Source organism: Netta rufina (genome assembly GCF_964035555.1).
Source record: "Netta rufina genome assembly, chromosome: 17".
In the NCBI taxonomy this organism is placed as follows: domain Eukaryota; kingdom Metazoa; phylum Chordata; class Aves; order Anseriformes; family Anatidae; genus Netta; species Netta rufina.
Genome location: NC_140141.1, coordinates 14,529,782 through 14,667,595, shown reverse-complemented (window position 1 = coordinate 14,667,595; position 137,814 = coordinate 14,529,782). Strand labels below are relative to the sequence as shown.

Sequence of the window (137,814 nt, the reverse complement as noted above, 5' to 3'; positions counted from 1 at the left end):
GACCAGGCGTGGAGCCCCCAGCCCCTCGCAGGGACAGTCTCTCCCTGAGCAGCCTCGCAGCTCTCCAGCAAACTGCCCAGCACGTATCCTGCTGTAAAACACTGCAGGTGATCCCAGCTTGTGTGCTGTCTTAGCTGAGAGCTTTGTGATGAATAGCAGTGAGCACCTCCATGTCATCCTAACGCAGCTGCTATAAGTGCCACAGAAATGCTTTTGCTTTCTGGGAAATGTTCCAGGAAAAAAGCACCCTGCTTCCTGGTGCTTAAAAAGTGGCTTGACACATCCCTGCTCTTTTGTCCTCTGTATCCGAGCTTGTTTTTCATGGCTGTGAGGTGCCTTCCCAACCCCTTGGAGTGCCCACAGCGTGCATTGCTCACCACAGCCACTGCACACCAGTCTAGCAAAGAAGACTGCAGCTCACTGGGGCTGTCCTCAGCGCCATCAGCATGGTGCTAGAGCTCATTTGGGGGATCAGCCTGAAGCAAGCACCGCCTGCACAAACTCTGCTGCACTGGTGCAAAACGGGGCTTGCCAAAGGATTTGCTGAGGAATTGCTACACACAGCTGTGGGTAAGCCCTTGTGCAATGGCTCTCCTTTCTCTGGAAAAGGAGCAGCTCCAAAACACGTGTTAGAACACCTTGAACAAGTCAGACACAGCTAGAGGTGCTAACAGGGCAGAGCAGACCTCAGCAGAGGCAGATGTTGAGACTGGAGACACTTTGCACTGACATTTTAACGTGTTGGTTCATGCACGTTAGCAGCGTGCTATAAATACGCCTGGTCCATTCCCGCTGCTGCAGCTGGGGCAGCGTGGGGGTGCCACCATGTTGCAGGATGGGGCTCATGGCCACACGGACGGGCTCACCAAGTCACTGCCCCTCGGCTGCTCCCCCGTCCCCATCACGCCCAAGCTCCCCACGGCCAGCATCACGCCAGCCTCCGGCAGGATCTGAGCTTGACACCACTTGACCGAGCTGGTGAGGAAACCTGCACAGGCTCCTTGCTCTGGAGTGAACCGAGTTTCCTTCCATGCAGTCATCCAGCAGGAGGATTTTTGCCTGTCTCTCTCCACTCCACACACGCAGAACATTTCTGCTGTTGCACATCAGGGACCTGGCCTCTAGTAATTAGCTTGCCAATTAATATCAGGTAATTAACGCATTCATAAGGGCTGGTGGAATCCCACCCTGACATTTTCCGAGCTATGCATGTTTGGGGAGCGTCTTCATCAGCCTTTTGAAGTTCTTCGCTGTGAATTCACCGGCAATCAATTAAGCCTGCACTAAAAACTGGTGCTGTGCCATTAGAGCAAACATGCCCCAAGAAGCAAACATATTAAGGATTAATTAAATACCAGGTTTTATTTAATTAAGCCTCTTCTCATAAGTATGTAAAGGCAGGAATCTGGAGCGAGCACCTGATCTTGTGTTCTCATCTATCCCATTTGTAGAAGTGCATTTAAACTTGGTTGTTTGAAACACGCAGACCTGCTGGGAGCATGGGGAGACAGCACCAGCCCCGTGCACCAGCAGGGACCCACGGGCACTCGTCCTCCAGTTTAAAGGTCCCACGATAGAGCTGGGAAACACCAAGGCAAGCTCAGGAGGTGAAGTCCAAGGCCATTTTCCATGCTGCTGCTGAGCGCTGCCCGGCTGTGCTGCAGGGGAGGCAGGCGGACAGGAGGCACTGCTGTGCCTTCTCCTCCTCAGCCTCGAGGTGGGAGGAGGTTAGAGAAGGAGCACGCTCTGCGAGACCTCAGCCTGCCTCCAACTCTTACACTGAAAAATTCCTTGTCAGCAGCTTAGAGAGCACAGAAATAGCTTGGTGCAGATTAAGTGGAATTACTGTTCATTAAGAGCACCGGTGAGCATTTACTGACACACATGCAGTGACTACAGGAGCTTGTTCCAGACTGAAAATTGTTCCAGGGCCATTTTGCCGTGGCTTTTCCTAGCAGCTTTCCTGGCCAGGAGCAGCAGGCGGCTACGGCCACGTGGCACTAAGGTGGAACTGGGACATGGGGGCTGCAGCTCCAAAGGTGCACCAAGCTGCAGCCTCGGTAGTTTGCCAACCCCACGGCAGTTCCCAGAGAAATGACAACAGGAGCTGGCCCCTGCCCTGAGCGGCCAGGCAGAAGGGAAGGAGGTGGAAGGGATGGAGGTGCTGCCCTGCTGGGCTCCCCTAGGTGCCCGCTGCCACCCATCACACCCCTGCTGCTCAGATCTGGGCCAGGGACTGGACCACGAGCACACAGTGGCACAGAACAAATCCCCTTCCCTTGCAGCAGAGAGGAGCTGGTCTTCACCTGCTCTGGGCCAACTCTGTACAGGATTCCCCCATCTGTCCTGAAAACAAAGGTAAAAGCCCCAGGGTACCCCCAGGCCCCGATGGTTTGGGTGCAGCACCGCCAGCCCCGTCCCTTCGGGAGCAGCCGCTCGGATCCTGACAGTGTGGCCTCGTTGGGGACCCCCCGGCCACTGTCTGAGCAGGGACTGCACAGCCAGAAAGAACAACCAGGGTTTTATTGATCTGAAAATACATCAACCATAGAGAATAGAGCTTTAATTTTTTTCTTTCTGAACAACAATAAAGAACGATTTACATTAAAAAAAAAAAAAAAAAAAGCATGAATAAAATAATAAAAAACATACCACAGTGTGGAGTTCAAATCTAAGAACAGTAGCAGCACTTCTACAAATAGAGTAAAAGCCATAGTGCTCGTTCACCTCAGGCTGAGCAACTCCCAGAGACCAAAATGGCATCCAACATAGAAAAGCAGCAATTCAGTGTAGGGCAACATAAAAGTCTAACACCAGAACATCGAATACATTCAGCACCCCGCTGTTGAGAGGCAAACCCTCATCCCCCAGAGCTCGGTTCCTGACCTGGTGCTGCCACCACAGCTGCAGCAGGTGACGGCCCAACAGCAGCCACACACCCTGCCCAGCTCTCCGGAACACATTTTAGCACGAGGGAAGTGACAATCGTGGGTCTAAGGTTACATCTGAGATGGATTTTCAACAATTTTTACTTAATTCTGTTTCTGAAATACAGCTTTCTCCTTCCCTGGCACCTGGAAATTGTACTCAAAGAGGAGACTGAATTTCTGAGAATTTAAGTAGATTTGCTTATGCGTTCAGAAAAATGACATTTTTAGTATCTCAGTATCCAGTGTCAGGATTTTTATTTCTTTACCTTCCTTAGCAGCGAAGCCACACCTATTCGTAAAATTCCAGGGACTTTTAGAGGTCTTGTGCATAGTTCAAACTTTAGCATTGATTTATGAAAAACAAACAAACAAAAAAACCCACCCTGATAAGTGGAGCTTTTTACCCAGGAGTTTCTCTGTTGAGCATTTTCCCATTCCAAGTTGATGGGAAGCAGCCCCCATCTGACCCCTCCTGCTGCAGTGGCCATCCACAACCAGCCCCATGTAGGGAGCAGAGGGGTGTGGGGGGCTCTGATGAGGGGGAGCTGCAGAGCCCCTGGGGCCTGCTTGGGGTCAGGCTCCATGCAGCATCTCCCACAGCTCCACCGCCGCGCTCCCTGCTCGGCCTCCATGTGCAAGATCAGTTTTTAAGAGGAAGTTGTTCAACTACTGAGCCGGAATTTAAGGTTGAATATGCTTATTGGTAAACTAAACCTAGCAGGATATTGAAAGAACGATATGGCTATTTCCACCTGCATACATTCTCCAGGAAATTCAAGATTCAAAGTTCAGAAGAAATCCAAGCACTCCAAGCTGTAGGAAAGCGTGGCTACGGCACCAAAACGATGGTGGCGTTGGCCCATGGCCACCATAAGCATAAATGAGGTGAGTGCAGCTCACCAAGACCTCAGGTGCCTTAATCAGCAATGTGTGTTTACTTCACGGCAGGCCATGAGGATAATGACCTTGAGTGAAGATCACTGGAGTGCCTGAAACAGCTCGCAGCAGTAAGTGGCATTTTATCTACTTCAGGGTGTCCGAAAATGCTTATAAGGAATCCGAAAAGTGGTTTTGGTGAGTTAGGGCATGGCCCTACTGCTGGAAATTGTCACTTCATCTGTAAATTGTGCTCTTTCACTTCCAATTTGTGCTCACGCAATACTAAAATGCAGAAAATGTGCCCAGAAGTGAAAAGTCCCAAATGGAGTTGACAAGTGTTTGACGAAATGACAATCACCGTGGTCCCACTGAGGAACGGGCTCAGAGGCCACCAGGAGCCAGCAGTGCCCTGGCATTTAGAATATTGGAAGGTGTTTTTTAAAGCAAGCTTACACAATGAGAACCTAGAACTGGTCCCGTATCTGTTTTGAGGACTGTGTGCCACAGCGGCTCCCAGTGCAGAGACTTAGCCAACTACTCAAAAGAAATGGGGAAAGAAAGGCAAACGACCCATCCAGATTTTAAAAAACAAATAAAAGTAATAAGGAAGAAGAAGTAAGAAGAACCTCATCCCATACATTTGTTCCTGGCCACAAGCCTGCCACAAGGCTTGTGTCTGTCTCCAAGGGGGGATTTAGGCACGGGCTCACAGCTTGCCCAGAGCAGAACTACAAGTCCAAGCGACCACATCAAGAGCAGTCACCTGTCTTGATATGTTTTTTATTTATCAGTGAGAAGCATTGCTGATACCTGCACGTGTGTTGCTGGCTCTGGTTACAACACGAGCTGTGTTTGGCTGTGTTCAGGGATGTTCAGAAAGGGGCCGGATGAGAGCAGCACAGGGTGGCAGCAGGAAGTTCCCAGGCAAAAACCCCTCTCCATCTTCATGAAAAGTGTCAGTACCTAAGCAATCCAGAGAACCAACACGGTAAGAAAAACTCCTATAAAAGTCACACATTTAGGAACAAAGACAACTTGTAAGGTGTTTACATTAGCAACACTGAAAGAGATGGGTACCGAGAGTTATTTGGCAGCTTGCACCAGCAGAAAGCTCAAATGCAGCAAGGATCCATCAGTGACTCCCTCGGGGAAAAGCAGGGCCAGGATTCAAACCCTGACGGCGTTTAAACACACCGAGACGATCTGAGAGGATCTGAGAGCTGAGCAGCTCCAGCACAGGGGCGTGAAGGAGCAGGGAGATGCCAGCGGTGCGGAGCCAGGCAGCGAGCAGCTCGGGCCCTGGTCCCGCAGAGCTCACAAGGGGTGAATCGCAGCTGCAGGGCTGCGAGGATGAAGCATTCCCTCTCCCGGAGCCGGACAAGATTACTCTATATGGGCAGGCTTCTCCCCCAGCACGAGCAGGAAACCTCTGGCTGCACAGCCACGCTGAGCAGGGCAGAATGAGGCTTGATTTCATGGCACCGAGCAGAGGGGCAGGGTGGCAGAGGCTGAGTCCTGTGACCAGGTGGACAGCAAGAGCCTTTCTGTAGACCCTGGTCACTTTTAACCTTGGAACAGACCTCGAGGCTCAGACTCCTGGTGCTCAGGCCCTTCGGTGCACACCTCCACAAAAAAGCAAAGCTCCTGGTGGGACAGCCTCCGTGCCAGAGGGGTCACCAAGGGCAGAGCTGCTGTGGGGAGAAGCTGTGACTCCTGACGCTCAAAACTGAGCCCAGAAGGTCAGACCTGGCTGCAGGAGAGCTGGGCACAGAATATAATCCCAAACTGACCCAGGGCCAGCACAAAACCCCGCACAGCTTGGGCAGGGCTCTGCCCATGTGGACCCCGCTCAGCGCTGTGCTGGAACAAAGCTTCCCCCCTCACACTCCTTTTTTCCTTCTTTTCCACAGTTTTAAAGTCAGAACTAAAATCAAGCCGAGCTGAGGTCACGACGGTTCTGCTCCGAGCCTCCTGCTGCCGTGCAGCACACGCGGCCCAGCACGGGGCAGGGACAGATTGGCACATCATGGAACGGGTGCTAGAGAAACCACGCGGTCCTTGAAGCAATAGATTTCTTCTCCCCCCCTCAAAAAATAACCCGCTTAATTCACATATTTCTCTCTATACTGTATATATATATATACTATATATAGACACAATTTTCTGGTAAACATTTACAAGATATGTTTGCAACATTGAAAAGAGATATCTCCATTTGCATAACAACGCACACTCACGTACTCCAGTATACAGGGACACACGGTAATGTACAATCAATAAATAAATACTTTTTTCCCCCCAAGAAGTTATTCAAAAAACACTGCTATTGAGCGGCCCAAAGACACTCTCAGTTAATACAGACAGCAAATATTGTGCAGATTTTCTTGGCTGTTTTTGTTTAAAAACCAAGAAAAGAAAAACAGAAGCTTAAAAGATAAAAGTGTCAGCGATGTTGCTTGTTAGGACTGTGTTTTAGCTAACCCATTGGTGCTCGTCCCTCTGAGAGGGAAGGGCAGAGCACTTTCCCTTCCCCTTTGGAAGAGGTTACGCAGGCAGATGTTTGCCTGCCCCAAGACCTAGACAGAGGAGGAACAGGCTGGCAGGGAGGGCACGAGCTGCCCACTTTGTGGAAAAAGGAGAGAATCACACGGGAACGTGCAGATTCAAAGCTCAAATGCTTTTGTTTCCTGTGCTACCGCAGACTGCAGACCAAGCATTCTTTGGAGGTTTCATGTAGAAAACTTCTTCAAATCATTTCCTACCTAGACTGCTGGTAACACCTTTTGCCTGTTGGCCTTCTAAGAAATGAAAGGCTCCCCATCACTCACCCCCTGCTGCAGTCCTGCTCCCTGCAGATGTTGGGATGCACCGTTCCCTACGTTTATAGCTGGGAGCCCCGCGTCCCAGCGCTGCAGGAGGAGTAGCTGACTTACTCACACTGCTTCACCGCACACTGCAGGACTTCTGAAGCAAGTTTTCTCTTCTGCAGCTTTGTATCTTTTCTGTTCAAGCAACATCTAACACGCCACAAGTAAATACAGAGTACAGCAGCATGGACAGGCGTCCCACGGAAGGGAAGGGAAGGGAAAGGCAGGGCCCCTCTGCCCTGCTGGCGAGCAGCGCTCCATCGGCGAGAGGAGAGCAGGCCATTATCCTGCAGAGGGGAGGAGGACAGCACGCACACATCACACGTTGCATGGAGGGGGAACACAGATTTTTGCAGCAAAACTTGAGAGAAAGTACCCTTACAGAGAGCCACAGACCAGCATCTTCCCTGCTGCTGAAAGCACACCTTCAGGGCAGCTTTCTGTGGCCATGGCGAAACTCCCTCTGGCTGAACTGGGCCTGCCACTAACCCACACTTCTCCTTTTCCTTTTATTTTTAATTACCTGAGTTGAAAAATGAATCCAAACCCTCCGTAACACAGCCACAGCACGGCACAGCAGCTCAGCTCTCACGCTGGTAGTGCTGGAGAGGCACTTCATGCAGCGTGCTCCAGGGGTGCAATGCTGGAGAGCCGCTGCAGGAAAAGTGGCCACAGAAGTGCATCTTCCAAAAGCAAAGACCACTCAGGGACCTTGGCCTATTTGGTCCTTCGCAGGTAAAAGCAGCCCACCAGGACCTAACAGGAGACTTTCAGTGAACTTAGAGGGCTTTGCAACCAGCCCCGTAAGCACACAGAAAACCTGCAGGCACCAAGGGATTGTTTGCACTGTTTGGATGTAAGCAGCTGGTCTTTTGATTACCAGAGGAAGAGACAGGCACCTTCAGAGGGAAAAGTCAGGACAGTCACTTAAGTCAGGAGCTCTGACTTGCCTTCCAAGGTGCTCTCCCCTAACATGGGTTGCAGAAGAACGATCAGGAGACCAGACTGCTAACACAAGCAGCTAGAGTAAGGCAGGTACAAAAACCTCGAGACTAGAGCTCCCAGATGAGGCTAGGACCAGATTTTTCAGTGTTCAGAGTGTGTTACAGAGGCTGGATTTTGAAAGAGAAACCCAATGCTGACCTTGGAGCTCTTCCGAAAATCCATTCCCAAACAAAACTCTTGTGTGCTCAGATACTGTAGTAACAAACAATGTAAAAATCCCAAGGAGAGAACAGAGCCCTAAAAACACTGAAGGAAATGCTATGCATCGAGGGACAAGACCAAAAGAAGAGTAGTTTCTGTGATCGAAGTCCCTCTGTTACTGGCAGAGCCTCATAACCCATGTAAGAAACCAAGTACTGGCAGCATCCCTGCCCTGCCTGGGCCTGCAGCTTCCCCCTGCCACGGTAAGGGCTGCCGAAGGAAGCAGCTCGATTTCCTCCCAGCAAAGGGAGCCCCCCAGGGGGCTGGCAGCCCAGCTCTCCCAGCCCCCCAGCTCCAACCTGGGATGCTGCTGGCAGCTGCCTCTGCAGCCGTGGTGGTAACCCACGTGCCGCACCTCCGCTGCAGCAAGGCAAGGAAGCCACTGCCCGGTCCTGCTTCCAAAGAAGTCTTTAGCAGTAAAATGTGATTGTACAGATCTTTGGTTAAGTCACTGGAGAATGCTGCGAAGATCTGAGCCAGGGCCCCCAGACCTACCACTGCACACAGCACTGGGAGAGCTGGGGCTACCTGCGGCTTACACAGCAGCCTGTGTCCAACCACCTTCCTTCCACAGGCGCGGCACGGCACAAAAAAGGAGAGGGAGAGGAAGCATTGAAGAGGAGTCCTGGCTCTTTGTCTGGATGCCTCGTCTTCTCCACGTCCTTCACTTGTTCTCGATCAAAGTCTGGACTTTGTACACCAGGTCCCGAGCCAGCTTCAGGATCTGCTTGGTGTTGTGCCGCTCGGCCATTTCTGGAACACAGACAGAAGGAGCCCACAGAGAGGCGATACCTGAGCAGCCCAGCATCTCGAGGAGCCCCCCCAGGCCTCACCGCTCTCTGCTTCACAGCCAAGCTTCAGGCAGCAGCTGGAGCTGAGAACTCACACCCGAGTCCCTAAGCACCAGCCCTTGCAGACACCTGACGCTGAAGGGCCATCATTAAGGAGCTTATCTCAGCACGATTACAACCTGCAGGAAGCACCACCTACACTCACAGCTCCCCTCAAGCACAGATAAGGCAGGCTGTGACCAAGGACGGTCCCCCAGGCATCGTCTGAACCCTTCAGAGGCAGGAGATCTCTTTAACATCACGTTCCAAGCCCCAGCGTAGCACAACCATGCTGCTCTGTTCAACATTTACCAGCATGTTCGAGACGTGACTGCCTACAGCCAGACGTGCCGCCTGCACCTGAGCAGTGCCACACATTCAGCCCAACAGAACACAAGCCGTACCATTGAAAAATTTGATGATGTCTGTAAAATCCATGTTGTTCTCCAAGATTATGTCCCGGTACATTTCCACCAAAGCCAGGGCTATGAAGAGCACGTAGTGTGTGGAGGAAACGTGTGCAGCTGCCCAGATGGTCTCCCAGACGGCGAACACATCATCGTACACCAGCTCTGTTAAGGGAGGAAAGAAAAGCAGCAGTCACTGCGCCAGCCCCTGCTTACAACCACCCTGACTCACAGCATCCACGGCAGCGCTGGGGAAGACACGCTGGTGGTTTCTTCCCACAAGAACCTGTTCCAAGGAATAAGTCAGCCATCTACAGAGACAAATATTCTGGCCTGCAGCAGGTGGTACAGACTTCAGGACATAAAGCTGCTGGAAGCTCACCAGCAGCTCTGGAGCAACAGGTTCTGGAACTAGACAGAAAAGTCAGCCACAAACCTACCAGGGAAAAGCAAAACAGGAGCACATAGCAAAAAAATGAAGTTAAACAACTGAAGTTGCAGAGCATACTGAGAAGCGTGGAAGCGTTGCAGACCCTGACTTCACCCCCCTTTGTTGGTCTCATCTTCCTCCCTCCCTGCACACACCTCTCTTGAAGTCGAGGAGAAACCATCGGTAGCAGAAGTAGAAATGAGTGTAGTCACCATTCTGGTGCATCAGCTCGAAGAGCTCAGAGTCCAGAATCTGCCAAGAAAAGCAAAAAGAAACTCATCAGTGCACACCCGAGGCACCAACCACTCCTCTGTTTGCTTCCTTCCCCCTGCTCACCTCCTGCACCATCATTCACCCAGCTTCACCCTCCCTGGCAGCCCTGCCACACGTTACTCCCAGGCTCTCTTTACGGCCCCTCTGCCACAGAAAGCTCCTCTCAGCCCACCCCACAGAGACCCCCACCCCAAGAACAGCTCCCCCTCACTGCCCTGAGAGGCTGCTGCCCCTGCGCTGGCGCCCTACCTGGATCAGGGACCTCATGTTGGCGAAGTGGGTGTCCATGGCTCCCCCGTGGGGGAAATTCTGATTCATCCTTTTCATCAGCTCCGTGAAACAGCTGAAAGCCAGAGCCTCTGCACGGGGAACACAGAGAGTCAGTGCTCTGCTGCACGGGCACCGCAGCATCTGCACACACGTGTGACCGTGCCCACAACACACACACACAGCAGCCCTCCCCACTGCACACACATAGAACCAGGGGTGCACGGCAGGGACGGGCCTTGGAAGCACCCCAAGGCTCCCCCCATTGGGTGTGGGACCCCGCAGATCCCCCCCCATGCACTCCCACCACTACTACAGCACTGGAGAGCAGGGCAGAGCCACCCACTCACCATCATCCAGGATGACCAGGAGAGGGGCCAGCAGGTCACACATCCCCTGCACGTAGCCAATCTCAATGTGCTGCCAGATGTAGCTGTGAAGGAAGGCAGGAAAGCCGTGAGCCCCCTCCCCATGGCCAGGACTAAGCCCCTGCCCCGTGTCTCAGCGCCACAGCCCCCTGACACGTGCCCTGCCTTCATCCCTGTGATGCTGGCGTGCCCTACAAGCTGCCCTCAGCGCACAGCCGGGGCCATCGGGGCACTTCAGACCTCTTTATTCCATCACGCCCGTGCCCCGTTGCTCCACAGCTGGCCTGTAAATGATTAAGTCCCAGCGCTGACTTCCAGGTGAGCCACGCACGGCACAGCCCGAGGTTAACACCGTGCAAGGTCTGCTGCCTGGAGATCTGAGCAGGGAGAAAGGAAATCAGAGAGCACAGCAAGGTGCAGGAGGTTGGGCAAAGGGCAGGGACCGATGGAGTTTGTTCCTTTGCCTCTCTCATTCTCACCCTTCCCCTTGATTCATCCCCGGCACGGCGCTGCCTGCTTCGCCTCCCTGCACCCAGCGTCCCAGGAAGCAATCGGCCCTGCACAGATCTTCCCATATTTGGTAGCAAGTCAAAAGTGTTCAGAAAGGGCTCCAACCCGCTGCTGGCACAAGGAAGCGATCCTTTCCATCCTGCCCACTAGTTTTCCAAATTCTGCTGCATCGTAGGTCTCGTCTCAGCAGAGATCTCCAACTGCGGCTGCCAGATAAAGTGACAGCTCTAACGAGATAGCAGCTTCTCCTCATATTTGCAAGATGAGTAATGGTGTTTTAGCCTCCCCTGCCCCTGCAGCAGCCACAGCTGCTGAGCTGGAGCTGCTCGGGGTCGGTGAATGTCACACAGCAACCTCTTAGTCACAGGGCAAGCAAGGAGAATTTGAAAGGCACCCAGGTACTCCTGTCCCCGGGCTCCTGTGCAGGCACTAACCACTAGGTTGTTTCAGTATTGCTCATGAGTACCAGACCTCGTTAAACACTTTTCCAGGCACGTTCCAAGAGCAGCTGGGCTACACTGTGCTCACACCCGGGCAGCCCCAGGGAGCCCTCTGCCTCAGCCCAGCCCTGGCACGCAGAAGGCACAGGGTAAAGCAGCACGGGGCAGGGCTGCTGGGCTCCTCCTCAGCCAGACCCCGCTTCTGTGCAAAAAGATTTGGAGGAGGAAGCCAAGGAGCCAAACCCAGCAGCCGGAACAAGGTTTGAGGCTCCGGTCTGATGACAAATTCAGGGGAGCCCTGCCAGGAGCCTGCCCCAGCACCCTGCAGGAGGGCCCCGCGGCTCCCACCTGCACATGATGTTGCGCAGCTTCTCCAGGTTGGCGGGGGTGAAGTACCAGTAGTTGCGGTCGCACCGCTGCACGTCCTTCTCAATGCGGTGCAGGTTCACTGTGTACATGTCCAGTAGCTCCGGCTGCCCAAAAACAAAAGCAAAGTTGATTTGTTTTCAAATAAAAAATTAAAAAAAAAAAAAATTGCAAGGGCAAAGGAGCAACAGGGCAGAGTTTGGGTTGACATAGATGCAGGATTAGCACAGGGCAAACACAGGGAAGTGGTGAGAGACTCCCAAAAAACCCACTCAGGGAAGAAACAAAGACTTACAGAGTAGGTGACACCCGTCGAGGAGACAGGAGATGCTTCGCTGTTGGCCAGATCTGTCACAGCCAGGGAATCCAGCTGCGGGTACAAGCTTTCCATCTCTGGCTCCTCAGAGAGGTTGTCCTCACTCTCCACCAAGCTTTGCTTTTCGGCCTCACTGTCTGCCCAGCTCTCTACCACAGTCAGGGCCACGGCATCACGCCCACGCAGGACCCCTGCTGAGCTCTCCCCCACAGGAACGAAGTCCAGGCTTCCACCGCTGGGAAATTCACCTTCCAGGCTGTCCTGACCCTGCAGCTTTTCCTCCTGCGCAGCCCCATCCAGGTCCTGTGGGGCCGTGGTGTCGGACCCGCCAGCCTTCCCCTGCGAGCTGGCTGAGGACTTGTTGGTTTCCAGGGCGCTGTCCTCGTTGCTGAAGCTGCGCTCCGAGAATCCCGACGCAATGGAGAAGTTCTGGGAAGAGGGATGGCCAGAATCAGGCGAACACGTGCCGTTGGGAACGTTCCCGTTGGGGATCTTGCTTTGTTTTCCATCTTCCAGCTGAGCATCTGCTTCGGTCTGTTCCACCTCGTCCACCGACTCAAACACCTGCGCAGGGCAAGCAGAGCCCCATCAGAGCCAGCAAGCCCTCTGCACATGACAGCTCTTGGGGATGTAACACCCACGTTCCCAATGGCAGGGAGGGAGGAAGATCTGCTCTAAAGAGGTCATTTCCCTAGACGCTTGCTCCAAATGCATTGACAATGCTGCCAAGTACGCAGCGAGCTGCTCTTACTGCTCATTAGTGCTCCAGCCCCATCGTGGGAAGCCAGAAAGCACCCAAGAGCCCACAAGTCCCAGAGCGAGGCACCTTGCTTCACAAGCAAGGTGTGGTGCAGACCACAGCAGCCCACATTCACGGTCTGTGCAGGGCTCGTGTAAGCAACCAGTGCAGAAAGGCTCAGAGGACCCGAAGGCATGGTCACTGGCTAATGCTGTGCCTGGCTGGGGGTCCACGTCTTCACTGAAGTCACAGTCAGCTTCAGCTGAGCACCGAGCTCTCACGTTAACCAGCCTCTGGAAGGATTTCTGGGCACAGCGATGGGACAGCTCTGCTGCCCCCAGCCTTCAGGCTCCCCTGCTTTCATCTGGCAGGGCAGCGCTGAGGCCTTTGCACAGCCCAGAGCCCCCAGTCCATGCTCCAAAGAACTACGCTTTACTCAGCACAATACATTGGGCAAGATGCCATTTAAATTGGTTGATTAAGCACATGGTTACTACCATATGGAGCAGTCAAAGGCCCTCATGTGTGAAGGCCACATGTGGGTTGGTCCTTTGAGCCCGGGCAGAGCGGGCAGGTGAATATTAAACATCGCCACACAGTGCCCAGCCCTGACCTTGGTGACTCCAGAGGCAGGTTTGTGAGTCATGTACTTCCTCCAACTACAGCTCTGTTTGACAGAAGCCACTCTGGCTAGCAAGCAGCCCAAGGCAGGGGAGAGAGCCTCGTGCAGCAGGGCAGCCAGTGTGAACGGGCAGGAGGGGACAAAGCGCCGCCGCTCACCTGCGTGCTGGAGCTGGAGTCGCTCTGCAGCCGGGCGTGATTCTGTCGGCCGGAGCTGCAGCTCTGCGAGGACTGCAAGAGAGAGAAAAGGCCACTGAAAAGGCAAAGAGCACGGTGTTTGCAGCGGGGGCACGCTCAGAGGTGGGCACATCTGTATATGAAGTGGAAAATGCATCCAATAAATTCTCCTATTTGACCCACGAAACACAGTCACGTCACATCAGCTCTGCTGTGCTGGTTTGTCACTCAGAGCAGCACCCTCCCTCAGCCTGCCGCTGACATTTACCACTGGAGATGATAAAAAAACAAAGTCCCGGGCCAATTCAGTTGTTCAAACACTGTTTGTTTGGGTATGCAATGAGCTGCTTTCTTGTAGCCTTCAGAGAGGTCACGCTGTCTCCCCAGAGTGCAAATTTCTACTAATTTCAGTCCTAATTTGGCAGCAAAGCGACTCACCCCCATCTTAGTTTACATAAACGATGAAGTCACAGGCTATAAAACAATCCCTCTAAGCATATTAATGTTTTTTTCCTTTTCTTAAAGGACAAACATTGATGCTTTAAGCCAGGCTGTGTCAAAGCAGCCCCTCTAAAAGCCAGCAGCACCATACAGCCGAGGCACAGAAGGGGCTTTGCAGCAGCCAGTTTGGTGCCGTGCCTCGTGGGTTCCCTCTGAGCAGCGAGCCATCATATAAGAGCGAGTCCTCCCTGCCATCTGAGCCGCCCCTGCGCAGGGCTTATCACGGCACAAGAGCCTGCAGCTGCTCCCGCTGCACGCAAAGCTGGATGCAGGGAGCACTGCAATGACATCACGCAGAAACAATAGGGTTTTAAGAAAACACAGCACTTTCAGAGCGGCAGCAGGAGCTGTCCCCACCCTAGCATTGTGGGTGTTTGCTGGGCAGGGCTCCGCTGGAGAGAGGAAGGGCGACAGTTTTCCTCCATCACCATGGGAGCGTTTTATAACAGGAAATTTCAGGTTAAGATGGGAAAAGGGTGAAACTTTGCATGTATTAACTCTGCCGGCACATGTTCCCCGACCAGGCAGTGAATACAAAACAGGAATAACAAAACAACAGAGATGCTGCAGGGATGGGAATGATTCACACAGCTACGACTGAGCAGCCCACTTCTCCTCATCCGTGTCACCTCCGCTCCTGCGCAGCCTGGCTCTGGCTCACCCTCCCCACTGTGCTGGTGGCAAAGAGGAGATAAGAAGCCCATGGGCTCGTTTCACAGCCCCATGGCACCAAAAACATGGTCTTCCTGCTAGGAACCACGTGCCCAGTACCCCACGCTGGGTGATGGCTCCCAAGCACAGAGCTGTGGGCACAGAAATGGGAGAACCTAAGTGAAACCAACTCCTCACACCTCTAAGAGACCTCTCAGGCTTCAGTCAAACCCTCTGAGTCAGTGCAGCCCAACGCAGCATGGAAACTGGGGTCACACTGCGGGAGGTGCCCTCTCCAACTTCTAAACACTCTGGAAGAGCAGATGAAAGAGAACAGATAAAAAAAGCTCCAATCCTACCTGCACAGACTACGAGTAGCAAGGCACGGAGGCAGGCAGAGGTCAGGGAAGGAGGACAAGCAAGAGTTGTCCCCGTTTCACCCCGTTTCTCCCTGCAGTACAGGCTGACACGGCGCCCACATCCCTGCGTGGGGACAGCCCTCCCTGAGCCCCCCGCACCCTCACCTCGTTGCTGATGGTGGAGTCTCTGTGCATCATCCTCTGAATGTGGGAGTCCAGGCTGGCCCCAGAGGAGCACTTGGCCAGGGCTGCCGCGTGCGACTCCTTCTCCCTCTGGCGGACGATGGCCTCGCAGCCCAGCCACTCCGCCATGGTGTGCTCGTAGCACGTGCGGATCTGGTCGTCGGCCTGCAGTGGTGGGACACAAACAAGGTCTTTGAGCAGCTTTCCTAAAGGTCCCAGAAAACCGTGCCTCCTCCACCCCCCTGCGCAGGGGAGCCAAGTGCACGCTTGCATTAGCTATGGCTCAACGGGACATGAAATCACCTCATCTCCTGCGCTGTGCCAATCACAGCCTGACCCAGGAAACCTCACAAAAATTAGGATGGAAAAATGATCGTCTGCCTCCTTCCTGCCTTCCTGAGGCACTCAGGGCACTCTCTGACGTAAGCAGCCAGCAGCTGCACAGGGTAACATTGAGCTTGGTCCTATCAATTCCTGCTTATCTGGCCCTTCTCCCACTTCCTAAGTACAGCTACAGTACAAAGGGGACAAAATGGCCAGTGGACTCCAGCACACTGTGAGCTGGGAAACGTCCAGGGTACACCAATGCCATGCTCATACCGACCTCTTTCCTTTCTGCTTCTGTCATCCCAAACTGATAGTGGCCCAAGAGGAAGGGCCAGACAGCCTTCCTGATCTCGTGCTGGATCCCACCATAGTAGATCAGCCGCAGCAGCTCCTGGTCCTCATAGCTCTGTGGGAAGGATCCAAGTCAGCGTGCACAAACAGCCAGGACTGCAGCCCATCGGCTGGCAGTGCCAGCCCAGCCTGGCCACAGCACCTTCCAGTACCCGGAGTGCTGCCAGACCCCCACCACCCACAGGCTCATTCTCTACAGATGCTCTCTCAGACCTCCACCTGGAGTTAAGTTCAGCCAGAGCCCCCTGCAGATGGACATTTGGGGAAATGCTGGCTCTCTACAGCCAGAAAGCGTCCCACCAAAGTTACCCAAGGTCACTGCCGTGCCCCTGTGCCCCAGAAGAGTGTCCAAACAGTGCTGGCCCTACCGTGCTGTCCTCCAGGTACTTCTGCCATATGTCCACAGTCAGTCCCGAGCTAGCGTTGCAGGGCACGTCAGGAGACACAATGTTGTGGTTAACCAGGGCCGAGAGGTGGGTTCGCACCGTGGAGAGGTGCCTGCAATAGGCCAGCCCTGCGTCAGACAGAAGCAAATGCTCATCTGGGGAACTCGGGGAGTCACAAGGGCAGAGTGCTGGGGACAGCTCTGATCAGTCTGGTCCCTGGAGGAGATCCTCTCAAGTCACATCCAGCCTAAGCAGCAAAGCAGGGAGCATAGCAGGACCAGCTGGCATCTCGCTGTCCTGTACCCACCAACACTGCTGCTTGCTGGGCTGAAGTCTGAAACTCAGAGCAGAGTTCATCTGGCTGCTGCCAGTCCTGAGCGAGTGTTCCTGGGGCCCTGCATGCAACAAATGGATCCAGTCCCCCTAGCCACTATCCTGTTGTTTCTGCACCACTCCTAGGCCTGAGCCCAGGACCTTATCCCTTGCCCATCACACATCTCAAGGCATCGTGGATGTGACAAGTACTCACAGCCATAGAAAGCCCGGGAGAGGATCTGGTACTTCATATTGTCACACAGGAGCTTCAGTGGAGCTCTGCCAATAGAAACACACTGGATGTGAGCACAGAAATGCTCCCATGCCCTCAAGTGTCTCGGCTTTGATCTAACTGTGCAAGCTTTGCTTTTACAGATGCACCGGAGGACCTCTGCTCAGCTTGGGAGCAGTGGAGCTGTCGTACCTTTCGTGGCTGCAGCCGTTGGACGGCCCGCCGTCAGAGGAGCCGCTCTGAGAGCAGGAGGAGCAGGAGGACTTGCGGGTGTTGGGTTGCCACATGGGAGGCAGGCCAGCACCCTGCGCATCCATCAGGTCCTGGGGCACTGTAAGAGGGCAGAGAGGAGCATCAGCCACTGCCCCCCAGCCAGGTGGGCCACGGGAGATGGACAGAGAAGAGTTTTGATCAGCAAACGCAGCACCCCGCACTCTTTCCAAGGAGATGCTGGCAACCAGGTAGGACCCAACACCAGCTGATCACAGCACCAGCACCGATGAGTGCTGGAGAAAGGAAAGGTAACAGAGCATTGATGAGAGAGCATAAAAATCATCTGCTAATTAACTGCAGTGCCTTCAGCAAGCTAATCTCAAATCACTGAGTGCTGACTGAGGCAGAGAACAAACACCCAATCCAGAAAGACTTGAGACAAGGCGCTGCAACAGACTGTCACAAAACTAATTAAAAACGTGATTGAAAACAACCATTGTCCCAGGAAGAGCAGATCACTGGAAAGGAAAAGCCCCCATCTCAAACACCAGGATCTCATCCAAGCTTCAGGGAAAGATGAAAACATCCAAATCACAAGACAGGACAGACTTTGATGAAGAGGTTGAGAGGGGCAGCAGGAGCAAGCAGCGATTCTTGTTGTCATTTGCTAAATCCCTGCTTAAACTCAGAAGTGCTATTGCACTGCCCTTCGGTCTTGGGCCTCTCTAGGAAAAGGCCGACATGAGGAAGGTGAAATGTGGGATGCAGACAATGATTAACCAAGAAAAATCCTGTTGGGTCTTCCTTGGAAATTAAATCAGATCTCACTAACCCTACCTGCTTGTGAGACCGAATAACTGCTGATACTGGTAAGAAAAATGCTGAAGTGTTCTCATTAGGAGCCCCTTCCTTCCCTTTCCCTCATACCGAGCAGGTGCTGATGGGTCAGTGGCAGACACCTCTGCAGGAATTGTCAAGTGACAACAAAGGCAAGCACGTGTACCAGACAAATGACAGCTGCATTACACTGATGCTGAGTGGCCCCCAGAGCCACAAGCCGGGGTCGGGATGCGGTGGAGAGATTCGGAGACCGTTTGTGGATCACCACCGTCCTGCCTGCAGCCGGAGTCCTTGCAGTCTTCCTTCTCCCAGCAGAGATGGAGATCACAGACGCAAGGAATGGGTGAAAAGTACCATTAATGGTAACTAGAGACACAGAGACGGGACAAGGGCACAAATGAATGGGGGAAGGAAGAATCTGTAGAGAAGAACGAACCGCTGAAGTTCCACCCCCCTTTGGGAAAATCTATAGGAACTGCACAGACTGCGATGACGCCAGCTGAAGAGATTGCAGCAATTCATTTAACAGAAAATTTGGCCCCCAGCGCAGAATTTTAAGGGGTAGATCAAAAGGAAGCTACAGAAAGGAGCGTCTCCCCTCAGCTATTTTGGCCTCAATCAGATTTTTATCTGACTCACTGGGCTGTGTTAGTCAGCAGAGAGAACCAAGTATAATCTCTAGTGATGCTATGGAGGAGTCACAGGAGATATAATTGTCCCCCTTCTAGCCTCAAAAGTATAGGAACAGGTTTTTGATCAAATTTCATAGCTTTTCAGAAGCATGCTATGAGTTTTATATTATACTCCTGGTTTGCCCCTTTACAAAGCCATCTGCAATGCTTCCAGAGGTCAAAGAAGTGTTCTTGGTGTCCCACAGAAGAACAAAGAGAAATGTGCAGGCACTTCAGCCAAGGACATTGCTCTGATCATTCACAAATGGATATCAAGAGAGATTTCTGGCTTGGTGAATCCAGTAGCATTGTCTCCCTGCCCTGAGTGGTAGGAGGCAAAAATATGTGGGTCAAACCTGGTAATACCCAGCGAGGGCTCCTGCTACCTGCGCTTTGTGCTGCACAGCAGCGCTGACAGGCTGTAGCTGGATTTAATACAGAACCTGCTGAGTTGGCCTGGTGATAGCAAGAGGAAGAATACCAAGGGACATGACCAAAGGGAAGCTTGCTACTGAAATAATGTGCAGTTCTCCAACCACACAGGCACTCAAGGCCTGTTCTGCGGTTGTGGAAATGAAGTTTTCAATGGCAAGTGAGAGATAAAAAACAATGTTTAGTAAGAGGCAGTACTGTTATAGCAAAGCCTGTTCCTCTGGAACCACTCCCCAGGCACCATTTGCAGTGTGCCCATCAGTGCCGTGTCCCTGGTCACTCACACACCTGTAACAGCCACCTGAAACGGTCTCTGCCAACGCACTTACCGAATTCAGACTGCGTCCCTGGGTAGATTATTCTGAAAACATAATCTGTGGCTTCGTCATCTTCCTTGTCGGATGCAGACTCAGAGGAGCCCTGGGGACTTCGCTTCCTCAGCTTTGGAAAAACCTTCCCCTGGTGAACAAAACCTGCTCTTCACAACGGCCCCACCAAAGCCCTGCCCAGCAAGAGCACGTGCTTGGTCAGCCTGGACAACATCTGCACATTCCCCGTGCTGGAGCAGGCCTTTGGAGCAAGGCTTTGAGTACAACGAGAAGACGTAGCCCTATTTATGCATGCAGTGCCATCTGCCCCCTCCGTGCTGCCTACCTTTCCCCGCTGTGACCAGAGGGGTGGGTCCAGCTGCCCGTGGGGCAGGAGGCCGTTCTCCAGGCAGGACAGGAACTGCAGCAAGTGCCCTCCTTTGGGGAACCGCAGCGGAGGCCTCTGGATCCCATCCTGGCTCACCAAGACAACCGTTCCGCCGCTGTCTACTATTAGCAGCAGTGACAGCAGAGAGAAGACACACACATCAACGAGGGAAACATTACCAGACAAAGATGCAGAGGGCAGGCAAAAAGCTTAGGGAATTGTTTTTCTGGCATGCTAAACAGATTTTCTCCCTTGTTTGGATTCTTTCATAAGTCCATTGTGAGTCTGGGGCCCTGGAGAACGCATGCCTGGTAAATTGCACCCCTGAAACCCCAGAGCAGTGCTCCACAGGGAGCCCTCTGCAGCCAACACCACAGCCAGGAGCTGGCTTAAAGGATTTCCTTGATGCAGTTACATAGCAGTGACCACCCAGAGCTCTGGAAATCTGCCCTAGAGCTGAATCACAACATCCCATCCCCATACAGGCACACCCCAGAGATCCAACCACGCCAGTGTCAGGGTAACACCCTCCCCTCCGGCAGCCCCCAGCCTGGCCTTACCTTGCTGGTGGCAGTGCAAATAGACGATCTCCTCCAGGCGAATAGTCATGGCATAGTCCCAGTACACGCTGGAACAGAGAGAGGAAGTCCTGAAGTTCTGGGGTGCACCGGGCTCTGCTTCTCTTCACATCAGCTCCCCTCCAGCTGTCCTGACACCAAGGGAAGCTACGGAAAGGCTGAAGCCCCACAAGGCCAGCCAGAGTAAGTGACAGCATCCCTCCAGAACCAGATACTGTCCCTTCTACTGGAGGGGGAAATAAACCCTGGCCATCTGTGTTACTTCAGAGCTGAGAACAGATTTGGTTTGCACTGCTTCTGTTCTGGGGCTGCACTCCCTCAGCACAGACACCGCCAGATGGCCGAGCAAATCAGTGACGTGCTGGGAGAGATGCTGGTCAGGATGGGACTGGGGGTGACACAGACCCCAGCAGGGAGCTGGGGATCACCCCAGCAGACACGAGGCCTCACCCTGTGTTCCATTTCTGCAAGAGGACTGCTCTGTGAGGGTGTCAGTATTTAACACCTTCCTATTGCTTTCCAACAAAGCAAATTTCCAGTTTCTGAGCAGCACATCTGTCACTTTACAAAAATAGTGCTTAAAATGAAGGCATCACAAAATGGCTCATAAAGCCAGGTAAGGATGGGAAGGGGTGCACAGAAGTCACTCCCTGTAGGTTCATACTTACTTTGTCATCTGACTCCTCTCTTCCTTGGTCACATCTTGACACTGGGAAGTTTTAGAGCTTAGGCTGATGCCCAAGTCAAGAACTCAGAAAAGTAGTGGTGAGATGAGAATAGCATTTTAGGGGGAGGGTACAGGCATAATGGAATGGCCCAGGAGCCAAGAAGAGAGGGGAAATGAAAAGAACACAGGTAAACAAAACCCAAAAAACTAAAATTGAGAATAAACAAAACTGACAGCAAGTTTTTTTGAAGATGATCTTGGTCATAGGCCAAAGGAATGGTGTGCTAAATGTTCCAGTTTTCCTGGACTATTTGCTGATGGATGGGGATTTTGTTTGCTTTGTTTTTTCCCTCAGGCAAATTAGGACCTGGCATGACTCAGTAGTTTGTTAAAAGGATTGCAGCTATGGAGAGAAATGCCAGCAGCCCATAAGGCAATCCCAGACAAAGGGGCATGGCAAAACACCCTGCTGAACAAACGACTCCTAAGCAAACTTCAGTCCCATTAGAGGAATGAACTCCAAGAACTCCGTTAAATTAGAGGGACTTTGATCACCTGCACATAGAACCAGCTGCAGAGTGCGCTGAGATAGCACTACGAAATGGAACCCACTGTTACTGAGGTGGTGATATCTGGGAACTGCTCACGTTCTCTCTCTGCAGATATCCTTCCCCTGTTTATAGACTCCTCGCTTTCCCAGCTTAACCATAATAACAATGTAATACTGATGACAAGCCTAGAAGCACTGTTCCATGTGTAGAGAGGGCAACCCCCTGAGAAGATCACAGAGCAATAAATCACCCCGCTTTGCACCTTTCAGAATAAGCACCCTCTCCAGTTCCCTTGCTGAAATCTTCAGGCATAGATGGCTACACCACAGCATCTCCCACCAGCTGCTGCAGCCTCCCTCTCCCTTCCTCTGATACAAACTCAGAGCTGTTCAGCTCTGTAGTGTCAATGGGAAAGCTCGCTGATGGCACTGGATGCCAGATACCACCTCTGAACCCACGGGAATGTTTGCCTCCCCTCCGCCCTGCGTGAGCATGCACTGGGAGCCAGTCACCTCTTCTCGTAGTCCAGATCCCCCACGGAGCCATTCATCAGCTGGTTGGGAGTCCACTTCAGTGCCATGATGTCGGCAGTCTGGTGAAGGGACAGGTACCCCGGGATCGCCTCCATGTCGTCTCGCTTTAGGAAATAAAGGTGAGGAGAGAGTGAGCTGCTGAGAGCAGCCTGGAAGACATCAGAAGCAAGCAGCACCACTTCCTGCTACCCAAGGCTGATGCATGCCCCACAGCACAGTCCTGGACCACAACGCAGCCCAAATGTCCCAGCAGGTACTTACTGGCTGCACCAGGACATTGTTTTTGCCATACAGGAGCGTGGCCCGGGAATTCTGGTGCAGTGACTCCACGTAGTCCCTGGCAGACAGCGATGGCCGGTCATCCATACTGCCGCTTGAATGCCTTTTCTGAATCTGGAAGAGATCCACCTACAAACGTGAGGTGAGCATGGACACCTTCTGCTTTCTGAAAGCATCACTTCAAAGCTCATTTCCTCCTCACATATACTTAAAAAGCTCAGTACTAGAAACCTCCTCCTTTGTGTCCTCTAAGAGGATCCCTGGCTCTGGCCAAGCTTGATTCTGTACTTACAGAAGCCCCAGGAGTATGCTTTGTTCGCAATAAACTGAGCAGACTTCAGCTGCCTTCACTTTTAGTCCATACATGCTGTTCCTAAACAGCAGAGACCCTTTAGGGATGCGGCGCCACACTGGTCCAGCACACTCACAGTCTCCATGCCCACGTTCCCAGCACTTCTGGCTTGAAGACGTGAAGTAATCTCACTTTTCTACCTTCTCTTACCCGAGGGCTTCACAGCTCCTTTCAAACAAGGGGAGCTCCAGACCCCGGTGAGTGCTGTGAGGAGCTGCCCCCCTCCCAGCCTGCCCCCACTCACACAGAGCGCCGGGCGCTTGGTGGGTGAGTCCTGCCGGCAGTGCGAGCTGTGGATCCGGTGCCTCTGAACCAGCTCGTCGGCCGAGGGGTCTGTCCAGAAGTGGTCGGCTGTCTTCATCTTGGTGTACTCCAGTGCACAGGGACCCACTGCACAGAGGGGAAAAGCACAGACAGTGAGCACGGCCAGCTCTCAGCATCCCAGAGCAGGGGCGGTGGGACTGCAGGCAGCAAGCACCAGGCTCAGCACACGTTGCTGCACCGTGTAACAGCAGCAAAGAACTCAGAAGCAGTCTGCTGGCCCTGGCAGTGAGCAAATAACCCAGCACCTGCAGAGCCCCGCGTGTACTGCTTTCAAGGGCCAGGCATCAGCCCTGGTTTATACCTGTTGGTATTACCAAAGCCTGTGCAGGAAAAGGAAACCCCTGAGCTCAGCCTTGCAACTTCCCATCTCTACTCACTGCTCAGCAGCTGGGCATCATCTGTTCTTTAGGAGAGCCCCACAGATTTACCTGGCCAGGGCTATTAAGTTTTCTGAAGCTCTTACTAAAAAACAATTGATTTGGGATCACAGGACTGTGAGCACAGGTTTGGAAAGCAAGCTATCAAAGCGGGGTAAGATGAAAGCGTTACCCAATAAAGATGCGAGAATCGGTCCATCCACAGGATCCATCAGGAGAGCTTCTTTCTCGTAGTACTTACTAGAAGAGATTAAAAGAACAGAATGCTGTAGCATTTCAGCCCCCTGGAACTGGAACTGCAAAATGATAGAGATTGTTGTTTGAAACCACTGTAATGCCCTTCTCTGTCTGTATCCTTCCATGACAGCGAGAGGCCAAGGAGCCTGTTATCGGCTGTTCCTGAGGGGGGTTGATGCCCTCGTGCAGCACACTGCCAGCATCACCATCTCCAATCAAAGCCTTCCCGGGGCTGGGGATGACACCTCCCCAGGACAGGAGGCCTCAGCATGCAGTTCCCAGGAGACAAGAACAAGTTGGTCCTCAACAACTCAGCCATCAGCAGAGCAAGCATGGCCTGTCCTTATTTTAGGGAGTGTACGGGGACTGCCAGGAGCAGCGTCTCAGCTCCTTGCTCTGTACCACTTGGACACAGCTCAAGCAGCAATATCCCCAGCACCCCTGCAAGGGGCAGATGCTGGTAGTGAGTTGTGAGGGGAAAACGGTTGGGTTGTGCCAGCACTCACCTGCTGTTCTCTACTAAGTAATGCACGATTTTATCCAACACCTTTTCAAAGAGGGCTGTGCGGATCCAGAGGTGTTTGATGGCCTGAGGAGACAGGTTGGGCAGCTTCGGCACCTTGCGCACGTTCTCTGGGATGCTCTGAACTTGATTTCGTCTTTAGAGGTAAAAGGCAAAAAGACAACATCATCGCTGAGCACTGCAGGCCCAGAGCATTCATGGCTCCTGGTGGGGCACAGGCCCTGTCCCCCAGGAACCCTGGGGACAGGGCTCCAGAGACTGCTCCCTTCACCCATCCCAACCCCTATTCCAGAAGGCCCACATCCACATTTGAAATCTGAGTTCACTAAACCTGTTTCTAATTGTAAAGGCACCCTAGGACAAAGTCTCTACCTCAGCAGTCCTCAAACCCACACCTTTTCCACTAGAGCCTGAGGACTGAATTTGATAAGCAGAGCAGCTTATCTCAGGACAACTGGAAGATTCCTGCCCCCAGGTAGCTGCTCCATCCATCTCCCTGTTTCTTGTCCATGGCTGAGTAAGCCACACTTAAACAGAAGCTGAATTACTGCAGGTTACAGCCCTACACATTGAAGCAAACCAGATTTGGTTCCAGTTGGCTTCGTGCACTGGTCCATAAACTGTGACAGCTCAGGAGCAAATTTGTGCAGCTCTCTCAGCAGCATAAGACAAGGGGCAGAGGAAGAAATAACTTGTCCACTCTAGCTTAATCCACAACTGCAACTCATAGGTGCAGAGAAGCAACCAGTTCACTGAAGATACTAAAAGCCCGATAGAGGACTCTGCTCTTCTGGAAGAGCAAATCCTCCTATGTGTGCTTGGACACTTCAATCCACAGTGACACCCAAATGACACGCTTCCACACCAAAATGCAAGTGGTTTGTAGGACAATAGCCACGCTGGCGCCTTACGCATTCTCGATGAGCTGCTCCAGGTCCTGCACCTTCTTGCAGAGCTCCTCTGCCAGAGGAAAGCTCTTGCCCACCTTCATGAAGAGAGCTGCTATCTTGTTGCTGCGCAGGAACCCTGCCGCCCTCCGCTTCAAGCCGTACAGGACACAGGCTTCCACAGCAGCTGCAACAAAGCAAAGTCGTTACTGAAGTGGCAGGAGAGCTCGCAGCCGGGCTGCTCTCATGTCACCGCTGCATCCATGACCTTACTCTACAGCAAAAACGTTTCCCAAGAGAAATCACCGTCATGTTCTGTTTCTGCCTAAGCAGACAGAACGTTAAGGTACCCAGCTGTTACGTGACCCAAAGCAGCACAGTTTATGCCTGTAGAGCTATCAGTTTTGCTGGCTGTACAGATATGATTTTAGTTCTACAAAAATGGAAAATTGACACTGGCAAAGTTCAGCTAGTCTGGTCAGAAGGACTCGTGTGGTGCAAGTAAGCATGAACCGTGTGTGTGCTAAAACACAAGTACTTCAAAAAAAAGTTAGCTTGTGCCTGCTACAGTAGGTCCAGTAAATCACTAGAGAGGAGTAGAAGAACAGATAACTCCTCTTGGACTTGCTTTGTGTGACCAACAGCCTCAGGAGACCTCACAGACCTGTGATGAGATGAGACACACAGTTTGCAAACCAGCGGTGGTTCTGTGCCCCCAGCAGCGATCAGCCCGCGCTGACGTGCCAATCTAGCAGCCTGGATTAGGATTCTTTGGAGCACGTTGTTCATTCATAAAGCAGCAGGAGGAAGGACCTGAACCTCCACGCTCGCAGCCCTTTGTTCCAAAAATGTCAAGATCCAGCTCTGCTACATAATACGCTGAATGCAAACAAATCAATGCTAACACTGGGAGATCTCAGCAGCGGGGTCATTTCCTGCTCCAGGCCCGTGCCAGCACCGCCACTGGTAGTGGAGCCGTGATTTTCTCAGCAGAGCAGAGCCCAGCTCACGGTGCGGCTGTAATCACAAGGCTCAGGAGCTGCCAAGAGCCTGCCCATGCAGAGTCAGGCAGGTTAAGCCTGTGGGAGTAAACACTCCTGTGGTTTAACCACGCCAAGCTCAGCGCTGCTGCACTGCACAGAAATGCAGCTGGCTGCGCTTCCCCGGCTAAATGCCTCTGAAAGCGTTTTGGGTGCCCGCTGTGTCTGCAGGGCCAGAGGTCACAGCCAAATGTGGGACAGCACAGGCTTCCCCTGCCTCGGGCACTCCCCAGGCCCATGGGATCAGGGAGCCCAGGACAGGCACGGCTGCCCAGGGAGCCCAGCAGGCACCGCACGGGAAGGTGCCGCACGTACAGGCTGTGCCGGCAGGATGCTTGCCGGAGTCCCCTGGGAGGGCTGAGGATGGATGTCTAGTGTCAAACTCAGACCTATTAAACAGGCTGATCAAAGCACTGGAAAATTACACGGGCACGCAGCTCCACAGGCGATTGATCGGGGTCTGCCAAGAAGCTTTCTGGCACGCCAGCACCCTCCTCGCCCAGGAGCGCAGCGCCGCAGCAGCCCAGCAGATGCTGCTGAGCCTCTCGCTCGGAAAGGCATCTTCTCCAGCTGAACAACTCGGCGGAGACATTTAAAAAGGCATTTCATGCAGGCCCGTACACATCAGCTCCCTGGGCTGCGAGATGCTCTCATTATCTCTGCCCTGTTTAGCACCGTGCCCGAGTTCACCACGGGGCGGGCAGGGTGGGCACACAGCACTGGGTCTCCAAGGAGCTGCAAGAGACATCCTGTGCTCACAGCACCTCTGAGTCCTGCTCACCAAGAACCCAGAGCAGCTAGCTGGACAGCTGGATTTTCAATAAAGCCCTGTGCAACCCCTCCTGCAGCCTAGACACGCTGCACATAGCGTGGCCCACGCGTGGATGGGATTTCCCACCTGTCCCAGACTTTGGTTTTGGAGCATGAGGCGATGCTGACACACAGCTGAACGCACAAATCACAGCAGCACCTCCAAAACCGGGGAGAAGTCCTCCCTCTCCCCTGAGCCTGAACCGAGGGTGAGGTCTCTACAGAGCCACGCTGCCCATGGCAGCTCTCTGCCTCGCTGGGCAGTGCACCACCACCCCCCTTCTCCAGTTTGGGTTTTCCAAGATTTCCCCATTCTCAGGCAGCTGCTTCCAGCCCTCCGGGCAATGCCCACAGCAGACCCCAGCCTGGCCAGGCTCTGATGCTCACCCCGTGCAGCTGGGTGCCACAGCTGCTGGACACAGGCAAAGACCACGCCAGCTCTGCCAAGCCACCAGCTGCCAAATCCGCTCTGCTGCCCATCACCAACTTACCACGGACCAATTTTCTGCCAGCTGCATGTGGTAACAGGAGGGCTGCAAGGCAACAAGCCCACAAAGCCCCTCCGGGCCTCGCACCCGTGCTGGAACAGCAGAGAAAAGTCAGTCCAGAAGCGCAGGGCAGGCGGGTGAGGTCTCCCTGCCCCTGCTGCCCAGCAAGGTGCCGGAGTGAAGCAGGTGCCCCTCTGCCAGCCCCCGGGGTGCCACACGAGGATAAGCCAGGAGAGAGCAGCCCCGGACACAAGCAAGGGCACTGAGAAGCCACCCAGGCAAGGGCTGGAGTCCGGGCTGTCCTGCAACCCCTAGGACAGAGCCCGCTTGGCACCACGCTCTTGGTGTGTGGTCAGTGCTGCTCTCCATTTCCAGCAAGTGAGGAGAGCGCTCGTGCCTGCCCAGGAAACCCAGCTGATTGCTCTGCTCACGTCATGGCCAATGCAAGGCACGCTGCTGCCAGCTAGGGAGCAGCACCCAGGAGAAAACCTGGAGAGAAGAACGGCCTCCCAGTGTGCTCCAGCAGCACGGAACAGCCACCAGCACCTGTCCTCAACGCCGTACCCAAACCTCTCCAAACGCTACCCCTGCTGGCAAAGCCACACACGAATGCACTCTGCGTAGGAAACCTCTCTGTGCTCTGCCAAGGTCTCAGAAGCATAAGCACACAAACTAAGAGCACCTTGTCCACGCTAAATCCAGGGGAAATGGTGCATTCTTTTTTAACCTTATGTTTTTTTGAGCCCAGTTCATCATTTACTTACTGTCAGCACCGCAGATGGACACTCTGCCCACCCCTAAAGGTAGAAGCGATAGCAGGGAGCACACGGTGTGGGGGTTCTGTCCAGCTGCAACCAAGCAAAGTGGGAGTTTTATTTCTTAGCAAGACACTAAAGATGTTTCTGAGATCCTGAACACGCTCTGGCCTGGCACAGCTCAGCCCAGCAGCGGCTGAGCACTAAGGCAACCTGAGCACTGACGTGGGCAAACAGCCCCGGGCACGGGCAGGCCCCCAGCCCTACCGAGGGGGCTCCGTCAGCCTCCCAGGGCAGCACGAAGTGACAGATGCCAACTCGTGTTTGTCTGCTTCCAGCCCTCCCCTCGTGGGCTAATCGGAGCGGCTGGGGGCAGCTGCCCTTTCCTGCCAGCCCACTGGTTTCATCGGAAGGGCTTTGCGGTACGCTGGGCACGCAGAGCAGCGGGAGGATGAGGAGGGCTCGGCGAGGAAGGCAGCTCTCCCCTGAGAAAAGGGCAGCTCTGCCTAGCCAGAGCCAGGCTTGCAGCACGCTCTGCTTGTCAGCAGAAGAGGTTATTTATAAGCTCGGCCGGCACACGGGGAGCTGCAGCACTCAGGAAGGTGCACGTACCGGCCAAATTAGAGAGCAGCAGCCTAGGTGTAGAGCCCAGAAGCCAGTGAAAGAGCAGTGGCATCATTAAGAAGCCAGAAGGAACCAACAAGTCCTTCGTGCCTGGATGCCTCAGCTCCGTGTCGCAGCAAGCTATAAATAATTCCGGGCTGCGAAGCCTCGTGCTGTACAGAGCAGCAGAGAATGAGTCACACCTTGAAGTCTGTTCTGCTCTTTCGATGCCGTTCAGTCCACAGAGCACAAAGGCACACAGGCCTGAAACAAGCGCCTGCACGTATTTCATCCAGGAGCCTTGGAAAAAAAGGAGGAAGGCAGCCTCTTTGCTCTCCAAAGAGAAAGGGAGACCTCACAGCTCCCTTCTTTCTCTTCCGTGCATATGTCTGTGGGTGCTCCAGTCTCATTCAGTGGTAACAGCACTACGCGAGCCTTATCGGAGCAACTCCTCCGAAAGCTGGCTGTCATCACTGCTGTCATTTTCCTCCCAGCCTCCAAATTAGCAAGCTGCCCTTCAGCTATTTGTAAATGGAGGAGGGCTGCTCCCCCTCCGCACGCTGCCTGCGGCATTTGCTCAGCAGCAGCCACATGGCCCCAGCACGGGCGTGCTGGAAGCGCAGGGACTGCGGCTCTGCAAACATCTCTGCGGGGAGCCGACAGCCACAGCAAGCAAACCAGGCACCCAACGGGCACAGGCTGCCCCCCTTACCTGGAGCCAGGGCTCGTGGTGCTGGTGCTGAGCGGCGCTTTCAGCTCCCTCGGCATCCTTTGAAGTGGAGGAGCTTGTCCTGAGCTAGAGCCACGGGGAGGAGTGGAATCTCTACCCGAGAAATGGTCAGAACTCAAGGGACCCCGAGCAACCCGGTCTGCCCCTCAAAGTGGTAAAAGACCCAACGTCAGGGCACAGCCAGCCTCCTCCCTTAACACCGCTTCTCTTCCGAAGGCAGGAGAGGTCTGTGAGCAGCCCTGAGCCCGCGGGCAGAGGGAACCCTCCCTGCTCTGCCTCCCGGAGCCAGCACCCATCGCTCGGGCAGCTGCCAGCGAGGAGCCGAGGCAGGTGGAGGGCAGCAGGCACCCTGCCAAAGCACACTCTCGAGCTGTGGGTGAGTGGGTAAACACTCCACGCTGACAGGCTGCTGGTGCCCCATTAACGCTGCCTCTTTGTGCGCTTGAAGCCCCCTCTGGCCCCGTCGCCATCCTACCTGCAGCCCCCAGAGCTGAGAGCTTTCCTCACCCACACCCAGCGCAGAGGGGCTGGTTCCAGGCCCGGGGCTCCCTGGGCTACAAGAAACTCACCCAGCTGACAGCCTGAGGTGCTTCCCTTGTTATCAGCACAGACTAATTGGTGTCTGCATAGGTCTGGGACTCCTCCACACCCACCCCAGCCACCAGCCAGGTTTCTCCACTTCCACGAACTCCGTGCCTGGTAGCACTCTGCAGACCGAACGCCTGATGGTGCTCGAGGAGCTGCTCCACCTGGGGCTCTACCCGTGTCCCAGGCACCTCCCAGTCTGAAGGGAGAAGGAAGTTACACAGAAGGGCCAGAACAACAGAAAAAACTTAGTTCTGCCCCCTTGATTGCAAAGTCTCCCCTGATGATCAGCTGTGATCAGAAGCTGAAGCCCTGTTTTCTTCCACCAGCTGCTCTTCAGGGAGGTTTTGAAGCAAAGGCTTTGCCAAGACTTCGATGAATGAATTCTGAAACGCTTCCACATTTACAAAATTGTCACACCAGCAGAGGAAAAAAAAAAAAAAAGTGAGAAAAGCAGGTTAAGTGAAAAGCACAGCTGCCAGAAAACAAGACCCGCAGCGGCACAGTGTCAGAGCAGATCTTCCACAAGCCCCAGTAGGTGCTTTAACAGCCTCCAGACCGAAGCCTCCCTTCCACAAACTCCTCTTCCACAATAGCAAAGGAATATTTACAGGCTTTGTTGAATTGATTCTCAAGGGGCTTAAAAAACAAAGATTATTTCTAGTATTTCTTAAGTGACCGTATGCACTGCCAGCATCCTTCTGACACGTGTCGATCTATTTTGGGCACAAAGCGAAGACCTCAGGGATCCAGATTGCTGCCAGAAGAGCTCACCCTCTGGCACCAGCCACCTCCCCAGCGGGGACATCCCTGGGAGCACACACACAGCACAGCCGGGCCACGAGGCAGGAGACCCCGCGTGAGGGTGCTGCAGCCCTGGGTCACGTTGGCATCCCACCACCAGAGACTCACCGCAGAAGGAGATGATGTGGCTGCTGTCCTCATGCACGAACTTCCTCGTCACCGCCTCCTCCATGATCTGCTTCACCTGTCGAACAGAGGTCCAGTTAGAGAAACTGGGAGATTTCACCCCAAGATCAGAGTGGGGAGAGCCGTGGTGGTGCCTCCACGGGGAGGAGGCACAGGGCTGGGCAGGGAGCGGGCCACCAGCATGAATGTGGTTGTGCCATAAGGAACCCTCCTTGATCCTGACTTCTCTGACCGCCTCCAACAGCACAAGAGGTCTCACAGAGAATCACATCATCTCTGCTTGCCACTCATCACGGGCTATTTCAAAAAGTAACGACAAAAAGGATGCTTTGGTTTTTGAGAAACTTCAAAGTCGGAAAACAAGGAGCAGAGAATCAGCTGCAGGCACCAAGCATTGTTTAGATCAAAGGCATCTAAAGAAGGGTAACCAAACCTCGCTTTGAATGCTTTCACAGCATCGTGCTCTTTCACTGTGTGGGGCTTTGACAAATTTCATTAGGATCGCAGCTGCTCCAAATGACCGACAACTGTGGCGGTGCCAAAGCCATCGCCTGGCACCGAGTGTGCCCAGGAATGCGACCTGCGTGGCACTAGAAAAGAAAATAACGGGTAACCCACATAAATCAGGAGCGTGAGGAGACAGGAGGGAGGTCAGACCCGGCGGGGAAGCAGGCTGCTGCGCCTCCTACAGCCGGCCTTAAACCGCTCAGAGCCGTGGTGACTTCCATCCTCAGCCATCGGCCTCCCTCCTCCTGCTGAAACCAGCAAAAGCCCCGCTGAATGTTTGGTCCTGAAACGTTCAGTTCCTAACAGTTCTTCCTTTTAAATACCGAGCTACCGGCATGCCCAGATCTCATCTTCCACTGCCCCTCAAGCATCCTGCTTTTCTCTCTTTGGTTGCAGAAAACACAGGGGAAAGGGTTCACAGTGCGGAGACGTGGGCGTAAGAGAGGCTCTGCTTATCAAGATGTTCTCTGTAAAGGCACAGAGAAGAGAAAAAAAAACAGCAGGTCAAGACTTGGCCAAGCAAACCTTGCATGTACGAGACCTTTAATGGAATTGTTTGGGGAACTGAACTCCTTCGGAAGCCGTAATCAAGGTCAGTTATGCACAACCGATGGCTCAATAAAGGAGGGCTTTTTATGAATATGGATTAAGAAAATAGCCCTATCTAAACCCAGAAGTGTCTGTCTGCATGTCGAAGCAAACAGGTCAGCTCCCCGTGCTGGGCAACAAACAGAGCTGCTGGAGAGCCCAGCAGGGAGCGGGGCTGGCGGTGACTTCACCTGCGGCCCCGGCTGCTCCGCTGAGCTGGCAGTGAGTCAGGGGCTGCAGCAGGGGATGGAACCGAGGTGTGGATGGTGAATGTTCATGGACCTTAAACTTAAAGTGAGGGGGATGCCTCTGTGTGTGCAGGAGGCTGGGAAGAGCAGGGCTGGGGAGAAAAAAAAAGAAAAAAATCACTTGGGAATCGACGCACACAGTTTGTTACCAGTTTGTGATTAAAATCAGGAGCAGATTCAAATTAAAGCAGTATATCCAAATATTTGGCAGCCACCCCTGGATGCAAGCCGCCGCCTTGCTGCCCCGGTGCCGTGCTGTGGTCTCACCCCCCCGTGATGGTTCTGTGGGGCAGGCACCATCTGCATGCACGGCGGGACTCCTGCTCCGGCCGGGCATCTTGGCGCGAGCACGGCACAGACAACCTGAGCTTGAGAGGCCCAGAAGATCTTCTTCCGAGAGATGCAGCTTAGTGGAAAACTACCCATTAAAGGAAAAAAAAAAAATACACGGTATTGATTGAGGTTATCACCCTAAACAGCATAAATCAAAGATGTTTAAAGAAAGTGGGAAGGGCGCTGCAAGAAGGGCACCCACCTGACGCGAAGGGATGGAGCAGAACGAGGGCAGCCGTACGATAAAAAAGACGCCCTGATAACTAGGGAGACAGATGGGGTCTCATAAACACCACAAAATCTTACATTTGCCCCAAAGTGGAGGAGGCTGGCATCCCTAGGACGGCTGAGCAGGACACTGCCCCACTCCAGAGCACCCCCAAATCCTGCCCTTCTCCTGCGGCTGCTGCCTGCCGATGCCAAATCAATCCCCTGCTGAGCCCCTGGGGATCACAACCCCCCAGCAGCGACCCTACAGCACGCTCCCAAATCCTCCCTGGCAGCCGAGCGTGCCCACGGTGCTGCCAGGCTGCAGAGCGCCAGCTCGCCCGGGCTTGGCTGGTGCTGCAGGGAGGACTGGGGCTGCCTCATCCCGGCTTTTTCATGCTAATCCTCACATTGTAGCCAGAACAATCCCAGCCAATGAAGCTGCCCACTCTGCGTCTAAAGGCAGACTACGGAAAATGAGATATTTACTCTTCGTTTATTAGAACGGAAATTAAAACGGCAACCAGTAATTTAGCTGGAGGTAAACTCCAGAGGAACGCTGTGAAGTTACTCCTGGAGAACAAAACGCCCTTCCCAGCACAGCCATGAGCCCAGAAGAGGTGATCCCCTGCCCTGAGAGCACGGGTGCAGACACCCCACAGGGAGATGGCCACGCAAACCCAGCCCCAGAGGTCCCAGAAGGCAGCCAGGCTCCGCAGCCCTGCCTGAATTGCTGGCTTACAGCAAGCCAGCGAGCCCTACTTTGCTACCCAGCCATGAATTACAGGATAAATGCTATTTGTTCCTCCTCATCCCGTCTCCAAAACAAGACCCAAAAGCCCAGGACGCTGAGAGGAGCGCTGGGGATGTGGGGATCAGAGGTGTCTCTGCTACAAAAGCCCCAGGGTTATGCCTCACCCCAAAGGGGAATTCTCCCCATGCCCATACACAGTCTCAGATGGAGCAAGCCAAAAATGACAGCAGTTAAAATAACCACCAAGGTGCAGAGACCAGGAGCGAGCCACAAACCCTGGCTTTCATTAGGCTCTCTTTGCTGGTAACTCCATCTTTTTACCCCAAGGAGGTCACTCCACAACCCGTCCTGCAGACTATTCAGTCACATTAACAGTCACAGCTTCCCCTGCCATGCTTTTTGCAAAGACTTTCACTGCTTATCAAGGCACTCCTGGTGGAGCAGGCTACCTCCCGTATGTTTGTCCACGCTCATAACTCTTACTGTTTGCTCTAAGCCAGATGCAAACAGGCTGCAAAAGAAATCCTGCCAGCAGCTCCTCTCTTCCAAGAACTTGTTTCATCTGCTCTTCTACCTGTTCAAGAAAACGGGAAGCCAGAAAAACCTCATGTTGATGATACAGCCTCTAAACCTGGTTTACTTTTCCATGTTCACTTTTCATATTTATGAGCTTGCATCTTATCACAGACAAAGTTCTGCTTTCATTATGTGTTTGGAAGTTAATGGCAGCACTGAAAACTCCCATTTTACCTGTTAGTTCTGATGCAACAAGTCCATGTGGGAAATCCTTGACATAATCCGAGCATTTCTTTAATTGCTTCTCTGAATCAAGGTCTCTTTCCAAGAACAAGCTCTGGTTAAGCTCTGCAGCAGACAGTTTCCCGGACACTGTGCAAGACTTGTCCATGCGGTGCCGCAGTATTATCACTTCTCAGGTATTATAAAATGCTAGGGGAGCACTTAGCGAAACAGACGCAATATTAACACAATCACAGGCGTGCTTGTGCTTGCAAGGACAAACACAGTTTGCTTGCGTTGCAGCTCAGCCAGCCCCACGGCAGGGCTTTGCCACCGGGTCACCCAGCTAAGATTTCCCAGCAGAGCACGGCTGATTTTTGTCCCTGGCTCTTGGGTTGGTTTGTACCAAAGGAGGCTCAGCAGGCAAGGCAAAGCAGGTGAAGAATCCCTGTTCGGCTCTAGGACAGAAATATTATGCAAACCCCACTGTGGACTTGTGCGCTGTCAGCCAGTGTCCATCAAAATCCCCATGGAGCAAAGCGTGCTGGGGACGGCAGACAAAAAATGGCACAGTTGGTTGCACTGGCTGTGCTGCAGCTCAAAAGCTGCTCTACAGCAGAACTTTCCAGTCCAATACCTCTCGCAAACTAGATTCATCTTCTCATTTGAAAATGAAATGTCTGCCTGCTGACAGCCTTGTTGCTTCTGCTGACAAAGACACAACATCCTCGTTTTAGCAGGCTTCTTTCTAAAACTCGCACTGTCAAATTCAGTGCTGCGAGATACATCTCCCTATCTCCTCAGCCCCGAGCACCCTCATTATTCCGAAAGCAGGTGCCAGACAGACTTTTCCAGCACCATCACAGGTTGCAGCCCAGCTCTGCCACTTGTCTAAGACTCTACTAGCTGCCTCCTAAATAATTCCAATTAACTATGCTCCCACCAGCTAAAATAACGCCCACTGCAGAGCACACGTGCTATTTCTGCCCAGAGGCTCCAGGGGCTCTCACCAGCCACCCGGTGGCCCAGGGGACTGCTCCTGGTGTGCTTGGCAGACACGCAGCTGCTCAGCTCCTGCCCCACGGCAGCTGGCCATGCAGTGGGACATCACCGTGTGGAGCACAGCCCCGTGGTGCACAGCCCCGTGCTCCACTAACGCCTCCATCACCATTACCTACACCGGCACTAAAAGCTCTTTGGCAGCTCCATCTCCTTGCTGCCACAGAGACATCGATTGCAACCCTACTGGCTGAGGCCTTTGGCTTCTCTAAAAGTCACGTTTAATTATTTATCATCACCTACTAACTCAGGCACGAGGCAGGATCCCCGTGATGGGCAGCCTCCAGCCCAGCCGTGTGCAGGCACCTCGTGTCCTCCCCGGCAGGAGCCGGCTGAGCCTGGGTGCTGAGCAGGAAGAAGGCATTGATGCAGACGAGTAAAACATCAGAACACTCCAACAGTTTGCTGGAGAGAAATCAAAAAGACATGAAATGGAAAGGTCCACACTACAACACCGTATCCTGGGGGAAAACAGGAACGATCCCAGTGATCTGTGTTCGCAGACGGCATTTTGCACCAGGCTCTCTTCACAGGGCATCAACTTCTGGCCAGAAACCCGTACGTGCAACACTAATTTAAGACTGCTTAAGATCACGTTATAACCATTTCTATTCCTGTTGTGCTCGTCAAATGCAAATTTCCACGCCATCTGTTGGCACTGCTGGTACCGCTATTTGCGACACGCTCGGTACAGACACCACAACATTTTGGGAAAAACTTTAGTCATTTCTCCGTTCTCGGTGCCTGACCTTGAAGCTTTACCCTCTGGTTTTGTTCTGTGCCCATCACCCCATAAAGCCCATGGTTTCTGAGTTACACCGACAGGGGTTTGGGATTCTATGAACAAAACCTGAAGACCTCAGGTGGGACTTGCAGCCCCCGCCTGCGTTGAAGTCTGTGGCTCTGTTGGCTCTGTGCAAAGGCAGGTATTTCTATGGCAACTGCCAGGACGCCGCGAAGAGGAGAGGATGACATTTTGGCAATGCAAAGAAGCTGGGTGGGGAGGAAGGAGCCTTCTCCAAAACACCGAGCTCGCCTCCCCAGACATGACAGAGGAAGATGAAGGGAGAAGGAAAGCAGCATGAGACTTGCACTGGGTACGAGAGAGCTGGCCAGCGGTTTTGGAGGATGAGACATGAGCGCTTTTATCTTCAAAAGGAGAGAAAATGGCCCCCAGTGATTAATAATGCTTTTTTTCAGAGGAGATCAATGCAGGCAATCAAGAAATGCTGCATTAAAGCTTTCTGTTTACTTTTGATATAGGAACATTTGAAAAAGGCTGACTGGGGTGCTCGAGAGCTGTCAGAAGGTCCCTCTGCAAACAGGGACTTTCATTACAGAGCTGCTGCTTATCATCCTCATCTTCATTTCACCTGAACAGTTTTGACAGCTACACAAAGCCTCGTTTTTTTAATTTGGCCTTGAGAACATATAAAGCTATCAACATTAATCTTTCAAATCCTAATAACGTTCAATTCATTTCCAGTGCTCTACCCATCCAGAATGAAGCAGCTCGCGTGGACAGCCACAGCCTGGCGTTGAGGACCCACGGACACAGGCACAGAGGCAGAACAAACCCGAGCTGCAGTCGTGGCTCTCCCCGGTCACTCTGCGCTGCTCAGCCTGGCAGCAGACAGCACGGCTGTGTCGTGGGGCACCGATCTGAAGGGTGGAAGGAGAGACTGACTGATGAGGCTATGATATGGGATAGAATTAGTGAACAGCCACAGAGCAACACCCGTTCAAGCCGTTAACAAGAACCAACGTACCCAATGCAGACAGAATGCCACGGGACATCAGTAAGCGAGCAGCCTGTGCTCAGTCAACAACTGTTTAAAAAAATGTCTAAGAACAAGCAGGAAAATGTTCAATACATGCAGATCAGTGACTTGCTATTAAAAGACTCAGCGCTACTTGCTGAGTGGCAAGTTAAATAAAAACTAAGTTTTCACAGAGGAATAAGCAAGACAACTGTTTACTTTCATGTTCCATTCAGCTTTTCACGCAACTAATTTTCCAGGCACAGCACAAACAGCCTGTATTTCACGGGTAACACCTGCTTCCCCACCTATTCTCGTATGCACTGCAATTAACCTGGAGGTACTCAGAAGACTCTACCAGAAGACTCTCTTAAAAGACTTAAAAATGAAACTTCTTTTTTTAAGAAAGGTGGGGGGGAGGATGGGTTGCAAGGAGAATATTTTTTATCTGAAAATATCCAACCCTCTTTTAACCTGGGATGTTTCGGGGTCTGGATTTTTAAATAAGTCTCATTCCACCTGATAAGGGCTGTAAAAAAAAAAAAAAAAAAAAAAAAGAGAGAGAGAGAGAGAGATAAGATTGGGTTATGCTTCTTTTCCTGTATAACAAGGAACAGGATTCCTCAGAAAATCATACTGCCACTTCTTCCCTTACAGTCTGCTGACAAATAGCCAATTTTGCAGCTTTCAAGATTTGTTTGATTTATTATAAACACATGGACCAAAAAAAAAAAAGACAACGACAGAGACAGCCCCAGCTCCACACATTTCAATCCACAGATCTACTGCGGAGCAGGTCTTCTTAAAAATAAAAATGCGTTAACCATGGCAACAACCAAATACTGAAGTCCATTTGCTCACTGTGGTACTTTGGACAGTTTCCATCTACTGTTTATCTATCTCTTCTAATCAGACCTTGTCTACACAGTATTTTTATGCCTTCAGCTATTGCACTAGGATGACAGATGTGGTATGGCTTCCCCAGTTTGATCTGTGGACATTCCTCAATCCAGCGGAGCTCACCTACATGCGAGAACCCCACCAGACCACAAAAAGCCACAGCTGAGGCCCTGCAAACCAGGTATGGTCTAATGGAATGAGAACATGGAGTTTTGTGAAGGGTGAAAATTCCAGAGGTGGAAAAAAATAAAAAGATTTCTGCTGCTGGCCTTTTCTATTCCTGCTTCAAAGTCTGCACAAGCTCCTGACTTAACCTGCAGTCAGTCTAGAAGAGGGAAAAAAAAATAGGCAAAATAGGCCTTTTGAGCAGGGATCGTATTTCTTTTTTTTTATCCTAACAAAGTGCAGAGCCTGGGTCTGACACGGAATCCACGCACCTGTGTAGCTGTGTGCAAACAGCCCCATCCTGCTGGGCCAAGGACACAGGCAGCAGGCACTGAGCTAGGAGAAACCTCAGGGCGAGCGCAGCCGCCCGCTGCCTGCGTGGGCAAAGAACCAGCAGCACACAGCCATCCCCAGACAGAGCCCAGAGCGATGGGACTGCCAGAGAAACATCTCTGCTCTGCACCAGCGCTGCCCTTGCTAAAGGGCTGCTGAAGAGGAATTAGCCTGTGTCAAACACTGATGTCATGAAACCACAGCACATGGGCTGGTGGCGTTTTATCAGGGCAGAAAGGCTTTTCCCATACCCTGCCTCACTCCTTCACCTTCACCTGCCTTCACCACCCCCCTGTACAGCAGGGTTATTCTACAAAAACCCAGCAGGCAGCTTCCCCACGTTATCAGAAGGGCACGCCACAACCCTCAGCTCCCCTCCTCCAGGCACAAGCTGCACTTTCCTCAAGCACACAGCCCTGCAGAAAGAGCAGAGAGAGAGAAGTCCAGGACCAATTGCTGGTGCAGAAGATGCTCGTGTAAATGACAACCTGCAGAGGCCCCGTCCAGCGGCCGAGCCGTGTAACTGGCAGGCCGAGGGGCAATCCTCAGTGCCGATCCCACAGCGGCAGCCGAAGCGCAGTCTGCTGGTTTGTCTCTCTCGGCTCAGGAGGAGCCGCAGACGGACGACAGTAATGAGATGTCAGCGTTATCTACAACGCTAAATAAATGCCGTACCTCTCTCCTGGTTTAATAGCCGTTGCCAGGGCAACAGGTAGTATTCCTCGCCGCCACACCCGGCACAGGATTAGAGGTGTGGAAGTGGTCTGGATGGATGGATGGCCAAACCGTGCCGTCAGCCTCCCCAAACCTACCAGCCAGAGGTCTCATTCAGGGCTGAATTTCCAGCAGGGACATCCTGCTTTCTTGTGCCCCTAAGGCACGTTATCAAGATGCTCATAAGACCAGAAACCAAACGCCACACATCACGCCCTCCAAAATCCCAGCTGGCCGACCTGTGGGGGCACAGCCCAGGCAGGAGATGCTCCCGGTGACCCGGGGCTGCAGCATGGGGCAGGGCAAGCCCGGGTCACCCCTCAGCAGGTACCACAAAGCTCAGATGCTCAGGGCAGCCCTGCAGGCCCCCCGTTACCCCCACACCATGCACTACGTGGCAGCGCCGTGGGGCTCCCAGCTTGGTGCTGGGATGCGCTGCCAGCTCCCAGCCTTAACGCCAGACCCAGAACCACACCGAGCCCGGCACCGACAGCACCGGAGGCAGCTCGGCACAGCTCCCAGCACACCAGCAGCGGGTTCAGGATGCCTGGGAAGGCACCAGACCCACACCACCACCGCTCCACACCACACGAGCCCACACGTGTGCACGGTCCCCATCCCCTCACCGTCCCCACAGGGCCCTCAGCTTGCCCCGGGCTCCCCGGGGCTTTCTGCACCCCGTCGGTCGTGCCCCCAGCACCCACCTCCTTCTTGACGGTGCGCAGCAGCCGCTGCCGGGTCTCGGCTTCTGTGGGGAGAAGGGGGAGAGCCCCGTTAATGCGGCCCCGTTAATGCCTGCAGCCCCGTTAGCGCGGCCCGCTGCCCCCCGGCCCGTTGCCCGCCCCTACCCGCCGGGGCCGCCGCCATGGCCGCGCTCCTCCGCCCCGCTCCGCCCGGCCCCGCAGCGCCCGCAGCCTGGCGGCGGGGCCGGCCCGGGCCGCACCGCACCGCCCAGCCGCGCCTGCCGGGGTGGGGCCTCCGCCACCGTCACCAATCCGTGAACGGAGCCGGGCACCGGGCACCGAGCACCGGGCACCGGGCACCGGGCGCTCGGTGGGGCCGCGAGCGGGTCCGGCTCCTCAGTGGGGCGGCCCCCGGCCCCTCAGGCGCGGCGCCGCCGGGCTCTGTCCCCTCAGCGGGGGCATAACCGGGCTCAAATCCGCTGTGGGGTGACCCCAAACTGTCCCCAGCCCCTCAGTGGGGACACAACCGGGCTCAAACCCTCACATGGGGGCATAACTGGGTTCATCCCTTCAGTGGGGTGACCCCAAACCGTCCCCAGCCCCTCAGTGGAAGCACAACCAGGCTCATCCCCTCAGTGAGATCACCCCAAAGCATCTCCAGACCCTCAGCAGGAACCACAGCCAGGACCATCCCCTCACATGGGGCCACAGTTGGGTTCATCCCCTCAGTGGAGTTACCCCAAACCATCCCCAGCCCCTCAGTGGGAGCACAACCAGGCTCATCCCCTCAGCAGGGTGACCCCAAACCATCCCCAGCCCCTCAGTGGGAACCACAACCGGGACCATCCCCTCACATGGGGCCACAGCCAGGCTCATCCCCTCAGGGGGCTGGCCCCAGCCAGGCCCTGTTCCTGCAGCTACCAGGGGTTCACCATCACCGGGCACCCCCCGGCAGGGAACCCCCCAAACCAGGCACCGGCAGCACCCCCAGGCCCCAAGGCCAATGTACCCCGAGCACCCCGGGCTGGCAGCCCCCAGGACCGGGTGACACGGGGACAGGCAGCCCCCCGGATTGTGTCCTGTGCTTCTCAGCCGTGCGGGTCTTCTGGAAGGTGCCCGCGGTACCAAGTGACAAAGTCTTCTCCCAGTGCAGCCCTGCAGAGCTGTGCCAACCCCTCACGCTCCTCCTGGCTTTTCTGCACCAGGAAGGTGATAATGAGCCGAAAAGACCTAGTCACAGGAGACCCAGCGATGCCTGGTATCAAAATCACAAACACTTCAGAGAAAGCCCTGCCTCGCAGCTCTCATTAACATATTTTTCTGTTTTTCTGTTCCCTCATTTGATGTTCCAGGACATTTCCATAGAAACGGGCTCCTGGTTCCTTAGCAGTCCAGTTTCCAATAACTACAAACCACATTAGCGCCGGGGCAGCTGCGCCCGGCCCCTCTGCACGCAGGCACGCGGCCGCCGCCAGTGACACGGCCCCAGCCGGGCCTCGGTCCCCACGCTTGGCAAGGGGCTGAATTTGGGTGCTGTACCCCCAGATACCCGCTGGCCCCGCAGGACACCCCCATCCCAGGGGCTCCAGCCCCTTTTGCATCAGGACACGGTCCTGCGGGGACAACAAGGCAGCTTATTATTCGGGGTAACTCCGAATTCATCCCCTCCTGCAGTTTGCCTTTTGCACAGGCACCAGGAGGATGCCTGTGCGATGCTGACTGCGGAGGAAACCCATTTCCTTGTCTGTTGTTTGCTTCCACTGTTTGTTTGCTCGCCGAGTGTCCTGCTAATAAAGGTGGTGACGGTGCAGATGTGAGCGAGCTGCAGCAGCAGGGCTGCCTGCTGAGGGCTGCCTGCGGATCCAGGGGGATCCCAGGAAGAAGGGGCTGGGATGGGGACTCCCGTTAGTGATCCCTGGTTTTTATCAGCACCTCGGGGTGCTGCTCTTGACCTGGGAGCTCCTGCAAGTGGTGCAGGACCCGGCCCTCCACACCAGGGCTGTCAGGCCTGCTTTGCCCGTCCAGCCCCAGCTCTGCTCCCCACCACCGCTCGCTGCAGACCCCCAGGGCCCCCAGCCCCGGCTGCTCGGTGTCACCAGATGGCACCATTGCATCTCCTTTACCTCCAGCACTGGGGCTGTGCGAGCAGGGTGGGAGTAGGTGGGCTCCTCTTCTGCTGGATAGGCTGCACCATGAGGGTTTGGGGTTAGAGGAGGCAGCACCCGGGGCTTTTTGGGTCTCAGCTGAGACCAGGCGAGTGCTGCACGGGGACAGAAGGGGGTGTCCAAGCACTGACTTTGTGCTGATTGTGCCAAGCGTGCACAGTGAAATAAATGTTCTCTGCATTAAGGTGGCTTCTGCTGGTCATGCTGCACCTTCTCCATCTGGCCGGGACAGAGCAGGCTCTCTGCAGCACAGCACAGCCGCAGGAGCTGCAATGGTTTGGCCCCAGGCTGGTTTTGGGCTCCTGTAGCTGGCCCCATGTGGCTCCGTGATGTCCAGGAAGGAGCACGGGTCGTGTTCAGCACAAGCCCACTCAGCTCGTGCCTCTCTTTGCTGCTCTGCCACCCTGCCTGTCATTTATTTATGACCACAGGTCCTACAGTGCTGAACAGGCAATTAAGACAGGCTAATAAACAATCATTATGAAGGCATTACAGCCTCATAAAACACCATGTGGGAGTGCCATCAGATATCAACAGTGAATGAAATCATCAGGGCAGAGACAGCCTAACTGCGCCTGTGGCCCTGAGCTGGAGCCGGGGCAGAGCAGAGCCACGGCTCTGCACAAACGCCCAGTGCCCAAATGGAAAATGTGCCAGGTCCCGAGGAGCCAGGGCACAGCACGGCCGTGTCATGCTGAGTGCTGATTCCTGCAGAGCTTCTCAAGCCCATGAGCTTGATTTGACCATTGCAGCCTGTGCAGTGTGAGAGCGCGCTGGCAGGGAGAAGCCCAGAGGAGCAAGAAGATCATCTCGGCTCCTGCTAATGAACCGTGCTGGTTCCTGCAATCTTCAGTCCTGTCAATCTCTCTGCAGCGCTCCAGGAGAACTACCCCTGGGTGTGCTGCGTCCCTCACACGCTGAAGCAGCCCAGGAAGGACCCATCTCCTCCCACTGTGCGCTGTGGACAAATTTGTGCCACCGGAGAAATGCCGTCTTTGGGGGAAGGCGCAGAGCAGCTCACAGGGATGGATGCTGTGGGACCACACACCAAGCAAAGCAACGCTTAGACTGTCATCTGGTGGCACTGCCACAGGATGTCCTGCTCCCAGAAAGTTCTTATCCCATGATAAAGAGGGGAATAACTTACATTACTTTGGGTCCTGGAGGAGGTGAAAGACAAAAGTCACATCTGCACACGCCGTGCACAGCCACACATGTTATACAAGTGGCTGCTCCCCTCTGCACCTCAGCTCAACATAAACTCTGTTCTTTTTGCCTGGCTCCTTCCTTCCCCAGAACAACGGTGCCATGCAGTGGGGTGGCAGCTATTATTGTTTTATTACCTCCTTTGGGGAGAAATCCACCGAAACAAGCACACAGACCAGATCTCTGTACGTCTCGCTGGTTTCTTTTCCCTGGAAAATGCTGCTCTCACTGGATTAAAGAGGGGTGGGATGCAAGTGGCCCCTGTTTTCTGAAGTCTGGAGAGCTTAACTGAGAGCACATTGATGTATACTTAATGTGATTAAGTTACATCTCTGAGTATCATGCTAATTAAATTAAACTTCCCACTGCTGCCTCTGTGGCTCAACCAGGAGAGCTGTTTTAAGACCACAGTTCACGTCTCTGCATTTCATTGCACGGATGAGCAGGTGGGATAAAAGCAACCTGCTAATCAGATAATCACACTGTTTAGAAACATCATCCGGCTCGATGGAAATTCAAAGTTAAAGCTGATTTGAACTAAATTTAAACTGAACATTTGAAATCTATAGCGATTGGTGCTTTGTGTAAGGAAAACAACGGAAAACGTGGCAGTAAGGGCACCAGGGAGTGCACAGGGTGCATCTGAGTGTGATGCTGCAGAGTTCAGGCAGAGGCTGGCCTAGGAGACCTGAGCAACACAAAGCAAATTTTGGGGTCCCCCCGGCTGCCCCCTGCTCTCCATGGACCAAAGCTTGGCTCCAGCACGGCAGGAAAGGAGCCAGCTGTGCGTTGTTCCAGCCGCCACGTGCTCTCCGTAGCCTCCTCCGTTGAAATGCCTCTAATTCTGTTTTAGACGATGGCCAGAGATGTTTTGCTACGATGGGCAAAACGACAGCACTTCAGGCAGAAGCTCCCATCTTGTGTGGGACACCCACTGATGCCAGGACCAAAAAATTGTGACCAGAGTACAGAAAGCTTTGCAGAGAGCCCGACTGCACAGCGGCACCGCAGGTTGCACAACGGGGACACCCGGCAGTGTCTGGGTCATGGACCCCCCCCAATGACACCTCTCCCTCTGCCCTGCTCCCGTCTCCAGCCGTGGGTTTTCCAGCTTGGGGCTTCTGAAGGCAATTGAGCCCTCAAAGCTCGCTCCTCATTGACTTGACAGCAGCAGCCCGGCCCCAACGCCAGAGGGGAGGCAGCCGCATCGGTGGGTTGTGGCTGCACGGGTGGGCGATGGGGTGTCCCCGGGGGCAGGTGGGGACTGGAGGAGCTGGGGAGGGGGTGCTCAGCACATTCATGGCTTGTTGGGCCGGGAGCAGGGGAGATCTGGCAGGGATGAGGGCAGCCAGAGCTGAGCATCAGCATCGCACCGACGGCACAGACGTGTTGGGAAACCGAAGCCGATTTGTGCTGCAGTGAGCTGGAGCCTTGTGTTGAAAGTTGGAGAAAAGAAGGGTCAGCTGCAGAAAAAAATACCTTTTTTTTTTTTTTTTTGAATTATTAATTTTGTAATTATTCAGTTGCTACGGCAGCAGCTGTCTCTCTGCTGTCACTTATGCCCCGAAGATTGTCTTCAACCCAGTGGGATTAAACCGTGCTTCCCCAGCCCCCTGCTCTGACAGCGAAGGGGATTTCTCACCTTCATCCCTAGGGAAGGCACAAAAGCTGCTCTGCCAGCCACCTGCAGTACCCTGCCGGTAATGCACACTCCCGGCTTTAATTTCTGATGGATTTAATTTCCACACCCGCATTATAAGGACTGCTGTTGAAATTCGCAGCTTTTCCAAAGCCGAGGAGTGACACAAATCCTGGATGAACCCCCAGGGGATTAACTGACCCTCACCTGAGTGCTGAGCCTTAGGCTCAGGAGCCTCCAGCAGGGCTTTGCAGCTCCACGTGCTCGTGGGCTCCTGGAGGGGAGGCTCAGCACCCCAAAACCTCCCCAAAACCTCCGCTCCATCCCTCCAGTGCGGGGGATCAGCCTGCCACCTCCAGCCAAACCCCTGGCAGCAGCAGCAGATCAATAACCCACTACAGGGGGCATCACGGCTCAGCTGTCCTCTGAGGGGCAAGGAGGTGGCTGGCTGGGAGAGAAAACCTCCCCTTCCCAGGGCTCTCATGCTCAGGGGAGCTGGAGGGTGATGTCCCCTGGCAGAGCTGTGCCACCGCAGCCTGGACATCGAACGTGCCAAGGCACAGCACTGGGAGCACTGGGATGAGCACTGGCACCCCGAGCTGCTCCGGTCTGACAGCCAGAGCAGCCAGGGCCAGCCTTAAAACAAAAGAAAACAGAAAGAAAAAAGTTTTTTTTACACTGCACGTTTCTTGCGGGTCCCCGTGCACGCGGCATTGACAGCATCCAGAGGTGTCCTGCGGCGGGCGGCTGGCGTCACATTGTCACAGCAACTGCTACGTGCCCCTAGGAGCCACGTGTCCCGTTTTGATCTCTTTTGTAGTTTCCTTTAATTACAGATGAGGGGCACCTGGAAAAGCTGGTGCCAGAGCCGCGGGTTAGGGCTCCCTGTGCCCCAGCCCCATGCTGCGGCCAGGGCAGGGTGCCGGGCTGTAGATGCACAGGGACAAGCTCCATTTGCGATGCAATTTGCTGCTAAGCTGCAAACCAGAAGAGAGCGACAGCTTTTGGTACCCTGCCATCCCCTCCCTGGCAGTACCTGAGCTGCAGAAGTTATTTCACTTTCAGGTGCTTCGATTGCAGCTACTTGCACCCCAGTGCCACACGCAGACACGGCACGTCCCCAAAGCGATGGGGGCGGCTGAAAGCGGCAGCTCTGAGCACCCTGCACTGACCCTAGCAGCAAACAGAGACACCCCTGGCCCACGGGAGCTCGTGCCCTGCACCTGCCCCTGTGAGCACAAACTGCATCCCTGTGTGGGCCGCTGTCACCGTTCGCAGAGCTGCAATAATCACAGAACACACCAAGGACAAAAAATAACCAGTCGTCGGGAGAAAAGGGCACAGAACCAGGCCACCACGCCTGGCTTGAGGCCACATCTGTGTGCAAACACTGTCACCGTGTCACCGAACCTGCCACACGGCCAAGTGTGCTCCCCGGGGTGCAGAATTTGGGAGCAGAGGGGATGGGGACGGCGGCGGTGGGTTCGGTCCCCAAGCTGCAGCCCCCCGGGGGGACGCGCTCCCTCCACCCCTCCTGCCTCTGATCAAAGCAGAGGTTTCTCTCCCGGCGCTCTCGGTGCTGTGGGTTTCCAGCTGGAGGTGGGGACGCGCAGGCAGCCTGACCCTCCCCTCCTCGGATCTGTCATCAGCCACGGAAAAAATCCTTCCCTTCCCCAAGTTGCTCAGCCCGAGTCCTGCAGGGCTCACCGGGGCGGCAGCATGGGGGAGCAGCCCTGCCCGGCACCTGCCAGCCCCCCCGGGCAGGACGGGGGTCCTGGGACCAGCCCCGTGCCCCCGGTGCACCCCCGGGACAAGTGGAGCAAAAAAATGGATTTCCTCCTCTCGGTCGTTGGATTTGCCGTCGATCTGGGCAACGTGTGGCGGTTCCCTTACATCTGCTACCAGAACGGAGGGGGTAAGGATGCTGCGAGGGCTGCTTACATCTGGTTTTGGGGGAAAAGAAACCCGTCTGTCCTCTGTCGGATGCTGAAAACTCGCTGTTTCTTTGCTTTGTTGGGCTCTCGCTGCTCCTCTTCGGGGAGGGCAGCTCAGAGACCGACCCAACTTCTCCTCGCATCTCTCTCCTTCCTTATCCGTGTTTTTCTCCCTGCAAATCCCTCTTCCATTCACCCCTTTCCCGATGTCATTCACACCCTTCCCATTGGGATCAGCGGTGTCAGCTCCCTGCTGCGGGACGGCCGCAGGCACCGGGCACTTTGCAGCACCAGGGGCAGCGAGAGCGACGTGCCCCTGCCCAACCTGATGAAGCTGTAAATTTGGGGTGGGAGGCTCATGCACTTGCTGATCCGATCGTGTGACCTGGTGCAAGCAACCCTTCTGCTGGCTGGTGTTTTACAATAATCCTGCTGCCATCCCCAGCCCGAGCTGTGCTGGACCCTGGGGTGAGCCCTGGTTTTGCAAGCACACAGCCCGGGAAGTTTAGGTACAAAAGTTCCATGCAGGAACAACATTGAGGAAGTGACAACTAAATAAATTGGTCTACACAGACTGGAAATACGCTAAGTCTGCTTTAAACAGCCTGGAATGACAATAATTTCCCCTTGCATAGAAATTACAAATGAGGAATGAAAATTTTGTGCTATTTGCCAAAGCACAGTGGATTTCGTTGCCAAAGTCGGCACTCGGGTAGCATCCTCTGGCGCCTGGGAAAACGAGAAGGAGATAATTAGTACCACACTCAAGGCTACAGCGTGGCTGGCAGGCGCCCCCCTGGAAGCACAGCTAGTTGGGATTTGCTCCTCTGGGGCTGGGGGCAAACTTCAGCCACTTGTCGGTGATGTGGCTGGCGAGATGCCGTCCCTGGGCACGCGGGAAGGTGAGGAGCAGGCAGCACGCCCAGGGCAGAGCAGCGCTCACCGCCAGGTCCGGGCTCCAGTGCCCACTGGGGAAGCTCCCAGAGCCCCTGGCAGTGCCCTGCTGGAACAGGGGGGCTGCAGAGAGAGCAGCCGTGGGGGCTCAATTAACTAATCCTGGCTGGGCTCTCCTGACGAGCACAGCTCCAGCTCCTAAAAGTCCACCGGGTGCACGCACAGCCCTGGTATGGATGGCGTTGGTATGAATAATGCAGATGACAGCATTAATTACTTGTATCTGGGGGTGACAATGCATATTCAGCAGGATTTCTCCCAAACTCTTTGAGACCTGAGAGGTTTGGGGTGCCCCATCCCCTGTGCCCCACTGGCACCACGGGGCAACCTGTGCGTCCCTGCTGCCACCCAGGAGCTGCTCTCTGTGGGGTGCCCCGGGGGGGTTGCAGAGCCCCCGAGAGGCGTGTGTCCAAACCACACATCCAGGATCCCCCATACATGTCCCCACACACACTCTCCGGCTGGCACGGGGCCGTGGTGTTCACCCCGCTCCCCTCCTCGCCCCGCAGGCGCCTTCCTCATCCCCTACACGCTGATGGCTGTTTTCGGGGGGGTGCCCCTCTTCTACATGGAGCTGGCCCTGGGGCAGTTCCACCGGACGGGCGCCATCCCCATCTGGAGGCGCATCTGCCCCATCTTCAAAGGTGAGAGGTGGTCACACAGACAGCACGGGGCCAGCCCGGCTCTGCCCCGGGCACAGGCAGCGGGATCCCGTCCCCCTCTCTCCCCAGGCATCGGCTTTGCCATCTGCATCATCGGCCTCTACGTCTCCTTCTACTACAACACCATCATCGCCTGGGCTCTCTATTACTTCTACTCGTCCTTCTCGGGCACCCTGCCCTGGGCGAGCTGCGACAACCCCTGGAACACCCCCAACTGCACCAACTACTTCGGGAGGAGCAACGTGACTTGGACCAACTCCTCCAGGTCCCCCGCCGAGGAGTTTTATACGTAAGTGTGATGCAGGGATGATGGGTTTGGGCTGGGGCACAGCCCCATGGAGGCACTCAGCTCTGCTGCATGGGGTCCAGGAGCAGGGTGCCCAGGGTGCCCACCCAGGCCATCGCATGGGGATGCTCTTGGGGTGCTCACGACCCCTGCTGCAGGGTAGAGGGGGATGTGGGACCACCTGCCCGCTGCCAGCGCGCCCACACGTGGGGCCAACAGCACCTGAGCCTCTGCCCGGCCACAGGAGGAAGGTGCTGGAGATCCAGAAGTCTGGCGGTCTGTACGATGTGGGGGGGATCCGCTGGCAGCTGCTCCTCTGCCTCTTCCTCATCTTCACCATCGTCTACTTCAGCCTGTGGAAAGGGGTGAAAACCTCCGGCAAGGTGAGAGGACCCCTCAGTGCCAGGGCCACGCGGTGCCCGGTAGCTGCCCGGTGGTGCAACTCACCTGGCTGCCAAAATTCGGGGCATGGCCTTCGGGGAAGTGCTCGATGCTAAGCGGTGTGGGTGCTGGCGTGCTGACGGCCACCTCCGCTGCAGGTGGTGTGGGTGACGGCCACGCTGCCCTACCTCGTCCTCCTCATCCTGCTGGTCCGCGGGGCCACCCTGCCCGGTGCCTGGCGAGGGGTGCTCTTCTACCTGCGCCCGGACTGGGGCAAGCTCCTGAGCACGGCGGTGAGTGCTGGGGGGGACACGAGATGAACGCAGCCCCCCTCCTGCCGTGAGGTGCTCTTGGAAATGTAAATCTCTGATTGAATCACCCATCTCATTGCCAACGCCGTTTGTTTGTTCATGCTGTGTTCTCGCCCCGGCTCGACAATAGGCTTCCTGTGGGTAATTACCAGGCAGCACTTGAAAGTCCTCATTAAAGATAGTCAGGGCTGTGCTGCCGGCACTGAAGCTGCCTGGACTGGGCACGGGGGGCTCGGGGGCTCCCCCAGCTTCATCTCCCCTTGGGATTTGGGGAACCGCTGGTGCTGCTGCCTCATCCTGAGGTTGTGTGGGTCCCAGGGGAAAGCTGCTGCCTCTGAGCTGGGCACCCCGGGGGACGGGGCAGGGGAAGGAGCCATGGGCACGAAGCACCCCATCCATATGCTGTGGGGTGGGTAACACGGAGCCATGGGGCCCCTGCCTGGCCTCCAGCCCAGTGTTGTTTCTCCTGCCAGGTCTGGGTGGATGCTGCTGCGCAGATTTTCTTCTCCCTGGGCCCCGGATTTGGCGTCCTTCTGGCTCTGGCCAGTTACAACCACTTCCACAACAACTGCTACCGGTGAGCACTCGCTGCGGGATGCGGCACGGGTATGGGGCTCGCCAGCCCCTGGCCCCGCTGGAGCATTTCTGCCCATTTCACCACCAGTTTGGGTGCAGGGCTGGGACAGGGGCATTGCAGGAGGGTCCTGCTGCGGGATATCTCCCTGCTTTCTGCCTTCCAGGGACGCGCTCGTCACCAGCGCGGTGAACTGCCTCACCAGCTTCCTCTCGGGCTTCGTCATCTTCACCGTGCTGGGCTACATGGCCGAGATGAGGGACGTGGAGGTGGAGGACGTAGCCAGAGACAAAGGTTTGCCTCCTCCAGCTCCAGTGTCCCGTCCTGCCCAGCCCTGCAGTGCCCAGGGCTCCGTGTGCCCACCGGGGCTGGGGGTCCCTGAGCACCTGGGGGTGCTGGGGCTTGGCATGGAGGGCAGCGAGGTGCTTTGGGGCATCCCCCCACATCCATTCCCACTGCCACCAGCACCCAGGGCTGTGCCGGAGCAGCCAGGGGAATGGCAAAGCAAACCTGTCTCCCCTCCTAGGTCCCAGCCTGCTTTTCATCACCTACCCTGAAGCCATCGCCAACATGGTGGGCTCCACCTTCTTCGCCGTCATCTTCTTCCTGATGATGATAACGCTGGGGCTGGACAGCACGGTACGACACACCTCCACGACGCACCGGCGGTGGCAGGGGGAGCAGATTTGCTGTGTCTCGTTCCCCTGCCTCACCCCGGTGTTTCCCGGGGCAGTTTGGGGGCCTGGAGGCAGTGATCACGGCCGTGATGGACGAGTACCCCCAGGTCCTGGCCAAACGCAGGGAGCTCTTTGTCCTCGGCCTCATCACAGTCTGCTTCCTGGGCTCCCTGAGCACCCTCACCTACGTGAGTACGGCTGGGGGCAGGCTGGGGGCTGTTTGCTTTTCGATCAGCCAGGTTTGTCCCCATAACCGAGCCCGGGGACGTGCCCATTTGGGGCGAGCTGCCACCCCCGGTGTTGCTGCAGGGCGGCGCCTACGTGGTGAAGCTGCTGGAGGAGTTCGGCGCGGGCTGCTCGATCCTGGCCGTGGTGCTGCTGGAAACGATAGCCGTGTCCTGGTTTTATGGTGAGAGCCTTTCTCTGCTATGAAGCACCTGGAAACCCCGCAGGCACCGCATGGGTGCTTGGCCTTACACACCCAAGGGGGCAGGGGGCAGGCGTGCGGCTCCTGGCAAGGCTGTGACGGGGCCGAGCACCGTGCCAGGGTCTGGGCCCCCTCACTGCAGCCACCTCACCCAGAGACGGTTCCGTCCTCCGGCAGGGATCCAGAGGTTCTCCCACGACGTGAAAGCCATGCTGGGCTTCGCCCCGGGGCTGTTCTGGAAGGTGTGCTGGGCTGCCATCAGCCCGGCCTTGCTGGCGGTGAGTACCTGCGGCCTGAGCATGGTGCTGAGCTGCCACCTCCCCTGCTGCTCCCAGTGAAGGAGATGCTCTCCTCATGCTGCTGCTCCGGCCGTGGCACCGTGGGTGAGACATCAGGCTGCCCACAGTGGGTTCAGCTAAAAAAAAAGGAGATAAAAGTACATTTTCCAGCCTCTTCTGCTGCTGTGCTCCCAGGCAAAGCTCAGAGCTGGCAGTTGGGTTCTCCCATGGGTGCTGGATGTGGCCCTGTTTCATCCTCATGAAAAAGGTGACTGCTGGCAGCATGGTCCACAGTGTCCCACCCGGGCACGGCCACGCTGACAGCACTGCAGCACCCGGCCAGATCCGTCCCCTTTGAACGCCAGCCCCCGCACTTCAAAGGCTGCCGCCGGCGAGGCGCAGAGGGGTCTGATCTGCCAGATCTGCAGGAGGAGAGGCTTTGCAGGGATTAATTACGGCTCTGAGTGCTTTGCCTAGGTTATTAAGAGAAAACTATTGCAGTCGGAGCAGACAGCAAATGGCTCCATTTCAGCACGGGGACGTGCGGCCCCTGACGGCTGCAGTCCCAGCAGGGTTTGTTGGACGGAGGGTGCTCAGCCCTGGTGCTTGTGCTGGGGTTGGGGACCTGCCAGGGCTGCTCAGGTGCTGTGGGACATCCAGCCCTGCTCCAGCCCTACTCCAGCCCCGAGCATCGCTCCCAAATAGGCTTTTTTTGGCTGTTGCAGTTCATCGTCGTCAGCTCCCTGCTGGAGCAGCCTCCCCTGGTGCTCTTTGGCTACCAGTACCCGGCATGGAGCACCTCGGTGGGGCACCTGGTGGGAGCATCCTCCTTCGTCTGCATCCCCGTCTACATGGTGTACAAGCTGGTCTGGACGCCCGGCTCTCTCAAGCAGGTCAGAGCTACATCAGCGAGGCCCTGGGGGCAGGACGCTGTCCCCAGGTGTCTCCCCTTTTGTGGGACACCCCCAGCCTGGGGCCGTGGGGGCTGCCAGGAGCACAAAGGGGCTGTGCAGGGCACAAGGTCCTGCTGCGGGAAGGAAACCCGTTCCCTTTTCTCTCTGCCCTTTTCCACCCTGCAGCGCCTCGCCGTCTGCGTTCGGCCGGAGAAAACAGCACGAGATGCCCAGGCCGAGGCGCTGCGCATGTCACCGGTCCCATAACCCGGTGGCACGACCAGGGGGCACAGAGGCTGCTCTTTGGCTTTGGTTCGGTGCCACAAAGCCACCGGGCAGACAGAAGAGAAGCCGCCAGCGCCGTCCTTGCAGCAAACCGGCCCCGTGCCTGCCCTGGGCTGTGTCGCCTCCGGAGCCAGCGCGGCGTGGCGGGCGCTCTGCTGCTGCCCGCTGTGTCTGTCCCCTTCCAAAGAGAAAAGAAAGCCCTGGCTGTGAGCGAGGCTGAGTGGTTTTGGGGTCTGTGGGGCCCATTCCTTCCCCAAACTCCATTTTAGGGGTGAACTGTGGCTCTCTGTGGTGTATATCATTGCTGACCATGCACCTCCTCTTGAGCAGACCCCTTGGTCTGACCCCTCACTGGGACCCCTGGCTCCCTGCAGCACCCCAGTGACCCCACCACACATCATGGTTTAACTGGAGCGGTACTGGTGGGGCCGCCTGGCTCTGCCCTGGCCACCAGCCCCCGGGTCTTGCCCCCTCACTGCTCTGGGCACCCTTTGGAGGCTTCTGGGGCCCGGGTCCAACCTGGGCAGGGAGAAGTCACCCCCAGGGACTGCAGCCAAGAGCTGGGGGCATATAGGGTCGGGGGGGGGGCACAAGGGGATAGGAACAAACGGGGCTGGGGGCGCACGGGATGGGGGGGCACTGGAACAGAGCACAGGGGGCTGGGGGGCACGGGGCTGGGGATAAACGGGGGAAAGGGAAAGGAGGAAAAGGGCTGGGGACAAAGGGAGCTGAGGGGTAAAGGACTGGGGGGGGGACACGGCCCTGACCCGCCCCGCTCCGGTCCCCCCCCGGCAGGAAGAGGCGGAGCAGGGCGGATGCACAAAGGCGGGGCCGTTTGGGGCCGTTCCGTTCCTTTTGGGTCCGTTTGGGTCCATTTGGGGCCGTTTGGGGCCGGGGGGGGGGGTCTCAGGATGCCGCTGTCGGCGCTGCGGGGCTGGGCGCTGGCCGTGCTGGCGGCCCTGACCCCGGCGGAGCGCAGCCGGCCCTACGCCGTGCTGCAGAAGCAGAACCTGGGTAAGGAGCGGGCGGCAGGCGGAGAAACAACGAAATTCAAGGGCTGGGAGGGGGAAAAAAAAAAAAAAAGCGATAAAAGGGTAAATGGGAGCGAGCGGGGCCGGGGGGGGGCTCGGAGCCTAACGTGTGGCCTCCCTCGCAGTGCTGCTGGGCAGCATCCTCAGCGCGCTGCTGCTCACCATCGTGCTCGTGGCCGTCTGCGTCTACAAACCCGTCCGCAGGCGGTAGCGGCCCCGGCGTCGTGTGTGCGGCCTCGCCCGGCTCTGGGATTCACACCTTGGGATTCAGCACAACCTCTGGAGCCAGTGGTGGAGCGCCCGCGTCTCCAGGTGGTGTCTGGTGAAGGATGGATGCCCTGCGCCCACGTCCCGGGGCTCCCCGCTGCGATCGCTGCCCTGGAGGGCACCGCTTGGCATCGCCGCCCGGCCGTCAGCTCACGCTGCATCAGGTTTTTCTGTCCGGTGAACTCGGCTCCTTGCTTGGAGGCTGCACTGGAAGGGGCTCGGTGCAGCCTTCCAGAAGCCTCGAGGACCGAAGCCGGGCGAGCGCCGGTGGCTGCGTGGGGCAGGAGCGCGCCCACCTCCGGGCAGCAGCACTGAGGCACGAGCAGAGGCCGGCCCGGCCGCTCACACCAGGCTTGTCCTAGCCTCGAGCAGCCCCGCAGCAGCCTCAGTGAACCCACGGCTCCCCAGCCCTCACCCCCCGTGGGAGATGTGCTCCTGGGTGTTGGCTGGGGGTCGGGGAGCCCCCGGTGTTTGCAGCAAGCGGGGCCGGAGCACAAGGCTGCTAGGCACCGGCTGGCTGGGTGCACTTCGTGCTTAGGCTGCCCAGAGCCATTCTATGCATTTCTGGCAACAAATTCAAGTGTTTACACTGAAATCTCACTTGCATATGGATGCTGCTATTTTGTTTTGCACTGCTGTGGGTAGTAACTGGATTTTGCTTATGAAGTATTACTTTGATATTTAACATAGGGGGTTTGGGGCTAGTAATTTATTTCAGTAATTTAAAACTTTACTTCCAGAGCAAATGTGTTGACCAACTCTCTAAAACCTCGTGCTGCATCTGATGTTTTCTGCTGTTAGTCTCAAAGGACACTGGCTCCTCTTGGAACCGGGGATTTTCTTTGCTGCTGTTACTAAATGAGGCCAGCCTAGGACAGATCTCATTTCTAATCCAAGTGAAACATGAGTGAGGGAGCAAGCTAACTGTAATATTTCTTTCTCATCTTTTGCTTTCTTGGTTGCAGAGCCCTTTATCACTGTTTTTCCCCTCAGTCCTTCAATTTTTGTAGAGCTCTGCCTGTAGTCATGTGCTGCTCACGGGTGGAGGAGGATGGTGTAGCTCGTAGCTACAGCTCCTCTTCCCCGCAGCAGTGTTCCTGTTTGCATTCATTCTTCACTCCCTGCTGTGTGTCTCTGTACAAATAAAAAGCTAAGTAAACAATCCAGGACTCCTTTATTTATTCACAGCTGTTCTGCTTGTTATTAACTCTGCTGTAGCTGGATGAAAGGCTGAGGCAGTCCCGCTTCCCAGCCTCTGCTGAACTTGCAGTTAACAGAGGGGTAAGAACTGTAAGGGAACAGCAGTGATTCTCGGAGCTGTGTGAAGCCCCTGGCTTGTGGATGCTCAGTGGTGAGGAACTGAGGAAGTGAATTGAAAGTGAAAGCTCATCCTGCAGCCCTAGTGGAGTTAACTGAACCTTACCTGCAGCTCTGAGGACTGTATTCTGAATCAAAACCCAGCCCAGGCTGTGAGAAGGATTGCCAAATTAAGCACATCATGAATTTGTCCAAAAGCACAAAAGTGTTTTACTTTCAGACAAACAGCACAGACAATGTGGAAAGCGTCAATTTGAAGACCTTCGAATTATGATATGTAGAAGCTTGTTATAGGTTCAGAACAAAACTACAGCTATTTGTAACAGTTTCTGCTTTCCTAAAAGTCAGTGTCCTTGGAAAAAAGGAAGTTGGCAGACAGGGTTGTTGTGTGGCAGTCTCGACATTATTATTAGATATACTGCGCAGTCCTCTGCTGATCTTTTCCTGTCTCTAGTTCCTGTATGTACTTTTTTTTTGTGAGTAATAATCATGAACCACCCCACCTTTCATCTACTTAAAATAATTTATTGACCCCTGTAGTCAAAGATTGTCTGAAAACATCAGAAAATTTGTTCCAGGGGCTGCCTGTTTTAAACTAAATCAAAACTGTTTTTGATATTCATCTTTAAAGTAGAGAAATAATAACAAAAAGGCAAATAAGGATAATTATTAAAACAGTCTCCAGCTACCAGGGTAGAAAAAAGTACTAGTGTGTGTATTATAGCGTTATATACCCTGGAAGAAAGTAACACAGAGATACTGCACAGAGGCTCAGGGGATGATTTTTACCCGTGCTGTAAGATGCGAGGCAGGGTTTCAGAAAAACAGTACCTATACTGAGAAAGAAGAACCTTCTGTTTTAGAAGAAAGGGTGAAAATGTCAGGTTTTTTTTTAATTTTTAATACAATGCCAGCCGGAGAATGAATGTAACAAAACCTAAACTGAAACAGCTCGGTCTTCAGTTTACGACATAGAGAACAAAGGAAATCAGCTTGAAATATTACTTTTTCCTTGTAGCCTTTGAAATGCTTCAGAGAAAAAAAGCAACATCAGACAGATGCTCTTACAAAGGCAACAGCACTCTTTATTTCCGCTGAAGGAAAAAAACAAAACAAAACATAATTTCACCTTCTACCTCACGACTTTGTCAAGAGCTTACTGCAAGGCTTTTTCCCTTTTTTGCAATTGAGAAAGTCACAGTAATCCTCTTTGTAAAGAAAGATGCGGTTCCAACACAGACCACTGCCCCCGTGCAGGACAGTCACATTCAGCATTCCTGCAGACACCAAGTAAGCTATTTATGGTTGCAAGCTGTATCATTAAACAAATATGGTGCAGATATACCAGTTCTAGTGTACAATTTTAGTTGCCCACTACATAAAACAATGAATTATTGGTTTAAAATAGAGTTCTAAGTTACCAACCATCTCACTGGTTAAGATCAAGTCTATTTGAGAGTGATTTTAAACTAGTTAATCGTTGGTGACACAGAACTGCCCTGTTTTGCTCAAGGAGTAAGTGCAGGATTAGGTAGCAAGATCAGACCATATGTACCATAGGTTCTTCACCCTTCTGCCAGCCAGAACTGAGGAGTATTGCTCACATTTAACTACTATAAGGCTTTCCTGTGTATGTACATACATTGTGTACTTGTGGAGTGCACTCGAGAGTCACAGTGTAAGTACTGTAAACACTGACAGAAGTGCAGATAAAATACCTACAAATATACCCTATGTCTAAAGACCTGAGGAAAGCTGGTTAAAATGTGTTTTGGAACTGTTACAATACCATTTCAATGAGCATAGTCATATTGGCTTGTTCTAAAATCAATAAAAAGATTCAGATAAAAAAATATATGTATTCACATGAAGGATAAGCATTTGGATTTTAAAAAGCAATACACATTTCCCTTTCAGATGACAAAATTAAAATTCATCTTCCAATAAGTATACATTAAAATTTCACCTGAAGTTTCTCTATTTGAAGTTAGCACCCATATACAGGCACGCACACATGCACATGCACACACACCGAGTGATCTCAAGAAGCACCTGGATCTATCACTTATTTTCTTGCTGCCCTCTGACTATGGGAACTAGCTGGTTTTGAATCACTGCAGAAACTGCTACTTTACTAGGCAGATGGTCCCATTTTAGGATCTAAAGTTTTACTGGCTACTTGTTTTGTCCTATTTCAGAAAGCACTGGTTTAATCTTGAGCTTGGATTAGCTGTTCAAGTATAAAATTATTCCTCTTAAGCAGGAGCACATGATAAAAATCTCGGTAACTACAGAAGAAAAAAAATCACATATAAACAAAACTAACAGAAAATATCTGTCAGCATGGTATACCGTCAGCATGAAAAACTACTGTAGGTGTATATGTGTGAAAATGCATATAGATAACTCTTCCACATAACGACTGGAAGAGACAATGGCTTTGAATTATTCAGAAATGACTAAGCAGATGAGTATTTCTTTGGTAAGTAATGAAGTTTCCCTCTTGAACCCCCCATAAATCACGTTTTCAAACTTTACTGCAATCTTAAATCCTGATGCTAAGCAAAATTTCCACCTGCTCTTCAATAAATATGCATAGGTAAAAACTTACTTGACAGCTAAGGCTGCACAGATGGGCAGCCAAATACAGATGCCCATGTTCTGAAACTCCCTCAAAAAAAATAATAATAATAAAAAACAGCTGTTGTAGCTGATGATGATGACAACTAAGAAGGCAGGTGAAATCTTTACTTAAGCAATCAAGGAGTGGTCTTCAGACTGAGAGCTCTGAAAGCCTTCAGTTTTACTGAAATTTGGTCATCCTTATTTCAGGAGATCACTAAGGAGTTACTTTTCCACAAGAGAAAGCTGTAAAACTTGCTGAAGCTCTGCATCTTCCTCTTCACGGCGTTGCTTCTCCCGTTCTTCCTGCTCTCGGACAGACAGCTCCATGGCAAGCTGCAAGTCTTTTTCAAAACTGTTTGGTTCACTGGGGGTGCTGCAGCATGAATTACCTGTGCTTGTTAGATAGCTCTCCTGCAGTGCCCTGAGGAAAGAAAAAGAAATTCAAGTAGGAAGAGAGAGAGAGAGAGAGAGCTTATTTCATGTTTCCTCCTGCAATGATCCTCCCTAGCAACTGTATTCAAACTGCAAACCCAAACTGCTCTCTGAAAGGGCAGAAAGCAGAACAACTGCTCTCTTATCCTGAGAGCTAACAGACACAGAGTTCCCAATGTAAAACCTGTTCTTTGGAGCTTCCTCAGAATCTTTCATACATACTAACAGTTTTCAACAGGCTTCTAGAAGTATTCCCTCATGGTTTAAAGGTAACAATTTCCATACACAAAAGAGCCAGGAGGATGCAGTTCTTCCCCTGCACATAGATTTCTTTACACTTAGCTGCAGGAAGACCCCACGGATACTGTAGCACTCGAGGGTCTAAATATAGGTTACCACGTTTTTAAGGATTACATAATGATTTTGAAAATAAGAGCCACCTTGAAGAGGCAGTATTTAGTATACAAACACTTGAGCCAGAGGGACCAATTCCAGTTTTAAGAGCAGAGCAGAGGGGATGTGTTTACTGGGTGGGTGAAGAATCAATTGTGTGTGCAGGCCAGTCCTGGACCTGAGCTAAAGGGACACAGAATATAAACTAGGGAAGCCCAGTCTGGAGTTCTCACTTCTTGAAAAAGTAAAAATTAGAAGCAGCACAGGAAAAGAGACCTTGAATTCTAAACATCTGTTACCTGTGTCCAGGGAAAAAAAAAGTAGAAGTGCAGAATTGCTTCATACTAATGTTAGAAGTATTTTTGCTCCACCACAGCATTTTTGACATGAAAAAAAAAAAAAAAAAAACCACAAAGTTACCTCTGATACTGTAAATTGAAGTCCTGTGAATATGCAACTGCTCCATTGGAATGCATCCCCACTTCCTAGAAATGGAAAGAGGGACAATGCCACAGGAGTTAACAGATTTGTAGTGCAAATCACTGAAGAGGAAAGCTTTAAATCACTCATTTCTTCTTTGAAATGCATTTCTGTATTTTTTCCTTCTCTGAAGTTCTTGGAAAAATCCATCCTACACAACGCTTTCCACACATTGGTTCAGTTCAGAGATACAGCTATTGCTGCATTGTGAAAACTCAAATCTGCACTGAGCAGATTACAGCATACTTACTTTATTTCCACTGGATTCCAACAAACTCTGCTGAATAGCAAACTGCATGATCTCGTTATCTTCATCCTGCACGTGTATGTTCCTGCCATCATCTTGGACATGGTAAGATTTGGGGATCTCAAACACCGACTGGTCAACCTCAAAATTAGCACCTACAGAAGCCAAATATAGTTCAGAGACACAGCACAGTATGTTTTTGCAAGTTGTTAAGCAAAGAATTCTGATGGATGTTTATAAATGCTTAATTTAGCTCAAAAAAAAAAATAATCAGATAAACCCCTTGGCTACATATACACAGAGGCTTTGAAAGACTTAAGTGTCAAACAAACACAATGGTAAGACATGATACAGCCTTTCTTACCTAAGGTGGCTGAATTCTGACAAAACCATATGGGAAGGAAAAGGGTGCAAAAGCTAAATTCTGAAAGAGATAGATGCTGCAGTAGCTCTGAATTCTCTGAGGTTATTCCTAACGAATGGGTCTGTAAAAGCTCCTAGGACAGAGCATCACTTGATGCATGCAGTCACAAGCACCCTACTCAAGTGTAATCCACGCTCTTCTCAAAGACTGAGCTGTAACAAGTTTGTATTCTACTTCCCATAACAATAGCTTTCATTCTAGCAGCATCACTCTAATCTAATGCACCAGAATTTAGACCTCAAAAAACTTGAGAAAACTTGCAACAGCTCAGTTTAGTCAGGCAGGTTATGAAGGGGGCAGAGTGGAATGATACGATCAGTATCACACGGTCAGCATCAGCTGCTGTACACCACAGCTTCCTCTTGTGTTTGATTCTCTGCAGTTAAACCATCTCTGCTGTGCACTCCACTGACAGAAATGTAAGAAGATGTGATCACTGCACATTTCCACTCCTTACCTGAATCACACTGTGCACCTCCAGCCATCTGTGATGTTTTCTCAGCTGTCCTGCAGCCATTGACGTTTTCAAAAGTAATTCGGGCATTGAGCACATGAAATAGGGGAATTTCTATTAAAAAAAGTAGAAGACTTCTATCAAAAAGAGAATTCTGACATTCACTTTCACACCTGCAGCCATATCAAACCCTTACAGGTTTATGGAATATATTCCACAAGCAGCATGACATGATGACAAAGTGTAACTCACTTCACCAAGAAGTTGCCCTTACTCATTCGCACTCTGCCTCTGTATCTCAGATTAATGTAAAAATACCAAATCAAAGACGTTCAAGCCAATAGGAAAGGGTTAAAACTAGCTCATTTGTACTGAAATGATACTATCTTTAAAATTATACTTCTGTACTGGCTATAACTTGGATTCAATGATCACAAACATACAAGATAACATACCTGGGTTTTTGGTTCTAGACATGGGCAAGATGACTAGTAAGAAACTAAAATTGTTTTCGTAAATATATATTGCAAAACCCATAAAAAGAATGGAAATGAAGATGCTAGAATAAAAATTGCTACACATTACCAATTTTGACAGGGAATCCTGGTGGAAATTCCAGAGTGATGAAATCCTTAAGCCTGGCAAAATGAGCACTAGTTCTGGCCATCAGATCAATGATCGGAGTGACTTGTTCCATAAGGGACAAGGGAAACTCTTCACTCATCCACAGGGTTGCTTTAAACCTGAAAGAGTAAGTTGTGTAAAAGCATCCTGAGTTTACAGTTCTGGAAACCGCAGAAGCAAAGTACACAGCATTTTCACCTCCTTCATACAAAGAGTAAAAACAGTTACTGCTTGGAAAAACCAAACCACACTCCTGGTCAGGCTAAAGGAAAGGCATAGGAGCCTACTGACATACAGCAATATGTAAGGGATGGATTTTTTTTTAAAGTTACAGAGCTAGCCTGAATGCTTTCTTCTGCTTAATGGAAGAAGAATTAAACCATGGCTGAATGCTCTAAGATCTCTTTTGATTAATTTTGCAAGGGAGATAAAACTGTACTGGAAATTTGTAAAATACAGTTTCCAGAGATCAGGTGAGTGGGAAAAAGGAAATAGGGAAAAGTTAAAATTTTACTTCTCACTTCTGTGTTCGAATGGTGACTTCTTTCGGTCTTCCTATATCTCTACCTTTCAAATCAAAGTTTGGGTCCAAGTATTCCTCCAGAGTAATAGCAGTAGGGTTGTTACTTGCGGCATACTCTGTTGTCTTGACTGTACTCTGGAAGGAAAAACAGAAAAAAGACTGAAGTAGCATAGAATTAATAGGTATTTTAAATACCCCATCAAAGCCCAGCCCTTACTTTGCTAACAGATTCTACATTGTTTTCATGGGAGTGTTCAGAAGGAAGTACCAGCTACTCATACAGGAACATCTGACAAACAAACAAAAGACTCCTCAGGGAACATTCAAACCTCATTATCAAAACTGCTGCCGAACTAAGGAAACAGGAAGAGGGATTCACCATGCACACAACTCTTATTGGTACAGATCTCAGCACTATAGTGACCTGTTACGAGGTCAAAGACACTCACCTGAGCACCATACTCATGCTCCACTGTACCCAGAAATGATTCCAGAGGGTTCCTGTCAGCTTCAGAAAACAGAAGGAAGAGTTTTCTATTATTATTAAATAGCAGTAAACTTTAAGTACACACCAGGCTAACAAGCAAGGCTTCTAACGCAAAGTGAGGTAAGCCAAAGACAGTCAGGAGAAAGGCCAAGTTCCCTGTAAGCTTTACCAGGCAAACCCAGGACCTAAAGGTGACAGAGTTAAGACAGACAAGACAGAACAGAGGCAAGGATTTTCAGTGGTTTCTATCTTGAACAAATAGCTTTACTGTTCACAGTACCTCCCCTCCTAGCCCCCGAGATAGGCCAAGGAAGGGCAGTGCTGCCATACGAGGTTACCAGCTACCCATCCTCCCTCCAGTTTAAGTTCCAGAAAAAATCATAGGACCAGAAATGAAGAAAAACACCACGAAAACAAAGCTCACGTGAACCTTGTAATCATGGCCAAAATGAAGTAAAGGCATCAACGCATTTCAGAGCACAAGATTGCATGGAAAAGTGCAGCTTTTTAAAGGGCTCTTTCCTCTACATACAACTAGGATAAATATTTGGTCATTTGTAGGCTGGGAGTCAAATAACAAGCTACCTCACACAAACAGCACGTGAAACTAAAGCAGGGCAAGGTCAGCAAGAAAAGTATTTCACTTCTTATCTGCCCACTTCTTCTGCAGTCACACAGAGATTATCAGAGAGCCAAGATGTTGTGCTTAATTCCAGTTATATTACAGAAAAACTACCTTTATATCTTTTCTTTTCCTCTTCTGTTAGATGTTCCGTTCTGATTTTTGTGACCACATTCACGTTGTTTGCAATGTACACCTTTAAAAACAAAAGTATGAAGACAAAAATCACCACGGGTTAAAAAAACAAAGTTCTTTCTAGAAACACCATGAACACAAACCCAAAGGAAGACAGAATAAAGTGATGTGAATCTGCTCCTTACAAAGATCTCTAACATACTGGTGACCAACAGGGAGTGCTGCACTTTGATTTTTCTGACCCCTTTGGCATGATGGAAATCCCACATACTATTTGCTTGGTAGACCAGTGCTAAGGCTGAAACTATGCAGCCACCTGCTGGGCAAACTGATAAACTATGAAACCCCACAAATAATACAGCTTAGCATCTCCAGACAGCATTAATCTCGCAAGCATCCTATGCTGAGAGAAAAGCCAAGGATCTTGGTCATTGGCTTCAATGGGAGCGGAATTCAGCCTTTCAACCGTATTCTTGGAAAGCAGACTGACACATTTTAAGGAGACTTTTGTAGATAACTAACCCATCCAAATTCAAAACTAGATGGGCACTTCCAAGCTTGCTGAAAAGGATCTCCACCTCGATAAAGATCTTGAGAGAACAAAGAAGGAAAGCCAGATAATGCTGTTTAGAAACAGAGATCACTCGCAAGACCTTCCAAATGAAATTCAGCCATGGTTTAATTCTGCAGGAGTGCTGGTGAACCCCAACATCCCACCAAATAGTCCCACAGCCTTGTGAGAAAAGTCCTTGCATAAGCAAACAAAACTTCTGCACTTATTTCTCTGTTAAATGAAATTACAAAATTTATTTTTAATTGCACAAATTCCAAAATCTGGAGTAAACACAGACTTGAGGAAGTTAAATTTTGTGATACCTAAATTCCTAAAACTGCAAGGCTGTAAAGCCATCTTCAAAATTATCTCACAAAGGCCTATCTGGGGAGGGAACCTGTCACAGGGACCAAAGTGACTGTATTGCTCAGAAACATGGTCAGGATCTTCAGTTTACCATCAGTCTCTTACTGCTTGAATTCCTGATGCAACTCATGGCACCAAGAAGCTGTTACTTCCTTCAACACTGTTACTAGAGAGCGCTCATGGTACTTTGCCAGTGGGTTCCTTGTCTGTTAACCAGACAAAGAATGACAACACACAAGGAGTTCCAACAGTTGCGGTGAATCTTTTGCCCCTCTGCTGCTGAAATGCTTTGATCCTCCCTCTCCCACAGCCCCTGCTGATGTGCCTGCACACAGGCACCACCCTTCCCACAAACTGGGCACCTTTAAAGTTCCTTGCTCCTGGCAACCTAATTAAGCTCTTGATGGGAAACTGAGGACCTGAAATACTCAGGAAATAAAGGCCAAACAATCATATTTCAGATGGCCATAAGATTTCTTAGTTGTGTGTAACAGGCTTTACCTTTGCTTCGTAACCATTTACGCCTTCTGCTTTTTCTGTCCTCCATACCCAGAATCCAGTGGTGGTTCTGCCAAAAAGTGAATACCACAGGTGTCTAGACAGTTGCATTTCTATACAATCCCCAGCCCATTTTTACTAAAAGTGCCTTGAACAAACAAAATGTGATAAGCCATAATCATAGAACCATATATCTATGATAGATGATCAAGTCATTTGATTATTAACCCCAGACATAAGCACAGGACAATCTGTCCTCGCACACCCCACGACAGAGCTGAGCGAGTCACACTGCTTCTGTTCTTAGTGCATGGCCAAAGCTCTGAGGCTTAGTCACGGATTTTAATTTCAGATGTGGATACCTGAGCCACAGAGGAGGAAGACAACCTAAGAAGTGAATCATTTTGCCTGGCAGCCTGGGCACAGCAGCCTTTAATGCACACAGCTTAATTTCAAAGTAATCTGACACGACAATTTGGGGAACAGAATGCTAGGAATATTTCTGTCTAGGAAATCTTTGTTTCTGGATGTGTAGATGCTGCAGTTACTAAGGCTCACTGAACATCACGAGGATTAATTCTGGGAAGCTCAGAGAGTACCAAGTATTCAGGAGAAAGGGGCTGCATTTACACATCTCACTTTGACAACACTTGTTGACAGTGTAATCACGGGGTTGTTTTACTGCATCTCAGAACACTCCAAGAGGAGCTGCAGAAAAGGGGTGGTTTGAAGTAAGCTGACAGATACCTGGATAAGCATGTGTAGGGAACAAAAGATAAATGTGGTAGAAGGTACTATGGAAAGACACACTAGGCAGATTTTAATTTAAACTATTAACGTGGGATTTGACTCATTTGGCTCCAAGTTCTTGCCCATTAGTTTCAGTACTGGCACATTTTGCCAAGCAACAGCAGCTGACAAAGCATAGTTTTTTTTTACTTAATGGTACATGAAGTTTAAAGTAATTCCAGATCTAGCCATAAAATACTTTATGAGTTTGAGATTTTTTGTCTTTAAAACATTATTGTAGGTGTGACCATCAATAAACTTGCAGTGTTTATTTAAGAGCAACTTTGCATCTTACCTTTCAAAAGCAATATTTTTAGTATCAAGGCACGTATTAATAATTGGAGAGGTAAGGCGTCTTTCCACATCTTTCCTTTTTGGGGTCATAGATCCCAGCGTCAAACGCTTCATGTGTTGGGAAATCTCAAAGCGCTCAGTTGTAACGAACTTATCATCATGATTTATCTCAATCAGTTCTGCCCAACCTCCAGTATCTGTTGGAACATCACATCTCATTTTAAAAGAAAAAAAAGAAACACCTTCCCAACGGCAATCCACAATGAAGAAACTGAGCACATACTGTACAGCAAATCACAACAGTTGTTAATTCACTGATTTTATCTGGGGGCAGATGAAAAGCAAATAAGAAATTGAAGTAAAATTTTAGCCCTATCACCAAATTTTGACCTCAAATTTACTCAGAAAAAAACACAATCAAAAACCCAAGCCATTACATTAAAGCACAAAAACACTATCTTCAAGACACGAATGGAATATACATACAAATCTTTCCTAAAATTCAGTGCTCAGCCTCAACGGGTCTTTTTAAGCAAAATTGGGGTTTCTCATTGTGGTTCACACGGTGTTTGGTGATCAACAGAGCAGACACACTAAAACATTTACCTTCGCCCTTGAAAATTAAACTACGCCTTCCCCTCTCCCAGCTCATATTTTCAAATCCCAGCAACGTGATATCAACTCGCAACTTGGCACCACTTTTCCAGATGCGACAGACATCACTTGGACAAACCCTAGAAACCAGTGGAACTACAAAAGAAAACAAGGAACATGTAAATATAAAATATTCAAGATACAGAGCACACAAGAAGCCTGAACTGAAGCAGAAACCATATCCCTGATATACGAATTACTTAGTACTGCGAGCATCATTCCACAGGAAACAAGCAAGATTGTTCTCAAAGCTAGACAGGGTCACTACCAGCTGGGGGACAAAACCCATCGATTCCAATTTAAAGATTAACATGAAAAGGAATGAAGCATCGGGTCAGACTAACAGACGTGAAATGGGTTAAAACTGGTCTCCTAGCAGCCTGAGAGATAGCTGCTTGGAAAATGAAGTCAGCTCTAAGTCCTAGCATTCATTTCTTTAAAAAACAAAACAAAGCACTTCCAAGTAGTCTGTGCATCTGTATATCAGACACGTATCTGTCTTAGTCATCGATAGCCAAAGATACACAAACAAAATCCCAATAAGTCTTCAGCAATTCCGACAATGGTTAAAGCCTCCATTAAAAAAAAAAAAAAAAAAGAGAAAGAAACAAAGAACAATTGTGCAACAGAAATACAAGAGGTTGTTTTGAGAACTGAAGATAAGTATTCTGGGGAGCAGGAAATGAAGATTCCAGTAAATATACATCTCTGCTTATCTTTTGCCATTTGTACATGAGCAGGTTCTTTTGTCTACTGCTTAGAAGAGAGAACAATGACCAGGACTCTTACCCCAGCTAGTAAACTCCCATTTCATTTCCACATAAAAGTCAGGAGTCTGGAAGAAAAAAACATCCGATGAATATTTCGCAAAATAGTTTTAATCTAACGTTCAGAATAGCACTTCCCATGAATGTTTTAGATAAAGGAAAACTAAAAAAGAACAGAACTTCAGACATAAATGAACGTTAGAACAATTAAATTGAAGATAACAGGCATAAAATATATTAGCTTACTGCTGATTTATAACAAGCTATTTTGCTTTGTTTTACTGTAGAAGCAGTAACACCTTCAACAGCCATCCTCCAATGCTGGATTTTGTGACTATGGATTTCAAAATCAGAGTCAAGAAAAAGTCTCCACCTCCCACGGGTCTATACAATATGCACATTGAAAGGAAGGAGACAATTGCCCACCGTCAGATCAACGGGGCTCCGATCTCTGTTCCTGATTTGAGTGTACTTAAATGAACAACTTGAGTCAGACTTCCAGTCTGGAGGAAGAGGCTGAAACTAAATAGCTACCTCATTAATCTTTTGGAGTAATTCAGGAACTCCTCCAAGCGTCCTAGAGGTCTGCTGATAGTCTCGATGCTGCAGAATCATCTGTACCATCTCCGGATCTCCTGTGCTGACAGCTTCATGTAAAACTGAAGGAAATCCAGACACAAGCTAGTTTTAGGTTGCTTTCCGAGCAAAACACACAGCGTAGAAGCAGCCAAAACACAGCATCTGCACTGAAAAGCATTAACACACAGTTTCTGTTTTTAAGGTTATCTTTACCTGTCCATCCCTGGGCGTTCTCTTTAGTTACATCTGCCTTGTGTTGAAGAAGAACTTTGGCAGATTCTATGTAACCCAGGGAAACGGCAAGGTGCAACAAGGTCCGGCCTCGTGGATCACGCTGATCAACATCCTGTTGAGTACCCAAGAGATAAGCAATGCTGACGCTGTTAAATCAAACGCAGTTAATCACAGCACAACGAGGAGGTCACATAAACAAAGCCTGCCAGTAATAATCGAGTCTGGGCCTAGTGATCTAGTAATACATGGCTCTAGGAGTCAATGCTCCCTAGGTAGCCCCACGTATCAGTTTGAGTTGACTACACAGCATGGTTTTCAAACCGCATGGCCCTTCTGCCCTCAGCACGCTGCAACCTAACTTCCCCCCGAAAGAAAAAGAGAAGCAAAACAGGGCCTGTACACTGACATGGTAGGAAACGGGACCTGCAGAACAGGACTGAGCTCTCACTGATGCTTCTCATTTCTTTTCCTGCAATTACTTCCCCTTCTGCCTCCCTTCAGAAGCAGTCTCTTCCTGGAAGACGGGTGTTCCACCCTGCGTGCGCTGCACCAGTGACAGGCAACAGCTTGAGTGGAGGATTTCACGTCATACAGCAGAACAGGAAGAAAACCAAAATAAAGCAAACAAACGAACAAGAAAACGGGCCATCCAACACCGATTTTGTATAGCACTTTTTGAAAGCAGAGAAGCAAATGTTAAGTTACAAAGCACCCATTTGACACACACAGCACAATGAAGCCCGAGTGCATTCTGCACGAGTTACTAAAAAACAAAAGTAAAAAGATATACAGGCATAAATATCCAAAACATGCAAGCACAACATACTCATACCTTACTTATTTTTCACTATTAGCTTAGAGATTTGAAACAGAAGAGCATCTACAACTAAAGGAAAAGGGGAAAGTCAATAGCAGAACAAGGAAGGAAAGTTATTATGCAAGTTACCGCGGTTATCTGACAGCACTCAGTTCGAAAGACCACATGCAGCTGGGAAAGCTTCGTTTTAAAGGGCTCTGCTTTCGCTTCAGTGCTCCAATACCAACCAATTTGCTTCCCCCCTTCCTGCAGGTAAATGCCTACTGCGCTGACAGGCGGAGGACTCCCAACAGGCCCTCTCGGTGGTTATTTTTTGCTGTTGTTAACCGGTAACCAGGTATTTCACCCATCTTTGCCATCCCAAGTGCAGCTGGCAAGTGTCTTCCGATCCCCTCACGCACCCTCCGCCAGCAAGAAGCTTATCCCAAGGAAGCGGGGGGGAAACACATCTTTGGAATACTCAAATAAAGCCATTTAAGAGCAGATGAGGGAAGTCAGAGACAGCCACAGCCCGCCTTAATACACTGCTGGCTTCCTGAAGGCGTTTCGGGCACTGGCACTGCACAGAGGTGGGCGCCTCAGGGGAAGGAGCTGCAGAAGGCTGCTTATTGAGGGGTGGTCTCAGCTCAAAACTTTATCGAAATAGAAACAGAAGCAACGTGCCAGCAAGGTGAAGGACTTTAAGGAGGAGGAATTAGAAGGTTACAGACCTCATAAGGCCTCACATTACACAAATTACTGAGAATTAGAAGGTTGCAGACTTCGCTAGGGACTCAGCTTACAGGAATTGGACAGAAACCTGCCGCATTCCAAAGATTCTCCCCCAAAAAACCCCCGGCAGGGCAGCATGCTGCGGGCAAGCGTTAGTGAACCGCGGGGGCGCCGCACACGGCGAGGAGCAGGACGGCAGCGGCGGGCCCTGCCTCTGCCCGAGCTCTGCGGCGTTTCTACGCCTCACGGGGCCGCTACCGGAGGCCCCGGGCCCACGGACAGGCCCCGGGGCCTCCGCGCAGCCTCTCCCCACAGCTCCCGGCCCCCCTCCCGGTTCCCGGTAGCGGCTCCCGGCCCCTCCCCGTACCTGGCCGTGCAGCTCCTGGTCCAGCCGCCGGTGGTCGTTGTCCCAGACGAGGGCGTGCAGGGGGAAGGCCCCGCCGGGGGAGCTCATGGCGGCGCCGCCCCCCCCCCCGCCTCCCCGCCCCGGTCCCCTCAGCCCCGGTCCCCTCACGGCAGCCCCGCCCCCTCCCTCCGGGGAAGCGGCCGGGATGAACCACAGAGCAGAAAGAGGGGGGGGGGGATCGCCCCGCGACTCCTCTCAGCGCTCACGGAAGGAGGAAGTCGGTGATAAAATGGAGCCTCCGCCCCATCGAGCTGAGGTGGAAGGGGCGGGCTGGTGGTAAGAGGCAGGAGGATGTCGGCGCGCACCGGGTTCCTCTCCCCCCGCTTTAGGGAGGAGTTGGTTTCGCCCGGCCGGCCTGGTGTAGGATGGGGAGCGGGGGAGAGCCCGCCCTGAGGCGCCATTGTGGGTGAGGGCAACCGCGGGCACTGACGCCCCCCGACGCCATCTTGAGCCCGGGCAATGCCGGTGGCCGCCATGTTAGGTGAGGGCAAGGCTTCCTGCAGGCTCCCCCTTCCTCCAGTCGTCCCGCCGACCTTCTCCGCATCCGCCTCTCCCTAATCCTCACCTTTCCTTCTACCACCCCGCCCGCCCTCGCTGCGCGCTGCCACCACCAAACCTAGCAACGCCTCCCCCCCTCCCCCTTAACGCCAGCAACCAAGATGGCGGCTCCGCCCCTCCCCTCACCCCGCGCGTGCGCGCTGCGGCTCGGCCCGGCCCGGCCCGGCTCGGCTCGGCTCGGCGCGGAGCGGAGCGGGGGCCCCGTGAGCGCGGCAGGAAGCGGCGGCCCCGCGGGGCGCCATGGCCAAACGGCTGCGGAGCAGCGAGCTGTGCGCCGACTGCAGCGCCCAGGGTGCGCCGGGGGGCACCGGGAGGCACCGGGAGAGGGGCTGGGGGGCACCGGGAGGCACCGGGAGAGGGGCCGGGGGGCACCGGGGGGCACCGGGGGGTGTTGGAGGGGGCCGCGGGGCTGCCGGTGACAGGGGCGGGCTGAGGGTTGGGGGGGTCCCGGGGTCTCCACAGCGCTGTGGGCACCCGGAGCTGCGTTATTCCGCCTCTTTTCCTCCTTTTTTTTTGTGTCACGAAGCCGATCGTGCCTCGCTCGCGGAGCCCGGCGCTGCTTTGTGAGGTGCGGCCAGCGCTGGGTGCCCCCACCCCGGGGCTGAGGGGAGCTCAGGGGGATCCCGGCCCTGCAGCCCCGGGGCTTGCTCGGTTTGCACAAGAGCAGGGCTTGCGAAAGGCGGGCCGAGAGCCTCGTCCAGGCTGTGTGCTTGCAAGCCCCGCTGCTGCTGTGAGGCGCTGGCGTGGCCCCACGGCTGGGTTATTTTCATTTTGGATTTGCCAGGCTCCTCGGGGCTGTGCCAGGACCCGGCCCCCTCGCTGTGTTGTGTCGTGACATAACGGCACTGCCCGACAGCAGCTGGGCCGAGTGGAGAGCTCCCCAAAAGAGCTGAGTGACAATTGTCTCCGCAGAGAAACCTTGATCCTTTCTTTAGATAAAAGTCACCCTTCTCTCATAAAGCAGAGGGCGACGGGCCCTCGGGGAGCAGCTGTGGGTGCAGCAGCATCGGGGACCTGCAGGGACCACAACCTGTGAACCCACAGGAGCAGCAGCTGGCTGCTGCGGTAGCGGCTGCCCGCCTGCTGCTGCTTTGTTGCTGCTGTGAAGCACGAGCCGTGTTCTGGGCCGGGCGGTGATTTTACGTGAGCTCTTCTGGTCGTTTCCTATTCTCAGGCAGGAGCTCAGGCTGACGGCTCGGGCTGCCTGCACACACTTCCTGTTTTCAGTCACGCTGCCATGTTCCTGAAAGCAAACTTGGCCGAGCCTTTTAGCTTCTCCCCTGTTGTACTTTGCTATCAGCTTAGGCATATCTTGAGCGGCATCTCTTTCAAAAGAGGACTAAAACAGAGCCCAGCACGGACACTTCAGTGTAAACCTGAACTGTCAGTGGCCTGTACCTGCCAGCTCTGTAATGCTGCTCCCTTTCCATTGTACGAAACTGTATGAACTGAGTTGAGACTCCACAAATCTTTGTGCAATTTAATTAATAAAACACTTGGAATAAGCCAGTGTGACTTTGGGAACAGGTTGCAGCACTAAGCTTCCCAACGCTTTTTGATCTTCCCTGATCACGGTGTCAAATCTGCTGCCTCCCCATCACCCGGGCTTCTCAACCAGCCTGAGCTGCTCTCCGTCTTCTCAGCCCCCCAGAAGTTCTCAGTCCCCTTGCCAACTCTGCCTGCTGCCTCTCCCATCTTTCTATTTTTGCCTTATTTTTTTCCCCCATCCACGCTTCCAGTGGTGCTGGTTTGGTGCAGATTCTAGGCATACACACGGACTCTTTCATGAATGTTATTTCTTGTAAGCAGAATGCATGAGCTCCAACTACAAGCAAAGCCTCTGCTTTGTCTTCAAAAGAATTTTGAAGCCTCATTTCTGCTATGAAATGACCAGATGAACAGTAGCTTACTTTATTGTGGCTAAACGGCCAAGCTTTGGAGCCAGTTACGCTGAGAGAAACCTGCTGTTGACTGTTAGTCAGAACAGAGCAGTGAGGTTCAGCAGCAGCTTGTAACAAGTGACTGAAACAAGCAATGTAGTGGCTTTCAGAAGAGTCTTATTAGTTTATGAATGAGTGTATGGTGAGGTTGTCTGTAATAAAAAGGGACGAGACTCATTAGTCTGGAAGGCTGCCTCCAGTCTTAGGTTGTTAGGTTGGAGTTAGCACAGCTCATTTCATTGTTATTTTTCCCCCTCTTAGAAGTTAAAGTAGTTAAAATAATGGAGTGATTTAATAAGAAGGTTGCGTGCTTGTTGTTACTTTGTTTTTTTAATTAGATTAGATTTTTTTTTTTCTCTAAAACATGCATTTTAATTTGGCTCTGGGCTATGTGATAGTTATCATCTGTGAATAGGTGCTGCTTTCCCTCCTCAGCCCTGCTTCGAACAGGTTTGCCTGCATTGCCTTCCGCACACACACAGCATCAGCTCTGCTTAAAAACCACAAAGGCGATGAGATCTCATTTCGGGGATCCAGTAAATTTATTGCATGGGTTAGAGCAGGATTTTTATGATGCACAATTGCTTAGATGTATTCTGACACGGTGCAGGAGATCTCTCATCAGATACCAGGCTTGCGTGGTATTCAGTCAGCCTCAGACCTGTCTCTGGATTTGGAAGTAAGTAGAGTTTTTCAAAATGGATGAGATCTTCAACTCCTTTTTCTTCCTGGGATGTGCTGGATCTGAAGATCTGTCTTGCTACTCGGTTGTAACATTTACAGGCTCATGTAAAGACCAAGCAGTAAAGCTCAGGTTAGAATGCAGAGCTTCCTGTTTTGGTCTCTGTGTTTGAAGCAGAGTCGTATTGCCTTCCGTGTTGTAATAAAAGTATTCTTTTTCAGATCCTTGTTGGGCATCTATAAACAGGGGAATTCTGATTTGCGACGAGTGCTGCAGTGTTCATCGAAGTCTGGGGCGTCATATCTCTCAAGTGAGACATCTCAAGCACACACCATGGCCTCCAACATTGCTGCAGGTAGAGAGTAAAAATATGTCTTCCTTCATATAAATAAATATATGTAGTGTTTTTGTAGAATTTAAATTGCTAAGCGTTTGAGAGGGGCTGGTCGTTTGCTTTTTTTTTTTTTTTAGGGTAATCTTTTATTTCTCTTGTTTTTGCCGTGGAAGATCACTAAAATCAGAATTCTGTCTTTTAAATTTGATACCTTTGTTTTGGAAAGTGACCTTCAATTTTTCTTTCAGACTCCCATCGTGCATTTACTTCAATCTAATTTTTCAATATGTAGCAAGCCTCCCCTTTTGGTAGAGCTGCTGTTGTGATGAGTAGAGAATTTAAAGGGGGTTCTGATTGCATTCCATGCAATAACCTCCTAAACATGTGCCTGCTTCCGATATCCCAGTAGGTTATGGATGCTGGCACACAGAATAGGAATCCAAGTCAGCATGCTGCCTGCTTGAGAATAATTACAGCTATTTGATTAGTCAGTCTGTGCAGCCAGCAACAAAAATCCTGCGTTGACTGTTTATGTACGTTTTGGATTTCAGATGGTTGAAACACTGTACAATAATGGTGCTAACTCCATATGGGAACATTCATTGCTGGACCCTGCCTCTGTTATGAGTGGAAGGCGCAAAGCTAACCCGCAGGATAAAGTGCAGTAAGTGGAACATTACAGAATTCTTACGTTTGGAGAAGCATCATTATTTTAGTTAGCAGTGACAGAGGCAGCAAGGTATACGTGGGAACCTAAGTCTGCTTTGTTTCTGGAAGACAACAGGAGGAACAAAGTAGACATTTGTTCACTTTAATGTTTGTTCATACCTTCATGTTTGTAACAGAGGTATGCTCTGTATAGTTATGAAATCTGTACTTTCTTGTTTTCATAACGAAAACATTTCTCTAACTTTGCTCCTAGTAATGTGCAAAGGTCTAGTGCTCTCGAGAAAGGAAAATTGGTGTCATTTTGAAAGCACTAATATTTGTTTTCTTTCGGTTTTGTTGTTTGGGTTTCTCCTTGCAGTCCCAATAAAGCTGAATTCATTAGAGCTAAATATCAAATGTTAGCATTTGTTCATCGCCTGCCATGCCGTGAAGATGACAGTGTGACTGCCAAAGATCTTAGTAAGGTTAGTAGTTTTTTCTGGTAACATACAGAAGCTAGTTTGTGTGTAACAGAACACTGAAATCTGACTGAACTTAGTTGGTTTTGACTTAATAGTGCTGAATAGCAGCAATAATTGTGTAAACAAACACAGCTTGGCTTCATTCTGAAGCAACTTTTTTCTGTAATATATATAGCGAGAGATTCTTGACATGTAGATGGTCGAGAGGCATTGACTTAGGTTAAGGTGGAGAAAAACTGTTACACAAAACAACTGTAGCAAGAAATGTTGTGTAACTTTCTTAAGGGTAGCTGAATTACAGTTACTGCCCCTGTGTTAAGTCCAATTCTGTTTCTTTTTCAGCAACTCCATTCCAGTGTAAGGACAGGAAATCTGGAGACGTGTTTGCGATTACTCTCCTTAGGAGCTCAAGCCAACTTCTTTCATCCCGTATGAACGTGGTTTTTATTACTTTGATAAATGATCAGTTCTTACAGTTTGTAGGATTTATGCAAATTTCGGTTGATATATGTATTTTAATCTTATATTCAGAACTGAAGATAAAGTAGAGTGATGTGCTTTTTCTTAATAACTTGCAGGAGAAAGGAAATACTCCGCTCCACGTTGCTGCTAAGGCAGGACAGACTCTACAGGCAGAGTTATTAGCGGTTTATGGTGCTGATCCTGGCACACAAGATTCCAATGGAAAAACTCCTGTTGACTATGCAAGGTAGAAGGCTCGAGATATGTGATGTTTTTGTGTTAACTTATGATCAAAATTTGCATGATGATCCTGGTTAGATATGTTTCTGTCCTGAAAACAAGGAAAAGCTGTATGTATATGTAGTTTTTTACCCACTGAAACACTGCTGAAAATCCTGCTGCGAGTCTGTGCTGTGTCGATACACTCAAAGTGCTGTGTTCAACAGTGACTTGTACTGAATCTATTTCTCTGAGCAGTTTGGAATTTTTATGTGTCTCAAAATGAATAACATAACCTTTTTTTTTTTTTTTTGTATGCCTGTGTAAACCAGACAAGGTGGGCATCATGAACTGGCAGAGCGCCTGGTAGAAATTCAGTATGAACTCACTGACAGGTTAGCGTTCTATCTCTGTGGCAGGAAACCAGGTAAGTAGAAAAAACTGCACCTCAAGGTCTTTCACTGTTAGTTTAAACTGTGGTATATATTTGTTTCAGTGTTAGTTACACTTTTTATATCAATTTTAAATATTCTAACATTAAAAATTAAGTTCCTTTCTGGTTTTGTTTTGTTCTGTTTTTAACACAGAAGATTAGATGAGCACTGTTTAATTAAAAGGAATGAATTGCAGGGAAAATACAAGTTTGATAATGTTGTATAGTCTGCGGGAGATATTGTGGAAACTCTTCTAAGTAGTTTCTTCTAATTGAAATGTAAAAGCCAGGGAGTACCCAATTGAATGGAACCTCTTGAAAACATGCTTTGAAACTTTTAGCCAGTAAATACTATTAAGACACCTACATTAGAATTTTAATACAGTTTGTAAGACTTATTGTAATTTTATATAACACCAACAAGCTGTGGTAGGAACGTTCTTTTTGGGCTTGTTAGCTTCCTGTAATTGGAAACTGAGCGATCACCTGCAAGATACATGTAAACTATGTTTGCGTATATTCCTGGGTTTATCGTTATTATGTCTTTTAGTAAAACTGAGTACCAACTACCTATCCTGACAAAATTGAAAACTATAGTCCACTAACAGCCTATTAAAGTATGGTTTGTTTTCAACTCTAGAGCATAAAAATGGACAGCACTTTGTTATACCTCAGATGGCAGATAGGTAAGTTGCTGATTCTGTGGCATGTCTGAAAACATTTTAAAACAAATAAATAAAAAACAAAAGCCTAACAGTTAAATTTAGAACTGTCCTTTCCTCTGAAATAACTTCTAAGCTTGTTGTCATTTTTAACTTTTTAATGTGTGCTTTGTCAATCTTGGGGGTTTGTTTTTTTTCCCCTATAAAGAATATTGGAACTAAAAAAGGGAAAATTAAAGAAGTTTACAATGTTTTCTAAAATTCAGGAGGAAGATGAGGAACAGATTTTGTAAAACAGTGTAAGGACCCATTGAGTTAATTTCCTGATACAGCATTCTGAAACTAGTACTTGCAAAAAAGCTGAGTTTCTCTTTGACAGTGCTTGTACTTTTGGTCATCTGTGCTCTTAAGTTTTGACCATGATCATTTTAAATCTCCTTTTTATGAAAGATATCAAGTATTAACCATACGTTCATATTTTCCCTTTATTGCTCTGCAATTGGAAATTAGACGGCTGTAAGTAAACTGCTGTTCAGTTTATTGCTTGTAAAATTTCTACAAAAAACAGTAATAGAAATAAGACATTGAGTCTTTCCATCCATGTAGGTCAGGGAAGTCATCCCCTGGGTGATATAAACATGGACTCATAATTTGTCAGCTTCCTTATCTGTGGCTTTTATGATTAATTCTGTTAAACTGCAGCATTTTTGTAGTGTGCCTCATGCTGTAGGCTGGAAACTAGCAGAACAGATCATTGACTAATTGGTACAAATTGATGATGAGCATGGCTGTTATGCTGTAGTCATTTACCAGCCTGATGGTTCCCTGCCTGCTGTGTGGTCCAGTGGAACAAATCCTGTGTAATTCCTGGGGACACAAGTTTTGGTCAGAATCATCATGTTTTTCAGGTTCCCTACAGAAAGCATTTTACTGCTTTACAACTTGACTGCTCCTTGAGCTATGCAAATAGGTACTTATAATCTGAAGTATTGTTGGGATCCTTTTCGTTTAGATTTAAGTTTTTTACTTAGAAAAGATTAAGAATATGCTAATTAGAATACTAATAATACTGGAAAAGTTAATGTATTAAAAACTGTATAATAATACTAAAAGATTAAGGAGTATCAAATGAAAGATTTTAATCATTGAATTGTTGAAATGTGTAGAATTTATTTAAACAAGCGTTTAAATGCTGTAGATTTAATGATCACTTTTTTGTTTTCATAGCAGTCTAGATGTATCAGAACTTGCAAAAGCAGCTAAGAAGAAGCTTCAATCTGTAAGTATAACTTCAGTGTGATATGTAACACATCTTTGCCTTAATGTAGTAAACTCTGCACTTCATCCTTCAAGCTGGTTTCAGATACTATTAATTCCTGCATAAATAAGTGTCGTGCTGTTAGTAGTCATTTTAAATGCATAGGTAGCTAAAAGTAGATGTATTCCTGCACTGTGTTTTTGTGTGTCAGCAGTTGAGCACCAACACATACACCGTGCCAGCAGGACTGCTTGTTGCTTTGTATCTGCTTGATGGATAAATTTGCTGTGCAGGCTGAGAAGCAAGCAATTATATAGGCTGAAAAATAGAGAACTGAGTTGTACACCTGCATTCTAAATGTTATAGAGGTCTTAATATATTTAGTTTAATTTTGAGCTGTAATTATTGTCTTCTGCCCTTAGCTAAGCAACCACTTATTTGAAGAACTTGCCATGGATGTATATGATGAAGTCGACAGGAGGGAAACAGATGCAGGTGAATGAGGATTTCTGGAATGTGTATAAAATTTGAATTGTTACATTACATAAAAAATGCTGTTGCAAGCACATGTTCTGTTTAAAGTACTTTTATGTTCAGAAATTACTGATAACAGTAATTTCTTTGTCTATTGCATTGTCTGCAGGTGTGTGTTAATGTAAAAAAAAAAATAAATTTATTTTTTCCTCCCCTCTTCCCTGAGCAGTTTGGCTTGCTACTCAGAATCATAGCACGCTTGTGACAGAGACCACAGTGGTTCCTTTTCTTCCTGTAAATCCTGAATATTCCTCAACCAGGAATCAGGTATGTGATCTGAATACTATACAAATATTCTCATTTAATAGGCCAGTTGTTCTAAGTAATACTGCTTTACTGTGCTTCATTATTGCAGTAGAGTTGTGACTACTTCTAAAGAGGTTAAAATAGTTTCAGGTTACCCCTGTCACAGAGTTCTGCAGCTGTTTAGCTTAAATTGAACAGTCAATTCACTGTAACTGCTATAGTCTTTGTTTTACCTGGGAACTGTGTTGTTCGTCTAATACACGATATACTTAACATTTTTATTTTTTTAATTGTTACTCTGTAACTTAGGGAAGACAGAAACTGGCTCGATTTAATGCTCATGAATTTGCTACACTAGTTATAGATATTTTAAGTGATGCCAAACGAAGACAACAGGGGAATCCTGTCAGTGGTTCCAAAGGTAAGTTTGGGTTCTGTGTGCAATGTTGCAGTAATTTGATTGATATGATAGTATTATCTAGAAGTACTGTATCAATGAAGAGATTTATACTGTTTTTATATGATAACAAGAACTAAACAGGCACTTGAATAGCAAGCTAATGACAACATACGTTAGGCCTCCAAAATAATGGCCAAATATGTGAGATTTGTGCATTAAGGCTGATATTTATAATACAATTAAATCAAGTGAAATTCAGGAAAATCTTTTTATGATGGGTGTGATTTTATGATAATTTGGTTAAAAAAAAAATAATAATAATCCAGAAGACTCTTGAATAATTTGAGCAATACTTTTGTTTGGCAGCTAGAAAACTGTCAAAGTTCTAGATGCTGTTTCCTAGCTGCTATATACATACAGGACTTTTCTGTAATTGGGATGATTTAGAGCTTATTGTTAATTTTTCTAAAAGTGTTTTTCTTTCTTTCTTGAGCATGTTCGATATCAAAGAATGCCAACAACAAAGCTATAGTTCTAGCCATAAGTCTATTGGAGTAGTATTTGAACATTAGTCTTCTGTGTGGAGAGAAAATATTAAATATATATATATAAAGTCTTTTTTTAATTGAATTTTGTCATTCATTTGTCCAGTGTAGTCTGTTTTGTGCTTTTTGTCAGTTTTGGATGGTAATAATCCATACCTATTGGGTGGATCTAAATTAAGTTCTCTTCAACACGTCAAATGGCATTGGTCTTCTGTTGTTTCTTTGGTCAAATTTTTATTTTTTTTTTAATTATTTTTATGCACTTCCATTTGTTCTCCAAACTTACCAGTACATTTTAAAATGAATTTTGATTAACAGAAAATGTGGAACTAATACTCAAATCCATAAGCAATCAACATAGCAGTGAAAGTCAGGATAATGACCAGCCTGATTACGATAGTGTTGCTTCAGATGAAGATACAGATCTGGAAACAAATGCAGCTAAATCTAACAGACAGAAGGTGGGTCTGAGGTATTTATACACATACCAAATTTTATTCATAAAGGTAATCTGAAGTCAGTCTTTCCCATTGGAAGGGAATTTAACACACATAAATGATCAGAGAGCCAATGTTTTAATATTCATCTTCATTTTGGAATCATGCCTTAGTCTGTGTAGTTTCTAACAAAATTAGATGTTGTGACTCAATGAATTTGTACTGTAAAGAAAATGCTTCTTTAGAAAAGTAAACTATGCCACTGTGCGTGTCTGGGGATGTAGAGACCTAGCTGCACAGATGAAATACTTAGATCTCCTGAAACACTCTTATTCAGTGATTCCAGGTATTTCACAAACACTTACTTCTTCCCTCTGAAGAAGTATTCAGAGCAGTCCAACAATAACTGAATGTTTTAAACCCTTCCTGAAAATAATGCAGCGTGGTGAAAAAGGGGCAGCAAATCCTAGTATTTCTGGTTCTATCTTACATGGTAACATACCCACTGTACACTTGGTGATCCATCTTTTATGGCTTTCAAGTTCCTTATTGTGTATTTAAACAAAAACCCTTATGAAACAGTATTGTTTCACTGTTTGAATTAACTGAGACAAATGTTTTTGTGCACAGGGGAGCTAAGAGCTTATTGATACCAAATTTATTTTATATTGGCGTAAAATGATTTGAATGTATGAATCTTACTGAAAGGTATGTGAAAAGCTGTTGAAATCTCATTGTCTTGTTTTCTTTTAGTAGTCTCAGAGTTTTCTCTTACTGTTTATAGAGTCTGGATTCAGACTTGTCAGATGGACCAGTGACTGCCCAGGAATATATGCAAGTTAAAAATGCATTGGTGGCTTCTGAGGTAAAGATTCAGCAGTTAATGAAAGTGAACATCAACTTGAGCGATGAGCTGAGAGTCATGCAGAAAAAGGTAAGAAGCACCATAATGTAACGTCTTCATCTAACGATGTGTTATCAGTTAACTGTAATGAAATTGCTGAAGCTGAAGATGCAATAACCTAATATTAGTACAGGGAGAAAACTTTTTAAATGGAGCCATTTTAGAATTGGATATGAGACTACGAATGTGTGCGTGTAGCACATGCTTTGAATTTTTTTTTGATTTTTTTGATTTTGTGGAGATGATAATAGTCTATGTAGTTCACTTTGACGAAAGTTTTCCAACTGATGAGGCAGTTATTGCAAATCTGGTGTACTTGGGCTGTCTTGCTTCAAGATGAGCAGTTTCTGATAACCAGGAAGCAAGCAATAGCACACACATTGTGTGTGCACTTGTGTATATAGGTAAATACTGCACTTAAAACTTTTCCAGTGTGCAGGTTATCATTTAGTGAGCCTGGCTGGAATGAGAGGAAAGTAAATTTCTAGTCCAAATTGACAGTAGGTAAGACTCTGAAATAAGGCAATAAATGATGATGTTTTTTGTATAAAAGGAGACTTGCTTGCATTTGAATCTGGGGGAAATGGTGCATAAGGAATATACTGATAAACCTGATTACTGTTTTAAACCTTTGCTGTGGGTTTTGTCTAGATGAGCGTAAGGTAGAAGTATCTCACTTATTATATGAGTTTCTATGGGCAGGTAGTCTTATGCAAACAGCAAACTGAAGGTTTTTGCTAAAATTCTGAATGTAAAGCTCCAAAAACACAATTTGGAAGCTAGACCTTCTAATCCATATTTATGTAAGTCAACAATTTGTTGAATGCTCTGCCAGTTTTCTGATAAATATTGTTGTTATTATTTGTAACTGAAAATGATCAGTAATAAAACAATGCAAACATAGATAAAACCACTTTTTTTTTTTTCCACTCAGCGGAGTAAGGCATCTGAGGCCCCTCTAATTCAGCAGATGCAGATATCCTCATCTGTTTGCTGCCATCCTTTTGTTGCAAATGTGTTCAGCCCTTGAGATCTATTGGAATGTTGAATACAGGGAGGAACCCAGGAGATCTCCAAGTATTTCCTTTTCTTTTAGCAGCCTGTACTGATCAAGGACTTTTTTATCACTCAGATAAACTGAGTTTCTTGAAGCAGATTTAATCTACGCATAGGGAAGAAAATATGGCTTATGAAGTAATGACTCCTCAGTGTATTTATGTGGCGTGGCAAAAGAAATCATTGGTCTGCTGCAGCAGAACTTGTTTGAAAGACAGCGCAGCCAGGGCTCGCTCATTTTGAAGATGCTGCACTGGTTTTATGTCCTGATGATGTATGTAGCTAGGGGACTTGCTTACGTTAATGCTTGGTGGCTCTGGATTAGCGCAGAAGTATTGCAGCAGTGTGCCTTCGTGGAACGCAGGGTAGGGAGGAGTGCTAACAGCTGTATTAGCTCTGAGCTGCTGGGAGCTTCTGTGCCATGCGGGAATTCTCTGCTGGGATATTTGTGGCAAGACATCAATGTCGTTGTTCTTCTTCAGCAATTTTCATGGAATAGATGGCATTCAAGAGTCTTTTTTTTAGGTTGAGGTCTTGGTCTGGGTTTACGTGAGCTGTTGGTTTAAATTGCAGCAAAAGCAGGTTGAAAAATGTGACAGAAGTTAGGAAAAAGGAAACTACAAATTTGACCTATTTAATTGCTTTAATGTCAAGCTTTAAAGAAGTAGCTTGGCTCCTCGCTGATCTTCAGATCTGAAGATATGGGGCATCTGACTACAGAGCACGCAAAATGTGCATTGGGAAGAGCATAAATTATCTTGATAAGAGTCTGTATGTTTGATTTAGGGTACTGGGAAGTGCTCTAGGCAAAATAGGATTGTTGTGATAGAGAGAATGTTCTTGAGGTTTCATGAAAGTAGAAATATACAATTTCCTGTTTAAAGGCCATCCTCGGTTTGAAATACCGGTTTGAATATCCAGCATCTTGTTGGGGAATTGCTGATAGCTATTTTTTACATCTTTTCTTTGTGATGTGTTAATATAGCAAACTTACTCTGAGTAACTCCACAATAAACAGACTTGTTGCATTTTTACTATCCATCAAATACCTAAAATAAAAAAAGCTTTAAATTATTTCTCATTGGCTTCTTAGAAAGCAGTAGCTGATACTTTATTTTCATAAGCTAAACTCTCCTCTTGCTTTGCAGAGCAGGCTCTGATTTTCTTTGCGCTGTCTCTGGTGTCTACGCTATAGTTTTGGCATTTTCAGATTTCGTGGGCCTTATGTTAAAGTCCTCTTTTAAATTCTTGTGTTGACTGCTGGAACGGATCACCTTGCTTGAAAGAACGGTTTTGTTGGCAGTCCTTCCCCACGCATCCTCATTGTGTTACGTGATTTACGTGCCAGGACAGCCAGGCTGGAAGAAACAGATTGTGTGTGTTTTTAACTACAACAGCCAATTTTAAGATCCAATTTGACTTGTGTCCCAGCAAAAAAAAATGCTGGAAATCAACACATAAATATTTTCCAGATCTGCAACGTAGATTCTGTGCTTGTACTAAACAAATCAAGTAGATTTTAAAAAATAAATCAACCGCCAGCTACTGGAAGCTGGGTTTGCTGGTAAAGCAGACAAGCGTGTATTGTGTAGTCAGTTTGCTTTTGACGCTTGCTATTAGACAAACAAAGTCCCACTGCTAAACATTTCTTTCAGCTTCAAACGCTACAGAGTGAGAATACCAACCTCAGAAGACAGGCCACAACCAATATATATCAGGTCCAAAGTGGTTCTGACTACACAGACCCTACCAACAATTCTTCTTTAAAGCGACGACCATCTGCACGGGGTAGCAGACCCATGTCCATGTATGAGACTGGATCAGGTCAGAAACCCTACCTCCCCATGGGAGAGGTCCCATACCCAGAAGAAAGCATAACAAGACTGCAGCCTTTTCCTCCACATGTAAGTAAAACCGCTGATGCTTCTGCATTTCTCCTGATGTTCAGCTTTTCTGTCTCTTCCACCTGTGCTCACTTACCAAAGCTGCTCAACTGTCTGCTTTGGAGTGAATTTGAAGTGTAAGAATTGTTACTGTTTGCTGTATTAACATGTCTGCAGGAGCTTGATGTGTAGAAAAGTAAAACCTGTAACGATACTGGAATATGTGAACTGGAGCTTTTGGCTTCTGCTCAGCTCTTTCTGTTAATGACAGTATACATGCCAAATATCAATGTGTGGCTGTTTGAAAGCCATGAGGGGGAAAATAGCATTCCGAGAAGGTGGGTATAGTTCCTAGATTTCTTTCTTGATATATACAGGCATATGACAATTTGTGGAACTCTAGAGTGACCTTTTAAAACAAAATAAAACCGGAGCCAACTTATCAACTAGACAACCAGTTTCTTAATCTGAGCTTGGAACTGGATACTGAAGATGTTTTAGATCTGTTAGTTGAACAAATTATTCCGGGTTAGTATTTTTCTTAATTGTTTTGAAATGTGGGTAGAGGCGGTGGTTCTGAAGCACTGATCTGTTTTGTGGTGTTTGGTTAATTTGGAATTGTGGTGAATGTATTTTGTTCTCTGGAATTTTGAACCTCTGGAATATCCATATTAGAACTGCTCAGGCAGATTATAAGCAGCCTGGCCTGGTGGGAGGGGGATTGGAACTGGTGATCATTAAGGTCCCTTCCAACCCAAACTGTTCTAGGGTTCTGTTATTACCATGAAGCCAAATGTATTCGGAAAGAATTAAGTCCTCACAGGCTCAGCTAAGTTCTCAAAGCCATTCTTGCTTTATGTCATCTCCGTGGTTTTAAAAATGTTCCTTTATTTCCGTTAAGCATTATTTGTGTTTTGTTTTTTTTTGGTTTTCCCGAGTGTTTTTCTCTTTCCCATTTTTAGATCGGGAGGAGTGCGTTTGTGACCTCCTCTTCATCTCTACCTTCCTTCCCCTCCACGCTTTCCTGGTCAAGGGATGAAAGCACACGAAGGGTTAAGTACCTTCCCAATTGGTCTTTGCCTGGAGGAGGTGGCACTCTCCCCACAAGGCTTCTGCCCCTGTCCTCTCCCTTTTATGCTGATAATCTTCATGCTTGCATGAAGCAGTATTTCATCACTTTCCGTTTCTTCTGCAACGTGCTGCGGACACTTGCCTTTCTCTAAACTTCACAGCGGCTAAAATCTTCAGCATTTAACACCACGCACAGTGACTCCAAATCACTCGTTCAACTGTGTAACAGTGAGAACGGCCAGAAGACAACTTGGTTGCTGCTTGGGAAGTAATTTGGCAAGCACTCACTGATATTTCACAAGCCGATGTGTAACCCTTCCTCCTGACTAAAATGCACTGCATGAGGCACATGTATGTCCTAACTTTAAAGCCTGCTTTCTTTGGGGGCTGTCAGTCTGCATCAATCCACATCGATACTGATGGGACCCGTTTATTTTACAGGTATTCGGTAGTTTGTTTGAAGCGTGCTCTTTAAGCATCCAAGCAGATAATTATTCAGTTATCTGAACCAACAGTTCATTCGTTCGGTGGTGGCCAGCCTGTGTTCTGCTGACCCTAACAGAGGAAAAGACTGAGTGGCACGGGTGTTGGTTTTAGCAAGGCTACTTTCAGGTCGAGATGAAAAACTTTGAGAGTGTATAAAGGGATTTATATTGGTGTTCCATCAGGATCTACAAAACCTTATTGTTAGTGCTAGAGCTAACAAAACCCCTTGACTTTACGAAAAAAAAAAGTTGCCAAGAAATGTGAAATGCATTCTGTGAGCTCTTGTTGTTCCGAAGACAGTCTTTGCTGCAGCCTCATATGTGAACTGTTAGTTGTTTGAAGAAGCCTCATCCAATTTCTTAAGCTTTTAAAAACCATTTTGCTCTTTTTTGTAATGGAACATTCAAACCTACTCTTACTCCAACTGCTAGAAGGAAGCATAAATGCCACCTTGCGTAAGGACATGGTTAGCACAGCTAGCAAGGCGAACAGTTTGGTAGACTAGTCTGTGCCAGCTTCTTTGTACTCTTTTTTTACTTCTTAGTAAGACTTAACTGCTTTTGAAAAGGTCTTCCAAGAAAAGCTCTCTCTTTCCCCTGCTGTCCGTGTGGTTAACGCAGCGCAATCGGTGCCGTCTCGTTCCATTTCTTCGGCAAATTTGACAACATAATACTGAACGTTTCAGAACCAGTCTGGGTTTAATGTTGGATGGTAATGCTTAATTAAGATTCCCTTTGTCTTAACTGGAGAGTTCCTGTAAAGCTCCAGGTCTGGCAGCTCAGTGGGGATGGCAAGGGGCCCTTTGTGGTGCGCGGTGCCCGTGAGTGGGGCAGGAGCCGATGCCGGGGCTGAGCTGTGTGTGGTGCCACTGATGTGGTGCTCCTGTAGCTGGATGAGCAGTAGCAGCACTTCTGACAAGTTCTGCAGCTTCTGAGACCGTAGCAGGCAGATGTGTGGGGATCCCAGGGCCTGGCCGAGGGTGGGAACGGCCTCGGGGCTTCAGAGTCTGCGTGAGATGGGCCTGACAGCTGGTGTTCGTAGCGTGAACCCGGGATGTGCTGCCAGGGTATAAAATATCCAAGAAGTTGGAGAAGGGATCCTAGCTAGCTGTGAATTTCCAAGTGTGCTTTGGACCCCCGTCATGGTGTACTTAGCCAGGGCATGTGGTGTGAAAGGGAGAGCAGGGAAATACGGGGCTGGGCTCAGGGCCTCCACCCTCCGTTCTGCAGTGTGCCCCAGCTCTGGTTGCTCTGACCCCTCTGTGGTGGGCATCCTGCCACGCCTGGTTGGGCCACCACTCGGTCCAGCATCCCAAATTCAGTCCGGCCTCCCTCTCCGTGCTGGGCTTCAACCCATTTCAGCCTCCCATGCTCAGTTCCACTCTGTGCCTGCTGCGGGCCTTCTGCTCTTGTTCTGGCTCCCCTGCTGCGCTGGGCCTCCCACTTTGGTTTGGCTCCCCGCTCTCTGGTGGGCCTCCCACTCACTTTTCAGCCTCCCACTTTGTGGTGGTTTTGCCCTCTCTGCTTGGCCTCCCCGCCGGCCCTGGTGCACGCCTGGCATTTCAGCAGCAGGAGAAGGAGCTCGTGCTGTGACCGCCTGTCCTGCCCCGCTGAGCCAGGCCCTCGCTTGGGGCATGGTGGGACTGTGCTGTGCAGCAGCGTACAGGGTGTCGGGGCCTCGGGTACAGCAGGGAGGAGCTGGCTGCAGGAGCCTGGCAGGGGGCAGCAAGGTGCACTGGGCTCCCGACCAGCAGCTGGAGCAGAGCAACCCCCAAAGATGGGGCAGAGGGGTGCTGGGTGCTGGCACAGCTCGGGGCTCTCCTTTCACGCACAATGCTGAAATAAATCTGTATTTCTTGCAGGCCTCGAAGCTGGAGAAGCAGAGCAGCGTGTCGGAGAGCGACTACGATAACCCCACTGCCCCTCTGGAGCTGGAGGAGACAGGGTAGGTGTGGAGAGCTGTCAGAGGACAGGGAGTTACGTGGTGGTGAAGTCCTGTGCTGCAGGGCCAACCTCAGCTTTGTCCGTTTGCAGGTCGGGCAGGAAGGGACGGCAAAGGAGCATCATTTGGCAGGGGGAGGGATCCATCCCCGAGGACACCGACACAGCCCCCAGCTCCAGTTTGCCCAGTACAGAAGATGTGATTCGGAAAACTGAGCAGATCACTAAGAATATTCAGGAGCTGCTGCGAGCGGCACAGGAGAACAAGCATGACAGGTAAGGCGTGAGTGCAAAGAGCTCTGGAGTTTGAGAAAATGAAGAAAATTCTTCCACCAGCCGTGTTAATGCTGCAGATCCTGATTTCACAGGCATGAAGCGTGTAGGTCTGTGGTATTCTCTAGTGTACTGGAGGACGTGGGATGAGCAGGGGTGCGTGACCAGTGCAGGTGGTGGAAGCACGTGCTCCTGTCCAAAAAGCCAGCACAGCCCCCTGCAAGTGGGTTTGGGCTGCAGCGCTGCCTGTCCCCTGCCTGCCCTGCCAAAACTGGTTCAGGGACTGGGAGCGATGGGGAACAAGGTGATTGTGAATTCCTGCTGCAGAAGGCAAGTGTTGTTTAAGATGAAAATCAAGTGAGTATTTCAGAGAAATTGACATTAAGTGGAATTTTGGGCCTTCAGACTGTAGTGTCCTTGGGTAAGGACACCCTGTGGAAGGGTGATAGTAATACTGAGGCTTGTTTCAGGAATAAACCTGTAAAGCAGGGAGAACTTTTGACTTTCCTACTAAGAAGTTAGTACAGTGAATGTACAAGCAAAAGTTATTTTGAATTACTGAGTTTAGTCACAGGCGTAGCTTGGTAAGCAGACTTGGTCATCAGGTAACATGCAGCTCCAGCTCCCTCAGGGAACTTCTGGCCCAGTCAAACAATTAATTTCCAGAACAAACGTGAGCAAGTAGAAGTGGTAGTCACAGCCTGGTCATCAGGTAGTGCTCCTGCACAGCTTTTGTAAAGGACTGTAAATAATAGTTAGGTCTGAGCACGTTTTAGGCCTGGAACAGTTTTGGTCTCCAGAAAAACCAAACTTGCCAACACGTCTGCCTGCAGTCCTGAGTGCTGCGCCCATCCTTGCCTGTGAGAAGCAGCTGATGATTTTTGTTAAGCCCTTGCTTCCTGCCTTGCTGAGAGAAGTGCACAACAATGGGGCCACTCTTGTGCTGTGTTTTTTCCTTCTGGTACTTTTCTATTTTTAGAAGGGCCAGTGTGTGGCCTTTCCTTCTCACGCTGAATGGCGAGATGCAACGTGTTTGTGCTGAGCTCCCTGCCCTTGTCCCTAACCTCTGCCACAGCAGTGCAGTGTTGCTTGATTCTCACAGATCATAACGAGAAGCAACAGTGAGAGAAGTTTTAAATGACTTTGGTTTTTATATATGTCACAGTTTACAGTATTTGAATAATAATGAAAAGTCGTTGAAAGAAACAGGGCAGTGTACCTAACTTTTAGCTGTTAAATTGCATAGATAGCTATCAAAGCTGTGCTCTTTTTTGTGTGTTCTGTGCCATGTGTAGGAAAGTGCGGTGTTTGCCAGTACTTAAATGAGTGTAATCTTCACTGAACTGTGAAGCTGTTGTTCTTTGTTTTCCTGTTCCCTGGCTTTGTCTCTGGGGGCTGAGAATTGCTCAGCATGCGGCAGGCAGGAGATGGAGTGGGTTTGTTCCACCATTCCCTTCCTGCAATAGGGGAACACTTCCTTAACAAACTTAGATACCCTGTGAAGTAATAACATAGCTTCCAAACTAGTGCTGAGAATGTTGTAGATAAAAATCACACGCTGCATAGATAACCAGGCAGTAATAAAGTGACGCAAGCATATAATCTATTAATGAAACGCCTTCTTCCCTTTTCTATTTTTTTCTTGCTTTCTTCTGTTCCTTTTCCTGTGCTCACCTGGCCGAGCAGACCATTAGAGCGTGCGAGCATGCTCAAGCTCAGACACAGCCTCGGCTGCTTCAGCACGCTGGTTCCCTGGGCCGAGAGAGCTCCCCTGCAGCCTCTGACCATCCAGCAGCCCGGCCCTGCCTCCTGGTACTCTGGCCTCTGTCCCTGCCTCCCAGGCACAGTGTCCTTTCTCTTACTCTCTGCTGCCTTTTTCCCTCACACACCATCTGCACAGGGGTCGTTAAAGGCTATGCACGAAATGCTTCCGATGATAAGGAAACTGCAAAGAATATCCAGCACAGGTAGTTACGAGCCCTGGTGCTGCCAGCTCAGTTGAAGCTCCCGTTACTGATTTAACAGGGAGCAGAATCACAGCCTGGCATTGTAGCTGTCTCTAGTTAAGAGATTCTCCCATCTCTGTTCTACCTGTTGTCCACCAAGACAAATTATGGCAATAACTTCTCAGCACGCAGCATTCCTCAACCTCAAAAGGTCTTCAACTTTTTATACAGCTGACATGCTGAACGATAACATAATTTGTGCCTCGAATCAATTAAAAAGAAAAAATTATTTAACCAGTGCCTTCAAAATAAAAATAAAATAAAAATAAAATGTAAGTGAAACATTTTTCTAAAACAGAACTTCCCAAACTTTAACTCCAGGTGTTATTACCAGTGATAAATATCAGAAATGGAGGAAGAGGTTGCCACCAGTTACTGGTAACGATGGATTCTCCTTTCTGACTCGTCACTACTGTAATATCCTCCCGATGTCTTACTGGAATTTGTGCAAATGCATTGCATGTATCAGGTTATTTCACGAGCTTTCTTATTTCACAAGTGTTCCAACTATACAACACAGCCATTCCTCCAAGACATGCAATAAACTTTGCAGCTAACCTAGAGAACTGGAGATATGTTGTGAACTATGCATCATTAATCTTTGGTCAGGTGGTTCTTAGGGGTTTATCTGCCTTGTTGCCTTGTTATTGCAGAGTTTAATCATCAAACTGGCTTTTTTATGATGCAAAGTGCTGTTCGGTGTGGCTTGCAGGAAACAAATTAAGAACAAATTAATTTTTAACTCACTGGCAGAAAGGAATTTACAACAAACTTGAAAGATTTCCCTCCGCTTTCAGGTTATTTGGAAGGACTCAGGTGATTTGAGACATACAGAAATACACCTTTTTTTTTTTTTTTTTTTTTTTTTTCTTTTTTTTAGCAATTTTCCTGCATTGCCAAAATGACCCCAGTGTGTTGCTTCCTTCTCAGTGTGTTGGTGACTGACCCATTTGCAAGATGACTGCATAAAATGACTGTGTGGGGTTTTGTTTTTTTTTTCTTGCTTGAAAGGGCAGTAATCTACCATAATCCACAGGTGCTGATTATTTTTCTTGAATGTGGTTGCTTTGTGATTTTTTGAGCTTCTTTTGCTCAAGACTGAACCATATTAATTAACTAATACTGAAATTGAGTCTTCGAAGCATAAAAACGAGTCTTTTGGCGTAATTTTGACAGACCACACTAACAGAACAGCTCACAGCAGCTTGCGGTAAATAGTTTTAAGATGTATTTTGAACGGGTATTACTAATTTTCATTTGGTATGCAAGTCCAAAGTGAAATCCATCAGGACTAATGGAATCCGCATTGTTTTAGTAGCTATCACTTACTAACTCAATAGCGTTACTGAATATTTAGCCTAAAACTTACGTGTTGTGGAAGTAGTTGGTAGCTAAGAGATGCATGTGTTTGGAAGGTGCTGTATGGGGATGGTGTGTTTATGTTTAGGGTGTTGAAATCACCCGAGAAGGCGTGGTGGCACCGCTAAGCTACCTGCATGGGATGGTTTACGTAAACTTTACCAAAAAAGCAAGGTAGGAATTCCGTCCTGGCAGTTGGGCATACCCCATTCTTAGGTTCATAACCTTCCAACCTGTGAGATGGAAAGGGAAATCGGTGCCCAGTGCTGCATTGCTGGCTTCAAATGATGGGGACTGGTCCAGGGATGGGAATCTTGGGGTCACAGTGTGACTTCAGCATGGATCTGCTGCAGACTGAAGCGTTCTTGCAGCCAAGCTGCTGGCCCTGGAGTGGCACGTTTGTTACAGACCAACAAACAGTCCGTTACAGTCCGTTGTGCACACACCAAACAGAACCAGTCGCGCAGCTTTCTGTAGAATTTAGAGACAAAAGCTGTAGCATTGGACTGGGGGAAGCGAGGAGGAGGAAATTTGAGTGTATGAATTAATGTGTAGTTAATATTCATAGATGTGTCTCCGTAATTGCTTACAAACTGAGGCCTCTTCTGACAGCGCTTGGCGTAATAGATGTGGACAGTTGTTCTTCAAACAAACTTTGATCAAAGAATAATGAAAACTGGAGAATTAATTTTGTATTATTTAAGTTCTTGTGTTTTCTGAAGTCAGTTCTATACAGACCTGTGCTGCGGTGTGCCAGGGAATGTGCTCGGTAAGGAGACACTGAGGATCGCAGCATTGTGTGTTGCCCCATCTACTTCAGTTGCCTGAAGCACAGCCTGCAAGGATATTTTTAGAATATGTATGGCTTTTTTGCTAACTCTGTTGTTTTTAGAATAATAGTCCCTGACAAGTGAAATTGAAGAGGGAAAGGGGTCTCCACACAACGAATAACACATTGCCTCTTTTTGCAGCTACATACCGTGCTCCGAGAGAATACATGTGGCAGTAACAGAAATGGCAGCCTTGTTCCCAAAAGTAAGTATCTTTCAGCATTAACATGGTTTTGGCCTCGTTCTTTGTTAGTATATTTACCTGCAGTAAATGAAAAGCAAGAGCTGCAGGAAAGGAGACAATGACTAGGGTTTTTGTGGGCTGGTTTGTTTCTGTGTTTTGGGCTGGTTTTTCTTTCAATCTTCCATCCTTGTGTTTATTCACATGCTAGTCAGGAAAGGTTAATTTGTGTATCCAGGCCCCTAATTTTACTCTTGGACTTTCAACTTGAGATGCATGCAGTTCCTCAGAAAGTGGAAGCTACTTGCCTCTAGTTTGAGGAGCCGTGTGGTTATACTGGACTTTTGCTGGGCCCTCAGGTTTTCCTTTGGATGCCATTGCTTGGTTTTTGTACATGTTCAAAGTCTTTTCTACCTCTATAAAAGTGACAGGGAAATCTCATGCCCTGTGTCTGTCTGAACTGTCTTCTACACACTATTGTGATGGCAGCCAGGACACGTGCTGGGTAGCAGAGAATGAGAAAAATTAGAGAACTTGTATAAGTAACTTTTTAAACGAGAGCAGGAAGCAGTATTCCTTGTTCACACCTGAGATTAAAAAGGAGAGATTGTGGGAACTCATTTCATCCACTCCTGCCCTGTCCCTGCAGCGATGGCTTATAACATCCTGTAGAGAAGTCTGTGTAGAAAGCAGAGCCCGAGCAGCAGCTGTCCCACACTAAAGAACACTCATCAACCTCTACTGGCTAATTACAAGTGATCCTAAAATGGTTCTGTTGTTCTGTCTGGTTCAAATTTTACTTTCCTAGAAACCCAAATCTGAACTGGTAAGGACTTCTTTGCGTCTGCTGACATCTAGTGCCTACAGACTCCAATCTGAGTGCAAAAAAACCCTTCCTGTGGAGACGTGCCCTACGACGGACATCCAGCTGGTTACACAGCAAGTCATCCAGTGCGCCTACGACATTGCCAAGGCTGCTAAACAGCTGGTTACCATCACAACCAAAGAGAACAACAACTGAGTCACTCTTGGCTTTTTAATCTTGTTTTTTAAAGGTTGAATTTCAAATATAGGTGTGGAACTATTCAAATTTTTATGAGGAAAACTAAAGGGGCAAGAAACTTTTTTTTAAACTCAGTATTATTTTTGCATGTTTTCTAACAATTTTAATGATTAATTTAACCCACTGCCTTATTTTGTGCCTGTGTTGCCAGTTTAGTTACCGTTAATAGCATGTTGCAAATAGCTATTGAGCCAATATCATGTACCAGCGGTGTTTCAAGCTCTTGCTAGATGTTTCCTTGAGGCCACGTTCTGCTTTCAGATATTGCTTGCAAAATCCCCACCAAAGTCAACTGCAGATATCGGGGGGCAGAATCTCGCCTCTGCTCTGTCCATCCTGGAGCCTCCCGCGCAGTGGTGCTGCTGACGGAGAAACGTGCAGTGAAACGGGCTGCGAAGGCTCCAGGCCCACACCTGCTGAGCAGCAGAAGGAAGCTCGTACTCCTGATCATGGAATACCAGCCACTATTACCTGTTCCCATATCAACTGTTGTGCAATAATAATGTTTTTAGTCTGCCGAGACAATAGTAGCTGTGGGCATCCGAGCTTATTACATGTAGCTATACAAGGTCTTTGTCACTTTACCTATTTTTGGAAGGAATTTCAATTTTAATAGTTATTTCTTTTAGTTGTCACTATGCCATTAATATATTATGTTTGATGTTACTTTAGGGCATTAGTGGTTAAAATATTATCCCTTGTTTCTGGTTTGGTATCTCATTCTTAAGTTTCCTACAGAATTTTACTGTCATCTTCAAGGCAACACCTTGTTTGCAGCAGCACTGATGCAATTTCTCTGAAGATTTGTGATAATTGAAAAGAAAAAAGTGCCAGTTAAAGGAAGCTGTGTCTGCCATAGCATATAACCTCTGTACCTCAACGTATCAATGTGAAAAGGTTTCTTCTATCCAGTAAGTATTTTGCAAAGCATTCAAAACTTTACAGCTATTTACTGAGTAACCCAAGCTAGGTTGCCTGTCAGAAAGGTAGATTGGTTACAGACATCCATGTGTGTTTCAGGTTTATCCATTCATAACAGTTTACAAAACTTTGAAAAATAGGCAAGTCCATAATTACAAAAATGAGAGCTCTTGGGGAGTCAAAACTCCATAGTTTTTGTCACCTCACATCCCATTTGGAAGCTTGTTGTGATTTCCAAGGAGCCTGCTGGGGCAGTTTAGCTGGTAGCCAGTTCAGGCAGTGTTTTATTTAAGAGCAAAGTTACAAAACTACAGCAGCTGTCACATGTCAGCAGCTGTTTGGAATATTCAGATAACCCCTTTTGACTCAAATGCTCCTGTGAGGACTATCTGCCATTCAACAAACAGGTCTACAGCATGGAGTCTACCAAAAGACACTTATGCTTCAAGGCTTCCTGGTAGAAAAACTGCTGTATTTAGGTTAACAGATGAAACCACTTTCAGCAGTTCCTTCTTGCAATCACACAGTGTTTGTATGCACATATAAACACTTAAGTGCCATAACATGCTTGGATTCTTGTGTTGAATGTAGCTCCATTTTCAGAGTAGTGTAAATTTGAAGGAGGGAAGGAATGGAGAGAGTAGATGACAATCCAGTACATTAATCTTCTTCATGGTAACTTTTTTTTTCTCCCTTCCTACACCTCTGAATCCTAGAACTGTCTCTAAACTCACAGGAATGCAGACAGGCTGGGATTGAAACTATAAAAGATTTATAAAACCTACTTCAAAATTATTCTGCTGGCAATTAAATACATTAAGAACAGGTTCCCAGAAGATTATCAAATTAATATCATTGAAAGGTAGCAGATGGTATTTTTAAATCTCTCAGGACACCATTGTTTGCTTTTCTTTAACATATCCTACCTGATTTTGAAGCAGGGTAGCACTGAGTTATGCTGTAGGTTTAAATTTGTGCCTGTACCAAAACAAAAGGACACTTCAATAGCTACAAGCCCTCGTTCTAGCTAGGCTAGCTCCAGGTTTTTTAAAAACAATCATTTATCTTGGTGGAAGGCCTAGCTTTAAAAAAAAAAAAAAAAAAAAGGCCACCTGTAATTGATTTTCCATTCTGGTAAATTCTGCTCTCTGAGCAAACATTTGTTCTAGACTGGTCATTGCCATACCCCGTTAGTGCTCCAGAACCCCAGTGCACATAATGTGGGATGTGCAATTTTCTGATGCCATCAGTGAAACAGAAGCAGTCTGAGCAAACACTTACGTGTTCTGCCAGATCTCGTCACCAAGGCAGTGTTACAAAGCCAGCTGAGGAACTAAAGAGTAGCAGGGTAACCCCCAAACCGCACAGCATTGCGGGTCAAAAGATTTGTAATACCCAAATAACAAAACTGTGTTTTTTTCTTTTATGACATCTCCGTCCCCCACCCCACAAACCAGAATTCCTCTCTTTACAAAATGCTGCATAGGAACAAATTTTTTTTTTTCCTTTTCTGAAACTTGTATTTATCAGTGTCATTCTGTCTGTACTATACTCTGACTTAATCTTTTGTTTACTGTATTACTATAAAATGCTAAAACCTTGTTAATGTGTAAAATTACTTGGGATTATTTGACTGCTGTTTTTGTAAAGAAAAGATCCTGAAAGAGTTGCTGTAGTTAAGTAAAGTCTGCAGTGCTCAAACAGAACGCATCTGTGTAACCTTCCTGTAGCACGGACTCACACTGTGACAGGTAGAACAGGACAGAGCCCAATGTGCCACACCTGCTTGAAGTGCTTGGCCTGATTTTAAGCTGCAGTTGCCTGTAGCAAGGAAGTAGCAAGTGCCATCAACTAAAACCCCTCTCCTTCTGTGCTTGTAGCAATTTGCTCATGTAAAGAAACTAACAGATGGTCAGCTTACGATTATTCATTATGAAACAAGTAAAAAAAAGTTTATTGAAGCCATCTACAGCTCCTAGAGAGGAGCTGGCCATGTTAACAATTACTGCCACAGCACACATTACCTTTCTGATTTGCAATGTGTTATGAAGCAACCCTTAAAGGACAGCTGGGACTTCTAGGCACATCCTACTTCTCTCTTTTAAATACAAAACAGCACCTGGAGGTTTATGGTTCCTGTTCCACAGGAGGCACAAATTCTTTAGATCTAAAATGTGAAAGGGTGAGTTTAATTCCTTTTCTGTTTTGATCCAATGTAGCATGTACTAAAATACATCTCCTGAACACAGTAAGTGAAGCAGTTCGGGGTGGAGTCCTCCAAGTATGCTCACGCCTCCAAATTTATGGAAATCAGCAGAAGTTTGATCTTGGGTTCAGCTGGGCCACAGCTAACTATGTTCAGAAACCTAACTTCTGCTGCGTTGAATCTTGGTGTCATTGTAGGCTACTCCAAAACTGGAGTTACTTCAGGAGTTCCCTGATTCTTCAAAATGTTCTTTTCATAGTCTACAACTTCATTTAGTGCTCATTCTTCAGATATAAAGGACAAAATCCTCAGGTCCACGCTGCTTTTGGGTAACCGTAGAGCTAAAGGTTAAAACAAGGAAGATGGTAACTAATCCATGGGATCTAGAATTAATTGTTCACACGCGCTATTTAGCATGCAGATAACATGCTTGGAGAATGAAGAATATCTTTTCAAGAAGTCATTAGAAATGTTTAAAATTTGATACTCCAGAGGTGTATATTCCCTTTCAGCTTTCTCTGGCTCTTGCAGCTACTGTCAAATAAGTGACAGAAGCAAGTTACTTTGCAAAGCAGCTCATGAAAAGCATGATCTGCTAGGAATGTGGCTTAAGTAGATTTTAGAACCAGACAAAACATGGCAGAAGATGTGGCTGATAACATTTAGAATAACATGAGGCAGTAGCAATAAATCTGCCTCACAAATTATTTAGAAATCCAGACCTAATGTATCAGCAAACAAGAAGAGCAGCTCTTCAGAGAGAGCTGCAGCTCTCTGCTAGAAATAGCACCAAGGGACAGAACAGGTCTGGTCTACTCTGGCACTGTGCAGCAACTAAGGTGCAGATTAGAAACAGTGAAAATTCTGTTTGTGTGATGGCTGGCAGCCCTCCTGATGTGCCTCAGTGCTATGGGAGGTGTTTATCTGGGTGCTGCTACCCACCCTGCTGCGGTATCCTCGCTCAGCCATGCGCCTGGCTTCTTGCCGCACCAACTCCTCGCAGCGCTGCCTGAGGGAGCGCTCCTCCTCCTCCTCCTCCCTCTGCCGCTCCTGCTCCTCTTGCTCTTGTAAGCGGCGTTCTGTCACCTGAGCAGAGGAAATACGAGGGTGGTTACAGCTCACACACGTGCAGACTAGGCCAGGAACCTGCATTTTGAGGCAGGACTGCAGCAAGGTTTTAACACAACGAGGTTTAGCAGACACACCGATAGCACTGGCTCAGCCAGCAGGTTACAAGACAAAACCACGGGCTGTGTGGACACTTATCTGTCCACATGGGACTAGGAATGTCCCAAACCGACCTCTCAGAAGCCCAGTAATCCTCTGCAACAGTACCTTTCTGTGCATTTTCCAGAAGTAACATTTGTGTAAATACACTGCAGCAAAACCTTCAACATTTGGGTACAACACATCTGGAAAAGCAAACGATACCTGAGCTTCCAATTCCTGTCTGCGAGCCGTCTGCAGTTCCTTCTCTTGCTCTTTCTCTCGCCTTGTCAGTTCTTTTGCCTCCTCGAGTTCTCTGATCAGTTGCTCCCGATACTTTACAGACTCTTCTTGGGCCCGTCTGTTTAACTCCATCTTCTCTTGGATCTGGCGCTGTCTGCCTGCAAGGACCTTTGTGAAGTGAGAGGATTAAGGGAGAAGCTAAGTCAAGACAGAGGCCAGACTTACAAGCAGAACTAGGGAAATCTTGGTGCAGACAGTCAAACAGTTATCAGAAAACGTGTCAGGCCAACAGAAAATCTCTCCCTCAAGTACTGGAGGCTGTAACCCACTAGAGGGAACAACAGTTTTGTCAAACCAAGAGAGACACCGAATCAAAGAAAGGCATCACCTCATTCATCAGGCGATCTCTGGCCACCTTCTCTCTTTCCCATTCTTCTTCCCTCTTCTCCCAAACTTTTTTAGCTTCTTCTCTAAAGGCAAGGAGAAGAATTGTCTCTAAGTTTACTGCTTACAGTTAAATATTGCATACACACACACTCCCTGGGCATAGATGAGCTACCCTGTGTTTGAGAGGAGGGCTCAGTTTGCTTTTTGCATTTGTTCCCATGCCGCCTGCGTGTCCACCCCACCTGTGCCTGTTTTGGAGAACCACTCTGACCTCCCTGCTACTGAACAGCAGTAGCATAGTGAAGGAAACGCTGGCTTGGAGCAGGATTTCTTGGATATTGTGGTCTGCCCCAAGAACAGAATGGCCTCAGCAAGGAAGCTTGCCTTGTAACCGGAGAATTACTGCACAGAGGGGACAGTAGCGAGGACCATTGCTGAAACAGCTGACAATTGTGCAAATCTTTCCTCTGTGCCAAAACGTTTAACTAGAACTTGATGGTAGCATACAGTCCTGTCACCAGTGAAGATGGTCTCTAAGCTGAGGAGAGCCAAAGGTGAGTAACAAATAAGGGACCTGAGGGAAGTTGCATTTACAGGCTCTGAGACACAACAAGAAACAATGTGCAGTTTTGGATTCACTTAGACTAAACCCCACCACATCGAAAATGCAGAATATGTAGAAGTATTTTATAACCAGCTTTTAAGTTCTGTCTGCTAAAAGGTAATCCTTGTGTTCTCTGCATTCCTACCTTTTTTGGTTCTTAGAACTGAGGTAACAATTTATGGACTAGGTCTTGCCCTGTGGCAACTGAAAAACCACCACAGGCTCTGGCTCTGTCTTTGCAGAGAAGCTGCAGGCACTTCATGCTGACTGCCTAGCCACGGCACTTGGCACAAGGAACGAGGGGGAAGACCTCAGTTCTACTGCAGCACCTCCACAACAGCAAGGCCAGCGACACACCTCTTCCTAATGTCCACATTTAACAAACAGTAATGGAGCCTGCCAATCAGGCAAGAATATCCAGCACATGGTGGCTTTAGATGAAGTGCAGAGGTGCGTAAACTCACCTAAAAATAGTCTGGAGCTCCGCCTCCCTCTCCTTCTCTAGCTGGAGCTGTTCCTCAATGACACGTTTCATCCAGGCAACGTCTGCGACAGCCCGTTCTCGTCTCGCTGACTGGCGGCGCTGATCCTCATCTTCTTTCTCAAGGAGGGCTAACAAGATTTGTCTGTCTGTTTCCTTGAGAAAAGCCAAAAGAGTAACAACTGTCCAACAGCCTTCTATCCTGCGTGCAAAACAACTCTGTACCAAATTACTGGTGACACGGTGTTGAGGGTATGCTCAGATTCTCTATGATCTTTTTGTTCCAGCCCCATTCACAAGCCAGAAGGGGTTTCCTAACTACTTACCTGCAGGCATTAGAGGCAGACACAAATGAAACACAAAGGGTATGGTTCCTTCAACACACAGTCTCTGTAAGGTATAAATCAAGGGGTATTTCCTCTTACCAGCTCCTCCTGTATCTGCTGGGCTCGTCTCTTCAACTGGGCATTACACTGATGCCTCAAAAAGCGGCTGAAGGAGAAAAAAAACTTTTAAACTCACTCTGAAGCCCTATTTTATTATATACCAGCACTCGGGAAGGTACATTTATGATAATATTTACAGGCAACAGAGGTACCTGCTACCTCTAACACGAACAAGAAGTAACAGCACCAATGCATTTGCTTATTAGCTCTTCTGGGCGCTTCTAGCGAAACCCAAACATTTACAACCCACCCCTGCTATTGGAAATATCTCCTTGTGCCGCCCCTACTGCCATGGAGATAGGAAAGGATTCTACCCATCCCTGCTGAAAGCTACATTTGATCCCGTACCCAAGCTCGATCTTCTTCCGGTGCTCTTCCATTTGTTTCCTTTCTTCTTCTAAGTTTTCCAGCTCCCACCGTTGCTTTAATAAATTCTCTTGCTCTTTTTTCAGCTTTGTTGCCTAATATATGTGAAAAGGAAAAACTAAGAGTACTTCAGAGAGCTAGGACATCCCTGAGAAAACCTTTGAGTTTGTCCCATAGTCTACGAAGTCTATGAGAGTTCAGTTAATATGCCAGTGTTCACAGGAGGGGTCTGCTTTACTGACAGAACAATAGCCACAGCTAGTTTGTTCCAGGTTTAATCCAGAAGAAACCTGGGGGTAAGAGGTCGGGTCAGTGCTGCTCTATTTCCAAGTAAAACCATGAACTTCCTTCTCAGATGAGAAGAGACTAAAGGTTACCTCTGTCTCCTGTAGTTTCAGTTCTTCTATCTGCTGAAGCAATATCTCTGCTTGCTTCTTCTCTTCCAGCCGACGCTTCTCTTCCTCTTGTCTCATTCTCTCCAGAGCTTCCCTTCGTGCAATTTCATATTTGTTTTCGTAGCGCTTTTTCTCTTCTCGTTCAGTTGCTTCTTGCTTGTTGAGCCAAAACAAAGCACAGGTGGTTACAAATATGAGCAGATTATCTTATAAAGCTTTATTTTATTATTATTACTGCTGAAACACGTATTTGAAGGCCTTTATTATGCTTTCATATTGAAATCACTACACTGCCATATCCAGGATTTGCATATTGCAGTATCCAATTCATGAAGTTTAGCTATGAATGCTAGGAGAACAAACAAACGGCCAGATCCTACTCCTACAACCTGCCTGCATGCTCAGGTGCTCCAGGAGTCCGCCCTGAGCACCAGTGACCAGAAACCCCGCAGCATACCTGCTTTTTTTGCTTTAGCTGATCACCCCAAGCCTCCACAACGTGCCTCCTGTGCAGCTCCGACTCCACCTGCAGACAGAGAGGTGGCATGGCCAGCAGTGCCAGCAGCACCCGGGGGGACCCTGGAGCACCTGGCCCAGCCCCTGCAGAGCTCCGGGTGTCCTCGGTGCCCACGGGTCCCGAGCTCAGCGTCACACACCAGTCCTGGGAAATGCTACAGCGAGACTGAAACCGGAGCTGCGGCTGCTGGAGCAGCACGGCAGCAGAACAACGAACAGGGAAGCACTACAGGCAGGGCACGCACAGCTCCGGAAAGCACCAAGGCTTTGTACAGACCCTGAAAACCTGCTCTCGGTGTCAGGACGGATTGCTGACCCTCCGGCAGCTGACCCTCGGGCCATTTGCCTGGCTATCCCTGCTCTGCGACTCGGGCTGAGTGACACCAGCAGACACGCGAGGAGCTCCCCGTTAAAACGGAGCGAAACCAGCACGGGACACGCAGAGGAGCGGCCTCACCTCCCGCAGCTCGGCGCTGTTCTGCCTCCAGTGCTCGTGCAGCAGCCGCTCGGCGACCTGCGGGGGCAACACGGGGACGAGGGACGGCGGCTGGGCGGCCCTGCCCGGCCCTGCCCTCACCCCCCCGGCCCTGCCCGGCCCTCACCTCCCGGCCCCGCCGCTCTCGTGCTGCCCGCAGCGCCCCGCTCCGCTCCCGCAGCGCCTCGCCGGGCTCCCGCCTCAGCTCCCTCAGCTCGGCCGCCAGCTCCTCGCTCTCCTCGGCTAGCAGCCGCCTCAGCCGTTCCCGCCGCCGCTCCAGCTCCTCCCGCCGGGCCTCCTGCGAGCTGCCGGGACACGGAGGGCGTCGGGGGGGGGCACCGAGCGGCACCGGGCCCGCCTGGACAGGCTTGCCAGGCCAAACCCGGCCCTGCCCCGCCCGCACCTGGCCGGGAGGGCCCGCGGCTCGCTCCACCGAGCCTGCTTGGAGCTGCAGAGCGCGGCCCGGGCGAAGCAGCGTCCGGCCCGCTCCCACTGCTGCCGGCCCCGCTCCTCCCGCTCCGCCGCACGGGCCCGGGCCTCCCGCAGCCACATCGCCCGCCGCCGGGCCGCGACCGTTGCCATGGCAACGCGGGGAGCAGCTACGGGTGCCGCCGAGGGTCAGGAGGCACCAGGGGCACGGCGCTTCGCGGGGAGGGAGGGGCGAGGGTGCGGGCACCGCCTCTTCACTGAGCTGATTGGTGGGCGGGGAGGTGGGCGGGGCGTGTGTGACGGCGGGCGTGGCTCTGTGTGATGTGGGCGGGGCGTGTCAGGAGGTGGGCGGGGCGTGCCGGAGCGGTGAACGGGTTTTGCCGGGAGGTGGGCGGGGCGCTGGGGGCGGTGGGCGGGGCGCTGGGGGGCGGTGGGCGTGGTTTCCCGGGGCGGTGGGCGGGGCGTGCGGTGCCGGCCGGGCCGGGCCATGGCGCTGCTGCTGGAGCACGAGTTCCGGCCGCTGCCGCCCGACGGGCGGGTGGAGACGCTGCCCTTCCTCGAGGCCGTGGCGCACCTGCCGCCATTCTTCGGTAAGCGCCGGGCACGGCACCGGGACGGGCACCGGGACGGGCACCGGGACGGGAACCGGCACCGGCACCGCCCCGGGACGCTGCCGCCGTCGGGCAGAGGGCGCCTGGGTCCGCCCCGGCTCCCACGGGGCTGCTGCTGGGCTCCCGGTGCTGCCCCCCCGGTGCTGCCCCCTCGGTACTACCCCTCCCGGTACTGCCCCTCGGTTTTGCCCCCCTAGTACTACCCCCTCCGGTTCTTCCCTCCCGGTTCTGCCCCCCCCGGTGCTGCTCCCCCAGTACAACCCCTCCCGGTACTGCCCCTCGGTTCTGCCGCCCTGGTGCTGCCCCCCCCGGTTCATCCCCCCCGGTTCTGCCCCCCCGGTTCTGCTCTCCCGGTTCTGCCCCCCCCGGTCCCCCGGCAGCAGCCCCCGGCGGCGTTGCATCAGGGCCGGGCGTGGGACGGCGCCTTCCCTTCCCTTCCCGTCCCGTCCCGTCCCGTCCCGTCCCGCCCGACCCGCCCGACCCGCCGAGCAGCCCCGTTGGGGAACGTCCCGGCCCCGCGGGGAAGCGGCTCCGGGCGGGGGCGTCGCGGGGGTGGCACCGACCGAGGGCGGCGGGGCCGGGCCGAGGCGGAGCAGCAGCAGCAGCAGCAGGAGCAGGAGCAGGAGCACAATGCCCCGCTTTGTGCCCGCCCGTGACCGGGGACGGCCGGGCACCACCGAGAGCCCTCGGGGCGGGCAGGACCCCCCGGGCACCGGGAAGGATCTCACGGTGCCCCCGGTACGGCCCCAGTGACCGCCGTCCCCTCCCCGTGCCTCCGCAGACTGCCTCGGGACACCCATCGTGTACTCGCCTGTCAAGGCTGACCTGGCTGGAAACATCAAGGTAGGGGCACGGGGGGCTGCGGGCGGGGGTCCTTCATCCCATAGGACCCTTCATCCCATAGGACCCTTCATCCCATAGGACCCTTCATCTCCTTAGGGTCCTTCATCCCCTTGGGGCTCTTCGTCCCCTAGGACCCTTCATCCCCCAGGACCCTTCATCCCCCGGGACCCTTTAACCCCTGGGACCCTTCATCCCCCTCGGGAACCTTCATCCCCTTGGGACCCTTCATCCCCTTGAGGCCCTTCATCACCCCGTAGAAGCTCTCGGGCTCCCCCGCTGCCGCAGCATCCCCAGCACTTGCTGCAGGTGCCCCATTTGCACCACCCCAGCCCCGCAGCCCCCAGCAGCCGTCCCCATTCCTCTCCTCTCCTTCCCCCGCAGAAGATCCGGGCGGTTTACGACTCCGACCCCGCCAAGTTCAAGACGCTGCAGGACATCCTGCAGGTGGAGAAGGAGCTGCACGGCTCGGCCTGGCCCAAGACGGGCGCCACGCTGGCGCTGATGTGGTTGAAGAGGTGACTCAGGGCGCCGGCGGTGCCTCTCCCCCAACCCCAACCCCGTGGCTCCGGCTGCTCCCTGGGCTGAGTTTTAGGGAATGCTGCTGGCCGCAGCCCCATCAGGAGGTTTGCTGATGCCCTCCCATCCCCTGCGGGGACGAGGCGGTGTTTGCGTTCCTATAAATCCCCGCTGGGCTCGGTGCCCCACTCCAAGGCTATGGGGTTTTGGGGGTCTGGGTGCCCCCATGGCGATGCCGGGGGCCGTCACCCCATGTGGCAGTTCCCACCCCCCCCGTCAGCCCCGCTGTCCTCGCAGGGGCCTAAAGTTCATGCTGGTGCTGCTGCAGAGCATCTCCGACGGCGAGCGGGACGAGGAGCACCCGAACCTCATCCGGGTGAACGCCCTGAAGGCTTACGAGGTCTCGCTGAAGAAGTACCACGGCTGGATGCTGCAGAAGCTCTTCATGGTGAGCGTGGCCACAGCTGCCCTGCCTGGAGCCCAAATCCCTGCCTGAGCAGCGTGGTGCTTCAGCAAAAATAAGGTGGTGTCTGCAGATGTGCAGCCCCTTGATTTATTTTAGGGATTATTTCCAGGGGACCCTCTCTGTACAGCCCCCCCGGGGCCCCCACTGGTGCTGGTGGGAGGCTGCTGCTGCGGGAATCGTCCCGGGCACATCCCAGCGTGGGTCTGACACGGGCTGGGGGGCTCGGGGGGCTCGTTAGGGTGGTGGGAGCGGTGTCCCCGGAGCCGGGGCAGGACTCGGTGTGCCCTCACCCCTTCCCTCCGTCCTGCAGGGCTCGGTCTACGCGCTCCCGTACAAGTCGGATCTGCTGAAGGCCTTAGAGAAGGGCAAAGAAGTCAAGGAGGAGGAGAGCATCGAGAAGATCCATCAGTTTGTCTCCAGGGTCACCCCCATCCTGGATGCCATTTACGAGATGTACGCCGCGATGAACGCCGAGCTCAGCTACAAAGCCTGACCCTGGCACGGGCCGGGGGCTGCTCCCGGCTGCCGGCCGGCTCTGATTCTGCTCCAGTAGCTAGCCTGTTTTCTAAACAAATTAATTAATTTTCTATCGAGAATCTGGCAATAAACCCGGGGTACCCTGGGTCGTCTCAGGATTTCCCCAGCTTTTGTACTAAGGAAGACAAACGAGCACTTCTGGTCCTCGTGCAGGGCGAGTGAGAGGAATGACGCGCGGCTGGCGGCAGCGTCCCGCTGATGCAGTTTCGGCTCTGCCCTCGCTTTTAAATGCACCTCTGCCTCCTCGTCTGCACCTCTGCCTCCTCGTCTGCACCTCTGCCTCCTCGCCTGTGCTGCTTTTGGACCTCGCAGCACCCAGGGGTGCAGCACCCAGGGCACAGCACCCAGGGCGCAGCACCCCGTGTGATGCTGGCAGTGCCCATTGCGGAGGAGCCGGCGACATCCCTGGGTGCCCCCAGCCCCGTGGGCAGCAGCGTGGGAGCCAGACCCCCTGCGGGCGGTGTTTCGGAGCGCCGGGTGCCTTGGCGTGGCGATGCCCGTCGGCAGGAACTCAATAAATCTCCTAAATCTCCGCTAACCTGGCTTTGGGCGGCTGTTTTGGGGCCGTCCCGGGGGCGGGTCTGGCTGCGGGCGGGTCCCGGGGCGCCCGCCCACGGCAGCGGGGCCGGGAGGGACCGGGACGGGACGGGAGGGACCGGGACGGAGCCGGCGGCGGCTGCGGGAGCGGCGCGGGACGGGACGGGCGGTACCGGGATGGGACCGGGACGGGAACGGGGCTGGGGACCGGGGAGCGGGGCTGGGGGCTGAGGGTAGCGGGCAGGGGGCTTGGGGTGCATTGGGGTGGGGGGCTCGGGGTGCTGCGGGCTCCAAACCTGCCCGCACAGCGGCTCCGCAGCCCGGCTGGTGGCCGGGTGAGGGGCCCGGGGATGTTGTTTGGCCCCTGGGGAGGGTCCGGGGGGGTCTCGGTGCCGGTGCTGGGCACGCACCTGGGTGCGGGTGCGAGGGTTTGTGTTGGATGCGAGCGGCGGGGCCGTGCCCGGCAGGCACATCGCGCGATGCCAGGCGTTGAGTCATTTGCTCCATGGGGTGAGGAAGGCTAAAAAATTAAAAAAAAAAAAAAAAAGCCAAATAAGTCAACAAGGCAAAGAAAAGCCGATTGACAACACCTTTCCTGGCAGCGGCGGGGCCCAGGGGAGTGCCTGCGTTCGCAGGGCCGGTTGTGAGACCGTCACTTCCCAAGCAAGCTTCCTCCCCAGCACGTGATGGCAGCCGCTCCGTCACCCGCTTCTGCCTCGCGTCCCCCTGCCTCCAGCCCTGCCGTGGCCCCGGTGCCACTCGTCCCCTACCCATGACTGACCGCAGCGGGGTCGTCCCCAGCCGATGGCCATGGGATGGGACGCGCCGGCCTCGCTCCTTGCTGTTTTTGCTGCCACGGGTTAAGCCAAATGAAAACTGATTCAAATCTCCGGGGAGAGGCGTGTTCCCTGCAGGAAGCTGATTTCCATTCGCGTGCTGCCTGGGTCACTCCGGGCCTGATGTCCTTGGGGAGCCCCCCGCAAGGGCACCCAGGTGCCACCACATCAGCCAGGACGTGACCACTGCTTTCTGCAGCGCCGTGAGCTTTCATGTCCCTCCTTCTGCTTCCCCAGCTGCAGCAGGGATGCTGCCCCCAGGGAAGCCCCTACCTGCACCCCCCGTGCTCCACCACAGAGTAAAATTACACCCCGATAGTAAAATCCCCACGTGTCATTGTGCTTTCATGCCCCTCCTTTCAGCGCTGGCGCCCCCCGGCTCTGCCCTGGCCTCTGGCTGGGTTTGGCAGCCCGAGCTATATTTGGGCTTTGCCCTCGCCGCTTTTCTCTCAAGCTGTGCTTTTCCTGTGGTTTGGGCTGGGATTGCCAGCACAGCGGAGAGGGCTTGGTTGGGTGCTCCGGCCCCGTGCCGGAGGGGTTGGGTTGCTGTGAATTCCCCGGTCTGGTGGCTCGGGCAGCCCGGCTGCGTGACAGCCCGTGTTTGCCCGGTGTCGGGTGTGCGAGAGCCGGGGTCACTGCGGCTTTGGCAGGTGCACGTGGAATTTCTTGCAGCGAGAGCAAGGAAGGAAAGGAGGAGAAATCGCACGGGCCCCGTCACACGCCCCCCATCTCCGGGGGCTGGGCCCCTGCTGCTGCCTCCCGCAGGATTCGGGGCTGTGGGGGCGAGGGGGATGTTTTCCATGTCCCCCCTCCCCGTGCTGCTGCAGTTTTGGGGGCCATTTGCAGCCCCCAGCCCCTGCCCGCGTGGGGACACGGCCGCCGCGGGTGGCGACACGCTGCCTAATTAGAAGCACGTTATCCAGCAGCGATCTCCGGGAGGGCCAAGCCTGACATTATGGCTTGTCGTACAGAGCTGCAGCCCAGCAGCAAATTATACCTTCCCCGGCTGCTTTTTCTGTCTCTGAACCCTGGGTCTGAGAGCGGGGGCTGAGCGCGCTCCTGGGAGGCAGACACGGAGGCAGGGCTGAGCATTTCTGCATTTTGTGGTGTTTTTATGGAAAGCGGGGCTGCTGGGGAGCCCGGGGGTGTTTATCAGCAAGCAGGCAGGTGTGTGGCCGTGCTGGCAGCAGGGCTTTCTGCCAGTCTCCTTTCCCTCCGCACAACCAAAACCCATCGCTCCTCACCCCAAACACTGCTCGCTCCCCCCACCAGGACCCCCAGGCTGCGTCCCCCCCGCCGTGCCGGGGTCCGGGTCACAGCCCCGGCTTGTGTGGCACCACGGCCGGGTGGTGAGGTGTGGGGGGCCCGCTCCTGACCCCCTGTGGCTCCCCTCAGCCCCATCCTGGTGGCTCCCCGGGGCCGGGCAGCACGCACAGGGCCCGCTCTGTGCCCCAGCCTGGGCTGCACCCAAGCTGACCGCAGCGGGGCCGGGCTCCAGGCAGCTGCGCTTTGAAGCCGGCAGCGCCGGAGCCGGTGGGGGCTGCGTGGACGTGAGGGGGTCCCTGCGGGTGGGGAGGTGGGCTGGGGGCTGCCGGGGGTCCCGCTGGCCCCAAATGCTGCCGGGGTCGGGGTGGGATGCTGCTCCTGCCGTGGGATCCGGCAGCGGCTCGCCCAGGGCACGGTGCCCGTGGGAGAGGACGGGGCGGGAGGGGAAGTTATTTGGGAATGACTCCGGGTTTCCCTCTGCCAGGTCTCCTGCTCTCGCCGAAGGACCGAGGAGCGCGGCCACCCAGGCAGCGAGCAGAGGTCCCGCTGAAAGGGGAGCATGGCAGACAGCGAGGAGCCCCGCGACGCCGGGGGGGATGCCCCGGGGGACGACTCCTTCCCTCTCTCCTCGCTGGCCAACCTGTTCGAGGTGGAGGACACCCCGTCCCCCGCCGAGGCATCCCGGACCCCCCCGGGTGCTGGGGACGGAAAGCAAAACCTGCGCATGAAATTCCACGGGGCCTTCCGGAAAGGTGCCCCGAAACCCATGGAGCTGCTGGAGGCCACCATCTACGAGTCGTCCGTGGTCCCCGCGCCCAAGAAGGCCCCCATGGATTCCCTCTTCGACTACGGCACCTACCGCCACCACCCCAGCGAGAACAAGCGCTGGCGCAGGAGGGTTGTGGAGTGAGTACGGGGACCCCCGAGCACCCCGGGGACACCCCTGCTGGTGGGGAGCGGGGGGCACCTTGGTGTGGGTATAGGGCTGCAAGGCAGCTGGGGTCAGGGACGGGACCCCAGGGCTCCTGAGTGGCATTTAGGGGTGCTTTGGGCGGTGAACTCGGGGTGCCAGGCACATGGTGCTCCCGGTGGGGATGCCTGGTGCCGTGCCGTGGGCTGCAGCCCCACGCCGCTGTGGGGCCGGGACCGTGGCCCCCCTTCCCCTCCTGCCTGCGCCGTGAAAGAGGGCTCTGTGCTGCAGCCGCTCCCTGCCGGTGCGGGACGTCTGGCTCCCCTGGCATGAAAGGGCTTTTCAGGAGGGGCCTCCGCCCTCGGCCTGCGTCAGGAAACCGGAGCCGGGGCGGCCGCCTGCAGCCGGGCACACAATGCCCGTCTGTGCCGGGCACCTGGGTGCCGCACCCTGCCTGCCCCGCCGGCACCTCGAGGCCCTGGGCTGCGAGCGGGGCCGAGGGGGAGCTCCCCAGGCCTGGAGACCCCGACTGGGGCAGCCGCCGTCCCTCCTTCCCCAGGTTCCTGGAGCTGGCTGCGTGTCCCCTGCTGCCACCGACATCTCTGGCTCAGCTCCGGTTGCTGGAGCCTGACCCAAAGCCGTGGCCTGGCCCTGCTGGGGGGCATGGCACGAGGCTCTGCCCTGCCACTGTGACCCACAACGGGAGCAGCACCCGGTCCCCGTGGTGCTACAGGGAGGTGGGAGGTGACTGCGAGCACTGGGTGGCTGCAGCTCCCCCAGGGGTCACCCCAGCAGAGGGTCTATGATTTAGGGTGGGCAGAGCCCCCGCCAGCCCCCCGGCTGGAGCACCCCACTGCTCCGAGCTCGGTGTGCGGGTGGGAAACTGAGGCACGGAGCAGGGAAATGGGGACACAGAGCAGGGAAATGGAGGCACGGGGGGGGGAAATGGGGACATGGAGCAGGGAAGCAGCTGCGGTGCTCAGTCCTGCTGCTTCTGTTGCAGGAAGACAGCGCCGGGCACCAAGGGGCCGGCTCCTGACCCACCCCCTGTCCTCAAGGTCTTCAACAGACCCATCCTCTTCGACATCGTCTCCCGAGGGTCCCCGGCCGGCCTGGACGGGCTCCTCTCCTTCCTGCTTACCCACAAGAAGCGCCTGACGGACGAGGAGTTTCGAGGTGAGCACCTCAGGGTGCTGGGGGTGCGCAGGGCCACCGGCGGTTCCTGTGTCCCTGCGGGGACAGCACTGCCCGGCCCTGGCACCAAGAGGAGCCGGGGATTTGGTCGGGGTCTGGGGCAGCCCCCACAGCATCCTCTGCTCCCAGAGCCCTCGACGGGGAAGACCTGCCTGCCCAAGGCGCTGCTCAACCTGAGCGGGGGCAAGAACGACACCATCCCCGTCCTCCTCGACATCGCCGAAAAGACGGGCAACATGCGGGAGTTCATCAACTCGCCCTTCCGAGATGTCTACTACCGGGGTAGGGGGGCACGGGGGACGTGGTTGGGTCTAGAGGGGCTATGGGGGACCCTGGGGAGGCTGAGGGACCCCAGGGAGGTTTGGGGACTGGAGCAGTGGGGATATTTTGGAGGATGGAAGACCCTGGGGAGGTTCAGCAACTGGAGTAGGGGTCCCTAAGGAGTCTGGGGGGTCCATGGAGGGTCTCGGGGTGAGGTCGCAGTGACAGGCGCCCACGGCACAGGTCAGACAGCCCTGCACATCGCCATCGAGCGCCGCTGCAAGCACTACGTGGAGCTGCTGGTGGAGAAGGGAGCCGACGTGCACGCCCAGGCCCGCGGCCGCTTCTTCCAGCCCAAGGACGAGGGCGGCTACTTCTACTTCGGTGAGCTGGGGGGGGCTGGCGGCACCGGGGCCGGGTCCTTGGGGATGTCCCTGTAATGGGGCGCCCACCGCGTGGTGTCCCCGCAGGAGAGCTGCCCCTCTCGCTGGCCGCCTGCACCAACCAGCCCCACATCGTGCACTACCTGACGGAGAACGGGCACAAGCAGGCGGACCTGCGGCGCCAGGACTCCCGCGGCAACACCGTGCTGCACGCCCTGGTCGCCATCGCCGACAACACCCGCGAGAACACCAAGTTCGTCACCAAGATGTACGACCTGCTCCTCGTCAAGTGCGCCAAGCTCTTCCCCGACACCAACCTCGAGGCGCTGCTCAACAACGACGGCCTCTCGCCGCTCATGATGGCCGCCAAGACCGGCAAGATCGGGGTACGGTGACCCCGCCGCGCCGCCGCCCTCTGCACGTGCTTTGAGAAACCTGCATGTGCGGGCGATTAACCTGGCTAATTAACCCCTCCTTGCACCCCGTCCGTTCCCTAATTAACCCCAGGCCCTCCTCACATCCCGCCCTTGCCCCTCGCTCACCCTGGGGGGCTGCGGCCCTGCCCCGGGGAGCCGCCGCGGACGGGGCGGGAGGGGGCAGACCCATGGGCCAGGCGCCCCCCGCAGATCTTCCAGCACATCATCCGTCGGGAGATCACGGACGAGGACGCCCGGCACCTCTCGCGGAAGTTCAAGGACTGGGCGTACGGCCCCGTCTACTCCTCCCTCTACGACCTCTCCTCGCTGGACACCTGCGGGGAGGAGGTGTCCGTGCTGGAGATCCTCGTCTACAACAGCAAGATCGAGGTGCGGAGGGTCCAGGGGGGCCAGGGGGCCGGGGATGGTTCTATTCTGATCTGTGTCCCCCCCCCCAGAACCGCCACGAGATGCTGGCCGTGGAGCCCATCAACGAGCTGCTGCGTGACAAGTGGCGCAAGTTCGGGGCCGTCTCCTTCTACATCAGCGTGGTCTCCTACCTCTGCGCCATGGTCATCTTCACCCTCATCGCCTACTACCGCCCCATGGAAGGCCCCGTGAGTCCCCGGGGGGACGTCGGGCAGAGCGGGGGGGGCTCTGGGCTATGCCACTGACGTGTCCTTTCCCCGCAGCCCCCCTACCCCTACACCACCACCATCGACTACCTGCGCCTGGCTGGGGAGATCATCACCCTTCTCACCGGCATCCTCTTCTTCTTCACAAACGTCAGTGCCGTGAGGAGGGGGGAACGGGGTGGCCCAGCCCTCGTGGGTGCCATACGAGGAGGGTGACAGCCCCGTGTCCCCCGGCACCAGCCCCTGCTGCGATGCCCTCCTGACACCAGGACCCTGCAGGCTGCCCCCGGCCCCTCTCCAACCTTTCCTCTCTCCCCAGATCAAAGACCTGTTCATGAAGAAGTGCCCCGGCGTGAACTCGTTCTTCATCGACGGCTCCTTCCAGCTGCTCTAGTAAGTGGGGACACCCGCGGGGCCTCGCAGAGCCGGGGCATCCCCAGGCTTGCCGGGGACAGTGGCTGGTAGTGGCCGTCCTCTTCTCCAGCTTCATCTACTCGGTGCTGGTGATCGTGACGGCGGGGCTGTACCTGGGAGGGGTGGAGGCGTACCTGGCCGTCATGGTCTTCGCGCTGGTCCTGGGCTGGATGAACGCGCTCTACTTCACCCGAGGGCTCAAGCTGACGGGGACCTACAGCATCATGATACAGAAGGTCCGCTGGGGCTGGGGTCTTCTCCTTCCTGGGGGTTGCAGGCCAGCTCGGCTCATCCCCATCTCCATCACTTGCAGATCCTCTTCAAGGACCTTTTCCGCTTCCTCCTGGTCTATTTGCTCTTCATGATCGGTTACGCATCAGGTAGGTGTGGGGCTGGTGGGGTGAGGCACTGAAGGATCCCTGCTCCATCCTACCTGCCTGCGGGAGCAGCCTCCAGCACCTCCTGTGACACAGAGGAGAGGGCTTGGTGAGCCCGGAGCAGCGTGGAGCCTGCTGCGGCCCCGTCCTTGCTGCTGCCCCCACGGACTCTCTGTCCCTGTCCCTCCTCCCCAGCTCTGGTGTCCCTCCTGAACCCGTGTCCCAGCAGCGAGTCCTGCGGCGAGGAGCAGTCCAACTGCACGGTGCCCACCTACCCCTCGTGCCGGGACAGCCAGACCTTCAGCACCTTCCTGCTCGACCTCTTCAAGCTCACCATCGGCATGGGCGACCTGGAGATGCTGGAGAGCGCCAAGTACCCCGGCGTCTTCATCATCCTGCTCGTCACCTACATCATCCTCACCTTCGTGCTGCTCCTCAACATGCTCATCGCCCTCATGGGGGAGACGGTGGGGCAAGTGTCCAAGGAGAGCAAGCACATCTGGAAGCTGCAGGTGTGTCTGTGGGAGCTGCTGAGCAGCGGGGCTCCACGGGGTCCCCGTGCTGGGGACCACCAAAGCGGCACTGTCTGGGCGGGGGACCCCAGTGCCTCCATCCCCAGGTGGCTGAGGGGTCCCCGGTGTCCCCGGCAGTGGGCCACCACCATCCTGGACATTGAGCGCTCCTTCCCTGTCTTCCTGCGGCGAGCTTTCCGCTCCGGGGAGATGGTGACCGTGGGGAAGGGCACCGACGGGACGCCCGACCGCCGCTGGTGCTTCAGGTAAGGGCGTGTTCCCTGCAGGGCCCGTTACTGGCTCCTCATTAGGCCTCGTTAGAGCAGGGTGGGTTGTGCTCAGCTGGGGCCGGGTGGTGTCACGGGTGCTGGGATGGCACAGGAGCTGCTGCCCGGCTCCAGCAAAGCCGCTGGGCTCTGCCCTTCCCCGCAGGGTGGATGAGGTGAACTGGTCCCACTGGAACCAGAACCTGGGCATCATCAGCGAGGACCCGGGCAAGAGCGACACGTACCAGTACTACGGCTTCTCCCACACCGTGGGCCGGCTGCGGAGAGGTGAGCATGGGCTGGGGACATCCCTCGGGGCTCCACTCGTCCCTCTGCTGAGCCCCATGAGCAGACGGGTGCGGGGGGAGCCACGAGGCACCCAGCTCTGATGAACCCCGATCCCGCAGACCGCTGGTCGACGGTGGTGCCACGCGTGGTGGAGCTGAACAAGAGCTGCCCGCCGGAGGAGGTGGTGGTGCCGCTGGGGACACTGGGGACAGGAGAGGCACGGGAGCGGCGGCATGGGCAGGCCCCCAGCTCCCCGCTCTAGCACCGCGGTGCCGGAGCCGACGGACTCTGCCCCGGCACGGCCCCGGCACGGCCCGCAGAACCGCGGCTCCCACGTGCGCTCCCCGGTGCGTCCGTTCCTCAGGGATTCGTGCAGCCTCCGTCCCTCCAGCAGCCGCCGTCCCGGTGGGCGTCCATCCCAATGGGGGTCCCGGATGGCCCTGGGGGTGCCGGGGGTCTCCAGCTCACCCCGACGAGCTCCGGTGCCACCGCTTTGCTTTCCTGTGCTGGGGCTGTCGGCTGCGCCGTGCTGGGGGCCTCTGCCGCGGGCAGGGTGCTGGGAGCACAGCCACCCCCCGCAGCACGGCCAAGGGCTTTTGCCACACTTTTTTGCACAAGATTTATACGACTATTTATTTAGTAATAAAGAGTGACCTGCAGGGGCCGTGTCCTCGTGTCATGGAGTGGTGTCGGCTGGGAGGACGTCGCTGTAGGAGGCGGTCTGGGAGGGGGGCAGGAGCTGTTTGCCTCCCGCACCACGCGTGCCGTGCCACGTGAGGCCGTGCCGTGCCGTAGCATGCCGTGCCGTGCCGTGCCAGATGCTCTGCCAGGGCTGGCCCAGGAGCACGCAGGAGCCTGCCCCTGCCCTGTACCTCTCCCTGCGTGGCACTAACACACCGTCAGCTTGGGTCACCGCTGCCAAAACGCAGCCCTCGGGGGCTGGAAGTGTCCAAGCGAGATTTCCACGTGCCGCGGGTGGGTGTTGGCACAGCCCCCTGGGCTCACAGCCCCTGGCAGACAGACAGACAGACAGACAGACAGACCTACCTGGGGCAGGAGCGCTCCTGCAGAGCCCTGTGCTGCGCAGCGCCAGCGCGTGGAGCTGGGAAATGCCCACGGGGCACGGCACAGGGCAGCGTGTGCCCACCAGGCCGTCCAGGGCTGGGGTTGCAGTGGGCTGTGGTGCCTGGCGTTGTCCTCCTCGCCTCGGTTCTTCTGCCCACGAGCCTGCAGAGCACAGCTCCGTGGCGCACGGCTGCGCTGCGTGGGTGCGTTGCACGGCTGTGGTGCACGGCGCTTGTGCAAAGGCCTTGTGCAAGGTCCTTGTGCAAGGTCCTCGTGCAGGATCCTCGTGCCCAGCCCCTGTGCAGGCTGCTGGCGGCTGCAGCCCGGTCCCGCGGGGGGGCAGCACACACCGCACAATGCCGGCTCCGGGCCCCCACCGGTCCCCCCAAGCCCACCCCTGGGTGCCGAGCCCCGGCCCATGCCCAAGCCTCGGAGGTGCGGGGTTGGGAGCGGGAGGCGCGGGGCCGAGGCTCCCCAAAAAAAGAAGTCTGGAGGGGTCTGAAGCCCCCTTGGGTGCTGCCCAAGCTGCTGGAGGCGGTGGGAGGCGGTGGGAGGTGGGCTGCAGGACCTGGGACCCCTCTTACCTTGGTCAGAGCCAGCGGGCAGAGCAAATAAAAGCCGGGGGGGCACCGCGAACCCCCTGCCCGCCTGCTGCTGAGGCCAACAGGCAGCAGTGCTACACCTACCAGCCTGTACCCCATTGTCCCACCAGGTGTTATTCCATGGGGGGCTCCTCCCGTGCTCCTGCCCCTTCCCACGACCCCCTGCATCACCCCGTGCCCTGCAGCCGGAGAGGTTTTCGTGGTGGGACCCCTTTTGGGCTGGGTGCCGTGCTGTGCCGTGACACCGCGCGGGGCCGTGGGAGCAGCCCGGCTCGCCGAGCAAATGCTATAGCAGAGAAGGGGGCACTTCATCTTCCGACTTGATTACTCGCCGTTAGCTTTAACTGCACTGTCTCCGTTTAAATGTGATTTACATATATCTCTCATATTGTGGTTTAAGTATTTCCCCAGGGTGAGGGAATGAATAAGTTTCATTATCACTACTTAGGAGAGGCTGAGGTTTCAGCTCTCGGCTCACGCTGCATAATCAAATGAGGCGCTGAGCCGGCTCCATCTTTCATGTGAGACGTTATTTGAAAATGATAAACTTTGCTTTCCCCACGCCTGGTGGCACATCCCCATCGGGCACACCGGGCCTGGCCGGGCGGCGTGGGCACCCGGCGTGCCCCCACCCCACCTTGGGGACAGGCACGGGATTTTCCAGTGCCATTGGAAATAAAACAAATTTTTCCTCACCGTGCAAATGCCCAAGTCCTGAAGGTGCAGGGATGTGCTTGTGATAGTTTTTAAATGGCTGGGGATGCTGCTTCCCCCAGCCCCCCCTGCGCCTTCAAGATGCGCCCTGCGATGGCCGGGTGGCGATGGGGACCAAGCGGCCACGGCGGTGACACCCCAGGGTGTCAACACCACAGGGTGTCTCTGGGGGCTGCAGGGTGGCCTCGGGACGTGCGTTTGCCCCTTTCCCACCCTGCCCTGCCCTGCGGCCCCTCTGGGTTATTTCACCCCTTTGACCCCCCCCAGGTCTGCTTGGGCACGGCCCCCCCTGGCCCCCCGCCTGCCGCTGCGCAGCGCCGTGCCGCCGCTGACAAACCCAACAAAGGGAAGAGAAAGGCACTTGTCATCCAGAATGCGGAGCGCGGAAGCAAATTTATTTTTAGATAAATCTAAAGCTTAATTTGTGAAGCTAATATCAATCAAAATGAGAGATGGGTTTTTTTAAGTCCTTTTGCAGCCGTGCAATTTATATCGCCTGTCTCTTCTCCTCACTCTCAACCAGCCAAGGCGGCTGCAAAGTTTAATATCAGCCTCGCGTGCGCCTGCCTTAAAAATGAGCATTATTATTTTAATAGGACGATTTTTGCGGATCAGAAAGGGCAGCGTTCTCCCCACCGGGGTGTGAGGGTGCTGTGGTGGAGGTGGCTTTGCCCAAGGGTGCTGGGACGCATCTTGGTGAGCCCCTGCCCCATCCCCATTCGTATCCCCCCCTGTTTCGGGTGCCTGCGCCTCCCCAGCCAGCTCTGCAGGGTGAGGGCTTGATGGAGGTGGGCGGCTGCTAACGAGGGACACATTTATTTTGCATTACACATTTGAAATCTGCCCGTGTAGAGTGAAATCCTCCTCCGGTGACGGATCTATCCGAGGGGCGAATGAAACTGCTAAATAATAAAAACCCAGAGCACCTCCTAATGAAATGTAATGACTTCGAGACCCGCAAGATGAATCGAGCCATCGCTCCCAGCCGCTCGCCCTGATTTATAGGGAGGTGGTAAATATGATAGCGGCATCGCTAACGAATTCCCCCTCGTGGGGAAACTGCAAGCAGAGAAGTTTCTGCTGGGGCCCCGAGCCCCCCCGGGAGGCCACTTGTAGGCACGTACACGGGGGTGTGTGTGTGTGAGAGGGGGGTGTGCGTGCACGGGGGAGCCCCGCACCCCGCTCTGCCCTCCCGAGGGCTGCCCCACTCCCATTTAAGCCCCTTTGCAGGGGCAGGGGAAGGGGCCAGTCCCGGCTGCCACAGCCCCAGCCTGGTCTCAGTGCCGGGTGGCGATGCTGGGAATGAGATTTCCGCTTGGGAATGGAAACCAAAGCGTGGCCACGAGGTCTGCATGTCCCCGCCGGGCAGTCCTGGTTCCCCGTCCATCTCTGGCAGGTGTCCCTGCTGCGTGGGGATGCTGCTGCTTGCTCCCAGCCTGGCAGGAAGAAAAGTGTCCCTCTGGCCAGCTGTCCCTTTGGCACCGCCAGCCCGCACCGTGCCGGGCCCAGCGGGACCCCACCTTTGCTGCTTCCAGCACCCACGTGCTTCAGCCTCACGTTCCTTTGAACGCGGCAGCTTTTTAATGACAAAGATCTAAGCAAACGTTTTCTGCCAGATGCTCTGATTTTAATGCTCAAAGCAGGCGATGGCACTCCCTCCTCCTCCCTCACCCCCCCCCCCCCCCCAAGTGACATTAACCTCTGTGAAAAATTCCTTTTGTCCCAATTCCTCTTTGTTCCCTTGATTGGCTGTCACGCCAGCGCTGCCGGTGACAGAGCGGTCCCCTCCTGGCAAGCCATAAATACCGGCAGGAACACGGACCCTGCCCTCATGGCAAGAGGGAACAAAGTGGATGGGGCCACGGTGGCCTTTGGGTGGCTGCAGGGACGGCGACGGCTCCGTCCTTGTTCCTGCAAGAAGTGGTGCTGAGCGTCCTGGCACGGCACAGAACAGCACAGGGCACGGCACGGTCCCCTCTGTGCCGCGGGGAGCCACGGTCCAAAGGTGACAAAGTGACACCAGGCTCCCCTGGCCGTGGCTGCCCTCTTGTCCCAGCTCTAAAGCCCCCGGCCGTCCCCGGAGCAGGATAACAGCACGCCATATGGCACCGCGGGGGCTGCGCCGGCACGGCGCGTGGTTTAGGACGTAATGCTATTATCCTCGTGCTTGGGACGGGAACCTGCAAACCCCAGACGGGGCGAGATGCCACCAGTGCCACTGCCTGAATCACCCGGTGGCTGGGGGACAAACGCCCAGTCCCCATGTCCCAGCGCCCACCCCCGTTGGCAGCACCCCGCTGCCCGCGCGGTGCACTCGGGGCCGCAGCCCCTAATCCCGCGGCTCTGGCGGCACCGGGGCGGCCCCGCACACGTGCGTGTGCCTCGCCTGGCACCGGGAAAGGATTAATGGATCAGCGTGGCTAGGAGGATATTTATAGGTGTTCCTCCGTGCCCTAAAAATCTCCAGGGCGAAGCCAGGCCAGGAGCGGAGCCGGGGTGGGCAGAGGTGTCCTGGTGTCCCCGCGCCCCGGCTGGGGTGGCAGCGGGGAGGCCACAGCAAGCAAACAAAATCCAGAGCACACGTCCAGTGAGATCCTGGTTTTACTTTGGGAAAAACAACATCCGGACACACAGCTTGCAGGTTTTGTGGTTGTTTTTTTTTTTTTTTTTTTTTTTTTTTTCCGTTTGTTTTCTCTCATTTTTAAAACAATATAGTGCAGACAGCACTTCTCACAGTAGAATATAATGGTCAATTTTAGTATAAAAAAAAACATTCTCAGAGATTTGTAAATGCACTTAGTGCTTGAACAGGCCTTTCAGGGATACAGTACCTCTTTTCTGAGCACAATCACCTTGGGTTCCATCGGGGTATTGTTTCCTTTTCCTTTAAACATCAAAACACTTTGTATTTTGTGATGCGGAGCCTTTTTAAATGAATAAATCTATTAAACACATAATTACACAGACTGAGTAACGGACCAGAATGAGTGGTTTTGAACTGCTTTAAAAAAAAAAAAAAAGAAAAGAAAAGGAAGTCTGCAATCCCACCCCAGCGCGGTGGCTACATGCATTACTGGATGTGATCCTACATCTCCTTGCCTGCCTCTAAAATGGAACAAGGGTATCATTGACAGTAAAAAAAAAAAAAAAAAAAAAAAAAAAGCAAAAAAAAAACCCCAAACCTTCGAAATCTGAGACTTAGGCGTGGTCCTGTGGGCTCGGCCGCCCTGTGGGACTTTTTCTGGGTGACCCCAGCCCCTGCTCACCCCGTGGCGGGGCTGGGCGGTGCCGCAGCCACCACGAGACGCACGCTCTGGGCAACTAAAAAAAAAAAAAAAAAGAAAAAGAAAAAAAAACAAACAAACCAAAAATCTGTTCAAGTTTTCAAGTGTTTTTCTTAAATAGCCTCCAGACTGTCCCCAGTTATTAGCTTTAATCAAAGCAGTGCAAGTTATGGACTTCAACTAAAGGTGAGCGCGGGCGCTCGCGGGCGGGGACCCTGCCTGCGGCACAGCCCCGGGGCCGCCGCGCGCACGCCCATGCACAGAGCGGAGCCTCCTCTCCCTGGATAGCAGCAACTCGTAGCGATTCCCTGTTCACATTCGTGGAAATAAAATGATTTCTGAGCTATATAGACAAGCATTCCTTCATCCTTGGCTTCCAGCGGGTTTCGGGTGCATCCAAGTTTGACGACCCCCGGTTAAATGCCAGTATCTGCGGGGCGCCGGGACCCCCTTTCGGTAGCCAACCCCGTCCCCCCCCCATCACCCCGCCCTGGCCTCCACGGTCTCGCAGCCTCGCGGTGCCGGAGGCCCCCGGCCGCCCTCCCGGCCGTCGCCCTGGCTTTGGGAAGAGCAGCAGCCGCTCCTTATCTGTAGACGGGCAGGCGGATGTGAGCGTGCTGGTGGTCCAAGAGCCTTGGCACAGACACGGTCTCGTAGCCCTTGCCCAGCATCTGCTCCTTGATGCAGGGCGGGTGGATGTCGTTGATGAGATACTCCAGCGACTGGAGGCTGCTGCTGAGGATGGAGGTGTTGCAGAGGGTCTTGCTGGGCAGCCCCTCGGCCGGCAGCACGCCGAGCTCGCGGGGCGCGGGGCCCAGCTCGGGGGGGTTGTAACAGTCGCTGGTGGGGGTCACCAGGACGCTGTTCCAGGGCGGCGCGAAGTACTGCCCCACCGAGAAGTTGCCGTGCATGCAGTTCAAGGGCGACGAGCTCACCTTCTCGCCCCCCACCGCCGCCGCCGCCGCCGCCGCCGCCGCCCCCGGCCCGTAGGGGCGCGAGGCGCCCGCGCAAGCCTCGGGGGACTTGCTGAGGGCCCCCCCGCCGCCGCTGCCGCCGCCCCCGCTGTACATTCGCAGGTGCTGCTGCTGCTTCTGCTGCCAGAGCAGGTAGTCCACGCCGTCGGGGTAGAGGCCAGCCTTGGGAGCCAGGGCCGGGTTGGAGCCCAGCGCCAGCTCGGCTCCCTTGCGGCAGTCCGGCAGCACGGCGCCGGCGTAGGCTCCGGCCGAGGCCACGGCGGGGAAGGCGCCGTGCTTGGCCGGGCTGGGGTGGGCGCCCGCCAGGGCCGGGCAGGCGGGCTGGGAGCCCTGAGCCTGGCACTGCTGGTTGAGCTGGTAGATGATGCTCTGGATGGAGGGCAGGTTGGAGGGAGGCAGCGCCAGGCTCCTGCCCGCCAGCGGCAGCGCCGAGGCCGCCACCGTCACGTTGGGGGGCACGGGGCCCTCCAGCTGCTTCTGGCCGCCGTGGTAGCTCAGCTGCCCGGCGCAGGAAGGGCCTGGAGCTAAAGTGCTTGAGGCTGGGTAGGGAGCGACGCCGGCCTGGGCGGGCGACAGCTTAGTCCGCTTCCCCTCCGCGTTCTTCACCACGCTTTTGCCGGAGGCTTTGACGATGGCCAGGAGGCCCTGGTAGCCGCTGGCGTGCACGGGGTAGGGGCTGTAGCGCTGCCCCGTGGTGTCGTAGCCGTTGACCGTTCGGTTAAGGTGCTTGTGCTGTGGGACCCTGATGTTGGTGGGGAAGATCTTGATGGTCAGCGGGCTGTTGGCCACCTTCTGTGCATAGGCGTCCAGCTCGGCGGGGCTGGGGTAGCGCGGGGAATGCATGGGTGCCGCCGTCTCGCCTGCGGGAGCAAAGAGCAGTGTCAGTCCGGCCCCAGGACCCATGGCTGCCCTTCAGCCTCATCCCCTCCTCCTCCTCCTTCTCCTCCTCCTTCTCCTCTTTCTCCTCCAGCACCACCCGCCCGGCTCCCGGCGCCAGCCTTTGGTAGAAACGAGGTCACGGCACAAACCTGCCCCCTCTCACTTATAAAGTCACTTCTAAGTGGCCTAAAATAAACTCGGTGTGGAGAATGGAAATGTCACTTTACCCAACGGGGGAATCTTTCTCCGAGATTGGATTTAAACTACATTATACAAGCAATTTCATGGGTGCTTTGCGCTGCTACGAGAACCTCACCAAAAATGGAAAAGCATTGCATTTACCAGCCATAAATCAGCAGTTCCTATAATGAGCACAAAAATGTCACTTTTATGCAATTTTACAGATGAACAAAACTGGTGAAATTAACTGTGGTAACCTACTGTAGTCAGCAAAAGCCACCGCAGAAAAAAAAAAATTATATATGTATATATTTTTGTTCCTTTCAAACTCTTTCCCAAGCAAGTTTCTGCCATTCTGGTGTGAAAACTCATTTGTCGTACCCATTATACTTTCATTTGGAGTTTATCTTGAGTATCCAATGAGCCACCAACTGTGAAAATGATTAAATCTACAAAATCTATCTAATAGATGGAATAAATTAGGTGTTTAAAATCTCCACACACACGTGCGCATGCACATCCAGGCCGGCACATGCGCGCAGGGGGGGGTGCCGCTGGCTCCCCATCGCTCATAAAGCACCCCGGGGGACACGGGTGCCCACGGTCCCAGTCCCAGTGCCCACACGTTTGGCACAAGCAGTTCCAGTGGCTCGGGGCAGCCAGAACGTTGTGCTCGTCCTTCCACCACTGCTGGGAACGGAACAACCACGGAGCCACCGGTGACACCAGTAAAAAGGAGGCGCAGCAGACAGATGTCCCCGTTCCGTGAGCAGAGTCGCCGTTGTCTGTAATGGGGACATTACTGCCAGCTCTGTTTCACAAAATTTTTTCTCCTGGCGTGCCAAATGTGTTCTTCCCCAGGCTGCAGGGAGCCCTGCTCTGCACGAGTACACCAAGGAGCACGGCACGGCGGTGCCTCTGCCTCGCTGCCACCTCTCCCGTGGCCACGGCGGTGGCACAGGGCAGCAGCAGGGACCCTCCAAGCACGGGGCTGGGGATGCAGCAGCAGCCGGCGCGTGCCTCGCCGTGCAATCCTCAGTCCCAGTAAAAGTAATGGCACGGAAAAAGACATCGTATAAGCATTTCACACGTGCTTTATGAAGATGGGCCCATCTTTCCGCACGGCTGCTGAGCATCCTGGTTCTGCTCCCCGAGTGCTGAAGCTGCCCAGGGCTGGCTGATGGGGCAGGCAGGCTGGGGACAGCACCAACCCTAGGCACGGAGGAGCTGGCCAGGTCCCAAAAGTTTGTCCCTAGGCGATGTCCAGTGCCCATTCCCTAGACCAACCCCACTGCTTCCAGCGTGAAGGGTGCTCGAGCACTGCCACTGCTCCAAAAAGTTGCTGGCACAACTGGGTAACCACCAGCCATCCTCAGCCCACCCTGGGCCAAGTGCCACCGAGGAGCCCCGGTGCTCCCAGGGACCCTGCCCCTCACTGCCAGGCAATTTGGGAGGCTGGGGGTCAAGGTCGCTGTGGAAGAGCTGTGCCATGAGGCGCACCTAACGAGGGCGGATTCATTAAACGGGGCGACCACGCCTGCCTCGGTCCTGCTCCGACCTCGCCGCATGCATGCACGTGTCTGTAAGAGCAAGGCCTGGCATTAGAAGCAGTATTTAGGGGCAGGTTGGGGCACTCGCACCTCAAGGACCTGGTGTGCAACACCCCCGTGGAGGAGCAGGAGCAGCCCCAGGGGTGCGGGGAGCGAGCCCAGGGCCGGCCGCTGCTGCTCTCAGTGCTCTCCATTACGGCGATGTACCAGTAATTTAAAAGGCAGAATGGAAGCGCATTCACCAGCCATTTCTCCCATTAAGTTAATGTTATGGGCTTTTTACAGGTGTCTTAAATAGACATTGTTATTAACGAGTATATTAAGCCAATTAAAACCAGGGCCTTTGAGCAGGATTTAATGTAGCTGCTGGGAGAGACTGCGCCCGCGGCTCCATACGGCAGGGCGCGGGCACGCAGCAGCCCAGGCAGGCTGCCACGGGGCACGCAGTGCTTCCAGCACCTCCCCGTCCTTGGGGCATCGCCTGTGCTGGGTTAAAACCCCCCCGGGACAATGGATCCCCCTGATCCATGGGTCTGGGAGCGAGCCGGGGGGCTCTGCCCAGCGGCACGGCCGCCGGCACCACGAGCGACGCACGTCTGCATTCCCCTTCATGCCGGCACCGCTGTCCTTGGAGGTGGCAGCATCGCGAATACTCAATTAACATGACACTAATTAGCCGGTGACACTCGCAGAATCCCTAATGAACCCATTCCACGGAGGGAGGAAAATCCTCCTTTCTGAGCAAAAAGAATTAAAAAAAAGAGGGCATCGATGGGGGAGGGAGCGGCGCGGCCCCGCGTGCACCCCCGCTCGCTGCTGGAGACTCCAAGCCCCGTCCCCGAGCGCCGTGACCGTGGGCGACGTCGGTGGCATCGCCCCGCTGGGGGAGCACGGGGGGCTGCGAGCGAGCCGAGGGGGGGAAGCGAGGAGCCTCCTTTGTCGCCTTCTTCACACCAGCTGGGTTGGATGTGACAAGTCACAAATTCAGTGTGTTGTCACATATCAGGGTGACGCACCAAACCCCCACCGGGAAAATTACAGAGCTACCAATTTCCAAGAGGCTCCTGGCGCGCTCGTGCGCGCTGCTGGTAAGCGGCTCCCCCTCTCCGGAGTAATTACTGCTTTCTAACGGGCTGTAATTACTGCGAGATGCAAACTCTCCCGAATCACCGCCGTCACCCGTCAGGCGCAGACAGCCCGCCTGATGCTCAGCCGGTCGCCGGCAGTTTTTTCCCCCCTCCCTCCTCTTGAACCCGAAACGTCGAGGACGTCACGGCGAGGGTGGGGGCACGCGTTGTAACCCCCCCTGTGCCGGCGCAGAGCTCGTGCGCTCCCCCGGCGAGCGGTGCCGGTGCCACCCACCAGCAGGGATGCTGCCACGGGAGCAGGGCAGGCGGTGGTGGCTGCTCCCCTGCTTTTTTCTCACCTCCTGCTCCAGACCTTCGCTTGCTCCCGAATCACAACGGGCTCAGCGAGGGCTCGCTGCCGTGAGCATCCCTGGCTCCTGGAGCTCCTGAGCCTCTCCGGCCTCGCCGGAGCTCAAAGGGCAACACCGAGATGGTGGCACCAGCCCCAGCCTCCTGCGACACCCACCTCTCATCCCCTCTCCCAGCAGATGCTCTCGCCGGCCACGGGCCATCTCCCACCTCCGCTCGCCTTTTCCTGGGTGAAGGCGACACGCAGCCAGCTCTGGGTCCCCCCCCTCCCTCCCTGACCTGCTCTATTTTTCCAGCCTGCACTCAATAACAGCTAAATAATTGAATCTGCTCAGCAGCCAAAGATTTGTTTTGAATTTTATTGGAATTTTAAATTGTTTTGTTTCTTCAGTATTTTATTACTGTAAATGGAAAATGCATCGCCCGCAGTAATAATCCTATGGCTTTTTATATTACTCCGAGCTTCTGCTCAAAGCATTATTGGAAAGCTAGGCAGAAATGAGAAGCCATTATAATGGCAGCATAGGCTTATAAGATTACGCCTCCAGCTAAACAACTTTTTACTTTAGCAAATTGGCCACCAAACTCGGTTCAAGACACAGATTTAAATCCTAGACCCCAACAACGCTGCAATCCGAAATAAATCTTTGTTTATGGATTCGGGCAGCCTCAGCCCTGCCGCGCTGCGAGCCGAGAAGCCGGTGCAAAATGCGCGACCGGAGACACGCGGGGGTCCTGCCACCGCTGCCCAGGGGAACCCAGGAGCTGTGCCGTGGAGATGGGGTGTCCCCGACCAAAGCAGCATCTTTTCCAAGATCCTTTTTCTGAGCACCAAGCCTCCTCCATCCCCTGATGCCATGGTCAGGCCGGGTGCTGGAGGAGCCCGGCTGCGCCCCCGGTGAGCCCTGCTCTCAGCCACGCGCCTCCCAGCACGCCAGCAGCTCTTGGCTCCAGCCCTGGGGCTGTGCTGCTGCAGGAGGGGCTCTGGGGTGCCCCTGCCCTGAATGGGGAGGATGAGGAGGATGTTGGGGTGCGTGGGGGGATGTCCTGGGGCTGGCACCGGCCGCACAGCAGTCCTGGGGAAGGGCTCAGCGGGGACACGGTGGCAGCACCCAGCAGCACCACAGCCATGTGGGATCACAGTCTGGTCGCCCTCCCTCGCCCCCATTCCTCTCCTCCACAACATCAGGCGGGACAAACCTTATTTTTACACATCGAAGCAGGACCGTATTTTGCTACAAATGAAAAAAACTCATCTCAGAGGTAAATCTTCGCAGCGCTGCAGAGCCGAGAGCTGGTGAGGCTGGAGCCGAGCCTGGAGCCCGGCACCCCCCGAGCCCCGGTCCCCCCTGGGCAGGTCTGTCCCCGTGGCACGGTGCCCAGCACCTGGGGAGCTGCCCAGCACCACTAGTGGGGCACAGGAGGGTTTCCCAAGGGGGAAATCACCACAATTTTCTGCCCCACAGCGCAAGGCGAAGCCTGGGGTGCTCTCATTAGGTGGATGCAGGCGGTGCAGAGGCCGGGACCTGTGTGTGATGCTGCTGCCTGCTACTGGGGGACCTCACCCATCCTTCAGGGCCACGGGAGCCTCCCCTCTGCCCTCCCCAAGCGAGGGGCATGCAGCAAGAGCTGAGAGCTCGCCCTGTGTTTGGGCCGTGCTGCCCTGCTCCCCATCCAGCAGGGGAGCGCCAGCGCCCTCGACGCTTCCAGAAGCCATCCACAGCCCCCTGATCTCGCTGCGAAACTGCGAGCAGATTTTAGAAACCTAAATATTTGCACAACACTTGGAAGGAAACAAACAAAACATGGTGCGTTTGACAAACAAATGAAGCCCCTGATGCTGGGGTCTGGGTCCCCCTTGGCAAAGCTGCGTGGGTACCGAGCCCCCCGGGCTGGCGCTGGGGCACTGGGGGGGGGACATTTGGGGACACGGGGATGGGCAGGGGGTGCGCAGCCGGGCAGTGCTGCTGCCCCCCGCCACGCACGTCCCTTCCCTGTCGGATTTCACCATTTTCCACCCTTTGAAGTGCGGCGGTTTCTATGGTGACCGTGTCCCCAGGATGGGTGGCGCAGAGGCCACCGCGGCGCGGGGATGCAGCAGGGGGGGGGCCCCGCACCTGCGCGGTCCCCGGCCCCCCGCCAGCTCTGCTCAGGGCACGCAGCGTCCCCACGGTGTCCCCTGCAGCGTGGCCCCCTGGGGTGGCCGGGGGGGGCAGCAAAAAAGGGCTGCGCCCCACCTGCAGGAGCCCCCACCCCTGCAGGACCCCGGCCCTGCCGCACAGCCCCGCGCGGTGCCGGGACAAAAGCCTCCCCCAGCAGAGCAGCCCCCGCACGAGGAGCCGAGAGAAAAATGCAGAGCGGCTTCGAGGGCTTAAATTAAAAACAACTCCAGGAATAATAGCCGGAGAAATCCATCTGAATAAACGTAGGTGGCAAACCTCGAGCGGCAGCCGCGCAGGAGCCGTAATGTGCAAAGACAACAAAATTCATGACAAAGCACAAAGGGAAGAGCAGGGCTTTGCCATCCCGAGATATTCATCCATTAACACGTTCCCTTTTTAGGCTGACATGTCATTTCAGACGGGCCTTTTTTTCCTCCCCTTTATTCTCTCCCTTGAAGGAGCGCGCGGCTTTGCCGAGGCGTTTGCTGAATTGGATCACCTCAGGGCGAGCACTTTATTATCTGCAGTCAAAGCGTCACCACAAATACCAGTCTACACACACATGTGTCACTTTCTATTTGTCTCCTCGCCGAGGTATTAGCACCGCGCGCCGCCGCGGCACCGCGCACAGCGCCACGGCCAGCGGCAGGGCAAAGGGAGCGGGGAGGGCGGGCGGGGGGACGCCCCGGTGCCACCCCAATGGCACCCTGGTGCCACCCCGATTCCACCCCGATGGCGCCCTGATGCCACCCCGACACTGCCCCATTGGCATCTTGAGGCCACCCCGGTGCCACCCTGATGCCAGCTTTAGGATACCCCAAATGCCACCACGAGGCTGCCCCAAATCCTCCCCGGTGCAACCCTGGTGCCACCTCACCACAGGGCCAGCAATGGGGTCCTCGGAGCAGGGGGGGCCCCACCAGGGCCCTGCAGCTCGCCCCAGCCCCTCCACTCTGTTATTTGGGCGATGTACTTGCCACTTTTTTTATTATTAAATTAATTTTTGATCTCTAAAAACCACACTTTTCATGCCGCCAGCCCCCCCGTGGCTCCAGCGAAGGCACCGGCAGCTGAAAACCCCACAACTGCTACGAAATCAAGAGCGGTGCCGAAAAGTTTGGCTGCAGAACCAAAACCCCTCCCGTGTCAGGGCACCACGAGCCAAACGCCCCCAGAGGTTGGGGTCCGGCTGGGTCCCTGCTGGCCACGGGGTCTCACCTGGGGAGCCTCCCCCCAGCCCAGCGCCCGGCCCCATCCATCTCCCCCCGCACACGCGACCGATCGAAAAGTGTTTCTGCAGCGTTTCCTGGCAGGGAAAGTGCAAGTCAACAGCACATTTTGGGCACGGCAGTTAATTGAACTCCTTTTTATGGCACATATATAAATACACAGAACCATCATTAACCGATCCCTTCCAGAAACTGAAAATGAAAGAATTAATCTTATTTCACTCATGTGTAACCCCTCATGAAATTAAAATGATATTTTATGGGTGTGTACAAAAAGCAGAGCTTTGCTGCAGCTACTTTAATGAAAATGCCCTTGGAATAAGTAGAATTGTGTAATGAGAAGCCATTAAATGTGGTTTTATCCCGGATGCAATTAAACAGTTTTATCACTCAGGGCTGAGTTTCCGTGGGTGCGTCCCGGGGCGTGCGCAGTCACGCCGAGCCCTCCGGAGCCTGACCCAGCCTCCCCAAATCCGTGCCCAACAGGGCTGGGCTCCGAATCCAACAACCACGCCAAAATGATGTTTACGGAAAAAGCGGCGTTTGATGTGAGCGCGTCAGCCCCCTTTTGTTCCTCAGCAGGCTTCGGTAAACAAATGGCACTTGTTATCTCGTCTTTCTAAAAAGCACCTGCGAAAAATAAAAAGGGAGCAGGCGGGGAGGAAGAAAGCACAGCTCAGCAAAGCTCGTGATGCGCATGGAACAGGTGGGCTCCTTCCACGGCCCCTTTGATGCATCAAAGCAAGGACACGGCCTCGTTGCAGCCCTCTGCGGGGCTCTGGTGCTCAGGGGGACGGGCTCAGCCCTCCTCATCCTCCCTGTGCCACGGCACCCACGCAGCCCGAGGGGTCCCCGAGCTTCTCGCCCTCACCCACCCCGTTTCTGGCTACCCCACAAAGCCCCGTCCTTCTTTCCATGGTTTCCAGCTGGGGGTGTCCCTGTCCTTTATGCCCACTGGGACATTTTGCTTCCCAAAGGCCACGTCCCCATCCCCGGGTGCTGCTGCAGGGGGGCATTCAGCAAGCTGCCCTCGAGGCCACGCCACGGGCATTATTTATTTCCTTTCTTAACGAAGGAAAGTGTTCTGCCCATGAAGCTCCCCATCCCTCCCAGCTCCGTATTGATCCCAGCCCACGGCAGGGCCCCCCCCGGTGCAGGCTGGAGGAGGGCACAGATAAAGCAACGTTTCATTAAATATAACCCAGCGCTACGGTACTGCGGAGAGCAAGAGAGGCGAAGAGTTTGGGCAAAGCGAGAGCCGCATCATTTGATTTATGATTTAAATAAAGCTCAGGATTCCTGTAATGCACACGGACTAAAATCAAAAGGGGCCGGGCTGCCGGAGCTAATTGGAGGTGATTTTGTCCTGAGGATGCTGTTTGTTCCTCGTGGGAGGTGGTGGGCAGGGGCTGGTGGGGCACAGGGCACCATCCTGCCACAGCCTCCAGGACACAGGGCACGCTGCCACCCTGCTCAGGGCACGGACTGGGATTCCTGGAGAGGGAAGCCAGCCTCTGCCACCAGCACTGGGGTGCAGTCACCCCCAGCAGTTACTGGGATGCTCCTGCTCAGGGCTGGCTGTGCCGGAGCGTGGGGCACCAACGCACCGGGAGCAGGGAGAGGAATAGGGAGGAGAGCGAGGGGGAACGCAGGGCAGGGCCATGGGGTGAAGGTGCCGGAGCCCTCAGCTCCCAGCACGGGCAGGAAAATTAGTCAGCTCACCTTTTACGTGAAATTAATACAAAAATTAATCAGCGGCACCGGCAGGGTAATAGGATTTCACAGCGGTGCTGGGCCAGACGGCCAGCGTGCCGAGAGCCAGACTCATTTAATATCGACAGAAACAATGCCAGAGGACAGAAATAAGACCCATAAAGATAATTACTGAGATACTCAGGAGCAAATTAAGTAATCAGAGGCACTTCTAAATTGTGCCTCGTTTTAAGGGAGCGCTCTCTTTTCCCAGTACCTCGGCGGGTGTTTGGGGGGCAGCGGCAGGCTCGGCCCCACGGCCGGGACGAGCCCGGCGGCTCCTCGCCACCCCGCGCACCGCAGGTGCCATAAATAAGGAAGGGAAAATTGTATTCAAACCCAGATGCGTGGCCCTGAATGTCACCTGCAATTTAATTTGAAATAGCAGGAGGCAGAGAGGAGAGAGGCATGCTGCATTTTCCCATAATGAGCGGAAACGTACGGTCAGCTAAACTTTGATTAAGGTGACCTGGCCGGCAGCGAGCGCGCTGGGGGAGCGCGGCCAGGCACGGCCCGCACCGGGGCAAGGGGGGAAAAAACCCCAGGGAGCTGGGGTGAGCACGCTCCTGCCCCAGGGGTGGGGGCACAATCGGCCACCCCCTGGTCCCTGTGTGGTCCCTGCTGGCCTGGGGTCCCCCCGGGGGATGCTCCGCGGCGTCGTGTCCCACGGGCTGAGGCACCCCCAGCTCCGAGCCACCACCAGCACGTGTTGGGCACGTTGTGGGAACAGGGGGGGGCACATCCTGACCTTGGTGCCTTGCAGGGCTCAGCACAAAGAGCCTGGTGCCAAACCTGTGGGGTCCCCAGGACACCCTGGCAGGATCCCCGCTGTGGGTCCCGTCCTTGTGGGCACAGCCGAGCTCGTTAGCATGTGGCACCGAGGAGCGCCGGGAGCCGGAGCCCTCGCGCCAGCCCTGCGCCGCTGCTCAGGCATGACGGATTAGGAATAATTTTACAAGAGCAACATTCATTTTCCTTCCAGACACTAATAGGAAGGAGACTCGAGCGGCACCGCGAGCTTGGATTCAAGGCGAGCACACCGATGTGCGGGGCCACGCGCTCGCCCACCCGCTTCGCAGAGCCCATGGGGAGCCCAAATCCCAACGGGGTGCAAACCACTTGGGGGGCACAGACCCCATCCACCCCAGACCACCAAGGCCCTGTAAGCACCAGCACATCCCCACCAGCGATCCTACTGCATTCCTCTGCCCGGGGTGAGCTCCTGGCTGGCCACGAAACCGCGCTCGAGCCTGGGGAGCTTCACCCAGAAAATAAACCCTGGCCCCCCCGTGAGACCCCGGGGCCAGCCAAACACCGAGCAAAACCCGGTGCCACCCCGTGCCAGCCGTGCTGGGGTGCCCAGGTAAAGGGGAAAAATGTCTGTGGGAAAATACAGATCATTAAACAAATGCCTGGGGGCTGTCACACACTAACAAGCCGAGCTTTAGCAGCTGATTTGTCTTCAGCCTGCGATGTTTAAAAATCCAACTGAGACCAGCAGAAAAATATCCACTCCCCTCTTTAAAACACACATTCATCACTTGAGAATCTTAATGCGTCTTTCCCAGCCGGGGAGGTCAAACACGCCTGCCTAAAGCAGGCTCATTAAATATACATTTAATCATGGTTTGGATTGAGAGACAAAGGCTGGGAGAGACAGGTGCTTTACTGGAGTGACCTTTTGGAACCCATTTTAATGTAACTAGTTTACAGCTTATCTGAAAGGCCAGCTCGTCGGGAAGGCGAGCTGCAGCAAAACTGGGAAAGTAATTACGGGGGGGAAGGGACGGGAGGGAGGGAGGGGAGGACGCCGAGGCCTCGGGGGTTCGGGAGGCTGCGGAGCAGGTCCTGGAGCTTTGTCTGCCGCCGCGCTTTGCAGGCAGCCACGCAAAATTTTCCGAAGTTCCACTTATCAGCCCCAGCAACCCAATTTAATTTGCTTATCTCGTCTCCTTCCCCCTCCCCCCCCCAAATAACCCCGCTTCTCCTGCTCTTTTTAATTATCAGTTAAATGAATGTCTTTTCCAATAAGACAAGAAGCATCAAAGCAGGGAACAGGCGCGGGCGCCCCAGGGTGGGCAGGAGCCGGGCGCAGGCTCGGCTCCGGAGGGGCTCGGACCCCGGCGCATCCCGGTGCCGGGGGGCAGCGGGCGATGCCATGCGTGTGCCCTCCCCACCGCCCCACCACTTACACTTGCGTGGCTCCAGGGCCTTGTTGGGGCAGGCGAGGTGCTGGCCTGGGGGGTTCTGGGTCCGCTGCAGGCACGCCAGCATGGTCCGGGTGTCCTGGCCGGCCGCGCCGCCGCCCCGCGTGCTGCTGAGAGAAAGGAGACGGAGGTCAGAGGAGGGCACCGGCCACCAGCACCCTCTGTCCGTGCCCCCCACCCGTGCCCACCTCCCACAAACACTTCCCGTGCCCCCTGCCCGCGCCGCCGGGCAAAGTCTGCGCACAGCGGAGGCTGGGAGCTCCTGCGCCGACCGCCGGCGCGCACGCTGCGCAGGGGCCTTTGCTCTTTTGGAGATAAATAAATAACTATGGAAGCCTTAAATAAATATGAAGATGTATAAAATAAATATGAAGGGCTCGGTGGGTGATCTGTGCTCCCTGCGTCGCTCTCCGCTCCTCCTGCAGGAAACCAAGCAGCTCCTCGTCCTCCTTCGAGGCACAGCTCCAGCGCCGTGCGCCCCGAGCCCTGAGCCCGGGCTGGGGACAGCAGCAGCTGCCACCGGGATGTCCTCCCCACCGCACTGCAGGGACCCGGCCCACGGGCGTCGAAGTCCCACTCGGGATGGTGGGATGCATCAAAATCTGCTCAGGAAGAGCTGGAGGGGTCAGGCCAAAGTCACCTCCGCCAAGGATCTGCTAATTGCACATCCCGAGGGAGCCCAGCGCAGGCACAAACGCGGCTGCGGTGCCCGTCCTTGGATCCATCGCTCTCCTGGCCGAAATGTTCCGCTGGCTGTGAGTCAGGGCTGCATGGCAGGGCGGATGCACCTCTTTAGCTGCTCCATCGCAGGGAAACATCCTCCTGCTGGGTCTGGTGGATGGGATCCTGCCTGCCCGGGGTGCTCAGGGGTTCTGCAGGGTGGCTGCTGCTTGCACGAGGTGCCGGGGTGCGTGGGGGCGGCGCAGTGGCCTTGGGCACACGCTGGCACAGCAGGTCACCACCACCGCTTGGTGATGTGCCGAGTTTGGGGCCGAGGGCAGGAGACCCCCAGCACCTCCCCACCAGCATGGCCCAGCAAGAGGGGCTCGATGGGGACCCGCAGAGCCAGCGAGCCCCGGCCCCAGCCTCCCGACAGCAGGACCTGGTTACCGGCCGTGTCTGAGCGATTACAGAAATGTCTTTTTTTTTCCCTGCACACAATGGACAGGCCTTCTTGGGAACTGCTCGCCTTCTCCTCCGAGCTGACAAATGGCCACGGACGCGTGCTTGCTCGCTCCCGGCTGCCACCACCACGGGGTTTGGGGTCCTGAGCTCCCGTCCTGCCCCTGGGCTGCGGGGACACGGTGGCGCCCGGCCAGCCCCGCTGCAAAGTTTGGGAGACGGAGAGAGTCGTCAGAGAAAGGTGTGAGGAGCAGGAGGGGAGGAGGAAGTCATTTAATACCGAGCAGGTGTCTGGAGAACCCAAATTGTGCTGTTTTCTCCTAATAATGAAGTATTCATGAGTAAAAGCCTTTTTCACTACTTTCTTAAGATACTAATTTCACAACAAGCGCCTTGTTACCATGCAATTATTCCAATCTTGCATTTCTCCCAGATTCCATCTGTCCTAGCGCTCTCTAAATGAAAGACAATCATGTAACCACCTTTCATTATTCACTATTTTACTTTCAGCAAAGGTACCCTGAAAGAAATGATTTCCTCTGAAAAGGACTTTTATTCAGTTTCAAAACCAATTTTCTCCTATTACTGTCTTAAAAAAGGAGGAGGGGGGCAGGGAGGTGTTTTTATTTCGTGCATTACATATCCTTTGTTAATGCAGCTCGCAGTAAAAGCAGCCGTATCCATTTTCTGGCTTCGATTTCTGGTAATTTTAAAATATGCCATTACAATCAGGCAGAAATTATACAGTTTGAAAAGAGAATGAAGTGCTTCTTATTCACAGGCTGAGCGCACTTGACTGCTCGGGAGCTCGCGTCTCCCCGCCGGGACCGGGGGCTCGTGGCACAGCCCCGCTCCCGGCGCGCAGCCACCGGCCGGATTCGGTGCTGGCCGTGTCCTCACCACGGGGTGGCCCTGGGCAGGGACCCCCTGGCCATGTCCTGAGCCCCGTCCGAGCCTCTCCCACGCGCTGACCTCCCGCAGTTGTCACCATCTGGCCGATTAGCGGCGGACGTCACCTCTGTCCCTGCGCCTCCCCGGGAAGCCGCGATGTCCCCGTCCCTGTCCCCGTGCCCCATCATGGGTGGCTGGACATGTGCCACGTCAGGCCCTGGCACGAGGCTGAGACCATAAAAACGGCCGCAAACGGTGGCTCTGGGGACAGCTGTGGGTCACGGCGGGGTGTCCCCCATCCGCTGCCCCCCCCGGGGAAGCAGATGAGGGCAGGATGACCCCAAACCCACGGAGCAGCGAGCGGGGAGGCCGAGCAGCCCCAAATCGGAGCAGGATGCAGCCACGGTCCTGCCCCTGCTGCAGGCACAGCCGGGGGCCCTTTGGGGGCTGCCACCCCCCGCAGGGCACCGCGACCCCCTTGGGGACACCGCAGGGCTCTGCCCCCACCGCGCACCCCGGGCAGCGGCGCTGCAGCCGCGCCGGCGCGGGAGCCACACGCCAACCTAAATAAAGGCAGCGATTAATTCCCATCACAGCTCTGCCCCCGTCGCCCGGTGTCACGCAGCTCTTAGCAGAGACAATTTTTTCGACAGCTAAGCTGAGCTTCACCCCATATTAATGCGCACGCTTAATAACTGCCGAGGTCCCCGGCTCGGCACGCGCGGCCCCGCTCAGCCCCCAACCCCCCCCCCCCCCCCCCCGGCCCTGCAGCACCCTGGGGTGCAGGCTCAGCACCCCGGCCCTGCAGGCAGCAGGGGGCCGGGCCCCCCCCGCACAATAGGCATCTGTCCGCTCCGTGGCATTTCGTTAATGCCGCCCAGAAAAGCCCTTGAATCAGCTGATGGGAATTGGACGCTGCGCTCTCCCAACGCTTACCGCCAGCTTAGTTAGCTCCATCTGCGTTTGAACTAATTCCAATCAGCAGGATCCGATTTAGTTCAAGCTGCTCTGGCTCTTTCACGGCAAGAAAGGCAACACTCAGCAGTTTTTGCTGCCCTGCCCCTGAGTTTGCACGGCCTCTGCCCAGCCCTCAATTATGGCCCTGGGGCTGGTGGCACCGCCGGCACCGCTGAGCCCGGAGCTGCCGCGGCACCGCCACCAGCCCGAGTCGGGGGAGGCAACGGGGTGAGGACTGAAGAGCCCCCCAGCCCCAACAGCCCCACGATGCTCGTGCCAAGAGCCCGGGGACTGCTCCATCCACGCTGCCGGGTGCTGTTGGGATGGGGACAAGGACAAGGCTGGCCCCGAGCCAGCGAGGCCCCAGCAGGTGCTGTCACCGCGGTGAGACGGCGCCGGCACGGGGCACGGCACCGCTCGTCACCCGGTGCTGTCCCCAGCTCCCGTGGTCAGGATCAGGAGCTGGCAGCACCACGGGGCCCGGGGCTGCCACCCAGTGCCCTGCTCCGGTGGCTGTGGGCAGGGGGACAGCGTCCCTGCGCCCCTCCAGCTCCCACCATCCTCTTCCTCCTCCTCCTCCTTCCCCAGCCCCTTTCCCACTGCCGCCGTCCCCGCCCCCAGCCTGCTAATTTCGAGGCCCTATCGCTCCATCGGACTATTTATAAACCCAAGGTCTTTGTGACTTTAATAAAAAAAAAAAAAAAAAAAAAAAAAAAAACCCTCTGTGTCTAAAGCTCCAATGACAGAAGGGTTTGGCACCTTCTCTGACATCAGAGGCCGATAAGACGGTCTTATCTCCTCCGAGAGCCCCGCGAAGGTCCCTCCAGCGAGATAAGGCCAGCGCAGCTGTCGATAGAGGCTTTCATAGGCGAGGATTTAGATAAAAGAAAATGTGACGGGAGGAGGGGTGGGGGGGGAAGAAAGGGAACTTTCAAAGTCTCAGCCTGAATTGGGTCTGTGCCGCTCGCCTCGGCAGAACAATGAATAAAGGGGACTGCAGAAGCTGGCCTCTTGTTAGGAGAAGAAAGGGCCGTGTCTGCCGCCGCAGCGTGCGCATCCCTGCCCGGGCGCTAACGAAGCTGAGCGCGCTGCCCGTCCCTAGCACGCGGCCTGGCTGGGAAACGGGGGCCAGCTGGGATAAAAACCACGTAAAAAGGGGATTTGGGGGAGCGGGAGGTGAGGAGGGGTAGGAATAGGGATGCTACGGAGCCTTGTAAATGAGCCACACCGGAGCTCAGCACGGCAGCGGGCACGGGGCGACCTCGGAGCCACGCGGGCTCAGGCAGTGACAGTGGGGATGGGGACAGGGATGGGGACAGGGACAGGGCTGGGGACAAGGCTGGGGACAGGCAGGAGGTTTCTGCTCCACCCTGAGCAGGGAGGAGCGGCCGCAGCGGGGGCAGAAGGACGCCCCGCTCGGCACCCACAGCCCGGTGCGGGAAGGAGCTAACACGGGAAAGGTCACCCCGCGGTAAATCACGGGGAGCACGAGATAAAATAAAAAGGAGAAGTTTGACGACACCTTGCCGAGGGCAGCAATAAAGCACGGCGTGCCACTGCCGGCTGCCCGCGACCTTCCCCTCGCCTGGCAAACGTCTCCATCGGGGCCGGCCGAGCCGCGCGCGCGCCCCGCTCCCCTCCGCGCTCCAGCCCCGGGCCTTTCAGGGGGCCCTGTTAATAATTAAATGTTAATCTAAAAAGCAATTTTAGCCGCAGCGCTGCAGATCTGGTTAGAGATTACATTAGCATGTAAGAGTCAAGGGTAATTTTCTCTAACCCCTCTTGTGATCTCTAAAAACCCGCAGATCTTAAAGCGCCACCAGCTCCTCTGAGTGCGGCTGGAAGCCGGGTTTGTGCCGGGGAGCGGTGCCAGAAGTGGCAGGACCCCAAAGCCAGGACCCCAAAGCCAGGACCCCGCAGTGCCACGAGCAGAGCTGCAGCCCCCGAGCTTGGGTTCACACCCAGCAGCCTGGTGGAGCTTGTCAGAGCAAGGCCCCAAGGCGAGGAGCATCCCAGTTTCGGGCGCTCCCAGCACCCGCGTTTATTTAAGGAGGAAACATTTTCCTGCTGCTTCCCCACCCCTCTCTCCTCGGTGCTGCAGGAGCCCCCAGCTCACGTGGTGGCAACGAACAGCAAGGAGGCAGGACCGATGGCCACAGGGACGTTACCCACATGGATCCATCCCCACCAAGAGCTCCTGGTGCCTCCTCGGCCCCGTGCACGCAAGACGGGGGCTGCGGCACAGCCTGGCACTGCCTGGCCCCAGAATCGCATCGTGCCAGCCACAACAAGCACCCGAGTGTTTGAGGAGCAAAGAAACGAGAGGGAGCTCTCAGCGCATCCTGCCAGGGCAGGAGATGGAGTGGGACCGGCACGGGCAGCGAGCCCGTTCGAAAAATGAGCATCAAACCCCCCCAAAATAGCCTCCTGCTCGGGAACGGGGCCATAAAGGTGGGGGTGACCCCGCGAGCCCAGCCCCGTGCAGGGGAACGGCTGCGGCAGCACAGAGAGCAAATTGAATCAGAAGACAGAAGTAAATTGCCTCCTGACTGTTACAAATGACCTGATGGAAGAAATAAGGTATCAGATGTGTACGTAACAATGGAATTAAAAAAAAAAAAAAACAATTCAAGTGCTATTGAGCATTTGCAGACATCCTCGCGAAGGACTAGGGCGGCCTGGTTAAATTTATGTGTCAGCTTTAAGGAGGCCTCTCATCAAATGAGCTATTTTGGGCAGAGATTAAAGATCTATTTTAGCTGTGAGCGGGAACAGCTCTCCCTAACAGGTTAATGATGATTCTGGAAACCGGAGCAGCCCCGTGTCCCGGTGCCGTCCGTGGCCACAGTGGTGCCAGGAGCATCCCCGTGCTGGTGGGACTGGGACGAGGTGCGAGGGCCCCCCTGCTGATGCCCAAGCACGGATGGGACCCGGGGCTTTGTGGCTCAGAGGTTTCCCTGCTCTGAATGTGGGGCTGCTGGGTTTGACCCCAAAAAACTCTTTGTAGCTCGGCGCACCTTCTTGGGTCTCCAACAGCCCTCTGCCACCATTCCCAGGGCTGACATCCTCCTCACAGCCTGGCCATGCCCTGGGGATGCTCCCACAGAGCACCCACCGATGGCACCCCACGGATGTCCTGCTCCATGTCCCCAACCCTCCTGAGGCTGGATCCAGCCGCTCTGCCAGCGTTTGGCCAGGACAATTTGGGTCCTGGGGAGGTCTCTGTCCCGTGGGGAGCTGCTGGAGGACACCTGCAGGCAGCATGTGCTGGATTAGCAGGAATTATCTCCGGCAGGCTCAGGAGCATCCCCCACACCGGCAGCACGGGGCAGGAGCAGCCAGAGGTGGGGAGGAGCAGCTGAGCACGTGTCGGCTGCAGGAACGGGCACACGCTGCTGTGTCTCTGCCAAGAAGGTCGCTACGTGGGATTGGAACAAAACCAGGAAAGAAGCAGCCCTTCACCTCTCCTTCTCCATCAGACACCAAATCCCGCTGTCCAACACCGTGCCTCGATCCTACACACCTCTGTGGCAACACCCACGGCACCGAACAGCCCAAACACCCACGGCTCCCCGGGGTGCCCCAGAGCAACCCCAGCCCGAGGGGATGTGATCGCAGCTGGCAGCAGCACGGGGACCTGGGGCTGTGGGTGTGCCACGAGATGTGGCAGCCCCAGTGCTCGTCTGGCCACGGTGCCCAGCACCCCTGGCCCCCCAGGGCCGCCTGGCACTGCCCGTCCGGCGGCACCGCGCACGGCGAGGGCAGGCGCGCGCCGCGCGGTAATTACAGCCCCGAGCGGCGGAGCTGTGAAAGAATCTAACGAAGGAATCCAGGGTAGATCGCGCTGCCGAAATTACTATAATCAAAGGCTTTCACAAAGGCTTCAAATGCAACCAATTACCCTGAAAGGCAAGGCAAGAAAGAAAACAAATTAACGTGTTTGCACAGAGCCCGGCGGCGGCGCACGCACCGCCCCGCACCCTGCGCGACCCCGGCCCGGCCGCCGCTGTCCCCGCGTCCCCCGGCACACAAAGGGGCTCTGTGCTGCTGTGGTGCTGGTGGCACAGCCCGGGGATGCGGGACAGACCCCGCCACGGCTCCTTTCAGCGTGCCGGGCCTTCAAAGCGTGCATTGAGGCCGGCCCCGCGCCTCCCCGCCGACAGATGGGCGGCTATTCACCGCCACGGCTCCCAGAGCCCTCCCGGCCCCCCTGTGCCCGCCGCCCTCGCCTAATTAAGTTATGCTTCGTCTGTGCCGCGAGGCCGGGGGAAGGAAAAGGGAGAAGAAAAAAAAAAAAAAAAAAAAATCAACTTCTTTCTTTTAATATTTAAAGAGAGTCCCGTCACCCCGAGTCTGTTTTGTAATACAAAGCTCGGGGGATTTAAACCCTTCTCACCCGGAGAGATGGAAATGAATGGCGCTCTTTAATGAGCCAGTTCAGCAGAAAAGATAGATTTCTGAGATTACTGTAGGAATTCTTATAATTGATGTGTACTTTTGTAACAAGGATTATGCCACCATCCGGCCAAGCAATTCCGGCTCTTCCCCCCCTC

At 53.1% G+C, this 137,814-nt stretch overlaps 8 protein-coding genes across 18 annotated transcripts; 4 read left to right on the top strand and 4 right to left on the bottom strand.

Annotated features, from left to right (window-relative positions):
• Positions 1 to 8,546: 8,546 nt before the first annotated feature.
• On the bottom strand, positions 8,547 to 31,090 carry SGSM1 (small G protein signaling modulator 1; the record flags this gene model as incomplete). The annotated part of the gene is made up of 23 exons (XM_084297157.1): positions 31,015 to 31,090; positions 25,116 to 25,278; positions 24,188 to 24,340; positions 23,617 to 23,684; positions 22,988 to 23,133; positions 22,374 to 22,505; positions 22,092 to 22,216; positions 20,344 to 20,411; positions 19,742 to 19,905; positions 19,417 to 19,546; positions 17,124 to 17,262; positions 16,914 to 16,978; positions 16,367 to 16,512; positions 15,925 to 16,053; positions 15,303 to 15,485; positions 13,609 to 13,680; positions 12,069 to 12,653; positions 11,756 to 11,880; positions 10,440 to 10,522; positions 10,072 to 10,181; positions 9,705 to 9,801; positions 9,117 to 9,284; positions 8,547 to 8,635 (listed from the first exon to the last, which is right to left on the bottom strand). The coding sequence occupies exons 1-23, from the start codon at positions 31,076 to 31,078 to the stop codon at positions 8,547 to 8,549; spliced, it is 3,204 nt and encodes a 1,067-aa protein (XP_084153283.1). The 5' UTR covers positions 31,079 to 31,090.
• A 15,660-nt stretch (positions 31,091 to 46,750) lies between these two features.
• LOC311216003 (sodium-dependent serotonin transporter-like) lies at positions 46,751 to 52,675 on the top strand (the record flags this gene model as incomplete). Its single annotated transcript, XM_084297464.1, has 13 exons — positions 46,751 to 46,946; positions 48,429 to 48,563; positions 48,651 to 48,870; positions 49,112 to 49,250; positions 49,407 to 49,541; positions 50,033 to 50,136; positions 50,300 to 50,427; positions 50,660 to 50,772; positions 50,867 to 50,998; positions 51,120 to 51,219; positions 51,415 to 51,515; positions 52,241 to 52,408; positions 52,595 to 52,675. The coding sequence occupies 13 exons, from the start codon at positions 46,751 to 46,753 to the stop codon at positions 52,673 to 52,675; spliced, it is 1,752 nt and encodes a 583-aa protein (XP_084153590.1).
• Positions 52,676 to 56,367: 3,692 nt separating this feature from the next.
• Positions 56,368 to 69,481, bottom strand: ANKRD13A (ankyrin repeat domain 13A). 2 transcript variants are annotated; one of them, XM_084297133.1, is made up of 15 exons: positions 69,384 to 69,481; positions 67,468 to 67,600; positions 67,210 to 67,334; positions 66,698 to 66,743; positions 65,861 to 66,004; positions 65,256 to 65,451; positions 64,175 to 64,241; positions 62,734 to 62,815; positions 61,960 to 62,018; positions 61,509 to 61,645; positions 60,949 to 61,106; positions 60,367 to 60,477; positions 59,489 to 59,640; positions 59,179 to 59,243; positions 56,368 to 58,354 (listed from the first exon to the last, which is right to left on the bottom strand). In XM_084297133.1, the coding sequence occupies exons 1-15, from the start codon at positions 69,468 to 69,470 to the stop codon at positions 58,156 to 58,158; spliced, it is 1,761 nt and encodes a 586-aa protein (XP_084153259.1). In that variant the 5' UTR covers positions 69,471 to 69,481; the 3' UTR covers positions 56,368 to 58,155. The 2 variants fall into 2 exon arrangements, with proteins under 2 accessions (XP_084153259.1, XP_084153260.1); XM_084297134.1 differs by lacking the exon at positions 69,384 to 69,481 and adding an exon at positions 68,321 to 68,446.
• Positions 69,482 to 70,135: 654 nt separating this feature from the next.
• On the top strand, positions 70,136 to 94,836 carry GIT2 (GIT ArfGAP 2). Of its 10 annotated transcripts, none has more exons than XM_084297541.1 (21): positions 70,136 to 70,272; positions 72,824 to 72,957; positions 73,488 to 73,600; positions 73,964 to 74,069; positions 74,409 to 74,495; positions 74,645 to 74,775; positions 75,080 to 75,174; positions 75,821 to 75,866; positions 77,073 to 77,121; positions 77,523 to 77,595; positions 77,804 to 77,901; positions 78,190 to 78,301; positions 79,144 to 79,286; positions 80,047 to 80,196; positions 82,878 to 83,126; positions 84,068 to 84,157; positions 86,524 to 86,606; positions 86,696 to 86,878; positions 88,562 to 88,687; positions 91,212 to 91,275; positions 92,060 to 94,836. In XM_084297541.1, exons 1-21 carry the CDS (start codon positions 70,221 to 70,223, stop codon positions 92,270 to 92,272), a joined length of 2,397 nt encoding a protein of 798 aa, XP_084153667.1. In that variant the 5' UTR covers positions 70,136 to 70,220; the 3' UTR covers positions 92,273 to 94,836. The 10 variants fall into 10 exon arrangements, with proteins under 10 accessions (XP_084153667.1, XP_084153665.1, XP_084153671.1 ...); XM_084297539.1 differs by having other exon boundaries at positions 77,070 to 77,121; XM_084297545.1 differs by having other exon boundaries at positions 77,070 to 77,121; positions 88,562 to 88,716; positions 92,060 to 92,200.
• Positions 94,837 to 95,378: 542 nt separating this feature from the next.
• Positions 95,379 to 101,112, bottom strand: TCHP (trichoplein keratin filament binding; the record flags this gene model as incomplete). Its single annotated transcript, XM_084297463.1, is given in 12 exon segments — positions 95,379 to 95,782; positions 96,384 to 96,527; positions 96,873 to 97,058; positions 97,279 to 97,360; positions 98,346 to 98,518; positions 98,788 to 98,854; positions 99,157 to 99,269; positions 99,552 to 99,725; positions 100,027 to 100,095; positions 100,543 to 100,599; positions 100,688 to 100,882; positions 100,885 to 101,112. Coding segments are annotated over 12 exon segments (1,521 nt in total). The 3' UTR covers positions 95,379 to 95,749.
• A 335-nt stretch (positions 101,113 to 101,447) lies between these two features.
• GLTP (glycolipid transfer protein) lies at positions 101,448 to 104,434 on the top strand. Its single transcript, XM_084297372.1, has 5 exons — positions 101,448 to 101,579; positions 102,382 to 102,443; positions 102,825 to 102,958; positions 103,257 to 103,407; positions 103,736 to 104,434. Exons 1-5 carry the CDS (start codon positions 101,477 to 101,479, stop codon positions 103,916 to 103,918), a joined length of 633 nt encoding a protein of 210 aa, XP_084153498.1. The 5' UTR covers positions 101,448 to 101,476; the 3' UTR covers positions 103,919 to 104,434.
• A 183-nt stretch (positions 104,435 to 104,617) lies between these two features.
• On the top strand, positions 104,618 to 112,906 carry TRPV4 (transient receptor potential cation channel subfamily V member 4). The gene is made up of 16 exons (XM_084297039.1): positions 104,618 to 104,668; positions 107,086 to 107,507; positions 108,515 to 108,687; positions 108,835 to 108,987; positions 109,210 to 109,350; positions 109,437 to 109,735; positions 109,976 to 110,155; positions 110,224 to 110,382; positions 110,458 to 110,550; positions 110,720 to 110,793; positions 110,885 to 111,050; positions 111,128 to 111,194; positions 111,387 to 111,703; positions 111,842 to 111,969; positions 112,136 to 112,257; positions 112,377 to 112,906. Exons 2-16 carry the CDS (start codon positions 107,161 to 107,163, stop codon positions 112,517 to 112,519), a joined length of 2,562 nt encoding a protein of 853 aa, XP_084153165.1. The 5' UTR covers positions 104,618 to 104,668; positions 107,086 to 107,160; the 3' UTR covers positions 112,520 to 112,906.
• A 5,600-nt stretch (positions 112,907 to 118,506) lies between these two features.
• FAM222A (family with sequence similarity 222 member A) lies at positions 118,507 to 130,387 on the bottom strand (the record flags this gene model as incomplete). Its single annotated transcript, XM_084297272.1, has 2 exons — positions 130,277 to 130,387; positions 118,507 to 119,756 (listed from the first exon to the last, which is right to left on the bottom strand). Exons 1-2 carry the CDS (start codon positions 130,356 to 130,358, stop codon positions 118,507 to 118,509), a joined length of 1,332 nt encoding a protein of 443 aa, XP_084153398.1. The 5' UTR covers positions 130,359 to 130,387.
• Between the last annotated feature and the right edge of the window lie 7,427 nt (positions 130,388 to 137,814).

What these genes read in the sequence shown, in the direction of transcription:
- ANKRD13A (XM_084297133.1), bottom strand. Translation starts at nt 69,470, where the DNA reads ATGAGCTCCCCCGGCGGGGCCTTCCCCCTGCACGCCCTCGTCTGGGAC. An exon ending in TAAATGGTTACGAAGCAAAG is followed by an intron (nt 62,816 to 64,174) that starts GTAAAGCCTGTT and finishes TTGTTTTTAAAG; the next exon opens with GTGTACATTGCAAACAACGT. An exon ending in GTCACCATTCGAACACAGAA is followed by an intron (nt 61,107 to 61,508) that starts GTGAGAAGTAAA and finishes TTACTCTTTCAG; the next exon opens with GTTTAAAGCAACCCTGTGGA.
- GLTP (XM_084297372.1), top strand. Translation starts at nt 101,477, where the DNA reads ATGGCGCTGCTGCTGGAGCACGAGTTCCGGCCGCTGCCGCCCGACGGG. An exon ending in ACCTGGCTGGAAACATCAAG is followed by an intron (nt 102,444 to 102,824) that starts GTAGGGGCACGG and finishes CTTCCCCCGCAG; the next exon opens with AAGATCCGGGCGGTTTACGA. An exon ending in TGCTGCAGAAGCTCTTCATG is followed by an intron (nt 103,408 to 103,735) that starts GTGAGCGTGGCC and finishes TCCGTCCTGCAG; the next exon opens with GGCTCGGTCTACGCGCTCCC.
- TRPV4 (XM_084297039.1), top strand. Translation starts at nt 107,161, where the DNA reads ATGGCAGACAGCGAGGAGCCCCGCGACGCCGGGGGGGATGCCCCGGGG. An exon ending in GACGGACGAGGAGTTTCGAG is followed by an intron (nt 108,688 to 108,834) that starts GTGAGCACCTCA and finishes CTCTGCTCCCAG; the next exon opens with AGCCCTCGACGGGGAAGACC. An exon ending in TCTACAACAGCAAGATCGAG is followed by an intron (nt 110,156 to 110,223) that starts GTGCGGAGGGTC and finishes CCCCCCCCCCAG; the next exon opens with AACCGCCACGAGATGCTGGC.
- GIT2 (XM_084297539.1), top strand. Translation starts at nt 70,221, where the DNA reads ATGGCCAAACGGCTGCGGAGCAGCGAGCTGTGCGCCGACTGCAGCGCC. An exon ending in TCCTGTCAGTGGTTCCAAAG is followed by an intron (nt 78,302 to 79,143) that starts GTAAGTTTGGGT and finishes TTTGATTAACAG; the next exon opens with AAAATGTGGAACTAATACTC. An exon ending in CTGGAGCTGGAGGAGACAGG is followed by an intron (nt 86,607 to 86,695) that starts GTAGGTGTGGAG and finishes GTCCGTTTGCAG; the next exon opens with GTCGGGCAGGAAGGGACGGC.